The sequence below is a fragment of the Elgaria multicarinata genome, chromosome 8, assembly GCF_023053635.1.
Source record: "Elgaria multicarinata webbii isolate HBS135686 ecotype San Diego chromosome 8, rElgMul1.1.pri, whole genome shotgun sequence".
In the NCBI taxonomy this organism is placed as follows: Eukaryota; Metazoa; Chordata; class Lepidosauria; order Squamata; family Anguidae; genus Elgaria; species Elgaria multicarinata.
This window is the reverse complement of record NC_086178.1, coordinates 12471250-12615428: the sequence shown is the minus strand read 5'-3', so window position 1 is coordinate 12615428 and position 144179 is coordinate 12471250.

Below are 144179 nucleotides of genomic sequence, written 5' to 3'. Positions count from 1 at the left end.
CCCCCCATAGGTTTGCATTAAGCTAAAAAAGTATACAACTTTTTTTCTGTTAAAGTTAGAAACCTCAAGTTTGGCACCATGACACCTCATGGGGGTATACACACACACACCAAGACTCAAGGCAATCCCATCATCCCCTGATTTTGGGGGAATTTATGAAAATCGGACACCCCATTCACACCCCTTTCCATAGCTCCGTCAATTTGCATGTTAAAAATATCAAACTCACCACCATGAAAGTTTATCCAGGGATACATATGCACACCAAGTATCAAGGCAGTCCCATCATCCCCTGATTTTTGGGGAATTTATGAAAATCAGGCACCCCATTCACACCCCTTTCCATAGCTCCGTCAATTTGCACGTTAAAAATCTCAAACTCGCCACCATGATAGCTTGTCCAGGGATACATATGCATGCCAAGACTCAAGGCAGTCCCATCATCCCCTGATTTTTGGGGAATTTATGAAAATCCAACACCCATTCACACCCCTTTCCATAGCTCCGTCAATTTGCACGTTAAAAATCTCAAACTCGCCACCATGAAAGCTTATCCAGGGATACACGCATGCCAAGACTCAAGGCAGTCCCATCATCCCCTGATTTTTGGCGAGGCTTAAACCTGCAGACATCTCAATGGGGCCATTTCAAAGGAAATCCCAACATGCCATGAATTGGGGAGTAGAGATAAACCTATGAAATCTTCTTCCACACTTGAAAAATGGATTTGGAACTTCCAAAAGTCTAACTTGAGTGCAGGAAGGACTTCTCCCCTGAGTCAAAGCCAGACACACACAACATCCCTGCGAGGCGGGCAGGGGAGGAGGGAGGGAAGGCAGGCAGGCAGCAGACATTTCTGGGGGCATAAGGAAGTGAGCCAAGGATAAGCCAGTAATGCATATAAAATGGAATAAATAAATAAATAAATAAATAAATAAATAATCAAAGGAGGGGTGGAATTAAAAGCAGCAGTATTGCTGAATAAACAACAAGAAGAACTTTTTTTAAAAGGCTATATCTGTCTTTTACCAGTAATAGGGGGACGTGCCCAGGGGAGGGGGAAGCAGCTGCCAATTTAACTGGTCCTAGTGACCAGTCTTTTAAGAAGCAACGCTGTCAATTCAACTCATGAAACACATCGCTCCACCACTAAGAAGTAAACGCTCACTTTGACTCATGATAGGCATTGCTCCACCGGGTTACTCTCTTTGGAGGGCTGTGATAGCACCCCAAGTACAGGAGAGAGTGGGGGCATGTCCACATGGCATGCCCTAGGGGAGCTCATCCCCTTGCACCACATCTTTTCAGTTGTTCCCCAAAGTTAGGGTGGGTAGCAGTGCTCTCTTATTATTGGCTTAGTATATGATTTCAGGTTGTGTTTGTGCATTTGGTGGGGCTACTGTTTTAAAAAACACTGGGAAAAGTCCGTTCAGACTAAGAAAGAGAAGTTTCCCAGAATCCCAAGTTACCCGTTTTGCCTATCCCCTCCTCCAACTTTGGGATCATGTGATCATGACCGGGAGTTGACTCTGCCCCTCAGCCCTTCGAAAAAGGTATTTCCCGCTGGTTTTAAAAAAAATTCTAGCACGCAACCCACACCACGCAGAGAGCTGAGAGTAGTCTCAAAATGACCCCCATCCACGACTCTCTGAGCACAAGAATTTTCAGAACAATAGCTTCAAAAACAACACAGTTATCCCCCTTTCTTTTCCGCAATGCAATCCTATGGGCGAAATGTTTCAAGATGGCAATCAGACCGGACCGCGGAAACCGGAGTGCTCCGAAAATGGGCGCTTCTCTTCGCCTTGCTTCTAGCGGTCCGCGGTCCGCTTCTACTCCGCCTCTGGGCAAGGCGGAGCAGGCCAATTCGCTCCTGCTTCTGCGCTTCTAATCGGAGCGGTGCACATGCCTAATTTAGACTATTTTAAGCTCACTTTTCAGGGCATTGCCCTCCTAACATGGTTCACAAAAATACTCATAAAATCACACAAGCAGTTGACCAAACTATCCCTCTAATTATTGAGCAGCAGTGAATATAATTCAACAAATAAGACAGCACATCAACCAAATGCGGACAGAATTTAAAGGGGTGGAATTGACTTCAAGGTCCTCTTCAAAACTGATACAGAATGGGCCAGGCACATCTTCCTGAGGAGTGAATTCCAAAGGTCTGGGGCCTCTACTGAAAAGGCCCCATCTCTAGTACACACGACGCCAACATATTGTAACGGTGGCCAGAGAGCAGGGTCTCTTAAGAAAATATTAAACCTGAGCAGGCTCCTGCAGGTGTAGGTGGGCATTAAGATACAAACATGATCAATCTACGGGTGGATTCATGCCCAGCTCAAAGCTTTGTCACACACACATACTCATGGCACATGGCTGGACGCTGCAGCTCATCACTGTCCACTGTTGTCTGTGCTAATCTCTTTCCTTCAGCCATGAATTGTAACATTCACGACAATTTTAGGGACATGCTTAAAAAGAAATCTTAGACTTATAATACACACAAGTAAAATGTAACTTGGGAATTGACTGTATGCTTCAGTGCAAACTCTTTCAGACAGTCTTCATGTCATCAGTGAATGGGGCGCTGGACGGTGAATTCACTGTGGTAGGTTTTCCCCCTGACCTACGTGCCTGAGCTACAAAAACTAAAGTAGGGACAGAAGGACATGTGAGGTTCAAACTGGTCAAAATTCCTCCTTGAAGGTCAGTTTGCCTCATTCACGTTCCTGTTTGTGTCTTGTTTCGGGGGAAAGGCACAGAGAGCTTCGGCTATTGGGCGGTATAAAAATGTAATAAATAAAATAAAATAAAATAAATAAATAAATACAAAATTTTAAAGTGCATGCCTAAAATGTACACTTTCTGCCCAACCAGTAAAGTGCGAGAAAAACCACATTTTTGAACAGGCTCGCAAATTCGGAAATGTGCAAACATATTCTTTAAAAATACACGCCCATTCAGGGGCGTGTGTGTGTGTGTGTGTGTGTGTGTGTGTGTGCTGTTTGAATGTTTCGCTAACAGAAATTAAATCCCCATACATCCCTAAATAAAGGGCCGGTCTACCGCCTTTCAGGAAAGAGTTCCACAATTGGGCTGCCACCACTCTTCCTTCACCTGTGGACGAGGGAGCACGATCCCACCCACGACCCTGACTTCATGCACCCTCCATGTTTGGTGGAACATCGGTCAACGGGAGCAAACAGGTCTACAGCTGAATGTGCCCAGGCTTCCCTCGACAGACGTCCCACTAAATGTTCAGATGGCGTGGGGCTTGCAAGGGTGTGGACTGGGGTGGGTGGGCAGGGCCTGTGGGGACCGTCCTGGTCTCCCCTCCCTGCATGGAGTCGATGCATCTAGTCCAGGGGTGGGGAACCTCTTTCAGCCCAAGGGCCAAATTAAATTTCCAGGAAGCTCTTGGGGGCCACAGTGGTGGGTGTGGCTTAAGGCAAAGAGGCAGGGCCCAAATACAACCAATACTAGCCTATTTTAGCTGAAAGCTCTTCCTGCAATTACAAAAGACTTAGGAGAACCTTTTAGAAAAATGCACGAAACCTGCAAAACCACCCAATGAGCCATGATCAGGGGGGTGGGGAAGAGGCTGCTGCCCTCTGGGGATGCTGGAGGAACTGATCAGGACCCAGGCGGACTGGATTTGGCCCTCAGGCCGGAGTTTCCCCACCCCTAATCTAGCCTATGAATCTGGATAGGAGAATAATTGCTGTTGCCTAGAACTCTGCATCAGGGTCCTCCTCCGAAGGGTTCACCTGAACACACACTGACCAGGTTCACACAATCACCACAGCAGCCCCACGGCAGCTTCCTGAAGCCATGTTGGGTTTCAGGGTGTGCTGCCTGCCCAGTTGAATATTCAAGCCGCAGAGGGCAAGAGCTGCGGCTCATCATGATATGTGAACCCGCGAGGGTGGCTTACGCGAGGGTTAAACGACCCTCGCATAACGCTAAAACAATGTATTTATTTATTTATTTATTTATTACACTTATATACCGCTCCCATAGCAGTATATAGCGCTCTGGGCGGTTTACAGAAATTCTAAAATTGAGGTAAAAACAAGTATACAAAATTTAAAACTCTAAAACACAGAACATACACACATAAAGCATTAAAAGCCGATTAAAAACTAAACATGTGGGTAATTAGGATGTGCCGCCATATGCCTGGGCAAAGAGGAAAGTCTTAACCTGGCACCGGAAAGATAGCAGCGTTGGTGCCAGGCGAGCCTCATCAGGGAGATCATTCCATAGTCTGGGGGCCACCACCGAAAAGGCCCTGTCCCTCGCTGCCACACACCGAGCCTCTCTCGGAGTAGGCACCCGGAGGATGACCTTAGATGTTGAACGTAGTGACCGGGTATATTCACGTCGGTTATGTGAGGGTTGCTTACCTCTCGCACAAGCCAACCCCTCCAGGTTCGCATGACATGGGTAAGCCATGGTGAACCCGCACCATGGCTTGAACATCCAAAAGGGCGGGTGGCAGACGCTGCAACCCACTGGGAGGCAGCAATTGCGGTGTGTCCCCAGCCCTGCCTCTCTTGAAATCATGGTAACCAGTGCTAAGGTCATTGGGACTGTGCATCCTCTTGAGAGGGTGCATGGATACGCACTTCACTTCACTTCGCTTTAAGAACGTAAGAGCCAAGCTGGATCAGACCAAAGGCCTGTCTAGTCCAGTGTTTTGCTTCCACAGGAGCCAGCCAGGAGCCCACAGAAAGTCCACAAGCAGGATAACAGCCAACACAGCATCCTACTCCTTGCACACACACACACACACCCCGCAACTGGCACGCCCAGGCATACTGCCTCTGATAATGCAGGCAGCAAATCACCATCACATCGAATAGCCATTGATTGCCTTATTCTTTTAGATCCATCATTGTCACTTGAGGCTCAGGTGACCTCAGTGGCACGGAGTGCCTTCTACAAACGCTGGTTGGTGGCCCAGCTACGCCCCTATCTGGACAGGGATAACCTGGCTTCAGTTGTCCATGCTCTGGTGACCTCCAAGTTAGATTACTGCAGTGCACTCTATGGAGGGCTGCCTTTGAAGATGGTTCGGAAGCTGCAGCTCGTGCAAAATGCAGCGGCCAGATTGATTTCGGGAACCAAAAGGTTCGGCCATATAACACCGACTCTGGTCCGCTTGCACTGGCTGCCTGTATGTTTCCGAGCCCAATTCAAGGTGCTAGTTTTGACCTATAAAGCCTTACACAGCTTGGGACCACAATACCTGATGGAACGCCTCTCCCGACATGAATATACCCGGTCACTACATTCAACATCTAAGGTCCTCCTCCAGGTGCCTACTTGAGAGAGGCTCGGAGTGTGGCAATGAGGGACAGGGCCTTTTCGGTGGTGGCCCCCAGACTATGGAACGATCTCCCTGAAAAAGGCTTGCCTGGCACCAACGCTGCTATCTTTCCGGCGCCAGGTTAAGACTTTCCTCCTTGCCGAGGCATATGGCAGCACATCTTAATCACCCACATGTTTATTTTTTTAACGTTTTTTAATGGTTTATGTGTGTATGTTCTGTGTTTTAAAATGTAAAATTTTGTATACTTTTTTTTATCTCAATTTTAGAATTTCTGTAAGCCGCCCCGAGAGCTCTGGCTATGGGGGCGGTATATAAGTGTAATAAATAAAATTCTCCATGCATTTTTCTCATCTCCTTTTAAAGCCATCCAAGTTGACAGCCATAACTTTACCACACAGCACTGGGAGGAGGCCTTTGCCATTAGCTGTTACGATAATAATATTAGCCCTTGGACGTTACGATATCGGAATGAGCGCAACTTGAATACCAGGTTGACCTTCCCACCACTGGCCAAATGCAAACAAGATGGCGGTGTATTATCAGTCTTGAAGACCGAGGCCTGGTCTGAACATGCAACAGAATTGGATGGCAGAGTTTAGAGATGCTAGAATGGACTGAAGCACGTTGGGGCTGCATTACATCTCTGTGTGTGCTCCCGTGTGTGTGTGCGTGTGCGTGTGTGTGTGTGTGTGTGTGTTTTAACTCCTTATAAGTAGAAAACTAGCTCAGCAGGGAGTGAGGTAGTCTCAAACCTTCCTGTCATGAGCACATTTTCTACATGCAGGAAGGTTGTGGGGGGCGGGGAGTTGGTGGGGAGACAGGGACAAAAGGTTTTTCAAAAATGAAACCTCCTGTCTGTAGTCCAAAGTGCTGTTGTCCATTCTACAAAGGCCAGATCTACACCAATCAGGATATTGCACAATGAAAGCAGTATGAAAGCAGTATATAAGAGGCAGGAGCCACACTACTGCTTTATAGCGGCATTGAATTGCACTGACAACTGTTGGGGCCCACTGACACATACCATATACCACTTTCATACCACTTTCATCATGCAGTATCCTGCCTGGTGTTGATCTGGCCAAAGTCAGCTTTATACCTCATTCTACTGCATGACTGAGATATTAAAGGTGTGAACGCACGGATGCACTGGGAGAACCTTCTAGATATCATAACTGAATGTGCTGCACAACCCCATTTTTGTTCTTACAGTGGGACAGAGAAGATGTAAAACGTACCATCATGCAATATCTTCCTCGAGGACTGAGCGTTCACATCAACACTTTGACCATACGTTTGCAGTATAATTCTCCGTTCACGGCTGACACCAGTAGCTGGCATCCTGGAGCAGCTGCTGGTGCCCCATAGGGGGCATCAGTTTAATTTCCCATGATGCCCCAAGCCACATTAGGTCATGGACCATAGCAGGGAACTAAAATGGCAGACAACTCAATCCCAGCGTCCGGGTGCAAATTGCCGTGCCAGTTCTGACCACTACCATTGGATAAGCCCCCTGGGATAGAGGATGCCCACCAGATGGCACTTTGCCAAGAGATCCCTCGAACCTGGAACCAGCCCTGTCAGAAGTCTGAAAGCCTTCATGCACCCCACATCCATTGTCAAAGGGAGGAGGAATAAAATAATATAAAAAGAACGTGTTATCAGCCTTGAAGACGAAGATGAAGATCTTAGAATGAAAGATGGTGTTCATGTGCAGGATGCAATCTTCCGCTTGCTCTTTAAAAACCAACCTGTCATCCTTTCGCCCTGCTCTATGTGGCGGAAGAAAGAGAGAATGACGCAAGAGACACTGTAACTTGATCACTGAAATGAGCTCTCAGGAAAGCTATGCTCGACTTGTTTATGGCCGCAAAGAGTTCTTTAAAACACACACACGCACACACAACCCAAAAACTTTGGAGGAGAACTCTTCTGCAATATCTTCAACCGCCTTCATCCTATAATGCCCGTCTTTTATGGCCTTGCATAAAACATCTGGCTCACGGCACATCCCAGCTTTGACTTTTCAGTTACCTTGCAAACATGGAGCTAATCCAGTTGGGAGTCTGTTCTGAATTTTCAATAGATTCCAGCTCTCCCCATAATATCAAAACCATCGTTCACTCCGTCTGGTGATGGGAAATGGATTTTTCTTAATGGAGATTTGCTGGAGTCCCATATTGTCATTCTCCGACAATCTGATCTGTCGGAAGAGGCCTAAAGAGCCCTTGTATATGCTGACGGTGAGGATTTGGGGGTGGAGGAGGTACTTTAAAAAAATCTTTCTTTTTTTACTGGCTTCACATTTAAGCAGGGTGGCGTGTTTTTCATTTTCATTTTACAATCAAGGGGTTTTTTTCATCCCAATGGCGTATTTATCATGATAGGAGATGGTTATTTCCAAATCAAGTCAAAATACCTGCTTGGTGTCAGGCTGAAGCTGTCTGTCTTGCACTACAGGAGAGCGGGGCCATTTCTAATTCTAGCCAGCATCCTTCGCTATAGCATAGCCAGTGTGGTGAAGTGGCTAAAGCGTTACACCACCTTGCAACTCTATCTCATCAGAATGGCGTAGTGGCTAAAGTGCTGGACTGGGAACCAGGAGATCCGGGTTCTAGTCCCCACTCGGCCATGGAAACCCACTGGGTTATTTTGAGATAGTCACAGACTCTCAACCCAACACACATCACAGGGTTGTTGTGAGGATAACATGGAGAGGAGGAGGAGGAGGAGGAGGAGGAGGATTATGTACGCTTCCTTGGGTTCCTTGGAGGAAAAAAGGCAGGATATGAAAGCAATAAATGAATAAAATAAAGAGTGCCTTATACTGAATCAGAATATGAGCCAGTGTGGCGTAGTGGCTAAGGTGATGGACTAGAAGTCGGGAGATCCGGGTTCTAATCCCCACTTGGCCATGGAAACCCACTGGGGGCCTTGCTAGACCTGCCGGGATAAGCCGGCAGGGAGGCGGGGCGACGGCGTGCTAAGTTTAACGCGCGCCGCCCAGCCTCCTAGACGGCCGACCCGCAGGGACGACGGAAGCCCTGCAGCGTCGGCCATGTTTTTTTTTTTTTAAAGGGGCCATGTGGGGCCCGAAGCCGCCGGAGAAGGTAAGGGTTTTTTTTTAATTTAATCCCCCCCATCCGCCCCCCTCGCCGTCTCCTTCGTCGCCCTCCGCCCCCGCACCATCTCCTTCGTCGCCCTCCGCCCCCGCACCATCTCCTTCGTCGCCCTCCGCCCCCCCACCATCTCCTTCGTCGCCCTCTGCCATCACCTCATCGTCTCCTTCGTCGCCCTCCGCCCCCCCCCAACATCTCCTTCGTCGCCCTCTGCCATCACCTCGCTGTCTCCTTCGTCGCCCTCTGCCATCAGCTCGCTGTCTCCTTCGTCGCCCTCCGCCATCACCTCGCTGTCTCCTTCGTCGCCCTCTGCCATCACCTCGCTGTCTCCTTCGTCGCCCTCTGCCATCTTCCCCCCCCCCCCGGATCACCCACCTCCTGGCACGATGGGCACAGCGCATCGTGCCAGGTCCGTGGCTTTTCGCGGCTCCTCGCGAGTAAGCGAGGAGCCGCGAAAAGCCGCGGAACTCTCCACACTTTCCCCAGCTCCGGCCTGAGGCCGGAGCTGGGGAAAAGGCGCGCCATAAGCGACTTCGCTTATGGCGGGTAAGACCAGGCCTCAGCGCGGCCTGTCTGCGGATTCCCCTGTGCGTCATCTGGATGCACAGCAGGGAAGCCGGGACAGAATGCGCGCTAAGGCCTCGTCTAGGAAGGCCCTGGGTGACTTTGGGCCAGTCACAGACTCTCAGCCCAACCTACCTCACAGGGTTGTTGTTGGGAGGATAAAATGGAGAGGAGGAGGATTATGTACGCCGCCTTGGGTTCCTTGGAGGAAAAAGGCAGGATATAAATGCAATAAATAAATAAATGAATAAACTATACATCAAAGGGAATTGTGCCCTGTCAAAGCTGCTCGCAAGCAAAACCACCTCCCCTGCTTCTGTCTTCAGCTTTTGTTTTTGTGAGTTCCCAGGGAAGTGACTTGCGCTAGTCTCCTGTCCTCCCTGAACAGCCCTTCAAATACAGCAGGAGTGCAAAATCACAGGATCCGGGGGCCAAATCCAGCCCACCTGTTTCCCCAAGGAGGCCATGCCATCTTCTCCTGGCCCTGACCCTTTGCCCGCGCCCATGCCCAGCCTTTGTGTAATTTATTTCCCATTCTAAAAGGTTGAAAATCTGCTTCTAAAGTTTAGTGACTGGCAGCAAGTGCTTTAAGCTCAAATAGGCTGGTATTTCAGCCCCGCCCTCTTTTGACTTTGGCTCCACCCACACTGGGATTCACTGCCCCCCGCCCCACAAGAACTTCTCTAAAATGGTATTGGGCCTGCCAGCTGAAAGAGGCTCAGCATCCCTGAAATAGAGAATACCTCTAAAGAGAGGCCTGTTCCCTGACAACCCTTCAAGGAGAGGGCGGTCCTTTGGAAATTAGGGCCCATAGCCACCCTCCCTCTGCTAGAGGACATATTGTGCACAGTGGAGTCTGGTGGCTGTGATGTCCGTGGAGTGGTGAACCAGTCAGAGCACCGTGGAGAGCTCCTTTAGAGCTTTGACTGGTTCCGACGGAAACCCGAAGCGGATTCACCACCCCACGGACATCACAGCCACCAGATTCCACTGACATGGCATGCAGAAGGCCCCATGTTCAATTCACAGTACCTCCAATTAAACGATCAGGGAAGGGGAAAGACAGCCTCCCGAAAACCCGAGAGCCACTGCCAATCAAAATAGACAATAACGGCCTTAAAGGACAAACTGTTCCACCTGCAATAAGGTAGCTGTTCACTTCCTATGTTCCAATGACACTAGGGATGTCGGAACAATCCATTTGGGGGATGGGGTTTGGAACTAGATGAGCTTTCATCGGCTTCCCCCCACCCTTGACTTTGTTCCGTCTTCTGCTAACCGGTCTCATGAGGAGCTTTATCACACCAGCGTTATACTGTGCAATCTCTGCGAATAGCATGCAAAGGACTCCAAAGTTTTCCAGTTTATAATCTGCTTTTATTGTGAAGTACTCCCGTGAATCCTGCTTTAATTGCGCTTCTTAACCAAAAGAAGTGCAATATTTTGCTACTAGTTTTTGAGTGTATCATTTGTTGTTTTCCGAGTAGCCACTGGGGCGCAGGAGCAGGATTTGAAGAAAAATGAAACAAATGCTTACAGCTGCGCAAGCTTTAAAGATAAAGACACCAAAATTGGCACAGTAGTAGATATTAAGCAGAGATTTAAGCATACCAAATTTGAATCAGATTGGGTCATCTGTTGATTTTTTAATGATTTTTTTTTTACATTTCCCCCCTTAAACACATTTCCTGGTATGTAAAGGATCTAGCCACCTGGTAGCAACAACAACAACAGCAACAGCTTAGCGCTTTAGGGGATAATTTGAGGGAAACAGATACGTGGGATGAAGCTCTTTATTAGGGGTGTGCACGGACCCCCACGATCCTCTTCGTGGCCAATCCGCAAATTGCGGATCAGGCCCACTCCGCCGCACCTCAATCCGCCTGGGGGCCACTCCACTCCGCTGCGGAGCTCCGGCTCCGAATCAGAGCTCCGCAGTGGCAGGGAGTGGCGTCAGGTAAGGCCCCCCTCCCTCCTCCCCTTACCTGTGTCCATCGCGGCCCATCCCAGCTTCACTAGAGCCCGCGGCTCAACCAGGAAGTGTAAGCCCCGATTGCGGCCTACACTTCCTGGTTGAGCCGTGGGCTCTAGTGAAGCTGGGATGGGCCGCGACGGACTCAGGTAAGACCCCCCTCCCCCTTGGTCCCTTACCTGGCTCTGCTGTCATCGCCGCACGAGCGGCGGCAGCAGCAGGGCCAGGCAAACCCCCCTCCCTCCTCTCCCTTACCTGCGTCCGTACGTGGTCCCATGGCTGCTTCAACTGAGCCCGAGGACTCAACCAGGAAGACTAGGCCACGGGACCGCGGACGGACTCAGTTAAAAAAACCTTCCCCCTTGGTCCCTTACCTGGCTCTGCCGCCGTCGCCGCACGAGACTTGGGCTCAGTTGAAGCAGCCGCGGGACCGCGGATGGATGCAGGTAAGGGAGAGGAGGGAGGGGGGTTTACCTGGCCCTGCTGCCATCGCGGCAGGGCCAAGTAAACCCCACTTACCTTTTTGGCGGAGGTCCGGATCGAGGTGAAGGATCCGCCTTCACCTTGTTCCGCTCCGCAACGCTCCGCGGGTCCCCCAATCCTCTTCGCCTCCGCCTTAAGGGTAGTCCCCCGCTCCACTCCTGTTTCTCCAGTTCGAGGAGAAGCGGAGCACATCCCTACTCTTTATCGGCAGGAAGTCGGTCTGCCTAGCGGGTTTTCAGTGTTTTATAATCTGCGCAACTAGCAGCCGTCATTTGCCCAAATCTCTATTTGTACAAATTACGGCTGAGGATAATAAAAAAAACACCAAAATGGGAAAAGTCCACGGAATTTGGGCAGAATGCGTGGCTTGGCGTATGAATGCAAACATATTTGGGCGTGCCAATGAAGTCCAACCAGCCCCCAAAAGGGCCGGATTTCCTGGTGATGGAGACCCCTATACGAAACCGGAGAAAGGCTCAAGGGTCTGGTGAGATGCACTTTGCATTTCACTGTGTTGCAGCTTCCTCTGGACTACTGATCTAATAGCAAGTTGTTGTTGTTGTTGTTGTTGTTATTATTATTATTATTATTTATTGCATTTGTATACCGCCCCATAGCCGAAGCTGGGTACTTGCTTCTGTGCTCCTGCAATACCTGTTCGATCTTCGCATTTCCAAATGAAGAACACCACACCTCTTCAGTGCTCTTTCCTCTCCCAAAGCTGCATGGAACGTCTCCATTTCGGGGGGGGGGGGGAACGGAGGGCAAAACAATACCGACCTTTCATTTCAAGGGAGTGTTTGTTATTTTAAACCAAGCCGTCCTTTGAACGCGGATTTCGAGTTTAGCGCTTGAGGCCCGCTTCGCCAAGATCTGAGCACCGTCTCGGTTTGTGTTCTCAGCTCGCCAGGCCCCGGCCTGTCAGAAACCGAGAGCTTGGTTCCCGCTTTGTACTCCTAGTCCCGGCTCCACAGGCTGGCTCCTTTCGCCACGCCGGGGTCACGTAAGCTCCGTGCTGCAATTTGCTGATTGCTCCGGCTCACAACAAAGGGGAAAAATCATCTTCCCACAGCTGCTGCCCTTTAGCTCCCTTTTCCCCCCTCCCCTCTCTGTATCAGCCTAATTGTTCGTGAGCGATTCACACTGATTCCTATGTTTGCCATCTTCTGAAGCTCCATGTCCAGATCACATGGAGAAGCAGTTCCTTCAAATTAGCCAAAGCTGCAATAAAGCCCTCCCCGGGAGCCACGACTTAGCACCTCGGAAGAGGGATTCCGTCATTTGCACTCGTGCAACACAGCGGCCAAGCCCAGTGTCACCGCCTGGAATACTCGGGCAGCTGCCAGGGTCCACATGCCCTAGAAGGGCCCACTGGGGAAGACAGCTAACCTGCCTCCAGCACCTGCTGCCATTAATCCTGTCTGGAACATGTTTACCCAGCATCTCAGATTTCCCAAAATGCCATGCTCCATGCTGTGTGTCCCATTGTGTGGAATCTAAGATGGCAGACGCATGTCAGGGCTGGTTTGGGTCCCGTCTGAAAGTGCCGCTGCTCCCAGAAAGGGGTTGAGTGACCAGCGGCAGTGGCGGTGTCGGGCACCGGGCCCAGTAGCAGTGGGGGAGGCAGCAGTGCTGACCAGAGACTGGGTTGGCACGGGGGACCCTTTTGAAGGCTCCATGCCAAGGGCCCACTCAAGCCTGATCCTGGCCCTGACCCTGGTCCAGAGGCTAAGATGGGAAATTCAGAATTCACATCTCTCCTCCACTATGAACTCAACGGATGGCTTTAGGGATGTAGCCATTTCCTCACCACCACCACCCATTTGTGCTATGTTTATTGTTTATTTTTACAACCACCATCTATGCTATTTCCATTCATGTTTATCTTTATGATTAAAAAGCATAAAAATAAACATCGATCAAAATCTGGTCTTACCTGATGATTTGGAAATGGTTCAATACTTGCCATCAGCTGCTTGGTTAACAACAACAACAACAACAACAATAATAATAATAATAATTTGTTACCCACCTCTCCCTCCGGATTGAGGCAGGGTACAACATAAATGCAAATGCCTTAAAATACATATAATTAAAACATTTAAAACGAATACATTATTTAAAGCAGCACATTTTTAAAAGGCGTCTTAAAATTCAACTGGGTAGGCCTGCCGGAAGAGATCAGTCTTTATAGCTTTCTTAAAATCCGGAAGACTGTTAAATTGACTAATCTCTCCTGGCAGGTCATTCCATAATCTGGGAGCGGTAGAGGAAAACTGGGGATGGGGGGGATAAGCCCCAACCTTGGATGAATGGTTGAAAAAAGTATGGGATATAGTGTCTATGGTAAAAAAAATTAAAAATAGAAATTTGATCAGAGTAAGGGAGGGTGGACAGTCTTATGATTCTTTTGTTGAAAATTGACTTTTTAAATTTTAATTGGTATTTTATGTATTTTATACTTACTGTTGTTCTTTGCCTCGATCAAAATGGAGAGGCAGGTAAGAAATAAATTTATTATTATTATTATTATTATTATTATTATTATTATTATTAATGAACTGGTCCAATAAAGTGCAAAAGACTGCTAATCCACATTCCTTGTTAGGGGTATGATGAGGCAGTGTAAACTGCATTTCATAGCTGCCTTTTTTTTTTCTTTGTAAAATGAGACATGAATGGTTTAGTATTTCTCAATTATTTGTATGATTGAATTCTTGTAAAATAAAAAAAATAAAAAGAAGAGTAAATTGAAAAAAAAGAGATATTGATCAAGAGGCTCCCAAAGCAACATACAAAAAAAAGAAGAAGACCAAATGTATAATAAAAACATCACTAGAAATTTCAAACAGAACCATTTAAAAAAAACCCGCAATAAAATTGGACAGGTAACTGTCGAACAGGGCAGGGGTCGTGGTTCAGTGGGTAGAGCACCGGCTTTGAAGGCAGAAGGTCCAAGGTTTGATGTGTGGCATCTCCAGGTGTGTTGAGAGTGCTCACAACACACTCTCAAAATCTCAAATGTGTCCACCAACCCCAAAAGGTCGGGGAGGGACACCCTGTCCTATGAACCAATAGTGAACTCCTTCTGCAGTAGGGCACCAAAATGACACTGCCCATACACGAGAGGAAGGTATTGGTCGTCTTGGGAAGGCCCCATGGTTTCAGAGGCACAAACAAACCTTAGAGAAAACAAAAGCCTGGTCGAGTGGAGCCCCAAAATAGCCCAGTGAGGATTTAGCATACACAGTGGACACCGAATGCTGACAGACTGGAATGGAGTTGCCTAGAAGATGGTATGGCTGGCTTGAACCCCCAGAGCAGGCATACTCTGCCATGCATCATTTTGTTGCAGGTCTCACTTGTTTCCATTGAAACAGGAAGGAGGTGAGTATAGAATCACAGAATCATAGAATAGCAGAGTTGGAAGGGGCCTACAAGGCCATCGAGTCCAACCCCCTGCTCAATGCAGGAATCCACCCTAAAGCATCCCTGACAGATGCTTGTCCAGCTGCCTCTTGAAGGCCTCTAGTGTGGGAGAGCCCACAACCTCCCCAGGTAACTGGTTCCACCGTCGCACTGCTCTAACAGTCAGGAAGTTTTTCCTGATGTCCAGCCGGAATCTGGCTTCCTTTAACTTGAGCCCGTTATTCCGTGTCCTGCACTCTGGGAGAATCGAGAAGAGATCCTGGCCCTCCTCTGTGTGACAACCTTTTAAGTATTTGAAGAGTGCTATAGTATAGAGAGAGTAGTATAGAGAGTAGTATAGAGGTGGCTCACGAAATCTCCATGTAGACGCTCCTGACACCTAGGGTTGTCATACGTCCCAGAAAACCGGGAATGTCCTGATTTCCAGGAGATTCTGAAATGTCCTGACCGGCTGGGCAAGAATCCTGGATTCCTAGCCCAGCTGGTCGGAGAAATTCTGACCTCCAAAATGGTGCCTTGAGCCTGCTCAGTGGAGCAACAGCAGCAGCAGAGAAAAAGACGCATCACTCTGGCGCCTTTTCCAGAGCATCACCGCTCCTCCGCAGGCTCATCTGAGTCACTCACCGAGACTCACCTTATTGCGCCTGCGGCTGCGTAGAAAAGGAACAACAGCGAGTAAAGGCGCACGTGCTCTGCTCAGGCTACCTGAGTCCCAGGCAATGCAAAGGAGTTTGGTGGGCTTGGCTGGTTGTGGTCAGACCTTTAGGGTAAGCGCGGGGCGGAGCTGCTGGGTTCTTTGTGGGGGAAGAAAGAGAGTTTTGTAGGGGACAGGAGGGAGGGAGCGAGTGGGGGACGAGGGGGTGAAGGAGAGGAAAAGAGAGAGGGGAGAAAGAAAAAAAAGGCACTCCCCCAAAAAGTCGCCCTTCAAAAATCCACCTCCTTGGATTTGGGTTGCAAGCCTCAAATCTGTTACTTGGAAGTAAAATTTAAGCTGTCTGGTTTTACAGTTGTTGAGGTTTTAATTGAAAAATTGGGCTTTCATAGAATCATAGAATAGCAGAGTTGGAAGGGTCCTACAAGGCCATCGAGTCCAACCCCCTGCTCAATGCAGGAATCCACCCTAAAGCATCCCCGACAGATGGTTCTCCAGCTGCCTAGACCTTTACATATTCCCTAGACCTTTACATATTGCTCAGTTTTTTAAAATAAAATCCTACCCCCCCCCCCAAAAAAAGTCCAGGTTTTGTAGATTCAGAGTATGGCAACCCTACAGACACCAGCACCTTGAATAGCTCCTTTGGAGTTCTAACTGAAGCTCGGAGCGAATTCACCATCCCACTGACATCAGAGCCACCAGCTCCCACTGCCTGACCCAGGTACCTGCGCACCACGTCCAACTTTATCTGCAGTGCAGACGGGGTAGAAGCAGTCCACGGGGTGGAAAATATCTTATGAATCAGGCGGGGGATCCGCACGTCGCTCCCAGAGCGCTTCTATACGATCCCAGTGCACCCCGAAAACGATAGTCTGACTTCCCTGTAAAAGAAACGACGAAGAACCGTCCATGCCGCCGCCGCCGCCGCCGCCGCCCTCTACCCCGCCTTTATCACTTTTGCATGGCCAACCTCTGACCTCCCAAACTGATAGACTTTTGAGTTGGCGGACTTTTCTCCTTCAGCTTTGCTTCGTTCAATGATCAAACAAGTGTTAACACATTCATTGCAGGGTGGGTGAAGAAGTAAAAACTTTTCAAAAGATAAATAAATAAATAAATAAATAAATAAATAAATAAATAAGACATGACAGGGACATCACGTTTCCCCCGCCCCTGCGTCAGTTGCAACATTTGGTTGCCAGAGAAAATGCAATCCCTCCTTTAGCAAGGCCGTGTTCATAATTTGTATCGATGGTTCATAATTCAGAAGCTCCATCTGCAAAAACGAGGGGACTTTCTGCGGACGCCGCTCGCGGGTTTTTTTCTTGCAAATTATTTCCCAGAGGAAATGAAAGAGGATGAAAGCATTTGGTGAAAGCAGAACTGTCGGTCTGAACATTTAGTCCTCCTGCCTTCAGTTTCAAAGGAGAAAAAACAGCCTGCGTTGGAGGAAGGAGTTTCCAGAGGCCCCTGAGAGCGACAGCCTGCGTGCTTTTAAGAAAAGGGAAGGAACTAATGAGGCAAAGTTGCTTTATAACTACTTTCCCCCATCTTGGTCCTGGACTACAGCTTCCACCATTCCCAGTCAGCAGAACCATTGGGTGTGCTGGGTGACGATAATGGTTGTTTTAGTACAGCACAGCTGAAGGGGGCACCAGGTTTTAGTGACACTGTGTGTCTGTCTGTCTGTTTATCCCTCGCCTGTGTGGGGTAGGGACAGCAATGATCATTAAAGCTACCTCCATTTCCATTCCATATTTCAGCAATCGGGTTCAGAGGCAAAACAGCAGTCAAGGGGCAGGCAGGCAGGCAGCAGGAGCACCCAGGCCTGATCAGGGCCATTTCCTCCCCCTCTCCTAATGTCAGAACAAGCGAGCAGAGAGCGAACTCTTAAAGCATTATCACCGTATGCATGTTTAGACAGAAGAAAGGCCTTTCTGGGAACTGAAGGCCTCTCTTCGGTCTAAACATGCATAGCATGATGCCTTACGAGCTCGCTCTGTGCTCGCTTGTTCTGTAACGTCTCTCCATCCCTCTCGCTGCTGATCTTTGGAACCCACTGCTACAGGATATGGCTGTGGCCAACAGCCCGGGTTGTGCGTTTGGGAGGGGGGTGATGCAAGGAAACAAGGCTGAACCACATGCATGATGGGAGGAAAGTCCAGGCCGCGAGGAGCTGCTGGAAGGAGGCCTGGCGCTCCCGAGAGAAGGCGCTTCCTTCTCTGGCAGCTGAATCCCATCTTTGTTTGAGTCCTAATCCCCCGTCTGTTGTTGCAAAGGTCGGCAGAGGGGTGGGGTGGGGTATCTGGGGCGGAGGAGGAACCTTGTTCGTTTAGGGCCAGGAGAGCGTGGGGTTGCTCTTTTCCTAGCACCTTTTCTGCTGAGTAAATCCCCTCTCAGGGGCCCCGGGGGTGACCTTCCCCTCCGAGCGGCCACTAAGCCTTTTGTAATGGGATTTCATGGCAGAACTGGCAAATTAGGGGAGAAATGAATGTACTAAGCCCCTGATTTCCTTTCTGGCTGGGTCCCTCTCTCAGGCCCGAGGAGGGCTAGGCGAAGGCTGAGCGCAACAAAGCCGGAGCTCTCTGGCCTTTCATCTCCGGGAGGAGTGTTGGGAAACCCCCAGCGGTAGCAGCAAGGAGGGCCTGTTAAGTGCTGAGAGAGGGGAGGGGAAAGGGAGACCCGGAGCAGAGAAGGGGAAATGGCATGAGGCGAGGAAGACGACTCCGCATTGCCAAGCAATTCAACCGGGAGCAGCAATCATCATCAGAATTTTCAAGGTTGCCCAAAGGAGTGGGAGACAGAGGCTGGAGTAGAAGCTTACAGTACTAGCAAATGCCACGGGGAAAAGGAAGCGAATCCTGTCTAAACATGCATAGGATTGTACCCCTAGTTTAATCTGTTAATTGGTCCAAAACAACCTTCAGGAGATATATATCTAGAACAGGGGTCCTCGGGCCATGGACTGGTACCGGTCCGTGGCTTGTTAGGAACCAGGCCACGCAGGTGAGCTGCTTTCACCCCCACCCCACCCCCACTCCAGCGTACCTGGGTGCAGGGCGCCATCTCGCCTGCCCAGCCGAAGAGAAGCCGGGACGCTGGGGTGGGGCAGCTTCGGAACGGTGCACCCGGCCGGAAGCCGCTCTGGGAGAGCGACTTCCGGGCGCGCAATTCTGAAGCCGCCTGCCCCAGTGTCCTGGCTTCGCTTCGCCTGGGCGCCCACCCAACCGTAGTGAAGCCAGGATGCTGGAGGGGGGGGGCCTTCCCAAAACCATCCCCTCAACCCCCCCCCAGTCCGTGGAAAAATTGTCTTCCATGAAACTGGTTCCTGGTGCCAAAAAGGTTGGGGACCGCTGATCTAGAAGACTATCAATAAGATTGTACCCTGAAAGACTAACTAAGGTATTGTGTCAGGAGCCTTCGAAAGAGAGAGTGCCTAGTGCTTGCTCAGTAAAGAGTGAAGATGCACACACACGGATCTTGGGGCAGGGAACTCCTTTGCAATTTGAGACACACACACACACCCCAAAATGAACAACAACAAAAAATAGCTGCATTCTACATAAGGTGACCACTTGAAGCCAACTTGTAAGGTCTAGTTTGCTTGAGGAAACATAAGTGTTCCCCAGCCTGCTGTCCTCCAGGCACGTTGGACTACAACTCCCAGCATTGTTGACCATTGGCCACACTAGCTGGGGCTGATAGGAGTTGAAGGCAAAGTAGGATAGCCACTTATGCCCTGCCAAAACAGCAGGAAGGCATCACCGAAAATGAGGACAGAAAGGACATCAATTTGCAGACCATTTGCATGTGCACGTTTGTGTCCATCAGTGCAATTTTAGAAATAAGGACTGTTGCTTAAATAGAAATACAAGAGATCTCGGCATTTTACTTATTTATTTATTTACAATATTCGTATATGGCTCCATACCCAAGATTTTGGAGTCTTAAACAGCAGTTAGGATAAAGGAATAAAAGAGAAGACTTGACTAGGTGACCCATGTGCCTGCTCATTCTGCTGCCCAGGTTTTGATAGTCACTTTTCTCGCACTTATTTATTTATTTATTTATTTATTATTTATTTATTTACAATATTTATATGCCGCTGCCCATTGAAAATTTCGGAGCGGTGTACAAGATAAAATGAAAATAAAAACAGGATAAAACACTTAAAACAGGTTTTAAAAGAAGCAAATACAGTGACTCATGGCTGGACATTAAGGAAAGGCCTCCTGGAATAAAGGTGTTTTCAGGAGGCGCCAAAAGGAGTACAAGGTTGGCACCTGCCTGACCTCCAGAGGCAGGGACTTCCACAGGAGGGGGGCCACCACGCTGAAGGCTCTTCCCCTGGTGGACTCCAATTGGAGGATAGATCTATGTGGAACCACCAGGTGCAGACCCTCGGATGACCTCAGTGACCGGGCAGGTTGGCTCTTACGGTTCTTTGAGCAAGGCAAAATTGCTGTCTGCACAGTTGATGGGTGACTGGGACCACTGTATTCATGGCACATGTCATGCAGTTTGGGATAAAAAGAACAAATAGCCCCTGGTCATATGCAAATTGCCTGGGTGAGTTGGCCTCACAATGGCCAGATGATGCATCTTGGGAGAGGAGGTGGAGGATCGCACTCCCTTTCTTATTTATTTATTTATTTATTATATTTTTATTAAAACCATACTAAAACAGCCAACCGTCTAAAAACACAAATACAAAATACAGTATAAAAAAAGCACAACCAGGATAAAACCACGCAGCAAAAATTGATATAAGATTAAAATACAGTTAAAACAGTAAAATTTAAATTTAAGTTAAAATTCTTAAAATACTGAGAGAATGAAAAGGTCTTCAACTGGCGACAAAAGGAGTACAGTGTAGGCGCCAGGCAGACCTCTCTGGGGAGCTCATTCCACAGCCGAGGTGCCACAGCAGAGAAGGCCCTCCTCCTAGTAGCCACCTGCCTCACTTCCTTTGGCAGGGGCTCACAGAGATGGGCCCCTGTGGATGATCTTAAGGTCTGGGCAGGTACATATGGGAGGAGGTGGTCACCCACAGAGTCTCGTGATAAGATAACAAGGGCCTCCTAAGGAACACCAGAAGAGCCCTGCCAGATCAGACCAAGGGTCCATCAAGTCCAGCTCTTTGTTGACATAGTGGCCAACCAGCGGTCGACCAAGGACCCACAAGCAGGACAAGATTGCAACAGCACCCTCCCACCCATGTTCTCCATGTCGCTTCTAAATCACAGATGAACTCATTCATTCTATTCCCAATAGCCAAAGCTCTCTGGGTGGTTTACAAAGAACAAAACCTTTAAAGTGCAATATATAATAACGTAATATAAAAGCATTTGCGTACAAAATATAAAGGAAAAGGAAAGGAACCTCTCGTGCAAGCACTGTGTCATTACTGACTCTTGGAGGGACGCCAGCTTTCGCTGACGTTTTCTTGGCAGGCCTTATAGCGGGGTGGTTTGTCGTTGCCTTCCCTGGCCGTGATTCCCTTTCCCCCAGCTAACTGGGTACTAATTTTACCAACCTCGGGAGGATGGAAGGCTGAGTCGACCCGAGCCAGCTGCCTGAAACCAGCTTCCGCTGGGATCGAACTCAGGCTGTGGGGAGCGTTTCGGCTGCAGTAACTGCTGCTTTACCGCTCTGCGCCAATATACTGTCCAAATGTCTGGGTGTAGAGGAAAGTCTTACACTGGGATGATGACACTGTTGGTGCCTGGCAGACCTCACTGGGGAGAGCATTTCATAATCCATTAAGATTAATAAGGAAATGGGAGGGAGTGGAAATGGACACGAAACAGGAAAAGCCTCATCTACTCATCTCTAGTGCCAACATTTTGTTGCCTGAAACAAAGCTCAGATGGTGCTCCCTGCCCCCCGCTATGGCCAACACGTTAAAAAGTCTCCTGGCACCATTCAGACCCCGATTCCTGCCTTGAGCTACCCCGTTGCATGGTGCCACCCAGCTGCATGGCAGGTCCAGATCTGATCACTTCATAGAATTTCGATGCTTGGGTGATGTGTGCCACTGAATCCCCCTGCTGGAGAGGAACAGCATGAAAGAGCTTCTGCCTATGGGCTTTTCAGAAGCTGCCTGACAGCTACTGGGAGCCAAGACACTGGGCTAGATCAGGGGTGTTGGACCTGAGGTCTGCGGGTGAAACCTGGCCCACCTGGGATCCCAAACTGGCACTGTAGAGGTTCCCAGAGGGCCACACCCATCACCCTTGGCCCATACCCCTTTCCTTCGAGGTTTGCAGAGTGGTTTCCCCATTCTAAAAGGTAGAAATGCCTCTCCTGAATTCTCAATTACTGTCCGTATAAGAATGTTGGGCTAAAATATGCTGGTATTTCTGGCCCCTATCCCTCTGCCCCCCTCCCCCGAGAGCTCCTCTGAAATTGGTTTTGGCTTTGGAGCCAAAAGAGGGTCAACGTGCGCTGTGAATCATACACGGTGTGGAGAATATGGATAAGGGCAACATTTTTCTCCCTCTCTCATAATACCATAAACTAAAGGGATCATCCCATGAATCAATTATATGTATTTTATGGTGTTTTGTATTTGTGTTGTACCCCGCCTCGATCCAGAGTATTATTATTATTATTATTATTATTATTATTATTATTATTATTGTGATTGAGCAGGGAGTTGTGTTCAATGGCCTTATAGGCCCCTTCCAACTCTACTATTGTATGATTCTATGAGATTCAAGATGGATAAAAGGAAGGACTTCTTCATACCCAGCGCATAGTTAAATTCGCTACCACAGGATGTAGTGATGGCCACCAATTTGGATGGCTGTGGCTACTAGCCCTGATGGATATATGCTGCTTCCAGTATCAGAGGCTGTCAGTTGCAGGGAACATGGGTGGGAAGGTGTTGCTACACACATATGCTGCTTCTACATTTTCTGTGGGCATGTGGTCGGCCCCTATAGAATGCTGGACTAGATGGACCCTTGGTCTGATCCAGCAGGGCTCCTCTTATGTTCTTATGGTCTTAACAGCCCTTCACTTGATGGATTTGGCCTAATTCAGCAGGGTTCTTCTCAAGTACTTTCATTAAATGGAGGTCTCAAACAGAAGTTTTCCCAGCTGGGTCATCTGAAATCCTGTAATTGGCAAGATTAAGGACTGACGCTGTTCACGTGCAGTTGATAAATATACATATGCCCTGCGCAGTGCTCCACATCTTAGATAGCTCCTTTAGAGTTCTGTCTGAAGCCCAGAGTGGATTTGCTGCCCCAATGACCTCGCAGCTACCAGACTACACTGTAGGGTGACCCTATGAAAAAGAGGACAGGGCTCCTGTATCTTTAACAGTTGTATTGAAAAGGGAATTTCAGCAGGTGCTGTTTGTATATATGGAGAACCTGGTGACATCCCCTCTTCATCACAACAGTTAAAGCTGCAGGTGCCCTGCCCTCTTTTAAATCTGGTCACCCTAGTATAGCTCTTGCAGCTTGAACTGTTGTGGTGAAGAGGGAGTTTCACCAGGTTCTCCATCTATACAAATGACACCAGCCGAAATTCCCTTTTCTATGCAACTGTTAAAGATATAGGAGCCCTGTCCTCCTTTTCATATGGTCACCCTACTCCACTGTCCCTGCCATTTACCCAGGGTCCCTTTGCCTGAGTGTGTCTGAGGAGAACGGCGGTGTTATCCTCTGCAAACCACAGGCCCTGATTAACGATGTTTGCCCGTATTCTCCCCCCCCCCCGCTTTCCCCCCTGGAATGCACACAGCCCTCCCAAGGAACTGTCCACCTCAGTGGCGATCGCCAGGCCTTGCCGGACGAAGTGTGAGGAAGAGCACAGCAGAAGTGGCGAGTCTCCTCGGCGCTGCCATGGCAACGCGAGGAGTTCTGGCCCAGCAGCAGAGAGCAAACACTTCTACCGAGGTGCGGCGAGGGGCCCGGCTCCTGGCAGTGATGTTTCTCCGGCGCGAGGACTTCATTAGCGCAAGCAAATAAAAGCCATAAATACTCATTAATTTGCCGGCTAATTGATGTCCTGCAAAACCCTGTTTACTCGGCCGCCCCCATCGCTCCTCTTCAGGGCACGAATTGCCTCGTTTCCTTTTATGACTCAGTTAATTAATCGACCATCGTTCGCGGTTTGTGCGTCGTATCTTGGTGACAGGTCTGAGCCCGGGCCCTGTCTCCCCGGGAGGTTGGTTTGGGCGTGCCAAATTGAAGCCTAATTGACTGTTTCCCTCAGCTTCTTCCCACCCCAACGATTCACCTCTCCCTCCTGTCAGAGTGAGGCAGGTTTAACCAGGCCAGGGATGCCTCATCAACCCCTGGTGAGGCCCACTTCTTGAGATGGGCTGTTTGTGCCTTCATGGTTCCACAGCAAGATTTCTCCTCCCAGCTTGGTGGAAACTTTCGCATCAGAGTATGGGCCGGTTGAACCATCGTTGCTTGTCAGGCAATGCTTCCTACCAGGGTGGCCACATCTCCTCCTGTACAGACAACAGTCCTCTATTTGAAGGCAATGCACCGTCTACCAGAAGGGGCATCCATTCTACGTTTGGGTTGAAGATGATGAAGAACCCTTACAAGGAAAAGCAGAGGCCTTGAAGATGGCCATTTGGTTCCTGGACAAGGAATGAACAGGCACATATGCCCTGGTCCAAGTCTTTCCCACTAGCATGAGAAGCAGTGGAGGTGGGTGGCGACAATTCCAGTGGAGCAGTGCATCCACTCCGGGTTTCAGTCTGAACAAGTCAGAACTCTAAAGGACTGGTTCTAACTGAAACCTGGACTGGATTCACTGCCCCACTGACTTCAGAGACACCAACCTCCATTCATGAGAAGGTCTATGGGGGAATCTGCAGCAGCTGTTTACTGCAGGATTGAATCAGAGTCGTCATTTATGGAGCACATGGCATTCACCTGCTCAGAAGCTGTAAATTGCGGGGAACATGGGCGGGAAGGTGTTGCTACACTCATGCGCTGCTTGTACATTTCCTGTGGGCATCTCATTGGCCCCTATGTGAACAGAATGCTGGACTATATGGACCCTTGGTCTGATCCAGCAGGGCTCTTCTTACGTTCTTGTATTCTTATGTTTTGGATGGTTATTGTTGTGTTTTCTTGTGTGTTTTAATACAAACGTATCTCTGCACAGGAGCGCACATTCGACGGAGTTCCTATCCCCCCCACACACACCATGTGTTGCTGTGCTTCTGTGATCCTGCACATCCCTCACAAGTCATTAAAAAAAAAATCTCTGCCCCGTAGCCATCTGCCGAGCTCCACTCAGATCCACTGATACACATTCAGGAGCCCGTTAAGGGGGCACACATGCTCCCACGATGGCACTCCTGAAATTGTAGGAAAGTTCAGTCGCGTGAACTCCGGGAGTGGGGATCATGGAAGCGGGAACATTTGGAAGCATCCCTCTTCCAGAGCGAAAGGGCTGCAGGCATAGATTAGCCCTATGCTTCTACTTAAATTATAGTAATTAATGTCTAAATTGGCATCTCTACATCTGCATTAGTACAGGGGTGGGGAACCTCAGGCCAAAGGGCTGAATCTGGCCCTCCAGGGTTTCTCAGAGGGCCACACACCTCATTGTTTTGGTAGTTTCTCGGCTTTTGTGCAGTATTTCTCCATTCTAAAAGGTCAGAAAGCTTCCCCGTCCAATATCCGCTCCGTGAGATCAGACCGCCAACAGACCTCTGACGGACCCTCGGATTTGCTGAGTGGAGCGCACAGCCCTACTAGCTGGGGCATGCTGGGATTTGGAGTTCAACCCATCTGGAGGACACCAGGTTGGGGAAGGCTGCAGGACGAGATGCCCAGATTCTACACAGGGAGCATGTCCAGATGAGGGCTTATCCCGGGGATCGCCCCGAGATCACCCCTGTGCTTCCACATGACACACAGGGTATCCCAGGGGCAGGGAGGGATGATCCCTCCCTTTCCCTGGGATAACCGGGACAGCTTTAATCCCAACTTTCCCCAAGACTGTGGGATGTGTGCACAGCCATCCCAGTTTCTTCCCAGCTCCTCATGAGTAAACGTGAAGAGCTGGGAACTGGGGCATGGGGCACCAAGCTCCGTGATCATCGGGGTGGGATGGGGGAGCGGGTTTTTTATTATTATTTTAAAAGCCTACCTTTTCGATGGAGAGCTCGAGTGCTCATTTTCAATTTAAAAAAAAAACACCAAAATGGTGGGCGCGACATCCTCTTTCTCCCAGGACATCGCACGCCGTTTGTGTACTGAGGGGGAGGTTCTTGCAATCACCATATCACGAGATCCTCCCCCTCCTGTCTCTAGGTCTAGACATGGTGTATCATCAGAAATACCAAGTCCCTAACCTAGGGTGACCATATGAAAAGGAGGACAGGGCTCCTGTATCTTTAACAGTTGCATAGAAAAGGAAATTTCAGCAGGTGTCCTTTGTATGTATGGAGAACCTGGTGAAATTCCCTCTTCATCACAACAGTTAAAGGTGCAGGAGCTATAGTAGAGTGACCAGATTTAAAAGAGGGCAGGGCACCTACAGCTTTAACTGTTGTGATAAAGAGGACATTTCACCAGGTTCTCCATATATACAAATGACACCCGCTAAAATTCCCTTTTCAATACAACTGTTAAAGATACAGGAGCCCTGTCCTCTTTTTCATTTGGTCACCCTACCTAACCCTCCATCCCCAGTGTGTCTCAGTGCTCTGGCTACCCTAGTTATAGGCTCAGCCATATTCAAAAAGTCATGGTTTTCCCCGAATTCATTTTCCTCCTTCCGTAAAAGACTTACGCACTGCAACTGCAAACTCCTTGCGAACCCCCGAAGAATGATTTTCTGTACTCCTTTGCCCCCTGAACTAATTATTTTAGCATCTCCCCTGCATGCAATTTATCTCTCTTGTTTGAAAAAGAGGCAGTTTAATTAAGATAAAAGCCCGGCCTTTTCCGCTCTGGGAATTGGCCTCCAGTCTTCCAGGGCACATATCAGATGAATGGATGTAACATCAGGCTGACCCAGATCGAGACTCGCTGGGCGAGCGGCATCTATTCCAATCCAAAGAAGAAGAAAGTTAGGGGACCAGGCTCTACGGATCTCCTGGCCCAAACTCGGCCCTTGGGTGGAGAAGCCGGTGGTGGCCAACTGCAGTCTTTCCTTTGAAACCATTAACGAAGCAGCTTCTTTGAGGGCTAGGCTGGGACAGCTGTTGCTGGCTGTTTTCCAGCCAGGGTCTCCGCTGTCACTTTCTGGGAGGAGCTGGAGCAGGGAACCTGAGCCGGAGGGGGGCAGAAGATGTCGCTCTGTAATGATCAGGCAAGAGCAGAAGGTCAGGCTTCTGGTATTTCACTTATACCTGGCATGGGTCATCCAGAAACCCAGCTGCACAGAAGTGGTTTGGGGGTGGAGATGGGGAAGCACGGGCGGAGGAAAGAATCAGCATTTCCCCTTCCCTTCCTGCCCGGGAGGCTGCCGTGTTTCCTGGTCGCAGTGGTGATGAGGTGGTGGTAGTGATGGGGTGATGGCAGAGGCTATGCAGTGGTGGCGGGAATTATTTATTTATTTATTTATTTATTACGTATTTATACTGCCCAACAGCCTAAGCTCTCTAGGCAGTTTACAAGTAAAACCATGGTTCCACACAGACCCATCCTCCGATTGGAGTCCACCAGGGGAAGAGCCTTCAGCGTGGTGGCCCCCCTGCTACGGAATTCCCTGCCTCTGGAGGTCAGGCAGGCGCCAACTTTGTACTCCTTTTGGCACCTCCTGAAAACGTCATTCTTCCAGGAAGCCTTTCCTTAATGACCAGCCATGGTTCACTGTACGTTTTGCTTCTTTCAAAATCTATTTTAAAGTGTTTTTTATTCTGTTTTTATTTTATTTTATCTTGTACACCGCTCTGAAATTTTCAATGGGGAGTGGTATATATTGCAAATAATAATAATAATAATAATAATAATAATAATAATAATAATAATAATAATAATTTCAAGTTTAAAACTTTAAAGTCACATGATGAGGCAATGGTGATGACGATGCAGCAACAGGGCGATGGCGGCCGTGAGGCTGCACTGGCGGCGATGCAGCAGCGGCAGGTGAGCAGGTAAGCCCTGGCAGCAGTGGCTTTGGATTGAGGGGTGAGGGGGCAGTGAGGGAGCGGCGAGGGAGGGAGCAGGGAGTCGGGTGTCCAATGGACTCCTGCCCAGCCTTGCTACAGGTTTTCTTGGGTGCCGGTTGTGCAGCTGGTACCCAGGGACTCACAAGGTTGAGTTGCCTCGGGGACCCCGAATCTCAACCCTGCTTCGGCACCGAGGCAAAGCGGGCAACCCCCGAAGCACAGCGAGTCGAATCGGGGTTGTTTCGGGGGCTCCGAAACGGCCTCCGAGGCGAATCGGGGGGACCGTGCACAGCCCTAATTGATATGTCCCTTACTGTATTACATGAATGCCACTGTAATGTTTAGCTTAGCTTGCCCTCTGCCCCTATATAGCCCATCCTAGATTCCATCTTAGTCAAAAATGTTGTAAACCTTTTATTCTGTTTTACTGAAGAACAGAATAGATTTATTTAAGACCGATACAACACTGGATATTGGCTTTAAAGAGATAGATATATAGATAGATGATGATAGATAGATATAGATGAATAAATAGAAAGAAAGAATTCCCATCAATGCACATGATGCTTACCTAACAATATAAGGGAAAAGGCAGGTCTCTGCCCTGAGGAGTTTGCAATCTAAAATTTGATAGTGGGGAAAACGACGAAGTGGGAGTAGGGAGAGTAACACATTGTGAGAGAGGGCAATGGAGTCTGGGAGTGGGGAACTGAAAAGGAGTTTTCCAGAGCACGATGTACGTTGGGCCTGTCCTTCAGCACTGCACTGTAGCCATTCACCCAACCTACTGCTCCTTCCCCCACACAAACATCCCGCTCCATCCAGCAACAGAAAGGCAGTGAAGCTATGCAAGCGTGAGAATAGGATAATGCATTACGCTCGGGCGTGCTTTCTTGTTTTCTCAGCATTATTTTGAGCCCAACCTTCTGCTGCAGGTCAGAGCAGAAGACTGTGTGGGGCTAGGCTGGAAAAATTTGGAATATGAGACTCTCCCCCATCTCCCTACACCACTTTGCCCAAAGTGCACGGCGCACCAAGTCAACTTTACGTAACATCTGCATCGGAGGGCATTTCTGAGTGGCAAAAGCAATGCGTTCCCTCCATCCCTCCGCTGAGCACCTGCGTTAGATATTGAGTGTGATGGGATGAGCCAGCGTGAGGTCTCCAACGGGGAGTAGGTTGCACCTCCTTTCCGCTGACCCGCAAAAGGAGAAGCTGCCTGGGTATCGATCCTTCCCTCTCCTGCAGGTAGGTACACGCCCCACAGGTGTGACTCTGCCCCCCAAAACCTGGCATGGCTCCCAGGCTGGGATCCATCTTGGAGCCCTCCTGGGATCACCCGGCATACTCTTTGCTAGCTTTCTCCGACTAAGAAAGGAACTTCCCACCTGTGGCTTGCTCAACTTCTCTCCCCGCAATCCTGTTGGATTGATTTTGTGCCTCTTTCCTTAACAACTACAATTCCCAGGGTTCCTTGGGGGTGGCACAGGAGTGAAGGTCGTGGTAATGTGTAGTCCAGATATACACCGGGTGACCATGAAGCAGGGTGCAGTGTTAGGGTGACCATATGAAAAGGAGGGCAGGGCTCCTGTATCTTTAACAGTTGCAGAGAAAAGTGTATTTCAGCAGGTGTCATTTGTATATATGGAGAATCTGGTGAAATTCGCTCTTCATCGCCACAGTTAAAGGTGCAGGAGCTATACTAGAGTGATCAGATTTAAAAGAAAGCAGGGCACCTGCAGCTTTAACTGTTGTGATGAAGAGGAAATTTCACCAGGTTCTCCATATATACAAATCACAGCTGCCGAAATGCCCTTTTCAATACAACTGTTAAAGATACAGGAGCCCTGTCCTCCTTTTCATATGATCAGCCTATGCAGTGTATGAGGCGTGCCCTAGCCTGCAATGATGCCAAAGAGTCTTGGGTTGCGCAAGCATCCAAGTACAACCCAACCATTACGCCCCGGAATCCTCTGTGTCACCACAACGGATTTTGCAAGGAACAACTGTCAACTAGCCCGGTGCAGCCATTTGAGGGTGGCAACATGTTTTGGGTCATTCCTAGGGTGACCATATGAAAAGGAGGACAGGGCTCCTGTATCTTTAACAGTTGCGTAGAAAAGGGAATTTCAGCAGGTGTCATTTGTATGCATGTCGCACCTGGTGAAATTTCCTCTTCATGACAACAGTTAACGCTGAAGGAGCCCTGCCCTCTTTTAATTCTGGTCACTCTAGTATAGCTCCTGCAGCTTTAACCATTGTGGTGAAGAGGGAATTTCACCAGGTTCTCCATGTGAACAAAGTACACCTGCTGAAATTCCATTTTCTATGCAACTGTTAAAAATACAGGAGCCCTGTCCTCCTTTTCACCAGGTCATATGAAAAGGAGGACAGGGCTCCTGTATCTTTAACACTTGTACTGAAAAGGGAATTTCAGGAGGTGTCCTTTGTATGCATGCAGCACCTGGCGAAATTCCCTCTTCATCACAACAGTTCGAGTTGCAGGAGCCCTGCCCTCTTTTGTATCTGGTCACTCTAGCGCAGGGCTCCTGCAGATTGTACTGTTGTGATGCAGAGGGAATTTTGCCAGTCGCTCCATGCATACAAGGCCACCTGGTGTACCTCCGGGCAAAGCTGGGATCTGAACTCAGCTCCTTGCTCTACCATTCAAGTCGAGCGTTCTGTTCATTGCATCACACCTTACTGGGTCCTCAACGTGGAAAACAAAGTAATTATTTCTCTTCCATACAGGTAAGGCAGCAATGGTGATGGTGTCAAGAGCTCGCTGGGAATGCCAGCACCTGGTCCCTGCAGCGCTGCATGAAGCATTTGGGCCACCGGGCAACCCAATTCATCAGCAGGGCTTCAACCCAAGCCCGATAGTTTGCTTTCTTTCCAACGGCAGCATCACGCAGCCGGCTCGGAGTCAGAGGCACAGCTGCTGGAGCAGATCAGCGCCTGATTAATGTTGCACAACTTGTTATATTGTCAGATAATTATCCCCAAACTGTATGACTTTTCTGCTAAGTGGCAGCGCTTAATTGCGTTTTTAATTACACTGTAATAATTCCAGCCCAGATTGAGTGAGAGGATTGAGCGCGGGATGATGGTGGTAAGGCCTGCCAAGAGCCATTAACCTGTCTGAGGAGAGGGGAAGGACCATATTGAGGCCACGGTGCAAGCTGGACGCCATTTTGTGTAATGGCCAGGCGTTCCCAAAACGGCCCTTGGAGGCCTGGTCCTGGAAGAAGAACTCAGAGAGAGAGAGAGAGATTGAGAGAGAGAGAGAGAGAGAGAGAGAGAGAGAGAGAGAGAGAGAGAGAGAGAGAGAGAGAGAGAGAACCTGCCCACTGTTAGCGCGGGCTCCTCCCACCTGCTCTGCCCATCATCAGCTGCAGCCCCAGATGACTTTTCCAATGGGTCAATGCCCTTCACAGGAAAAAGATGCTCCATGCCTGATCATCATCATCATCATCATCATCATCATCATCATCATCATCATCATCATTATATTGCATTCATATCCCACCTTTTTTCCTCTTCAGGAACGCATGGCAGTATACGTAATCCTCCTCGTCTCCATTTTATCCTCACAACCACAACCCTGTGAGGTAGGTTCGGCTGAGAGTCTGTGACTGGCCCAAAGTCATCCAGTGGGTTTCCATGGCCTAGTGGGGACTAGAACCCAGACCTCCCGACTCCTAGTCCGATACTTTAGCCACTACACCACACTGGCAGTAGAGAGCCTAATCTCCACCTGCGGGCATTTGGGCGTGTTCCCCGCTACCACGATCTACACTCACGGGGCACCCGGCACTGATGTGTACCGCAATTTCAGGAGTGCCGTTGCAGGAGCACGTGTTCCCCGTTACGCCGCTTGCGCACATGGATCAGCAGAACTGGGTGGTGCTGGGCAGATGACACAGCTACGGGGAAGAGATTTTTTTAATGACTCTTGAGGCCTGCGCACAAGCGCAGACATGCAGCAACACCCGGGGGGATAGGATCTCTATCGAATATGTGCTTCTGCGCACAGATACGTTTGTATTAATGAAAACACCACACACACTCGGTGACAAAACACGCCAATAGCCATCCAAAACATGTGGCAATGGCAGACAGGTCGGCTCCCACGTGCCTCCGATACCCATGCACACACCCCTCACAGCTGATTGGCTGTTTGCTGAGCCCTTGAACAGCAATGACCTCGCAAAGGGAGGGGGCACACCGCAAACGTTCTTTGCAATAGAAGCGAGAGAGCTGGAAAAACCACGACAAAAGCAGTCAGGAATATTCCAGGAAAACTGAGAAGTGAAGACAAGATCAAGGCGGGAGCAGGTGAATGTCATGTGCCCCATTAGCAATGACTGCGATACAATCCTGCAATAAATGGCTTTTGTAGACTCCCCCAAGGATGCTGTCTCTCTGGGAGATCAAACTCCGTGGGGGTTAGCTGCTCTGTGTATCAATTTGTAGGCTCTGGCAAGATGCTGCCCATGGCGTCACATATCCAACTGAAGAACCAAGGGTCCATCTAGTCTGGAATTTTGTTCACACTGTGGCCAATCAGCTGCCCACGGGAATAGGACATGAGTGCAACAGCACTCTCCTGCCCATGTTCCCCAGCACCTGGTCTATGTAGGCAGACTGGCTCTGATTCTGGAGAGAGCACATAGCCCTCAAGACTAGCAGCCCTTGATAGCCTTCTCCTCCAGGAATTTATCCAACCGCCTTTTAAGTCCATCCAAATTGGTGGCCCGGTTATGGCGAAAGACAAGGTTCAGAAATGTTCTGAACTGTCTTGCAGGGCAGCTCCAGAAAGAGAACTTTACAGCAATCTAGCCTGGATCATCCACAGGCATCTAATGAATCATGCTAGTTTTTATTAATGATGTGCTGTGTGAAGTCGTCATGATGGTGCACTCCTGCAAGACTTTCTTTGTGTTCAGAGGCCTCGGGAACTTTTTAGGAATGCTCAGAGCCAGAATACCTGTGAGCAAAAAACTGAGAAACCAGCCTGTATTTTCCTTCCCAGGAGCCTGCTGAGCCCAGACTGACCACTTCTTCCCCTGCTCTTTCCGCCAGCCTGAGCTCTGACAGACTCCCGGCTTAGCGAGCCTGACAGGAGCCTGCCTGGGTAACAAGCAGGTTTGGTGCTCACAGTCCCAGAACGCGCTCTGGTTCCAGCCGAGTGAAGGCCTAAATTCGTCCATCAATCCCAGCTCTCCTACTCTGGGTGCTGGGGGAACGCATCAGCCAGCTGGGGGTGCGGTGGGGTGGGCGGCAAGGCAGGGAGAAAGGGGCAGGCACCTCAGCCGGACTCGGGGAGAGCACATCTAACGGCACTAATAAGAAGGGAAAACTCAGCGTCTGATCGATAGAGCGGCTGAGTGTGGCGTCTCCAGCTACAGGCTCCGAAGGAAGGGAGAGGGGCCATGTAATTGGAAAGGCAGAGCTGCCCTGACAGAGGCCCCACCGTCCCAATCAAGGCGGATGGGGGTGGGGGGATTTCCAGATGCTGCTGCAACCTCCTGGAGTCCATCTCCCCACATCTGGCTGCACAGGGTAGTGGACACTGGTGGCTCCCATGTCAGTGGGGAAGTGAATCTGTCAGTTTCAACTTCTCCAACGTATTTCATAGAATCATAGAATCATAGAATAGCAGAGTTGGAAGGGGCCTACAATGCCATCGAGTCCAACCCCCTGCTCGATGCAGGAATCCACCCTAAAGCATCCCTGACAGATGGTTGTCCAGCTGCCTCTTGAAGGCCTCTAGTGTGGGAGAGCCCACAACCTCCTAGGTATTATTATTATTATTATTTATTTATATAGCACCATCAATGTACATGGTAAGTGATTCCATTGTCGTACTGCTCTAACAGTCAGGAAGTTTTTCCTGATGTCCAGCCGGAATCTGGCTTCCTTTAACTTGAGCCCGTTATTCTGTGTCCTGCGCTCTGGGAGGATCGAGAAGAGATCCTGGCCCTCCTCTGTGTGACAACCTTTTAAATATCTGAAGAGTGCTATCATGTCTCCCCTCAATCTTCTCTTCTCCAGGCTAAACATGCCCAGTTCTTTCAGTCTCTCTTCATAGGGCTTTTTTTCCAGACCCCTGATCATCCTGGTATTTCTATTTTTAAATCTCATGTTCTTTTTTCCAAAATAGGGAGGACATTGAGGATTTGGGTAAATGTTTACAAAAACCAAACTGAAACATTTTATTGTCTCCCATCCATACTCTGTATAAGGTGGCTTTGTACGATGCTATATGCCATGAATAGCGGTTCGTCTGTCAAAATACCTTTGGACACAGACGGACACACACCTATCTTCTGGAAGTGGAGGTGGAAGAGGCCCATTTCTGAGTGGGCCACAGCCAGGAGAGGCCAGTGGCTCCAATGTCAATGGGGTGGTGAATCCGCTCCGGGTTTCAGTTGGAACCAGTCAGAACTCTCAAGGTGCTATTCAAGCTGCAGCGCAACCCACTTTGCCTAGTTTCTTTACATAGGGTGACCATATGAAAAGGAGGACTGGGCTCCTGTATCTTTAACACTTGCGTAGAAATGGGAATTTCAGCAGGTGTCATTTGTATATATGGGGAACCTGGTGAAATTCCCTCTTCATCACCACAGTTAAAGCTGCAGGAGCCCTGCCCTCTTTTAAATCTGGTCACTCTAGTATAGCTCCTGCAGCTTTAACTGTTGTGAGGAAGAGGGAATTTCACCAAGTTCTCCATATATACAAATGTCTCCTGCTGAAATTCCCTTTTCTATGCAACTGTTAAAGATACAGGAGCCCTGTCCTCCTTTTCATATGGTCACCCTACTTTACAGTTCTGACTGGCTGACCCAGTCGGATTTTATGATGTCTTAAAAGTTTTTAAGATTTTATTAATGTATTGGTTTTATGTTTTTAATCAGTTTTATGTATTTTATATTTTTGTATTCAGTGTTGCTCCCTGCCTCAATCCAGAGGGAGAGGCGGGTAAGAAATAAATATGATGATGGTGATGATGGTGATGAAAGCGGTTTTTGGTATGTGTCAATGGGTCCCAACCGTTGTCACTGCACTTCAATCCCGCTGTAAAGCAGTAGTGTGGCTCCTGCCTTATATGTACCCCTTTCACAGTGCAAAATCCTGCTTGGTGAAGATTAGGCCTTGGTCTACTGCAGGGGTTCGTGGACGCAGGGCCAGTGCTACCATAGAGGCCACTCAGGCGGCCGCCTAGAGCGCCAAGCTAAGAGGGGCACCGGGCACAGCGCAGCACTCACGCGCGTTGGCTGTGAGCCGGGCTGGCCCAAGGATTCAGCTGGGCCTGGGCGGGTGAGATGGTGCCCCGCACCTGCCCAACTGAAGTGAAGCCAGGGACGCTGGGGTGGGGGGTGAGGCGGCTCCACCTTCGGACTTCTGGAACGCACCCGGAAGAGAGAGAGAGAGAATGTATGGCTGCATGGGGTGCATGGGGGTCTTTGAGTGAATGCATGTGTTCATGCGTGTGTTTCTTTGGAGTGAGTGATGCTGAGTGTGTGTGTGCGCGCGTGCGTGAGTTGGGAGGGATGATTTGGAGGTGATATTCCTATTAAACAATGCATTTTAGACCCATAGATGTTCCTTTCCAATTTGTTTGCTATAATTGGCATGACGTATTTCTTGCACTTTAAAATAAATTTAGCAGTTTCAAGTTTTGTGCTTCTTATTTTTTCCAGGAAACATCTGTTCTTAAAAATCAAAGTTGTTATTTTCTTTTGTGGGGGTGGGGGGTGGGTGGGGTGAAAGTAGCTCACCTTGCCTAGGGGTGCAAAATAGTCTGGCACCGGCCCTGCGTGGATGGCACCCCTGCCAGTGGGCCATCGCCAATGGCAAAATGTGATGGGAGTTACAGTCCAGCAACATCTGGTGGGCCACATGGTCCCATCCTTGGGCAAAGGGTAGGGCCGGCTCTCTGCCAAACGCCCGCTTAGACTCAGCTGGGTGCGCTCCTGCGCTCCAGCCAGGGCCTGTTTCCCTCTTCCTACATCTCCTTCGCCGAATATTGTGTCTTTATTTCCACCACCACCGCCGCCGCCTCCCCCTCCTCAACACGCACACATTCAGCCTTCAAGGGGAGAGGAAGGGCGGGGGCCAGGCCTCCCTCCGCCAGACAAGGAAGGGTCAAAGGTCACTGCATTTAACATTCTTACTGGCTCTTAAGCGCACAGAAAACCAGTAGAGACAGCATGGATGAATAGGAAGCAGCGGGGAGTCTTCAGTTCAAAGCGCTAAAATGGAGCGGCAGGGGCAATGCGCCCCCTCCCCGAAGCACGCACACACCCCCAGAGGCGGCACCTAATAGGAGGCCTGGAGAGCCAGTGGGCGATCTTTGGGCAGCTGCCGAGAATCCACCGGGGCGGGTTGGGGAATGTTTGAGAGAGCGCCGCTTGTGTTTGGACCTGGCCGCTTATCCGGGAGATTAAGGAGCCTGCGAGGAAAATGCTTTTATTAACCTGGCCTTGGGGGGTCTTGTGGGTGGGGTTCACCAAGGGTCAGTCCTGGGGGCAAAAGAGAGGGCGGTAGGTAGATTAAAATGTGCCATTCAGGGCGGATGGGTGCAGAAGTCATTGCGGGGAAGGGTGGGGGACGCTAGTGCAGGAGCCATCGCTAGCCAGAGGACAGCGTGGTGTAGCCCAGGTGAATTGCAGAGCCGGGATTTATTTATTTATTTATATTATTTTATTTATATGGTGTAGCCCGGGTGAATTGCAGAGCCGGGATTTATTTATTTATTATTAATATTACTAATATTAATATTATTTATGTGGTGTAGCCCAGGTGAATTGCAGAGCTGGGATTTATTTATTATTATAGTGTAGCCAGGTGAATTGCAGAGTTGGGATTTATTTATTTATTTATTTATTTATTATTTTTATTATTATTAATTATTATTATTATTGTGTAGCCCAGGTGAATTGCAGAGCTGGGATTTATTTATTTATTTATTATGATAGTATAGCCCAGGGGAATTGCAGAGTTGGGATTTATTTGTATTATTATTATTATTTATTTATTTATTTATTTATTTATATAGCACCATCAATGTACGTTTATCTTTCTAAGGAAAGGAAGAAACCTTCCCAGGGGGCGGGGGGAAACTGTACCATGGCAGAAAACGCAGCATTTGTATCCGCTGTGCTGGCCACGCTGTACACATTTACGCAAATGTGTCTGTTCATTCGGGTGCCATAATCTAGTTTAGGAAATTAGGGGAGTTGCAGTCTGGCACATCTGCAGGGAACCAAGCTGGGGAAGGCTGAATCCTCACCATTTTGGAAAATCCGATGGAAATTAATTTGGCCGGCGGCATTTCTCCCTTTCTAAGGCGTGCAGTGAGTCTATTCTTTGGAGGCCAGGGGCTCCCATGTCAGTGGGGCAGTGAATCCGCTCCGTATTTCAGTTGCAACCCGTCAGAACTCTAAAGGCCGGTGTCAGTGGGGCGGTGAATCCCACACCTTGGAGAGCTCCTTTAGAGTCCTGTCTGGTTGCGGCTGAAACCCGGAGAGGATTCACCACCCCACTGACGTCGGAGCCACCAGCCTCCAGTGGTTCTATTCTTCAAATATCCTCCGGGTGTGTAACTCGCTTGAGGAGCTTTTTTCTATTCGACTTCATGATTTTTTCTATTGCGCTCAACATTTGGGTAATAATAATAACGTTCAGTTCTGGGGACCTAGCTGCAGGTTCCGTGAGTTGCCTGGCTGCCACCAACAACTTGCTTTCCCTCTGCAACGCATCTCCCTGGTAACCATGCTGGGAATATAATTCAAGGGCGGTCTAAATATACTTACAATAACTAAGATAATAAATAAAAATAAATAAATAAAACTCTGCCAAAGACATGTGCGAAACGGCACGTGTCTTTGCATCTGATGGTTCCCTGCTTCGGTTCCCCGGCTGCTGCTTGTACGGCGTGAGAAAACAGTGAACATCATCTCACATGTTTTTTTGACTGAGTCTTTCCAGGAGACACGTGTCATGTGCAGATTTGTGCATCCATGGAACGTGGTGTCTGACCCTTTGCATTTATAGAGCACTGCAAGATCTTCAGAGCGCATCACATCCATTAGTTCTGTCATCGTTTCACATCACATCCATTAGCTCTGTCATCCTTTGCATTTACAGAGTGCTGCAAGATCTTCAGAGCGCATCACATTCAAAAGCTCTGTCATCCTTTGCATGTATATGGCACTGTAAGATCTTCAGAGTGCATCACATCCATTAGCTCTGTCATCCTTTGCATTTATAGAGCGCTGCAAGATCTTCAGAGCGCATCACATCCATCAGCTCTGTCATCGTTTCACATCACATCCATTAGCTCTGTCATCCTTTGCATTTATAGAGCGCTGCAAGATCTTCAGCATGCATCACATCCATCAGCTTTGTCATCATTTCACATCACATCCATTAGCTCTGTCATCCTTTGCATTTATAGAGCACTGCAAGATCTTCACAGTGCATCACATCCATTAAGTCTGTCATCCTTTGCATTTATAGAGCACTGCAAGATCTTCAGTGTGCATCACATCCATCAGCTCTGTCATTGTTTCACATCACATCCATTAGCTCTGTCATCCTTTGCATGTATATGGCACTGCAAGATCTTCAGAGCACATCACATCCATTAGCTCTGTCATCCTTTGCATTTATAGAGCGCTGCAAGATCTTCAGAGCGCATCACATTCAATAGCTCTGTCATCCTTTGCATTTATAGAGCGCTGCAAGGTCTTCAGCATGCATCACATCCATCAGCTCTGTCATCGTTTCACATCACATCCATTAGCTCTGTCATCCTTTGCATTTATAGAGCACTGCAAGATCTTCAGAGCGCATCACATCCATTAGCTCTGTCATCCTTTGCATTTATAGAGCGCTGCAAGATCTTCAGCATGCATCACATCCATCAGCTCTGTCATCGTTTCACATCACATCCATTAGCTCTGTCATCCTTTCAGCAACGCAGTAAAGTAAAATTCTTATTCCCACATTACAGACGGGGAACTGAGGTTGCCATCGGGTTCCAAACTAGGTGTGATGTTAATTGCGCAATTACAAATAACGTGTCAACTTTCAAAAATTTAAATAGCGCCTGTGGGGAGGGGGACTGATCAGGATTGGGACCGTGGTACATAGGAAGTGGGTAGAACTTTCCTCCTGTGCAGAAGTGCAGATGAGCGCACCGTCTCTAAAGTTTCTATTTGCTGCAAAAGGGAAGGTTCCATTGGCACCAATGACTATTTCCCTCTTGGGGCAAATAGCAGTTTTTTTGGGGGGGGTTATTGGGACCATAGCATGGGGGGCAAGGTTAATCTTTCTCACTGTGCTCCACAGGCCTTCCCCTGATCATCAGTGGCTAGGGGGTCCAAATTCCACTATTTCAGCTTTATAATCCAGACATGTTAATTGCAATCACACAATTAACATCACATCTGGTTATGGCAGAGTTGGATCTTGGACTTCTTGTTTGTAGCTTAGCCTTGAAGATTGCAAAGTTCTATTCACTTACTTGGGAGAAAGCCTCCCTGAATTCAAGAGGACAGACTTTTAAATGGACGTGCGTCAGATTGCACTGACATCACACCACGCTCTCTAGCATCTCAATCCTGGAGCAGGTGACAGGTACGGAGCACCATTTGTGAGCAACTGACAGCTGACTTTCAATCGCCTTTTAGTAAGGGATGTATGAGAAATTCATTTTTGTTTATTTCTGATCAGGATCTACGCAGTTTGCACCTTCCAGACCAAACACGGACTCATACTCAGTCTGCAGGCAAAGCTTGTACATTTCCGAACTTGCAATGGATTCATGAACCAAAACAACAAAAGTAAAATAAAACTCCGGGAGGAGGGGGTCAACAGTAAGCATGCATTTGAAACGTGTGCTGAAAAAAAAATGCCTATATTAGAAAGATGCACACAAATACGCTTTAATCAATGGGAGCACATGCTTCAAAGATGCGCACAATTCATGCATACGTTTGGGGAAACACTAGCGCTGTGCACAACTGGCCTTTCAAAATTCTCCACCCTATTTGTAAATCGAGAAATTGGGGTGACAATTTCACCGATTTTCTCCAGGGGGAGAAGAAATTCTCCAACCATTTCTCACAGATAGGCATCGTCGCCCAGAGAGCTTCGGATATTGGGCGGCGTAGGAGCGCAATAAATAAATAAATTGACAAGGGTGGTAGAACACCTTCTTTCTTTTTCCTAATTTTTTTTGGGGGGTGGGGGTGGGGGGTTGGCACTGCCAATGGCAACAGCATCAAATGTGTTGGCAGCCAGGGGCCCTTTTTTCATTCTCCATATACCAAGGATCACCCCCCTCCCAGGGCATTGATTGGAGGGAATGCAGCCACCACAAAAAATAATGGTGAAGAAAAAGTGAGAACATTCTGAAAAGTGTCCTTTTATTTCTAGGAGTAAGACAAGAAAAATCTCAGGAATTTCCTGGAAAGTTTTCTTGAAACAAGCCTCCATTTATCTGCATCATTCTCAGGGAAGTTTATAATTTATTTTGAATGTGTGTTGGTGGTGTTTTTGACTTTAACTAATCACTGTGAGGTGGCTGAGGGTACTGCCTAGGGTGACCATATGAAAAGGAGGACAGGGATCCTGTATCTTTAACAGTTGTATTGAAAGGGAATTTCAGCAGGTGTCATTTGTATAGATGGAGAACCTGGTGAAATTGCCTCTTCATCACCACAGTTAAAGCTGCAGGTGCCCTGCCCTCTTTTAAATCTGGTCACTCTAGTATAGCTCCTGCATTTTAACTGTGGTGATGAAGAGGGAATTTCACCAGGTTCTCCATATATACAAATGACACCTGCTGAAATTACCTTTTCGATGCAACTGTTAAAGATACCGGAGCCCTGTCCTCCTTTTCATATGGTCACCCTAGTACTACCTATATTTTCATTTCTGTCTCCCAGGGCACCTGCACTTCCTGATTTGAAAAGGCCCTATGGTAGAGTGACCATATGGAAAGGAAGACAGGGCTGTTGAATCTTTAACAGTTGCATCGAAAAGGGGATTTTAGCAAGTGTCATTTGAATGCATGCAGCACCTGGTGAAGTTCCCTCTTCATCATAACAGTTAAAGCTGTGGGAGCCCTGCCCTCTTTGTATCTGGTCACTCTAGTATCGCCCCTGCAACTTTAATTGTTGTGATGAAGAGGGAATTTCACCAGGTGCTGCATGCATGCAAATGACACTTACTGAAATCCCCTTTTCTGTGCAAAGGTTAAAGATACAGGAGCCCTGTCCTTCTTTCTATATGGTCACCCTACCCTATGGGAGGAATAAATTTATGTCTTCCCTTGGCTGGGAAGTGGGGAGTCAAGGAGTCTGCAGGCTGTCAGAGAGATGGCTGTACGATGAAAGACAGGACACTCATACTTCTCAGTCGTCTCATTAGTAAGGCAAACACAAGAACCCTGAACAGAACCCAAGAGAATTTCTCCGAAATTTCTTCTCCTTTGAATTTCTTTTCGAAGGCAGTTTCTTTTCTATCAGATTGAATGAGAATGGTTGAAATGGTTGTGGGAGATTTTTTTTTGGCACAGGACTAGAAAATGCACACAGAAATGGACACAAATTTCCATGTGTAGGAGCTTCCAAATGCAATTTGGAGAACTCCAGAAAGCCCGGCTTCTGCTAATTCAAACATTTTTTTTATCTTTTAGTCACATTTGTCCTTCAGATACATTGAACCACGAATCCTATCATTCCCAGCAAGCACAGCCATTGACCATTCTGGCTGGGGATGATGTGAGTTGAGGTCCAACACACCTGGAGGGCACCAAGTTGGAGAAGCCTGAGTTAGTCAATCCAGAAATATACCTTTGAATGGGTGAAACACCAAACATTCAAAGCTCAAATGCTGATGACAAATTTCACGTCCAGAATTTAAATTTCAAATCTGTGGGAAACGGCACCCAGTTTTTGATATCGAAACACAAACTGTAAAATCTGAAAGTTCTTCAAAGTTTATATAATGATGAATCTAGTCCAGAATATATATATATATATATATATATATATATATATATATATATATATATATAATAATAATAATTAGGAATATTTCCAAATGATCCTTAAAAAATAATAATCACACACCCCTCCATGTTAGCTGTCTTACCACTTTTTAAAAAGAAAAATATTAAAATCCAATGTTGTCTTATTAAAATGGTTGAATGGATTCAAGTTGATCTGGGTTTTCGCTGTTTCCCTTTCTGTTACGTTAGCCACCGCTGTAGATTTCGGTCCCCCTTACCAGAATATTTCTGACTAGAGGCCATTTGGTCACCCATTTCAGGAGATGGGGCATTGGGTGCTGCCTGCCCCTGGGTTGCCCCTTCTGCCTCTATGCATGCCGGCCCTTGGCGCCCCATGACCCTAGGGCAGCTGCTGGTGAGGGAGGGAGGGCAGTTGGCCAGCTAGCCTCACCCATCTGTTTACCTTATTTATTTGTCCGGGGCCCTCTGTCAGCGCTGGGAGGGCTGCTCACAACAGCCAGGAAGCCCCAGGGCCTCAGGTGCAGAGAGTCACCTGCGGGTCACGGCAGACAAGAGACTCATCTCTAAGCCTTGAAAGAGACAAGCAGCCATTGTTCTTGCAGACAAAACGGCTAAGGGTGCCAATCAGCAACTCCTCGGCGGTGGGGGGTGGGGAGGACCGATTGCACGCCAGGTTTAGGAATGTCCTCCAGCCCCAGATATGGGAAAGGGAGAGAAGGCCAGGTGGGGGAAGAAAGGGGACATGCTGTCCTAAAGTAGGGTGGCCATATGGAAAGGAGGGCAGGGCGCCTGTCTCTTTTAACACTTGTATAGAAAAGGAAATTCCAGCAGATGTCATTTGTATGCATGCAACACCGGGTGAAATTCCCTTTTCTATACAACTGTTAAAGGTACAGGAGCCCTGTCCTACTTTCCATAGGGTCACCCTATTCTAGAGCATCTTTTTTTGTTGTTTATGTTATCATTATGCTCCGCCTAAATCGCACCGCTAGCATGCTTTACAACACAACCCCACTGTCTCATTCACCCCCATAGCAGCCTTGTAAGACAGCCTGCCATTATTCCCATTTCACAGATGGGGAACTGAGGCTGGAGGCCATGGCCTGCTGCATATGTTGACCCAGTGAAGTCCTGGCTGAACAGGGTAAGATCCTGGCTGAATTAGCATCGCCCCGTGAGGTCTTCCAATACAACACTCCGACTGCTGTTCTCCACACTTAGGGCCTTCCTAGACGAGGGTTTAGCCCTTCCTAGACTAGGGTTTAAGCCGGGGCTGCGGAAGGTCTAGCAGGGTCCGTGGCTTTTCCCGGCTTCTCGCTTGCAAGTAGTCGGGAGAAGCCACGGACTGGGCACAGCGCTCATAGGAGCGCTGTGCCCATCGGGCCGGGGGGGGGGAATCACAGACGGGGGGCGCGGAGGGGGCATCAGACATGACGAGCGGGCAGGGGTGGGCATGATGAGCGGGGACGGGGGACGGGCATGGTGAGTGGGCATGGCAAGCAGGGACAGGCACGGCGGACGGGGGGAAGAAGGACGGGGACGGGCATGGCGGACAGGGGGGAAGAAGGACGGGGACAGGGCCTGGTGGACAGGGAGAGGGCGAGCGAGCGGGCAGGGGGGGCATCAGGCATTGTGGGGGGGGGAATCAGGGGGAGTGAGGGACCCTTTTTTTAAAAAAAAACCCTACCTTTTTCGGCTGTGCGCTCCTGCGCACATGGCCCTTTAAGGGGGGGAATGCCGGACACGACGGTGCTTTCCCTTGCCCCGTCGCGTGTTACGTCTGGAAAAGTGCGATGGCGCGCGCTAGCTGTAGCATGCCGTCGCCCCTACTCCCCACTGGATTATGTGGTAGGTCTAGCAAGGCCCATAGATGGATGCCACCACTGAAAAGTCCTCTCTCCTGAGTTACTCAAGTCCTTTTTGGGGTGGGTTCAGGTGTTGGGGACATAGGGCTTACAAAGGAGCCATGGAATAGATTGGGAATAAAACTTTGGCTTCACAAGTTGATCTGTCTTTCCTGGAGGGCAGAAAATCCTTGCTGCCTGGAGTCTGAGGCCGTAGCTAGACGGAAGGTTTATCCCAGGATCATCCTGGGTTCGTCCCTGCCTGAGCGCTGGATGCCCTGTGAGGCACCTAGATGAACAGGTTTGACCCCAGGACAATCCTGGGATAAACCTTAGGTCTAGCTCCGGCCTGAGATGCAGACAGTTGTGTTGGCAAAGCTGTGGTCAAACTGTGGGACATTAGACCAGTATAAGAAGTTACAACATTTTTTACTCCCCCCAGTTTGCAGCTCCTTAAGTTGAGTGTGTTCCTTGTACCCATCTGATTCTGTCAATGAGTGGACAATGGATGGGAAAGCACCTGACAATCTGTGAAATGCAGATGGAATGGATTTAACACAATGGCTCAGGCTTCACCACCTCTATCATTTTAAAACATTTCCTTCACTTCCCACCTGGATTAATTTTTCCATCTGAATTGAGCTGAGTCCTACTCCTTTGACTCTGGAAGAGGTCTCCTCTGATCCACAAAAACCTGGGTCCACAAAAGCCTGTTCTTCAGACCTCTCCAGAGATAGGTAGTATAATTTTCATTTCCTCCCTTGCTTTTCCTTAAAGATTTCGACAACGCTTACATAGTTGGAAGATTTAAGAATTGCATTTTACTAGTATAGAGCGGTGGGCGTTTAAATTGACCTAAGTAACAATTCAAGCTGTTGCTAGTTTAACCCACTACAACTTTTGCACAGCGTAGCTATTTTATTTGATGCCCTAATACAGTTTTCCTAATAGTGTTTACTAATAGGCCTCGGCAAGACATAAATTGCCATTTACTTTGCATGGTGTAATCCTTGCTTGTAAGGCTCACACTGCTTTGGGGTTCATGGTTACGGTTGTATTTTTTTCCGTAATCGTTGCCTGTTTCACATTTGTCTTCTACATGTAATGTTCTTTTGCATTTACTTTTCTCTATAAATCATTCATATCTTAATATTTCCTGTGCGGCATGTTTTCATTTTTCACAAGTTAAAGGGCATTCACTGTTTTCCTGCTTGAATTTTAAAATGTATTTTTTTTCCAAATATATAGAACTTTTAAATAGCCTTGAGTCAGCTCTGGTTACACTCTCTTGACCATCTTTTAGCCACCCACATTGCCTTATTTGGCATTACAAAGGCCTCAGACAATTTATTTATTTATTTATTTGCAACATTTATATACTGCTCAATTATCTAACACAGATTACAAATGGTAATTAAGAAAATGGTGGGCATTTTTGGCATGAAGAGGGGGGGGAGTACTTTAACCTTACCCTTAAATGTTTTTAGTGTGATTGTAGTTGTTATAGGTATACCTTTGTTTGTATGTATTATATGTGATGTCTGTCTATGTGCTGTTGGAAAAAATAATTTAAAAATTTAAAACCGCAAAAATAAGTAAGTTATCTAACACAGATTCCAGAGTGGTGAACGGAGATATGAATAGTAAAAGAAAGAAGATTAAAAAAGCAAATGAAAATTATTCAATTTAAAAACAGCCAGAAAAACAGTGGCTACTCCGTTGGGGAAGGCTTCTTGAAATAGAGTTGTTTTCAGGAGGTCCGGAAGCAGCCTAGTGTTGTCACCTGCCTGACCTCCAGGGGCAGGGAGTTCCACAGAGAAGGGGCCACTACACTCAAGGCTCTAGTCCTGGGGGATTCCAATCAGGCTATAGGTCCATGTGGAACCACCAGAAGCATGCCTTCCAATGCCCTCAGTGATAGGGCAGGTTGGTAAAGGAGAAGGCATGTTCTCAAGTATCCTGGTCCCAAGTTGTGGGACCTCCACGGACCTTAGTGTCCGTGGAGAAGAAATGCCTCTTCAGGTAACCTGGGCCATAGCTAGACCTAAGGCTTATCCCTGGATCGTCCAGGGGTCAAACCTGTTCATCTAGGTGACACACAGGGGATCCAGTGCTCAGGCAGGGGCAAACCCTGGATGATCCCAGGATAAACCTTCGGTCTAGCTGCGACCCTGGTCTCAAGCCATTGAAGCTTTCAAAATTAAAACCTGTACTTGGATTTGGGATAGGTTTGACACGAACAGCTTCTAACCATGGTCTCTAAACATCCATGGAACTGGATGCTAGGGAGAAATGGGAGGGAATTATGATGGCTTCGTGGGAAAGAGAAGGAAGTTAACAAAGCAGGTAGAACCGCACACCACGTTGGCTCCCTTAGCTAAAGTACGGTGATTTCGACTGATCTGGTCCAAATCCAGGTTGGACCTGGATCAGTCTGGAAAGGCCTGAAGTGGTTCGGGACAGGTCCAAAGTACTTCAGGGCACTTTGGACCAATCTGGATGATGCAGAGGCCCAGTCAAGGCCTCCGAATCATCTGCTTGCACCCGGGATTTACCAGGCCCAGCAGCTGCCGGCTCCTCTTCGGTAGACACCATTTTTGGTTTTTTTAATTTATTCATACATTTTTATCCTGCCTGTTAGCTGAGGCTCTCTGGGAAGTACACAATTAAAACCATAAAATATAAAAAGTATCAAATAAATTTAAAAGTTAAAAAATAAAATAAAATATAAAACCAGATAAGTTGAAGTCCAGAGAAAGCCTGGGTGAAAAGGTATGTTTTCAGGAGGCATTTAAAGAATGTTACATTTTCCGCCTCCCAAACCACATGGGGGAGGGTTTTCCAGAGGGTGCGGTGCCACTACAGAGAAGGCCCCACCACTGAGGTTCTTCGTAGCGGCATTCCGTTCATCTTGGAATGGCCAGCAAGACCTCCTGTGAAGTTCGTAACTGTTGTCTGGCTGTATGTAAGAAAAGCCAGGGTTTTACTGAAGATAGGGAGTCCATCTCATTGCAGATCTGTGTTGCACACAACGGCAGCCGTAAAGGGCCATTTCCACAGCCAGGAGGAAGGGGCAGCAGGTCACAGAGCCAGGTTTGGCAGGGTTCGGGAGGGGTGACCATGGGATGGGTGGGTGTTGAGTTAGTGCACCCATGACCTCCCTTGGCCTCATGCCTGGCTGACCCAGATCTGAAGTGATCTAGTTATCACCACCCCAAATTGGCCACCTCAAATCGGTTGGGGGAATGTCCTCGCACAGCCCTAAAAGCAGATGCATTGAGTAGAATAGCTACAAGAAACATGTCCTAGGTGGAAAGCTTGAAGGAAATGAGCACATTTGGGGCCTTGCTAGACCATGCCGGATAAGCCGGCAGGGAGGCGGGGCGACGGCACGCTAACATAGCGCGTGCTGCCCCGCCTCCTACACGCACGACGCGCAGGGACTCCAGAAGCCCTGTAGCGTCGGCCTCTTTTTGTTGTTGTTGTTAAAGGGGCCATGTGCACCCCGAAGCCGCCGGACAAGGTAAGTGCCTTTTTTAAAAAATTAAGGCCCCCCCCACTCCTGATCCCTCCCTGCCATCCCCAATGCCTCCCTGCCCACTCTTTCCCCGCCCGCCCGCCCTCTCCCCGATGCCCGTGCCGCCCACCCTCCCTGTCCCCGATGCCATCCCGGTGCCCGCCCTCCCTGTCCCTGATGCCCGTGCTGCCCGCCCGCCCTCTCCCCGATGCCATCCTGGTGCCTGGCCTTCTACCCCGCTCTCCTGCCGGGTCCAGCCTTCCCCCACCCCCGGCCCGATAAGCACAGCGCTCGTATGAGCGCTATGCCCAGTCCGTGGCTTTTCCTGGCTACTCACGAGTAAGCAAGTAGCCACAAAAAGCCACGGACCTTGCTAGACATTCCGCAGCCCCGGCCTCACGCCGGGGCTGCGGAAAAGGCGCGCCATAAGCGAATTCGCTTATGGCGCGTTAAGGGAGGTTTCAGCGCGGCCTGACCCCAGATTCCCCTGTGCGTCATCTGGACGCACAGCAGGGAAACCGGGCCTCGTCTAGCCTCGTCTAAGGCCTCGTCTAGCAAGGCCCTTAGCCTGCAGGAGAAAAACCTGATGAGGGCACGATAGGACAATTCAAATCCCTGAAGGGCTGATGTATAGCAGAGGTGAAAGACATTCTCTGATGCCCCGGAAGGCAGGACTAGATCGAACGGCCTTACGTTACAGGAGGGTAGATCTCGGCTGAGCATTTGAAGAAACGTCTTCTTGGGAAGAACAGTTTGATATTTATTGATTACATTTATATATACTGCCCCATAGCCGAAGGTCTCTGGGCGGTTTCCAATAGTGGAGTGAGTTACCTAGAGGAACGGCAGCTTTGCCCTTGCTGGAAGTCTTCATGCAAAGAATGGACAGTCCCCTGTTGGGGATGGTTTAGCCAGTAGGGGCTGGTGACTCCAGTGTCAGTGGGGTAGTGAATCCGCTCCGGGGGCTTGTCTATACGGCTTATTTTCCGTGATGTAAATGCGCATATTCGCATTTCCAGACACAGGGTAAAGCTGTCCATATGCCACAGCAGCGGGGTTTTACCACAATAATGCGCATATTCGCATCCGCAATTTACCGAGAGTTTTCGGTCATGCCCGATTTTGCTCCGCGTTATGATTATGTGTCGTTGGGGGAGTTAAATCGCATTTTCACAGGTGGGCGGTGCTTAGTGTGTAGGACACCATGATTGGCCAGTGTCCCGCTTTCCCACCTATCAGCTGCCGCATTTGTTTGAACTATCTGATCCTACCGAGCTAGCAGAAACAGAGAGGCGAAAACGGGCAGCCCCCCCATGCCTCCAGCCTCGTTCCTTTCCCTGCTTCCCCAGATTTGCTGTGATATGAATCTGCAGAGCTCCACACTTAAAGTTAATAGCTTCCTTCATCTCTCCTCCATCGGATCGTATATCCCATAATATGATAATGCGCACATGCGCATTTATAACTCACTATAAAAATATATATAAATTCAGGAAATAAATCGGTGTTACTGCTGCAGCGTGATGCTCTTTACCCACATTCGAATCAACAAAAATTCGGGTTTATATTTAACGAGGAGCAATCCCATTGTCGTGTAGGTGAGGGCCTGGTTTCAGCCAGAACTCTAAAGGAGCTCTCTAAGGTGTAAAGTGGATCGCTGACTGAAACCCAGAGCAGATTTAGCTCTGGATTTCCTTCATCAAGCAAGGCAGGTTGAAGGGCCTCTAAGGCCCCATTCAATTTTGTGAATCAGTTTCTACGTTTCTAGGGCTGGGAGAACTGGAGATGCTCAGTTTCGCAGAGATTCTCCAAACTCCACTGCAATGCTCAGTTTGCCTCCCACACTATTTCATCCCCTCTTCCTTTTCATTCGAATGGACAAAATGCATGTTTGGGTGGACATTATTTTTCAAAAAAGCACACACTTTCCTCCCACTGATGAAAATATGAAAACGCTTATCTCTTGGGAAAAAAATGCATTTTAAAGTGCACATATATTTGTTTGTTTTGTTTGTTTCAAAAAAAAAACACCACGTGCATTTTCGAACACTATTGCAGGCTTGGGAATGTGAGAGTTTTGATTCTCCTTTCCCCCCACCCTCCCAAAAATGCATCCCTGTTGGTATTCAGGATTGCAGACAGGGCAAGTTCTAATTGTTTGCAAACTGAAATGAAATTCTTATACATGGCTGTCTAAACATTGTGCGTCTGTGTGCGTGTGACAGCACGACCTGTGCTGTTCAAGCTGTGTCATGTACTCGGGGACCTGTACTACAGGAGACCTATGTGCACTGAATGCTCGTCGGCCTTTCTGTCCTCCTTCAGAACCACTGCTGTCAATGGGCCTTGGCTGCACAGGTGTGCCAAAGGTCCTTTGAAACCAGCCGAGATTGTGGCAAGGATGCAGGCCAGTGGCCGTTCTGGCTTCAGCCCCAAAGGAGGAGGCATTGGCCTTAAACTCCAGCCAGAGTCAGAAAGTCCTGCACTCGGGAAGCGGTCCCCAACCTCTCCAACCCCAAAGCCCTCAGGCAACGGCAGCCCCCTGCCTCACCTTGTCAATGTGGGTGGTCACATTTCCTGTGCCTGCTGCCCTCCCACCCTCTCTCCCCTTTCACACGCTGACCCTTCGCCCCAAATTTATGGCTTCTTCCTGGCTGTAATGAAATCCCCTCCCGCGCACATTCCCCATTCCCCCATCCCATCCCCTGGCTTTCCCAGACTGGCTTCCCCCTACGCGCAAACGCACATCCAAGCACAGAGCAGAGTTTTTCCCGCCCCCACCCCCCCCACCCCTCATATGATCTTTATGGAGCTGCTTCTAATGGGCTCACACAGCTTTATGGGTTACATTAAATATTTCATTTATTCCGGGTCGCGCATTACTGCCCATTTTACGGCTGTTCGGAGAGGCAGGCCCTTCAGCCTCTCGTACGGGAGACCCGGTGTCGAGCAGCCGAAGAACGGGGATGATGAAGTATCTCTGAGCTCGTGGCAAGAGACAGAGGAAGAGATGGCTGTGCAGGCATCTTTAGGAAGGCCTCCCAGCAATAGCAACAGCATAGAGATACTTCGGAGGCCCCTTAGCAATCTCAAATACCTCTCTGAGAAATAAAAATCACATACAGATATTGCTCTGGAGCAAAAATATGGCATCTGTAAGGATGATTCTCAGGGCCATGTGTCTGCGCTTCTTCACACAATACATCATTCATCTGCGGAATTCACTGACTGTGGGAAGCAGGATACTGGACTAACGGACCTTTGGCCTGATCCAGCAGGGCTGCTTTATGGTCTTGGGCTGTCTGCTTCCACAGGCATGCCGAAAACCTACGTGTGCACAGGTTTTAGCTTCATGGAAATCTCAGAGTTGTTCTTGTTGTTTTTAAAAGGGGGAGGCAAGTTTCTAGCCAATATGATTGGGCAGCTCGGCTTTGAAAGAATTGCAGTGGTGCAATCTTAGAAGCTAGAGGAATTGCTGGAAATGATTTCAAGAGGTCAGAGAGAGAGAGAGAGAGAGAGAGAGAGAGAGATTTCAGTGCCCTCTAAGGCCTTAGCTAGACCTACCAGTCTAGTGGGATGGAGGGGTGAAGATCTCGCAATATTTTTATCACGAGATCTAGCCCTCTGTTCACACGTGGCGCACGAGGACCTCAGAGGGAGAGGCGTTGCGCACGCCATTTTGTTTTTCTTAAAGAAGAAGATACACACGAGCGTTCGTGTGCAAAAGGTTTTTTCTTTTTTAAAAAATCCCCACTCCCCCCACCCCACCCCTAATGGGTGCAGTGCTCCTGAGAAACTCTGCACCCCGTGCGCAGGTCCTGGCTCCTCGCAAGGAACTGCAAGGAACCGGGACAAACCGGGATGCCTGCACACACGTTCCGTGGTCTCAGCCCGAGACTGCGAAGAAAGCGGGCCTAAAGTGTAGGGCATGATCCCGGGGCAAGGGAGGGATCATCCCTCCCTGATCCCGGGATCTCCTGTGCGTCATGTGGATACACAGGGACGATCCCAGGGATCGCCCCGGGATCTCGCCCCGTCTAGCTAAGGCGTAAGGCTCTGTGCCCAGGCACATGATTAGCAAAAAAAGAAGAAATTTTGCACATTTCTGGAAAATAAATGATGCCGATTAAGAAGATCACGCACATTCCCTTAACAGGATGTTTTCTTTAGGTTTAGAACAGAAGAACTGCTGGATCAGACTCATGGTCCATCAAGCCCAGCTTCCAGCTGCTCACAGTGAAGCCCACAAGCCTTTGGCATTCAGAGGTAGCCTGCATCTGAACAGAGAGATTCCTTTAAGTTATCATGCCTCATAGAAACTGATAGAGTTCGCTTCCCTTTTTAAGCCATCTAAACCAACATCTATCCCTGCCTCTCGAGGCAGAACATCCCATAAGTTAACTAACTATGCAGTTTTGTCTGAAGGCATCCTTTCTCTCAGCTGTTGTCCTAAATCTACTGCCAATCAATCGATTTCATGGGATTTGCAGAATTCATAAGAACATAAGAAGAGCCCTGCTGGATCAGACCAAGGGTCCATCTAGTCCAGCACTCTGTCCACACAGTGGCCAACCAGCTGTCGGCCAGGGACCCGCAAGTAGGACATGGTGCAACAGCACCCTCCCACCCATGTTCCTCAGCAACTCATGTACATAGGCTTACTGCCTCTGATACTGGAGGAAGCACCTATCCACCAGGACTAGTAGCCACTGATAGCCTTCACTTCCAGGAATTTATCCAACCCGCTTTTAAAGCCATCCAAATTGGTGGCCATCGCCACATCTTGTGGTAGCAAATTCCTTTGTTTAACTCTGCACTGCACAAAGAAGTCCTTCTTTTTATTTGTCCTGAATCTCCCACCAATCAGCTTCATGGGAGGACCCCTATGGGTTCTAGTATTATGGGAGAAGGAGAATCGCAGAATTGCAAGCCCCACCCCCAAGCCAGGAGTGTCAGGCAATCCTGATCATTCTGTTATTTCAAACTACATTGTCACTTCTTTCCCAATGCACTTCGCTGTATGATTAAGGTTTCGACATTAGTTTTAACAAGGGAAAGGGGCAGTCCGGTTCCCTTGGCCAAAAGGATCCACTGCTTCCCAGCAACAGTTACCTGATAAACACACCAAACACTCAATATTGGCATGGCAACTGGCACATTTTTATTATTACAATGTATTTACCTAGATATGGCCAAGAGCAATATCTGGCGCTTTCCAAGATTGCGTTTGCATTCAACTCTGGCCCACACCTGATATGAATGCACACAGCAAACAGGCAAACACATCAACTGAGAGCAGATGAACTTATATCTCAGAGTTGAAACTGGGCTTTCCTCTATTTCTGTAACCCAAGAGCCAGCCGGAATTGCCTGCCAGTGGCTAAAAGAAGAGTCCTAGGGGGGATCCACACTATTGCTTTTAAAGCGCTTTAAAGCACTTTGAAAACGTTTTGAAACCTGTATATGCAGTGTGTCCTGGGCTCCAACAGTTGTCAAAACTGTTCTAAAGTGCTTTAAAGCAGTAGTGTAGATCCCGCCCTATTGGTCTTTTCAATTCAGTTGGCTTTCTGATCCTTGGGCCTCACCTATTTAAGGGAATGCCTTCTCCGACTTGCCCAAACCTCCCCGGCTGCTGAGAACTTCAAAAGAAGCCCTGCAGTACACACCAGCTCCAGCCGAAGCTACATTGCTAACCATGGGAAGGAGGGCTTTCTCGGTTGTGGCCCCATAGCTGTGGAACTCTCTTCCTTGGTGGTAGCGATAGTAGTAGGTTTGAATAAAGACTGTTGAGAGGTGGGGGTGGGGGGTAGGACAAGACAGGAGAGTCCATGGTCTGCAGAGGGCCTACCCCTGAGAAAATAAAGGTTATCCACTCGCCCTTCCTCTTTGGTTGTAGGCCCAGGCTCTTCCTTGCTTGGGCCAAGTGTTCCTTTTGTGGTTAATGACAATTCTTTGGGGTCTGAGCTCAGGTTGGGGGTGGGGAGGAATAACTGTGTGGGTTTGACATGTCTCCTCCAGCAAACCCTTTCAAGACTACCACCACTCAATCCTGGACCAACTGAAGTTTCTGGACAGTCTTCAGTGGCAGCCCCACATCATGTACATTGCAGTAATCCCACCCAGAGATTAGCGAGGTCTGAATGACAGTGGCAAAGTGAGAATGTCTATCCCATGGTGGGGATTGGCAGCTTTCTTATGGTACCCCTGCACTGGTCTGCTTCACTGCCCTATTACCTGGAGATTTGGGAGGGGTGCACTTACCCTGATAGCCATTCACCTGGATAACGTTTGGTCTCCTCCCATTGCATTTGGGATTTTTCCTGCCCAGTACCCTGCCAGGTTTTTCCCCCATGTTGAGTGAGCTGTGCTTCTGAGGAGGGCAACCAGGATGATCAGGGGTCTGGAAACAAAGCCCTATGAAGAGAGACTGAGGTCACAGCTAGACCTAAGGTTTATCCTGGGATCATCCAGGGTTCGCCCCTGCCTGAGCACTGGATCCCCTGTGTGTCACCTAGATGAACAGGTTTGATCCCTGGACGATCCAGGGATAAACCTTAGGTCTAGCTATGGCCTGAAACAACTGGGCATGTTTCACCTGGAGAAGAGAAGATTGAGGGGAGACATGAGAGCACTCTTCAAATACTTAAAAGGTTGTCACACAGAGGAGGGCCAGGATCTCTTCTCGATCCTCCCAGAGTGCAGGATACGGAATAACGGGCTCAAGTTAAAGGAAGCCAGATTCCAGCTGGACATCAGGAAAAACTTCCTGACTGTTAGAGCAGTACAATGGAACCAGTTACCTAGGGAGGTGGTGGGCTCTCCCACACTAGAGGCCTTCAAGAGGCAGCTGGACAACCATCTGTCAGGGATGCTTTAGGGTGGATTCCTGCATTGAGCAGGGGGTTGGACTCGATGGCCTTGTAGGTCCCTTCCAACTTTGCTATTCTATGATTCTATGAGGTTTTCCTGCTATGGACTCTAAAAAGGGTCCCTTTTTAGTAGTCAGGCATTAAAGCAAGTGGTTGATGGACAGAAGCCAAAAATCGGACTTCAAATACAAGAAACCCACAGGCGTTCTGGGCAAGCCCCTTGTCCCGGTGGGAAACTGAAGCCACTTTGATCTTCCACTGCCCACAGAGGGGAGACTTAAGTGGCTAATCTGAGGGCGCCCGTTCACCACGGAGACTCCCTGCTGTCTATAAAGTAATTGAAAAACCTATGCCATATCTAGTGGAAGCTGGTGGCTCCTATGTCAGTGGGGTGGTGAATCCGCTCTGGGTTTCAGTCAGAACCAGTCAGAATGCTGGTTCTGACTAAAACCCGGAGCGGATTCACCACCCTGCTGACATCAAAGGTACCAGCCTCCACCGGTCTCACTAGATACGTCAGTGTCCTTGTTTTGAAGGTATTTGGAAAGACACACCACTGTTCATGGCATATAGGATCATAAGAAGCCATTTTTGGGGTGGGTGAAAAATTTGTATCAGTTCAGTTTTTATATGTATTTACCCAAATCTGCAACATTCTCCATATTTGGAACAAAAAGAACTTGAGATTAATAGAAAAAACCAAAGATGGGAGAAGTCGAAAATAACAGATTTATTTATTTAATTTAAAACATGTATATCCCGCCCTATATCATTAAGATTTGTCCATCCAGGCCCAGGGCTTTGAGTACTCTGTCTACGTTTGGACGCCTGTGCTGGAATCTCTGTGCATTGAACCATATCAGTGCTGGCGCAGGGTTGCAACAGCTTTTTCCTGACAAACGCCTCATCTTAACAGTTATATAGTAGGCAAGTACACCCTGGCCCTCTCCATGCTGAGGATACCTGTACCAATTGAATTGGGTTTGTGCAGATGGGTGGAAATTTTATTTCACTTCGTTTGTGAAAAGAACTTCCCAAACTTTGCAAAGTTCCTCATATTTGGGATAGAAAGAACTCGAGGTTTTAAAAATTAGAATGCGAAAGAATGAAAAACTGACAGCAATGGCTACTAGTTCTGATGGCTGTCTGCTACCTCCAGTATCAGAGGCAGTGGCCAGGGAACATGGGTGGAATGATGCTGTTGCACTCATGGCCCGCTTGCAAGTTCCCTGGGAGAAGCCAGTTGGCCGCTGCATCAACATTATGCATGGCTCCTCTCTTGTTCTCATGTTCTTCTGTCCCTACTGCTGAGGGCTCATCTATACCAAGCAGAATATTCCACTCTGAAAGCAGTATGAACGCAGTATATAAAAGGCAGGAGCCACACTACTGCTTTATAGTGGTATTGAAGTGCACTGACAACTGTTGGGGCCCATTGACACACACCGCATACTAGGGCTGTGCTCCGCTTCTCCTCAGACCACAGAAGCAGAAGCGGATTGGGGTGCTTTGCCCCCCCCTTAAGGCGGAGGTGAAGAGGATTGGGGGAGCAGTGGAGCGTCGTGGAGCGGATCGAAGTGAAGGCAGATCCTTCGCCTCGATCCGGAGCTCCCCAAAAAAGGTAAGGGGGTTTACTTGGCCCTGCCGCCGCTGCCCATGCGGCGACAGCGGCAGAGCCAGGCAAGGGGGCAAGGAGGAGGGGGCTCTTACCTGCATCCATCTGCGGCCCCGCAGCTGCTTCAACTGAGCCTGAGGCAGCCTGGTCTTCCTGTTTGAGTCCTCGGGCTCAGTTGAAGCAGCCGCGGGGCCGTGGATGGACGCAGGTAAGGGGGAGGAAGGAGGGGGTGGTTACCTGGCCCTGCCGCCGCCGCTGCCTGTGCGGCAACGGCAGCAGAGCCAGATAAGGGGGCAAGGGGGAGGGGGGTCTTACCTGCATCCATTGCAGCCCGTCGCCAGCTTCACTAGCGCCTGCGGCTCAACCCGGAAGTGTAGGCCGCAAGCGGGGCCTACAGTTCCTAGTTGAGCCGTGGGCTCTAGTGAAGCTGGTGGCGGGCCAGGATAGAAGCAGGTAAGGGGGAGGAGGGAGGGGGGCCTTACCTGGCGCCACCCCCTGCTGCTGCAGAGCTCCGATTCTGAGCCAGAGCTCCGCAATGGAGCGGAGCGGACCCTAGGCGGTTTAAGGCAGGGCAGAGCGGGCCCGATCCGCAATTTGCGGATTGGGAGCGGGGCGGAGCGGGGGGTCCGTGCACAGCCCTACCACATACCACTGTCATACCACTTTCATAGTGCTATATCCTGCTTGGTGTAGATGTGTCATGGGCCCCAACAGTTGTCAGTGCACTTCTGTACCACTATAAAGCAGTAGCATAGATCCTGCAGTGCACTTCAGTACCGCTATAAAGCAGTAGTGTGGCTCCTACCTTTTATATACCACTTTCATACCACTTTCATAGTGCAATATCCTGCTTGGTATAGATGAGCCCTGAGTCAGATCTTTGGGCCATCTAGCCCAGTATTGTCAACACTGTCCCTTTCTACACCATAAGGGTGTAGAGGGATGCAGAGGAGACAATCCTGGACTTACCTGCTTCCAGGATCGTCGCCCTGTGTCCAAACAGCCATGCAATGTCCCAGGCGTCGCACCCTTTGCGTCCGCCATTTTTTTTTTTAAAGAAGAAGAGCTGGAGTAAAAAGCATAACAACAAAAAAAAAACCAACCCTGCTTCCCTCCCCCCATGACCCTGCTCCTTCCCTCTACTGATCTCTGTGACTCGCGGGAAGAAGCCAGGACAGGCGCCCACACATCCCGTGGTCTCAGGACGATCCCGAGACCGAGGAAGAATTGGGTTTTCCCAGGGATTGTTTATCCCTGGAAAAAACCCGTGCTCATCCCCTCCTTGCCCCAAGAAGTCCCTGTGAATCATTTGGACACACAGGGACTCGGCTGTGACCAGCCCAGATTTTCAGGCTGGTGTAGAAACGGCCACTGACTAGTAGCAGCTCTCCAGGGTTTCAGGCAGGAGTTTTCCCTGCCTACCTGGAGGTGCCGGGAATCGAACCCGGGACTTCTGCATGCAAAGCAGTACTACGGGCACCACTGTTAAAATGTAACATCATTTTCTGCTCTATCTACTCTATGAGGAATCAAAGACTCTATAACAGTACAATCCTAAGTATGTATCCTGGGGAAATAGTCCCATGGAATTCAATGGGCCTTACCTCTTGGTTAATGTAGGGTGACCATACGGAAAGGAGGGCAGGGCTCCTGTATCGTTAACAGTTGTATAGAAAAGGGAATTTCAGCAGGAGTCATTTGCATACATGCAGCACCTGATGAAACTCCTTCATCAAAACAACAGTTAAAACTGCAGGAGCCCTGCCTAGTGTGTCCAGATACAAATGACTGTTGTAATGGAGAGGGGATTTCACCATGTGCTTCATGCATGCAAATGACACCTGCTGAAATTCCCTTTTCAATACAACTGTTAAAGATACAGGAGCCCTGTCCTCCTTTCCGTATGGTCACCCTAGTTAACGCGCATAATTTCAGATCACATCCTTAGGCTGCTCTGTTCATCTCAAAATTATTATCTTTCTTCAGGTTAACATCCCCTCCCCTCCTCTCTCCCCCAAAGCCCCCTTCCTCTGTTTCCTTGATTTATTCCAAAACAGATATTTGAGTTTGTGCAGAACTTGGAATTATTTGGCGAGGGGGCTGCGTGGGAAGAGGAAGCCAGGCATTCACTTCTTATATATTTTTAAGAAGCAGTCGAGACACTCTCTCCGCCTCCTCTTTCAGGCTGCCAGGCTCTCCTCCCGCAAAAAGGCTGGGCTGCCTCCACTCATTACCTGTTGATGATGCAGACAGGTGTCCAATCCAACACAATAGTCGCTAAGTTGCTGGAGGTGACGGGCAGAAAAGCCTCCGGCATCTTCTCCTGTAGGAGTAACATCTTTTTAAAAAGCTGCCAGGCAGAAAGAGTGAGCAGAGCTGGGGCAAAAATCTGTACAGTTGGCATTTGAAAGTGAACGTCCCTGATTTGCATTTGCAGAACCGAAATGTGGTTATATTCATGCGTTTCCAAATTTTGAGATGTTTCCAATTTTTTTCTCCTTTCAACAAATGCATACAAAAATTGTACATATTAAGGGAACAGTACAAAACCCACATTATATTATGGAAAGTTGTTTGCCAAAAATGTGTATATCAGAGGGGGGGGGGGAAGAGGCATACAGTATATTAAGAGAAAAGCAGACAAAAATGTGTACAAAAATCCACAGACTGATGTGGAAATGGGATGAAACAAATTTAGGATTGGAAAAATGAGGAACTGAATGAAACAGAAATGGACAGAGAGGTCCAACCCTAAGAGAGAGCCTTTTTTAAATTGGTGCCTGACTTCACCTTTTGCTGGGAAGAACAAGCATCAGTGTTATCATGGGTCGGAGGGGAAGAATTTGCACACACACACACACACACACACACACACCACTTGCCTCTCCATACAGGGGGTAAAATGAAGCACACCAGCAGGCCTACGCAGTGGAATTTCAGGATGCTTTTAGGATGTTTTTAGGATGCGTTTTTTTAACAGTGTATACTATGTTTTTAATCAGTATTTTGTGTATTTTTTATGCTTGCTGTTGTTCCCCGCCTCGATCTAATCGGAGAGGCGGGGAAGAAATAGATTATGGTGATGATGATTTGCTTTTGCTAGGGGATGCTGGGAGTGGAACCAATGTACGAGACCGACATTGGTGAATCTCTGAATATGAACAGTCCTGCAGCTGATTAGCAACAGCGTATGGGAGGGATCATAACTCAATGGCGGAATACCTGCTTTGCATACAGAAAGCCCTGAATTCAATCTTTCGGCATCTCCAGGTAAAAGAATTTCAGATACCGGGGCTGGAAACTGAGCCCCAAGGACCTGCAACCAATCATGGTAGCCAAAATTAGGCTAGATTGATGGTCCAACACAGGATTTTTTAAAAAAGGTTCAGATGTGAGTAGACAATGGCCTGGTTCAGACAACATGCTAAACCATGCTGCTTAACCACAAAATGGTTGAGGGAATGCACCATTGGACATATCCTTTTGCCCGCAATACCTGGATTAAACTTGGTGGAGAGGCAATGCAGCTGCTCTACCTGAGTGATTACACCCTCTTCTATATGCTCAGCATCGCATAAGAAAGAAGAGAGTCCTGTAGCAAAGTCCAAAAATAAACTACAATGTGTTGCCTTAGGAGAGTGAGAAGGTTCCCTAAACAGATATGTATTTAGCTCAGCCAAGGCCAACACGATGACTGAGTAGCCCATCAGAGGTGTGTACCTCTCTGAGAAGCTTCCATATTGGTAGTGGAAGCACATACCGTTGCACTCACCAGAGAGAAATAGCCTACCATGCCTGGTCAAATCACAGAATCATAGAATAGTAGAGTTGGAAGGGGCCTATAAGGCCATCGAGTCCAAACCCCTGCTCAATGCAGGAATCTACCTTAATGCATACCTGACAGAAGGTTGTCCAGCTGCCTCTTGAAGGCCTCTAGTGTGGGAGAGCCCACCACCTCCCTAGGGAACTGGTTCCATTGTCGTACTGCTGTAACAGTTAGGAAGTTTTTCCTGATGTCCAGCCGGAATCTGGCTTCCTTTAACTTGAGCCCGTTATTCTGTGTCCTGCACTCTGGGAGGATCGAGAAGAGATCCTGGCCCTCCTCTGTGTGACAACCTTTCAAGTATTTGAAGAGTGCTATCATGTCTCCTCTCAATCTCCTCTTCTTCAGACTAAACATGCCCAGTTCTTTCAGTCTCTCTTCATAGGGCTTTGTTTCCAGACCCCTGATCATCCTGGTTGCCCTCCTCTGAACACGCTCCAGCTTGTCTGCGTCCTTCTTGAATTGTGGAGCCCAGAACTGGACGCAATACTCTCGATGAGGCCTAACCTGGGCCGAATAGAGAGGAATCAGTACCTCACGTGATTTGGAAGCTATACTTCTATTACTGCAGCCCAAAATAGCATTTGCTTTTTATGCAAATCACATAGGACATCAGCAACTTTCACCACAGGTGAAAGAGGAAGTGAGAAGCTGGGGAAGCCAAAACTTCCTCAATGTATTCCCAAGCAATACTACTTATTTATTTAATAGATGTATATATCACTTTATATTCTGTGGGAAATAGGGGGACCCCAGAAAACGCTCTGCTAGGAACAGTGCTCTGTGGTGAGTGCTATATCTCTCTATAGCAGCTTTCCTCAATCCGATGTCTTCCAGCTGTTTTGGACTACAATTCCCATCAGCTCCATAAAACATGCCCAATAGCTGGGGGTGATGGGTTGTATTCCAAAACAGCTGGAGGGCATCAGGTTTGGGAATCCTGCTCTATGAAATTTTGTCCAAATCAAATTAGGATTGTATGAGAAATTAATTTCCTTTCATTTTTTTTATCAGGGTCAAAAATGGACTCAGGCGCAATCTGCAATTGAAGTGCATACATTTCTGAGCTTGCAATGTGATTCGCAGGCCAAAAAAATATTCATGCGAAAGCATGTGTGCATTTGAAAAATGCACATGAAAAAAATAACTACTTTTGAAAAATGAGCACTAATGGACCTGAATCAATGGGAGAAGAGTATGCACATTTAAAAAATGAACACAATTGATACATACATTTGGAAAAAAAATATGCACAGAAACATTCACAGATTTTAATGTGAGGGGGAAAACCAAAGCTGGCAATCTGATATGGATTTGGGTCCGAAAACGTTTGGAGATGGAATTCAGACAATTTTGGGGTTGTGCTTGTATATAGGATTCAAATTTTAGTGATGGTTGAGAAATTCAATCTTTGTGGATTCTGACATGAAATGGCCCGATTGGCAACTCCTGGACTAATGGGAAGATGGAAAGTTAGCCAAGTCTGCACTTCTCCGAAGGTTCCAATGCAATGTGTGGCTCAAAAATCTTGAAATAGGGTGGTCTTGTGTCCAACTTGAAGGAGGACAATCCTCTATTTGAAAGTGTCCTTTATTTGAAAGACTTTCCATTCCAAGTTTGGCTGAAAAATACTGAACCTGATATCTTTTCTTTATTCCAGGCTAACTGGGCATGTTTAGCCTGGAGAAGATAAGACTGACGGGAGACATGATAGCATTCTTCAAGTACTTGAAAGGTTGTCACACAGAGGAGGGCCAGGATCTCTTCTCGATCATCCCAGAGTTCAGGACACAAAATAATGGGCTCAGGTTACAGGAAGCCAGATTCCAGCTGGACATCAGGAAGAAATTCCTGACAATTGGAGCAGTACAACAATGGAACCAATTCCCTAAGAACAAAAGAACATAAGAAGAGCCATGCTGGATCAGACCAAGGGTCCATCTAGTTCACACAGTGGCCAACCAGCCATCGGCCAGGGACCAACAAGCAGGACATGGTGCAACAGCACCCTCCCACCCATGTTCCCCAGCAACTGGTGTACACAGGTTTACTGCCTCGAATACTGGAGATAGCACATAACTATCAGGGCTAGTAGCCATTGATAACCTTTGCCTCCAGGAATTTACCCAACCCCCTTTTAAAGCCATCCCAATTGGTGGCCATCACTACATCTTGTGATAGTGAGTTCCATAATTTAACTATGCGCTGTGTGAAGAAGTAATTCCTCTTATTTGTCCTGGATGTCCCACTAGTCAGCTTCATGGGATGTCCCCTGGTTCTAGTATTTTGAGATACTTAAAGCATGTTGAATAGTCAAGAAATTTCTGAATCAGTAAAAGACAGCATGACTTGGCAAAGCCCATCATGTTCATCTAGAAAAACCACCGCAAGCAAGAAAAGAGAAATAGATAATGATGAAGATGATGATGATGATGATGATGATGATGATGGCAACCCAGTTAATTTTTTTAAAGTTTTTTTTTTTTAAGTAGGATGAACAATTGTTAGCCATTGTTACAAAATATACGTCATGCCAATTATAGCAAACAAATTGGAGAGGAAGGTCTATGGATCTAAAATGCTTTATTTAATAGGAATATCACCTCCAAATCATCCCCCCACCCGCTCACAGAAAACTACAGCCCTCCCCCTACACACTGCAAACATGCATCCATTCATAGTCAAACAACCATGCATCCCATTCAGACATTAATACACACCCACTGCCAGCACACGAATGCGCATGCGCACGCACACACGCAAACACATTCAGAATAACCCACTCTAAAACATACACACACACACATCCATTCACTCGAACACCCCATGCACCCCATTCACCCTCTCCCTCACACATACACCTCAGTCTTACCTCCTATTTGCTTCTTCTTCTCCTCCTCCTGCTTGCTTCTTGCTTCTTGCTGCTGCTTTCTTCTTCTTCTTCTTCTTCTTCTTCTTCTTCTTCTTCTTCTTCTTCTTCTTCGTCTTCTCCTCCTCCTCCTCCTCCTCCTCCTCCTCCTCCTCCTCCTCCTCCTCGGCTGGCGATTGCACCAGCCCAGGAAGAGAGGGCTAGATCGTGCTGGGGGGGCGGAGTTGGAGGACAGAACCTGATATCTGGAGTCTTCTGCCTCCCCGGGCCAATTTCACCCTTTTCCTGTGCTGGGGGGAGGCGGGTGCTGCTGCACGTGTCCCTGGAAGTCCGAGAACCCGTGCACCAGCCCCCGCACCCAGCGTCGCTCTAGGCTTCGGCTGCTGCATGCATTCCCGGAAATCCGAGAACGCGTGGACCAGCTCGTTTTGCCTAGACAAAACTAGGAAAATGGGGTTTTCCCCTGGACCAGGTTTGGGGGGCCCATTTCCTGTCATGTCCAGGCAAAACCGGACGTATGGTCACCCTACCACCTGGGCCTGGTGATTTATTTGCTTTCAATTTGTCAATAAGGTTGAGAACTTCATCTTTAGTGACCACTATTTGCCTCAGTTCCTCAGACTCCCTTCCTGAAAACATCAGTGCAGGCACAGGCATCTGTCTTGTATCCTCTGCAGTGAACACCGATGCAAAGAATTCATTCAGCTTCTCTGCAATTTCTCTGTCCTCCTTTAGTACTCCCATAACTCCATTGTCATGCAATGGTCCAACTGCTTCCCTAGCTGGTTTTCCGCTTCTGATATATTTAAAGAATTATTTATTGTTCGACCTGGTATTATTAGCGATTTGCTCTTCAAAATGCTTTTTTGTATCTCTTATTGTTTGCTTGCATCTCCTTTGTGCTAGCTTGTGCTCCCTTTTATTTTCCTCACTTGGGCAAGACTTTCATTTTCTGAAGGAAGCCCTCTTTTGTACAATCGTGTCTTTGACACTGCTTGTTAACCATGCTGGTGACCTCTTGAACTTGGTGCTACCTTTCCTAACCTGTGAAATACATTTTAGTTGAGCTTATATTATTGTGCTTTTGAGTAAGCTCCATGCATTCTAGTTCCCTCATTTTAGAGAAGTTTCCTCTTTTGAAGTCAAGTGTGAATGTGTTGAATTTTTTGGGCAATTTCCCTGGGGAGGTCATGGGCTCTCCCACACTAGAGGCCTTCAAGAGGCAGCTGAACAGCCATCGGTCAGGTATGCTTTAAGGTAGATTCCTGCATTAAGCAGAGGCCTGGACTTGATGGCCTTATAGGCCCCTTCCAACTCACCTGTTCTTTGGTTCTATTGATTCTATACCTGCATGATTAGCAGAACAGGTAGCTTGACCTTGGGGTTATTCACCCATCAGGCTATGGCTTCGGTCAGAAATACCTCCTTGGTTTTGTACCATGTGGTATTCCTGCAAACTGAAATTCCCTCCTCCTTTTCAGGCCTGTGAGTAAATCTGGCCCCAAGGCAAAAGGAACACTAACCTGCCTATTTGTGTTAGGGTGAGCAGAGCAGCCTTGAAGTCGCCAATTAACAGTTAGCACCTGGACGGCAAACTGAGCAAAGACACAGGTCGCCCAGCCCAATCTTCCCCGCTAGGGCAAGATGTATTGCAGTGCTCTCTAAATTATATATTATCTCCAAATTTGCATTTATGCATATAAATTAGCATATGCAAATGTCATGCAAATCTCTGCCCTCTTTTTCAGGTGACGCGTTCCTTCTTTTTTGGGCAACGTGTCAGTGGCCCGCAAAGGATTCACACGAGCTTCAGCAGGAAGTGCCCTCTCGCTCACCCCGGGGGCACTTCACTCAGACGGAGGAGCAGGCTTTGAGGCAAGGGCTTCATAGGGCCTCATGGACAGGGATTGGCCTTTGGGGTCAGCTGACTAGGAACTTGAGGTCATAGAATCATAGAATAGCAGGGTTGGAAGGGGCCTACAAGGCCATCGAATCCAAGCCCCTGCTCAATGCAGGAATCCACCCTAAAGCATCCCTGACAGATGCTTGTCCAGCTGCCTCTTGAAGGCCTCTAGTGTGGAAGAGCCCACAACCGCCCTAGGCAACTGATTCCATTGTCATACTGCTCTAACAGTCAGGAAGTTTTTCCTGATGTCCAGCTGGAATCTGACTTCCTTTAACTTGAGCCCGTTATTCCGTGTCCTGCACTCTGGGAGGATCGAGAAGAGATCCTGGCCCTCCTCTGTGTGACAACCCTTTAAGTATTTGAAGAGTGCTCTCATGTCTCCCCTCAATCTTCTCTTCTTCAGGCTAAACATGCCCAGTTCTTTCAGTCTCTCTTCATAGGGCTTTGTTTCCAGACCCCTGATTATCCTGGTTGCCCTCCTCTGAACACGCTCCAGCTTGTCAGCATCCTTCTTGAATTGTGGAGCCCAGAAATGGACGCAATACTCTAGATGAGGCCTAACCAGGGCCGAATAGAGAGGAACCAGTACCTCACGTGATTTGGAAGCTATACTTCTATTAATGCAGCCCAAAATAGCATTTGCCTTTCTTGCAGCCATATCGCACTGTTGGTCAGCTGACTAGGTTGCCTTGATGATGCCCATGATCCTGGAACTCAGGTCTGCCAGTACTTGCTTCTGAAACAGAGCGCTGGTGGTACTGGAGGTTAAATGCTGCAGCCTGGCCGTTGTCAGTCCTGGCTCGAGACTCCTTCCTCCCCCAGGGGCCCTGACCCCCCTTGGCAGTGGGACACAAAGGCACCTGGGAGCAGAGCCAATCCTGGTGGGGACAGTTTATGCCTCCTCCTCGTGCAACTGCTGTCTTTGCTGGGCACGCATTGAGGCATAGGGAAGCAGGGGTGAGGGTGAAGCTAGGCCCAGTGGTGCCACAGTTCCTCCAACTGCGCCTTCCTATCTGCATCCCTGTCATAATCAAGACTCTGGGATCGATGCAGCCGCGGCTTGCTTTCAAAGCCTGCCAGGCAGCCGAGGCTTTGAAGTGGCGGAGGGTTGCGAGGGAGAAGGAGAGATAAAACCACGCCAGGCTGCCAGTCAGCCGGGGAAGGGGGGAGAGAGAATGACGCAGGGCTGGCGGGGGAACCTCAGGCTCAGTTGGGATGGGGGGGTGAGGCAGGCAGAGAGAGAAGCCAGGGGGGAAGCCAGGCAGGTATGAAAGAAGGGTGCATAGGGTCAGCATGGCCCCATTTCCAACAACCGCTGCACCAATTCAATGGGTGGGTACTTGCTGATTCATTGGTTAATCGCTACATTAAATTGTCCTTTTTCTTTTTCTTTTTTGCATGCGAGAAAAATACTACTTGCTTTTATTTATTTATTTACAATATTTATACACTGCTCCCCATCCAAAAGATTTCGAAGCAGTGTTCAACAAATAAAATTAAAGAATAAAAATAACGTATCAAAAATACAATTTTTAAAAGAACAAAGTTCTGGTAATCCCCGCCCCTTACTGGTAAAACCATGGCCAGTCATTCATGAAAAGCTTCCTGAAACAGCAACGTTTTCAGGAGGTGCTGGAAGCAATACAATGAAGGTGCCTGCTTGACCTACAAAGGCAGGGAATTCCGTAGGAAGGGGGCCACCACCCTGAAGGCTCTTCTCCTGGTGGACTTTAATCAGGCCATGGGTCCATGTGGAATCTCCAGGAACATGTCCTCAGATGACCTCAGTGACCTCAGTTGATAGGGGAGAAGGCGCTCTCCCAGATAGCCTGGTCCCAAGTTGTTTAGGGCTTTGTACACTAGTACTAAAACCTGGTAGCAAATAGGCAGCCAGTGCAGTTCCCTCAGCAAAGGAGTTGCATGCTGAAATGGGGCAGCTCCTGACAACAGCTGAACGGCTGCATTCTGCACTAACTCCACCTTTCAGAACAGCCTTAAAGGCAGCCTCACATAGAGTGCATTGCAATAATCCAGTTTTGAGGTTCCTAATGCTTTTACCACCATGGCCAAGCCATCCCTGTCTAGAAGAAGCCGTAGCTGGCGAACCAGGTAATGCTGGCAAAAGGAACTCTGAGCCGTCGCAGCCACTTGGGCCTCCAGTGACAGTGACAGATCTAGGAATACCCCCAAACTAGGAACTGATCTTTCAAAGGGTGTGCAACCCCACTATCCTCCACTCTCCCTTTGTGCAACGCAGAAGAGGGATGGAGGGTTGACTTGGACAAGTCCAATCTGAATCCCACCGCTTCCACCAACGGTGCAGAATGTATCCAGCTCCCTCTCTACCACTTGGCGAGGAAAGATAGAAGAAGTTATTATGTCCCTTGATCAAGCCAACCTGTGCATTCCGCCTAGCAGTGTCTCAAACCCAGGCATCCCTCCCATTTCTGCACTAAGGACGTCTTTTCCTTTTCCTCTTCTGCGGGGCTGGGTGAGGAAGGCCCCAGCAAGAACCTGGAATGAGAGAGCCAACTACCTTGGCAGGCTCAGCTCTCAAAAAGCTCAGCTCTCAACTCTCACAGACACACACACACAGTCCCCATCCCACCCCCCACCCCCCGTGAGGAGTAGCCATATCATCTGCCTCCCGACAGATTTGCAAAAGAGCCCGAGATTATTCAGACGAAGAGCAAAAACAGCAGCAGCTGTCAGAGAGCTGACAGCCCAGGCCAGCCCATGGAGACCCCAGGTCCACGGGTCAGGAGCAGCTCCCGAGCACTGAGGGAGAGGCCCATGCTCCTTGGCACAGTTAGCGGAGATGGGAGGAGGCAGAGCTCCAGCGGAGCGGTGTCCCATACAATTTCCATACGACAAAGCCGAGAGAGGCCAGGATCTGCGAGAGCAGCCTCCGACCAGAGACCTATGCTGCAGCTGATCCACCGAGGGATACCCGAATCGTCAAAAGCTGTTTTCTACCTCAAAGCCCGCTCCGAATCAGGTACGTAATAGATCGGGAGCTTTCTTTCCCCTCTTGCGCAAGACTGATCTCTTCCTGCAGGCCTATCCAGTGGAATTTTAGGATGCTTTTAGTATGCTTTTGGGATGTTTTAGGATGTTTTTTAACAGTGTATACTATGTTTTCAATCAGTATTTTATGTATTTCAGTATTTTATGCTTGCTTTTGTTCCCCACCTCAATCTAATCAGAGAGGCGGGTAAGAAAAACATTATTATTATTATTATTATTATTATTATTATTATTATTATTATTATTGCACAAATATTCATGTTAGGGTGTGCACGGACCCCCCGCTCTGCTTCACTTCCAAATCCGTGATTTGCGGATCGGGCTGCTTCGCTCCGTCCCTGCTCCGCCTATCTCTGCTCCACTGCGGAGCTCCGGATCCGGATCAGAGCTCCATTTCCCCCCCCCCCAGGCTTGCATTAAGCTTAAAAAGTATACAACCTTTTTTCTGTGAAAGTTAGAAACCTCACGTTTGGCACCATGACACCTCATCGAGGTATACACACGCACGCCAAGACTCAAGGCAATCCCATCATCCCCTGAATTTTGGGGAATTTATGAAAATCCAACACCCCATTCACACCCCTTTCGATAGCTCCGTCAATTTGCATGTTAAAAACCTCAAACTCACCACCATGATAGCTTATCCAGGGATACACACGCACGCCCAGACTCAAGGCAGTCCCATCATCCCCTGTTTTTTGGCGGGGCTTAAACCTGCAGACATCTCAATGGGGCCATTTCAAAGGAAATCCCAACACGCCATGAATTGGGGAGTAGAGATCAACCTATATGAATCTTCTTCCACACTTGAAAAATGGATTTGGAACTTCCAAAACTCCAAGTGAGCGCAGGAAGTACTCCTCCCCTGAGTCAAAGCCACACACACACAACATTCCTGCAAGGCGGGCAGGGAGGAGAGAGGGAAGGCAGGCAGGCAGCAGACATTTCTGGGAGCATAAGGAAGTGAGACAAGGATAAGCCAGTAATGCATATAAAATGGAATAAATAAATAAACAAAGGAGGGGTGGAATTAAAAGCAGCAGTGTTGCTGAATAAACAACAAGAAGAACTTTTTTAAAAAGGCTATATCTGTCTTTTACCAGCAATAGGGGGACGTGCCCAGGGGAGGGGGAAGCAGCTGCCAGTTCAACTCATGAAAGCCATTGCTTCACCACGAGAGCTGAGGAGTAGAACTCTCACTTCAACTCATGATAGGCATTGCTCCACCGGGTTACTCTCTTTGGAGGGCTCTGATTGCCCTCCAAGTACAGGAGAGAGTGAGGGCACGTCCACATGGGATGCCCTAGGGGAGCTCATCCCCTTGCACCACATCTTTTCAGTTGTTCCCCAAAGTTAGGGTGGGGAGCAGTGCTGTGTTTCTATCTCTTATTATTGGCTTAGTATATGATTTCAGGTTGTGTTTGTGCATTTGGTGGGGCTACTGTTTTAAAAAACACTGGGAAAAGTCCGTTCAGACTAAGAAAGAGAAGTTCCCAGAATCCCAAGTTACCTGTTTTGCCTATCCCCTCCTTCAACTTTGGGATCATGTGATCATGACCGGGAGTTGACTCTGCCCCTCAGCCCTTCGGAAAAGGTATTTTCCCGCCGGTTTTTTAAAAAATTCTAGCACACGAACCGCAGCACACAGAGAGCTGAGAGTAGGCTCAAAATGACCCCCATCCACGACTCTCCAAGCACAAGAATTTTCAGAAAGATAGCTTCAAAAACAACACAGTCATCCCCCTTTCTTTTCCACAATGCAATCCTATGGGCGAAATGTTTCAAGATGGCGATCGGATTGGACCACGGAAACCGGAGCGCTCCGAAAATGGGCGCTTCTCTTCACCTTGCTTCTAGGGGTCCGCGGTCCGCTTCTACTGCGCCTCTGGGCAAGACGGAGCAGGCCAATTCGCTCCTGCTTCTGCGCTTCTAATCAGAGCGGAGCACATGCCTAATTCATGTTGCCTTTTCCTCAATGTATGTATTTCTCATTTTTTTCTCCTGTTAAGGGAAGCATGTGTGTGTGTGTGTGTTGAAACATGCACATGTTTTCATGCATTCCCTCCCCCAACGTATATATCTATCTGTTCTTTTTGGTGTCTGAATCAGACCACTAACTTGCAAGTGTGCAGGGTTCCGGTTACAAACTGTGTTCACATCCACATTCAGTTTGGAGAGGTGCGAATTGGATAAGATCATACAAATTTATGAACACCACGAATTTCCTCCACAGTCCTGCTTCCACCCTGGAGGTGCATCCAGACATATCCAAATATGGAAATAGCATGGTTCTTTGCCAAAGACGCAGAGCCCATACTGCTGTTGTCATTCTGTGGCCGGCTTCTTGAGTTTTCCCTTTTCTTATAGTGCTAGAAAGTGTATCCTACGACCATACCTGGGATGTATATAGAGCCCTCTTCTCCTAATCCTACTATATATATGAAAAGAAAATCAACCCTTTGCAAGACCATCCAGGACATTGTGGTGTTACACACACACACACACACACACACACACACACACACACAGGGCTGGTGCTGCCATAGAGGCAGCTCAGGCGGCGGCCTAGAGCACCAAGCAAAGGAGGGCGCCGAACAGCGCACCCGGAAGCTGCTCTCCTAGAGCGGCTTCCGAGCGTGCTGTTCCAAAGCCGCCGTCCTGGCCGCCCCCCAACCCCAGCGTCCTGGCTTCGAAGCCATCGCCCAGCTGGAAGCCACTCCTGGCTTCTAAGTCAGGACGCTGGGGTTGGGGGGGGGGCTTCAGAATGGCGTGCCCAGAAGCCACTTCCAGGTGCGCCGCTTTGAAGGCCTCCACCCCGCCCCCCAACCCCAGGACGCTGGGGTTGAGGGGTGGGGCGGCAGCTTCAGAATGGTGCGCCCGGAAGCCACTTCCGGGCACGCCGCTTTGAAACCTCTGCTCCACCCCCCAACCCCAGCATCCTGACTTTGAAGCCAGGAGTGGGAACGGGGGGCGGGATGTAGGCTTCAGTATGGCGCGCCTGCCTAGGGTGCAAAATAGTCTGGCACTGGCCCTGCACACACACACACACGCACACACACACACACACACACACACACACACACACACACTGGGCCCTTTGGCACATAGTGATAGACAGACAGACAGACAGACAGACAGACAGAGATTTAAATGCTTCTCACCAGGAATCGTTGCATGTCAACAGTGAAACACTAAGGTTGCATCCTATACACCAGAGATGGGGAATCTTTGGCCTCAGGTAAGACCTCCCCTTCCTGAAGCCCCCCTCCCCTCAGAAGGGAAAGCGGGCACAGCAGTGTTTGTTGGCCTAGCATTCCCTTTGGCTTAACCCTTAGTCTTCATCTCTCTTTCAAAACAAGTCTACATAAGAACATAAAAACCCAAGAAGAGCCCTGCTGGATCAGACCAAGGGTCCATCTAGTCCAGCATTCTGTTCACACAATGGCCCACCAGCTACCCATGGGAAACCCACAAGCAGGACTTGAGTGCAACATCACCCTCCTGCCCATATTCCCCAGCAACTAGTGTACCTAGGCTTACAGCCTCTGATACTGGTGCTGGCACATCATAGCCACCAAGACCAGTTGCCACTGATAGCTTTCCCCTACAGGAATTCCACTCTCTTTTTCCTTTTTACTTTTGCCTCTCCCATCAAGGATCATGCAATGAACATGTTAAGCAGCCATCAACCAGGTTTAGCTATATGCTGACATCACTGAGAGCACTCAACTGAAAGTGAGAACAATGGTTCCTATGCATGTGGATGATCCCAGACAATCAATTCACCAATTGTCCACTCTAAAGCAGCAGTGTCAGTGTGAAGGTTTGAAGCCTACAGAGGCAAGGTACCTTGAGGTACCTTCAGACCTTGAGGCTTCGGGGTTTTCTGTAGGGAAGGGGGGGGGATATCCCTCAGGGGAACAGCTTCATTTCTGCAGTTAAGGTTCATTCCCTGGTTAAGATTCAGTTCTCCAGTTAAGTTTCATTTCTTCAAAGTTGGAACATTACTTCCTGTTTTGGGGGAAGGGAGAGCCAGCCAGATCAGAGCCAGGGAAAACCAGACCACGAGGAAGGAGCAGAAAGATGCAGTTTGAAGAAGTCTAGGGGCATGTCTAGACGATGGGATATCCCGGGGATCGCCCCCGGGATCATCCCTGTGCATCCACATGACGCATGGGGATCCCGGGAGCGGGCAGGGAGAATCCCTGCATTTCCCCGGGATATTGCCCTACACTTTTGTCTCGTGGTCCCGGGATTTTGTGAACCGCCCAGAGAGCTCCGGCTATTGGGCGGTATAGAAATGTAATAAATACATACATAAATAAATGATCCCGAGACCGCGGGAAGTGTGGGCTGCTGTCCCGGTTTGTCCCGGCTCCTCACGAGTAAACGCGAGGAACCAGGCAAGGGGCACAGAGCTCTTTAGGAGCTCCGTGCCCATCGGGGTAGGGTGGGGGGAGCAGAAGGGGTTTTTTTTGATAAAAAAAAATGGCGGGCGCAACGTCCTCTTCCTCTAGGGACGTCGAGCATCGTGTGTAGACTGATGAGGAGGATCTCGCGATCAGCGTATCATGAGATCCTCCCCCTCCACCCCCCTGGTGTAGACATGCCCCACGTGTAGCTTAGGGTGAAAGAACTTGCATTTTTGCCACTTTTATTTTCTTTTAACACCTTTTGTATTGTGCAGCTCTATTGACTAAATACCTTTATTGTAGTTTGGTTGTTTCATAGAATCATAGAATCATAGAACAGCAGAGTTGGCCATCCAGTCCAACCCCCTGCTCAATGCAGGAATCCACCTTAAAGCATCCCTGACAGATGGTTGTCCAGCTGCCTCTTGAAGGCCTCTAGTGTGGGAGAGCCCACAACCTCCCTGGGTAACTGGTTCCATTGTCGTACTGCTCTAACAGTCAGGAAGTTTTTCCTGATGTCCAGCTGGAATCTGGCTTCCTTTAACTTGAGCCCGTTATTCCGTGTCCTGCACTCTGGGAGGATCGAGAAGAGATCCTGGCCCTCCTCTGTGTGACAACCCTTTAAGTATTTGAAGAGTGCTATCATGTCTCCCCTCAATCTTCTCTTCTTCAGGCTAAACATGCCCAGTTCTCTCAGTCTCTCTTCATAGGGCTTTGTTTCCAGACCCCTGGTCATCCTGGTTGCCCTCCTCTGAACACGCTCCAGCTTGTCTGCGTCCTTCTTGAATTGTGGAGCCCAGAACTGGATGCAATACTCTAGATGAGGCCTAACCAGGGCCAAATAGAGAGGGACCAGTACCTCACATGATTTGGAAGCTATACTTCTATTAATGCAGCCCAAAATAGCATTTGCCTTTCTTGCAGCCATATCGCACTGTTGGCTCATATTCAACTTGCAATCTACAACAATTCCAAGATTCTTCTCGTTTGTAGTATTGCTGAGCCAAGTATCCCCCATCTTGTAACTGTGCATTTGGTGTCTATTTCCTAAATGTACAACTTGGCATTTATCCCTATTAAATTTCATTCTGTTGTTTTCAGCCCAGCACTCCAGCCTATCAAGATCACTTTGAAGTTTGTTTCTGTCTTCCAGGGTATTAGCTATCCCACCCAATTTTGTGTCATCTGCAAATTTGATAATTTCACTTCACTAGTAAACTAGTTTCACTTCACTAGTAAACTGTTGCGTTACGCCACAAGTGCCTGGAGTGTCAGTCACTCCACCCCACATCTACAGCCTAAGCCCCGTTTTACTGGGAAGGGGAAGGTGGAAAAAAAGGAAGGTGGACAATTCAAGAAGGATGCAGACAAGTTGGAGCGTGTTCAGAGGAGGGCAATGAGGATGATCAGGGGTCTGGAAACAAAGCCCTAGTAAGAGAGACTGAAAGAACTGGGCATGTTTAGCCTGGAGAAGAGAAGATTGAGGGGAGACCTGATAGCACTCTTCAGATACTTAAAAGGTTATTTATTTATTTATTTATTTATTTATTTATTTATTTATTTATTACATTTTTATACCGCCTAATAGCCTGAGCTCTCTGGGCAGTTCACAAAAATTAAGGTTGTCACACAGAGGAGGGCCAGGATCTCTTCTCGATCAACCTAGAGTGCAGGACACGGAATAACGGGCTCAAGTTACAGGAAGTCAGATTCCAGTTGGACATCAGGGAACACTTACTGACTGTTAGAGCAGTACGACAATGGAATCAGTTACCTAGGGAGGTTGTGGGCTCTCCCACACTAGAGGCCTTCAAGAGGCAGCTGAACAACCATCTGTCAGGGATGCTTTAGGGTGGATTCCTGCATTGAGCAGGGGGTTGGACTCGATGGCCTTGTAAGCCCCTTCCAACTCTGCTATTCTATGATTCTATGAGTCGATGTATATTAACGGCACTATATATATAATCCCATTTCCATTTATTTATGCACGTGTTTATTTGAAGTATTTTTATGCTGCTCCACAGACGGAAAGGCTCTCAGAACGGCTTACATCGGAGTTGGGGAAATGGCCGTGTTCTCCCTCAGCTCGTGTTGCAGATGTGGTGGTGGTGCTGAGTCTCAGCTAACCAGAAGCTGAGGCAAGGCTGGTGGGAGACTTTCCAGATAAGAGCACATGCATTAACTACTATGCCACAAGAGGCTAGAGTGACACAAGATAACGTCAGGCTCCCATTCCACTTTTAACGGTGGCAGACAATACATCACAGGGGCGACACAGCTCTCGGTAAGGGAGAAAGACAGCAACACTTGGCATGAACAGCATTTCATGATCCTGCCTCCCTCAACATATAGGAAGTTTCGGGTGGGGTGGGGGCTTTTGTCGGAGGAGAGAGCGCCGGAGACAGATGATGTCTTTGTAATAGGGATGGATGAAACCCACTGGGGAGATTTTGTGGCTTCTTCTCGCTTCTTAAATTCAGGAGCGAGGTTTCCAGACAGTCTGGCTTTCCAAACAATATCTGTAGTGAAGCCATGTGTCTTATTTTACAGAGGACTGTGCTATATTTAAAAGTGCCTTCCATTCTTTCAAGCATTGTCCAGTTAAAGTCCTGTTTAAATGCACAGAACCCTAAGAAGTCAGCACAAGCAGGGGCCTTGGGTTTGTTCATCCACCAATGGTGTGGTGGACCAAGGACTCACAGGGGCGCAGCACCGGCACATTTTTATTGGCAGGGACGTCAGTGTCACTGGCCACCCTTCTCAGAATGCCCTGATCCCTCTGAGCTTAACTGAACTCCTTACAACAGCTGCAGGGAAATGCTCTCCCCTGCTCCACATCCCCAGCAGCAAAATATAATTATGAGCTCTCCCTGTTGTAGTGCAAAGTCTTTGCGGGATGGCCTGCCCTTGATTGGGCAAGGAAGATCAGATAGCTTTACAAAAGATGCTCCTAGTGGAGATGAAACCCTGGAGAGTGGCTGCTGCCAGTCAGTGTTAATAATACTGGGCTAGATGGAGCAATGATCTGACTCAATATGAAGCAGCTTCCCATGTTCCAGCTTTCTAGGATCAGACCAAATTAGTGATGGCTGACCAGATTGGAAGGGGTCCCTACTAGGGCTGTGCACGCACCCCCCGATCCGCTTTGGATCCTGATCTGCAACTTCCGGATCGGGTCCGCTCTGTGCCAATCCGCCAGTGGTCCACTTCGCTGCGGAGCTCCGGATCCGAATCGGAGCTCCGCAGTGGCAGCGGTACCACAGCCACCAGGTAAGGCCCCCCTCCCTCCTCCTCCCTTACCTGCATCCGTCTGCAGTCAACTGAGCCCGAGGACTCAAACAGGAAGACCAGGCCGCAGCCTGGTCTTCCAGTTTGAATCCTCGGGCTCAGTTGAAGCCACTGCCAGACCGCGGGCGGACACAAGTAAGACCCTTCCCCCCTTCCCCCTTACTTGGCTCTGTTGCCGTCGCCGCATAGGCGGCGGCAGCAGCAGCAGGGCCAGATAAACCCCCCTCACGCACACCACTTACCTGGTCCGTCGCGGCCTGTCACCAGCTTCACTAGATCCCGTGGCTCAACCCGGAACTGTAGGCCCTGCTTGGGGCCTACACTTCTGGGTTGAGCCGCAGGCTCTAGTGAAGCCAGCAATGGGCCGCGACAGACCACGTAAGACCCTCGTCCCCCCTGCCCCCTTACCTGGCTCTGCTGCCATCTCCGTATGGGCAGCGGCAGAGCCAGGTAAGGCCCCCTTACCTTTTTTTCAGAGCTCCGGATCGAGGCGAAGGATCCGCCTTCATCTCGATCTGCTCCGCTCCGCTCCGCTGCCAGCCCCCCCGATCCTCTTCGCCTCCGCCTTAAGGGGAGGCGAAGCACCCCGATCCTCTTCTGCTTCTCCGATCCGAAGCGGAGCACAGCCCTAGTCCCTACTACGCCAGGAAATGACTCCAGAGCTGTTCCTGTATTCGATGGTGGCTACCTCGAGATTGAAGGAGACCCTCAGGCATGTGTCCTCTGAGGGTGTCCATTGGTGAGTCCTCATAATGGCATTTCAGGGCACTGTGGCGTATTAAAATGGCAGGTGACTCTGACGTCAGTGGGGCGGTGAATCCGCTCTAGCTTTCAGTCAGAAGGAGCTATCCAATGAGCTATTGCACTTGGGCAGCTCCTTTAGAGTTCTGATTGGTTCTGGCTGAAACCTGAAGCAGATTTACAGCCCCACTGACATCAGAGCCACCAGCCTCCACTGCCAGAGCCTCATGTCAGTGCTAGATGTAGTGATGCATTTATTTGTTATCCCAACGGAATTGAACGTGACGCTGACGCCTTTCACTATTTTTAAGTCAGAACGAGGAGAGAAAACATGGAGAAAAACACTGTGTATTCACTGACCTCGGTGGGGGTGGAAAAATAGACATGACACAATTAGGCAAAGCACAGAGAACGGGCATCAAAACCGACGGAAGCTGTTTGCGAAGCTGCTGCAAGCGCTCATTCACCCTGTATTTCAGATTTTGTGTCCCCCCCCCCTTCCCCTCGGATAGATTGCAAAATGCCGCAGCGTCTCTTTTCACCCGGAACCAGGCACCGTTTCAGAGCTTCGGTGTCCACTATCGTGATTTTCGCACCTCCCTTTAGCCCGGATCTCAAGGAGGTGGACGTGTTTTCAGACACACTTCACTAAGTGGGTGTGAGTGGGAGGCTGGATGCTGCTGGAGGGCAGGCGCACAGAGCTGTCAGAGGGTGTAAGGCAGCAGTCTGTGTTAATTGGGGGGTGGGGGCAGGGATGAGCCATTTCCACACATCTATGCGCCGTCCCCTGTGCTGTGTGCGCATAGATTTTCTCCGTCACATTTCCCTCTTCCCCTGGTGCTTCAGAATTTCCCTTCCCTGACATGGATAATACCCTCAGAACATTGGAAGTGCCCTTATAATGAGTCAGGCCAAAGCTGCATCTAGCCCCAGTATTGTCGACACTGACTGGCAGCAGTATTCCAGGGTTTCAGGCAGGACTCTTTCTTAGCTCCACCTGAAGATGCTGTGGATCGAACCTAGGGCCTTCTGCTTGCAAAGCAGGGGATCTATCCCACTGAGCTATGGCTGCTCCTTCCAAGGTTAATCCCCACGTTTCGGTTGTCGGAACAAGGCATTTGGTGCGCTAAAAATGCACAGGAAACTCAAAAAAATGACCAGTGCAACCTTGGGTACAGGTCAACCTTTAAGTAGGGTGACCATATGAAAAGGAGGACAGGGCTCTTGTGTCTTTAACAGTTTATTTATTTATTTATTTATTTATTACATTTCTATACCGCCCAATAGCCGGAGCTCTCTGGGCGGTTCAAAAAGGGGAATTGAAAAGGGAATTTCAGCAGGTGTCATTTGTATATATGGAGAACCTGGTGAAATTTCCTCTTCATCACACCAGTTAAAACTGCAGGTACCCTGCCCTCTTTTAAATCTGGTCACTCTAGTATAGCTCCTGCAGCTTTAACTGTGGCGATGAAGAGGGAATTTCACCAGGTGCAACATGCATACAAATGACACCTGCTGAAATTCCCTTTTCTATGCAACTATTAAAGATACAGGAGCCCGGTCCTCCTTTTCATATGGTCACTCTACGTTTAAGCTCACCTGCACTTCTGGACTAGAAGCAGCTTGACTAAGGTGAGCAGTACCCTTGTAGACATAGGTGTGCACCACACATTTCATTAGGGTGTGCACCCAGGATTATTATTATTTTTTTAAAAAGGTGAACATTTATTGAAGATTCAATCATAAAGGACATTTTTATTAATTAATTTATTAAACACTGTAGACACTGATGGCCTACTATGTGTTCAGCTTGCCCTTGCAGGTGAGGGTTGGTTTGAGGAGATGCTTATTGCTTGAGACATTAGGGTGTGCCTGGGCGCACCCGGCACACCCCTCGTGCACACCTATGCATGTAGATGTGTGTATGGCCGTAGCTAGACCTAAGGTTTATCCCAGGATCATCCCAGGTTCGTCCCTGCCTGAGCGCTGGATGCCCTGTGTGGCACTTAGATGAACAGGTTTGACCCCAGGACAATCCTGGGATAAACCTTAGGTCTAGCTGCGGCCTGTATGTGTGCATGAGTGCATGACAGAAGACGGGCAAACTACACACTCCACCCTGACACACACAAAAGCGCCCTGACACCTTTTCTTAAAAACAAACACCACTTCGGGAGGGGGTAAATTTAAAGGGGAGATGCGCCAGGATGCTCATTGCTTCCCCTGCTCGCCATTTCCACATTCTGAATCACTCCCCCCCCCCTCCCTCTCTCTCTGTGGGATTTCAGATGAGTGTTTGCCCGAGAGAAAGAAAGGGAGAGAAAAGTGGGGGTAGAGCAAAGGAGGCATCATGCATTGTCTTCAGTGGAGTCTGGTAGCTCCGATGTCAGTGTGTGTTTCGGGGGGGGGGGGGAAGTAAATCTGCTTCTGGTTCCAGTCAGAACCAGCAAGAGCTCTAAAAGAACTGTCCAAGGTGCAAAGCATTTTTGTGGCCGTGTTTTCATCGGAGAACTGCATCGCAAGATTGAGGGAAGTACAAAAACCGAAGGATAATTGAGTTCTGGCCCGTGCATTAGTTCAGGAGATGCAAATTAGATCAGTTTGTATTCAAATGTGATCCACACCCATTTCTCCCCATCCCTCACTACAGCTACCTTGAAACTGGCAAAATGAGCCCGCTGCCTCTTTGATTCGTCCTGAGAAATATCCCACGTCTTGAAAATAATCCCATCCCCCTTCTTTCTAACAAAATGTCCACACTTTTCCTCAAACATCCCTCCATATAGGAATGCTGCATGAGCCTCTCTTCAGCTCTTACCAGTATATCTAGCCACATTTTAAATTCCCACAATGCCTGTGACCCTAGTATCACCCTGGGGCATTGTGGGAAATCAAACAGAAGATACTGTGTGGAGTGCTGCCATCATAGTCAGGAATGTCCCCCAGGGCCTGGTGGCAGAGCGGCTCTCTAGCAGACACTTTGCCCTCAAATCTGTAGCTGGTCCTGCCCTTGGGAACAATAACTTCCTGACTGTTAGAGCAGTACGGCAATGGAACCAGTGACCTAGGGAGGTTGTGGGCTCTCCCACACTAGAGGCATTCAAGAGGCAGCTGGATAGCCGTCTGTCAGGGATGCTTTAGGGTGGATTCCTGCATTGAGCAGGGGGTTGGACTCGAGGGCCTTGTAGGCTCCTTCCAACTCTACTATTCTGGACATCAGGAAAAACTTCCTGACTGTTAGAGCAGTACGACAATGGAACCAGTTACCTAGGGAGGTTGTGGGCTCTCCCACACTAGAGGCCTTCAAGAGGCAGCTGGACAACCATCTGTCAGGGATGCTTTCGGGTGGATTCCTGCATTGAGCAGGGGGTTGGACTCGATGGCCTTGTAGGCCCCTTCCAACTCTGCTATTCTATGATTCTATGATCCTGCTCAGTAGTATAAACTGGAGGCTTGTAGCTCCAATTTCGGTGGGGTGGAGATTCCATTCTGGGTTTTAATTACGACCACCGAGAAGTCTAAAGGAGTTGTCCAAGATGCCAGACCCATTTTGAGGATTTGGTTTAGCACCTTAGATAGCTCCTTTATAACTCTGGTTGGTTGTAACTAAACCCCAGAATTGAATCTCTGCCCCACCAAAATTGCAGCCATAAGCCTCACCCTGAGTATAACTAGGATGGAGCAATGGGGAGAAGTTCCACAGCAGCAGCGGGTCACGAACTGGGCATTGAAGGTGTCTGCGTCGGACTGCTTTTAACATTTTGAAAATGTGGTTGTGTAGCGCAAGCAAATAAACCAGGTTAACAACGGGTCTCATCTATGCGTTTGTTTCTTTATGTAAAGTGTTTTTGCGTCCTTCTTAGCCAAAAATGGCTTCCAGAGAAGCTTAGATGCAGGCAATAAAAGCAAGAGAGCCCCTGCCTGCAGGTTTGCAATCTAAAAGGCAAGATGCAAAATGAAAACAGGAAGGGGAGGGCAGGAAGAGTAGAAATAGCAAACTCAGTCAGCGAATGAAATAGTTCTCTTGGTACTCTAAATTAGGGTGACCATATGGCAAGGAGGACAGGGCTCCTGTATCTTTAACGGCTGGATAGAAAAGGGAATTTCATCAGGTATCATTTGTATGCCTGCAGCACCTGGTGAAATTCCCTCTTCATCACCACAGTTAAAGCTGCAAGAGCTATACTCGAGTGACCAGATACAAAAGAGGGCAGAACTCCTGCAGCTTTAACTCTTGTCATAAAGGGGGAATTTCACCAGGTGTAGCCTCTCCCACACTAGAGGCCTTCAAGAGGCAGCTGGACAACCATCTGTCAGGGATGCTTTAGGGTGGATTCCTGCATTGAGCAGGGGGTTGGACTCAATGGCCTTGTAGGCCCCTCCCAACTCTGCTATTCTATGATTCTATGAGGTGCTGCATGCCTGCAAACGACACCTGCTGGAATTCCCTTTTCTATACCACCGTTAAACACACAGGAGCCCTGTCCTCCTTTCCATATGGTCACCCATCTAAATGGACCCTGCAAGGGGAGATGTGCCCCTTGGGAGCAAGAACCTGCACGCTTGCCTTGGAGCCAAGAGTAGCTGGATGTGAGGCCGATGGTGGCAGAAGATGCTGGAGGCCGGCTGGCTGGAGTTTGCACACACCACGGCCACCATGAGTAACCTTCCCTAGCACAAAGTGGCTGAGCATTGCACCATAGAGATGGATCCTCCCTGAGACATCCAAGCCCTTTCTTGACTTCATGGCTTCTGCCAGTCAAGACACATTTCAATCCCATTTCCTACTTGGCCATTTTATTCTCCCTCGCTATGCTTAACGCTCCTTGTTTGCCCTTGACAAATGTTGTTCAATTAGGGTGACCACATGAAAAGGAGGACAGGGCTCCTGTATCTTTAACAGTTGCATAGAAAAGGGAATTTCAGCAGGTGTCATTTGAATGCATGTCGCACCTGGTGAAATTTCCTCTTCATCATAACAGTTAAAGCTCCAGGAGCTATACTGCAGCTATACTGTGACCAGATACAAAAGAGGGCAGGGCACCTGCAGCATTAACTGTTGTGATGAAGAGGGAATTTCACCAGGTTCTCCATATATACAAATGACACCTGCTGAAATTCCCTTTTCAATACAACAGTTAGAGATATAGGAGCCCTGTCCTCCTTTTCATATGGTCGCCCTAGTTCAATCATGGCTGGCTCAGCTCTCCAGGCCGTGGAGGAATATCTTGATGGTCTCTATGATTTTCAAGGCAGTGTCTCTGAATCAGCCACACCCTTGTGGGGTGGTGCCCCTGTTGGACTGGGCACCTCCTTGCTCCAGTGATGATGACAATGGGGACCCAAGGAATCCTCTTTTATATTCACGAAAACCCTACAGAGGAAGGGACAAGCTGCCCAGTCTTCCATAGTGATTCCATGGTGATTGGAAAACCTGCAAAAACTATTTGAGCGAGTAGCAAAAGGAGTGCATAAAGCCAGCTATAGACAAAACTGACTTCGGTTTTTATAATGCCCACAAGTGCAAGCTCCTTCCATACCATTTCCACATCAGTTTGCAAAAATATATTTTTAAAGAAATCAGTGAAAATCCCCATGAAAATTCCTATACATTTTTGTGTACTATTACATCAAACGTATGCATGTATTATTATTTTTTACAATTGCAAAATAATAATAATAATAATAATAATAATAATAATAATAATCACTTTTTGCATGTACATATTTCTGAACGTAATTTTCTCTAAAGTATGCAAATTTTGACTGGAGAAATGCATAGCAAAGACTGGGGTAGTGGAAAAGTTGAAGGATAATCTCATTCTGGTTTATATGTTAGTTCAGGAAGTATGAAATCATTTAGCTGAGTTCATATTAAAGTAGGATGACCACATGAAAAGAAGGAGCCAGCTCCTGTATCTTTAACAGTTGTATAGATAAGGGAATTTCAGCAGGTGTCTTGTGTATGCAGGCAGCACCTGGTGAAATCCCCTCTTCATCACAACAGTTAAAGCTGCAGGAGCTATACTAAAGTGACCAGATACAAAAGAGGGCAGGGCTCCTGCATCTTTAACCATTGTGATGAAGAGGGAATTTCATGCTTACAAATGACACCTGCTGAAATTCCCTTTTCTATACAACTATTAAAGATACAGGAGTCCTCTCCTCCTTTCCATAGGGTCACACTATTAAAATGCAAACCAAATGAATTTCACCCCCATTCCTAGATACGCCACAAGAAACAATGGCTCCGTCATAACTTTTCAGTCTCTTAAGGGTTCTTCCCTATCTCTAGCTGCAACATGTCACCATATCATGTCTGTGTCTGACTGTAAAACTCACTCACTCCATCCTGTCCCAGGGCGGACTGGATTCTTGGATATGCACCGATGCTTTGCTGACTCACAGGAGCCGTTGACACTCGTGCAGAGAACTTTGCACCTCCTGACATTAGCCGTTGCCTATGCTCTTTCCCTTTTCCCAGAAGCTGAGCAGGACCTATGATTTACTGCCCAGGAATTTTGTTTCATCTCTTCCTGCCCAGAGTTCCCCTGCTGCTGCCTCCGTCAAGGCCACGTTCTGATTGTCCATAAAAAAACAAGCTTTGGGAAGGAGGAATTTTCCACCATCACCTTTGTGAGATATGTCCAAGTGCTTCTTGTTGATTCAGGGTGGCTATTAAAAAAAAAAATCTGTATTTGCCCAGGGGGCAACAACAGAGTCATTCTTTCAGAACAAAGCGGCGGGGGTGAAGCCAGCAGCTAGAGATTTAGAGCCTTCCTACATCTCAAGGTCCCCAAGTGAAGGCCAGAACGGCTGTAAAATGTAGCACTGCTTCAAAGAGGGATCTTTCGCAACGCACAGAAAGACATCACAACAATGCCGACTGCCGCTGGAAAACCTTGAGGTAGGGCAGGATACAAAGGCCCCACCTTATTCCGGGAGGCGTGGATCATAGAATTATAGAATCATAGAATAGCAGAGTTGGAAGGGGCCTACAAGGCCATCGAGTCCAACCCCCTGCTCAATGCAGGAATCCACCCTAAAGCATCCCTGACAGATGGTTGTCCAGCTGCCTCTTGAAGGTAGGGTGACCAACTGTCAGGATTTCCCCGGATTTGTCCTGGTTTTTGTTCTTTCCATGGTGTCAGGGGGGATTTTCTATAATTTTCAATAATGTCCTGGAATGACACACCTTCCCCTTTAAGGCTGCCATTAGCATGGCAGGAGGGAATGACATGATTTCTTGAGGCACATCATTCCCCCACCCCGAGCTCCAATTGAGGTCTTAAAGGGGAAAGTGGGTCATTCCTGGACATTATAGAAAAGGCCCCAATTGGAGTGGATGGTGGTGGTGCAGAATGAAATCCTTTCCCCTCCTCCACTCCAATCGGGTTCTTTAAAGTGGCTGGGGAATAACGTACTTTCTGCAGGACTCAGAAAGCTGCTTCCCCACACACACACTAGGGGCGTTACTAGACGAGGCTGTAGCGCGCGTTACCTTCCGCAGTCATGTCGAGGCTTCCAGATGACATTCATCAGGATCCGTCGTTATCCTGCGGTGAAGCCTCTTTCTCCCGACTTTAAAAAAGTGAGTTCTAGTGCGCCTTTTCCTGCCGGCCCGTGGTAATTTGGAGTACGTGTGGGAGGATGTGAGGTCACTGCGGTCCGCACTGGTCAGGAAAAGGCGTGCTAAGGGGAGTGGCCAGCGGCTTCAGTCAAGCTGCCTCCGCCATTTGCGCCCAGTCCGCCAGCTGGGGCAGCGCAGCTGAGCGGCTTTTTTTTATTATTCCCACAGTGACAGTTTGCGCAGGAACAGAGGACCGGAAAAGTGGCTGGTGTGCTGCTGGGGGTGAGTGGGGGATGTGCACCTGTTTTTTCTAGTTCAACCTCTGCGTGGGTCACTTTTCGGAAAGGCGGGCATCCCACAGTCATGGGAAGTTGCTGTACGCTGCGCCGAAGATGTAAAGGCTAGCAGGGACTGAGGGGGTCGCTCCAGGCATGAAGGGCTGTGTGCCTGTTGGTGTGGGTACGCGGCTGGAAGAGGGCACAGCTGTTTCTGGGCTGCTGCCATGCCTACGCCCAGATGTGGGTTGGCTCCGTGGGATGGGGGGGAGGCCACAGAGGCGGTCATCACCACCGACACTTCAAAGGCATGATGGGAGATGTAGGCACAGAGTGCCCATGCAGACGACTGACCTCGGGTCATATTACACCCGCCATGACCCCCATCAGGAAGTGACCGCATCAATGTTGACCCTCAACACCGGCACTCGCTGGTGCCTGAGGGGGCTGGTACGCAGCAGCAGCAGCAGCACTTCAGCTGGCACTGCCACTGCCGGTGCCGCCGCCGGTGCCGCGGCGGCATCGCTGATGGCTGCGCAAGCGATCTACGCTGTTTGCGGTCTTTCAGACTTGCGCAAACCGTGCGGCGAGCGAAAAAAACACCCACGGAAATCAGGCCAGTGTGACTGCGCAACCGTGCTCGAGGCGGCAGCAGCACAACCGGCGCAAACTTCCGCCACAAATCTAAGGAAGGTGTGGATCATGAGGCGTCACAACTGAACGGGGAAATCCACTTTCACCGCTCCTCAACGACGGAACACCCGATAGGTCTAGCAAAGCCCTAGGTGTCCTCTTTTTTGGTTTCCCAAATATGGTCACCCTACTTGAAGGCCTCTAGTGTGGGAGAGCCCACAACCTCACCAGGCAACTGATTCCACTGTCATAGTGCTCTAACAGTCAGGAAGTTTTTCCTGATGTCCAGCTGGAATCTGGCTTCCTTTAACTTGAGCCCATTATTCCGTGCCCTGCACTCTGGGAGGATCGAGAAGAGATCCTGGCCCTCCTCTGTGTGACAACCTTTTAAGTATTTGAAGAGTGCTATCATGTCTCCCCTCCATCTTCTCTTCTCCAGGCTAAACATGCCCAGTTCTTTCAGTCTCTCTTCATAGGGCTTTGTTTCCAGACCCCTGATCATCCTGGTTGCCCTCCTCTGAACACGCTCCAGCTTGTCTGCATCCTTCTTGAATTGTGGAGAAGATAAGATTGAGGGAAGATATGCTAGCACTCTTCAAATACTTAAAAGGTTGTCACCCAGAGGAGGGCCAGGATCTTGTTTCGATCCTTCCAGAGTGCAGGATCCATGTGGCTCATATTGGAACGTGCAGAGATCAAATTCTGCAGGGCTCCCAAGGGAATACTCTGGCCTCAGCTAGACATACCCGGTCTAGTGCAACAGAGGGGTGAGCATCTCATGATATTTTTATCATGAGATCTTCACCTCTGTTTACACGTCGCACGCAACAACCTCGGAGGGAGAGGACTTTGCACCCGCCATTTTTGTCGTTAAAGGAGAAGACTGCACAAATGGTCACAGAGCTCCTGAGGAGTTCTGCGCCCCATGCGCGGGTCCCGGCTCCTCGCAAGTAACCACGAGGAACCAGGACAAACTGCGATGCTTGCCTACATGTTCCACGGTCTTGGGATCAGCCCGAGACTCCGAAAAAAGCAGTCTCAAAGGGTAGGGCAATATCCCAGGGAAAGGGAGGGATGATCCCTCCCTGCTCCCGGGATGCCCTTTGCATCATGTCGACGCACAGGAACGATTCCGGGGATCGCCCCAGGATATCGCCCCATCTAGCTATGGCCTAAGAAATAGCTACCTTGCAGGGGATAAATCAGTATGATTGTGTATCATGTATTTTTCTTAGTAATAGTGATAGTGAAAGTATTTATTTATATATTTCTATACTACTTTTCTTTTTTAAAAAAGAATAAATGCATAGCAGTTCTATACTGCTTTTCTTTAAAAAGAGCAGAAACCATTGCAGAGCAGTTAACGAGATAAAAACACGATAAAGTAGCAGCATCAAGCCAACGAATAAAACAATAAAAGAGTAATAAAACAATAAAGTATCTCATTACAGCAAACAGGGGGAGCCGGCAGTGCTAACCACCAGGGAAACGTCCAGGCAAATAAATATGTCTTAAGATGGCGGTGGAAAATGCGCTCTGCACCAGGAACCCACCAGATCAATGGAGAGATCATTTCGCATGGTGGGCGCTGCAAAAGAGAGAGGGTTCTCCTCCGCACCATGACCAAGTGAACATCAGTAGGCCACCATACAGTAAGCAAGGCCTCCCTGTAAAGAGTGGGGCAGCCTATAGGGGAAGAGGCAGTCGCTTTGATAGCTTGGTCCTGAGCTGTTGAGGGGCTGATAAACCAGCGAGAACACTTCCTTTGTTTTATTTTTATTTTTTATTGTGAATATTGACAAAACAGAACAAAAAATACATTGTGAAAAAGATAAACAAAGAAACATTACATATGTAGGAATATCATCGTTCTTTTCCATCAGATATACCATTCATATATATATATATATATATATATATATATATATATATATATATATATATTTAAAAAAGGGGGAGTTATGCAGAGGTTTCAAGAAAAGCAGACCAAATATTCATGTATTTACCCACTCACAGGTGGTGTCTATATAACACCCATTCAGATGTTGATAGTGTTGTTAAGTCCTCAGTCCATTGCATTATGGGAGGTTAGCAATTGTCCTTCCAATGCGATAGTATAAGTCTTTTAGCGGTCATAGGGGCTCTAAAACTCCATCTGCACAGTCCATGTGTTAGCTTCCAAGAAGCTGGTGGGTAGTTTAGGAGGACCTGCACATTGTTCCATATGAAAGACTGTTCCAGTACAAAGTTTATCATTATTATGACCTCCTCCCAAAAAAGAAGCATTAGGTGCATTACATCGCCAGCAATTGTGTAAGTTACACGAAATTCCCTCTTCATCACCAGGAGCTATACTAAAGTGACCAGATACAAAAAGTATAGCTCCTGCAGCTTTAACTGTTGTGATGAAGAGGGAATTTCACCAGGTTCTCCATATATACAAATGTCACCTGCTGAAATTCCCTTTTCTACACAACTGTTAAAGATACAGGAGCCCTGTCCTCCTTTTCATATGGTCACCCTAATGTTTCCCCCCAGGCCCTTTGCATGACAGTGAGCCCTCCATAAGCTAGGGTGACCATATGTGTATGCAGGCAGCACCTGGTGAAATTCCTTCTTCATCACAATAGTTAAAGCTGCAGGAGCTATACTAGAGTGACCAGATTTAAAAGAGGACTTGGCACCCGCAGCTTTAACTGTTGTGATGAAGAAGGAATTTCACCAGGTGCGGCAGGCATACAGATGACACCTGCTGAAATTCCCTTTTCAATACAGCTGTTAAGGATACAGGAGCCTGTCCTCCTTTCCATATGGTCACCCTAGCTTTCAGCATCCAATTCCATGCATTGGAGGTGCTGTCAAGGGCCCGTGGAATCCATAAGGATTGTTTACTGCTGAAATTATAGTCAGAGAGGGTCTGCCCACTTACCTTTTGTGATGCCCCTAGCATCACAATGCCCCTACCCCTTTTAGCAATAAAAGACTGATCTATTCCGGCAGGCCTATCCAGTGAAATTTTAGAATATTTTTAGGATGTTTTGATCATGTATACTATATTTTTAATCAGTTTTTATGTGTTTTATATTCACTGTTGTTCCCCGCCTTGATCCAAGTGGAGAGGCGGGTACGAAAATTATTATTATTATTATTATTATTATTATTATTATTATTATTATTATTATTATTAGACAGCTACGGAGTGTGGGTTGGGTTTGTGTGATGTGGCTAAAACTGGAGTCAGGAGTTGGAGCTTATGGATTTCATTATGCACCTTCCTTCCACCACCCCAGATTTCTCCCCAAAATCTCAGCTCTAGGGTTGAGATTTTGGACTTGCCTGCTTTTCCCTGCATTGTATGAATGAAACCCTTCGCATTAGCCGAGGCCCCAGCCCCCATCAGCTGAATGAAATCACCCCTTGTGCACACACCTGTGTGCCAACAAACACAGATGACACCATTCTTCACGTGAGCACAAAAGCCCAGGCGCCGCTGCTGAAAAAACACTCGTTTCCTGCTCTTCGGCCCGCTTGGCCTGAGCCAGCAACACAGAAACCACTTCCTGCTTTGGGGCCTGAGAAGCTGGGAGCTACTGCAGCCCACCTGCTAGCTGACTTGGTTAACTTTAGGGTGACCGTATGGAAAGGAGGACAGGGCTCCTGTATCTTTAACAGTTGCATAGAAAAGGGAATATCAGCAGGTGTCATTTGTAGACATGCAGCACCTGGTGACATTCCCTCTTCATCACAGCAGCTAAAGCTGCAGGAGCCCTGCCCTCCTTTGTATCTGCTCACTCTAGTATAAGCTCCTGCAGCTTTACCTGTTGTAATGAAGAGGGGATTTCACCAGGTGTTGTATGCATAAAAATGGCACCTGCTGATATTCCCTTTTCTATACAAGTGTTAAAGATACAGGAGCCCTGCCCTCCTTTTCATATGATCACCCTGTTGTTGTTTATTCGTTCAGTCGCTTCCGACTCTTCGTGACTTCATGGACCAGCCCACGCCAGAGCTTTCTGTCGGCCGTTGCCACCCCTAGCTCCCCCAAGGTCAAGTCTGTCACCTCCAGAATATCATCCATCCATCTTGCCCTTGGTCGGCCCCTCTTCCTTTTGCCTTCCACTTTCCCTAGCATCAGCCTCTTCTCCAGGGTATCCTGTCTTCTCATTATGTGGCCAAAGTACTTCAGTTTTGCCTTTAGTATCATTCCCTCAAGTGAGCAGTCTGGCTTTATTTCCTGGAGTATGGACTGGTTTGATCACCCTAATGTTAACCAAATTCCCTTTTCTATACAACTGTTAAAGATATGCCCTCCTTTTCATATGGTCAGCCTAGACTTACACAAAGAGCCTGCTGATGATTCGAGTCCCTGTTGTGTGTCAGCCACTACCTCAGAGCCGCTGGCCCTGTTGCTCAGGCCAGTCAACAAGAGGCGGACTGACCTCTGCAAAAGCTGAAAGCACAAAATGTGTGTGTCAAAAGTCATGATTTATTTCTTACCCGCCTCTCCAATTGGATCGAGGCGGAGAACAGCAGCAAGCATAAAATACATAAAATACTGATGAAAAACATAGCATACACTGTTAAAAACATCCTAAAAGCATACTAAAAGCATACTAAAAATATCCTAAAATTCTACTTGATAGGCCTTCTGGAAGAGATAAGTCTTGATAGCATTCTTGAATGCTAAAAGACTGTCAAGCTGACGAGTCTCTTCCAGCAGGCCATTTCACAGTCTGGGAGCAGCAGAAGAGACGGTCCTCTGGGTAATGGTTGTCAACCTAGTCTTTGCTGACTGAAGTAGATTCTTCCCAGAGGACCTGAGTGTGAGGGGTGGATTGTACAGGAGAAGGCGATCCCACAGGTAGCCTGGACCCAAACCATGTAGGGCTTTAAAGGTGATAACCAACACTTTATACTTCGCCCAGAAACTAATTGGCAGCCAGTGAAGAGATTTTAAGACTGGTGTAATGTGATCACCCCTAGATGTACCGGGGACCAACTTGGCTACCATATTTTGCACTAGTTGAAGTTTCCAGACTAGGCACAAAGGTAGCTCTATCTAAAGCGCATTGCAGAAGTTGAGCCTCGAAGTTACCAGCGCGTGCACTACCATCTTTAGGTCTTCTAACTCTAGGAATCAATCGGCTTCATGGGATGACCCCATTAGGTTCTAGTATTTTGACAGAGGGAGAAAAGTATCTCCCTATGCACATTCTCCACATCATGCTTAATTTTGTATACATTTTTGTATGAGCTTTGGTACATTTTTGCATCAAGAACTGTATCGCAAATTTCAAATAAGTGCAAAAATCAAGGTATAACTGTGTTCCAATCCCTATGTTTGCTCAGAAACTGTGAGTGAGGTCAGTTTGCTTAAAAATATGGACAGAATGAAATTCTCCAACATCCCTAGGCTAAGTGATAGGTCATGCTTGAGGATACTTTTGGAAACTTGTTTCCTTGTAACTATGTCCAGATCCTGTGAGATTTGCTGGAGCCAATTAGAAGCAGCGTTAGAGCAGAACATGAAGCATTCTGAACAGGGAATTGCTGCTTCAGGCCCTTGACATAGAACCATTTGTGTAGTTAAAACAGCAGCCGTAGTTTGAGAAACAGAGATTTGTGCTTCCCTATGTGACATGCTCTCTCAAGAACTACAACTCCCAGAGTTCCTTGTGCATAGGCAGGCAGGTAGGGCAGTTGCTAGAAGGGAATAATTGTAATAACACTGGGAGACAGTGCTAGGGTTTATTGGCCCCAAATATACATGAGTCTCCGGCCATAGCTAGACCTAAGGTTTATCCCAGGATTGTCCTGGGGTCAAACCTGTTCATCTAAGTGCGCCACAGGGCATCCAGTGCTCAGGCAGGGACGAACCTGGGATGATCCTGGGATAAACCTTAGGTCTAGCTACAGCCAATGTCTAATTCAGTGCTATCCTACAGATCTTTTTTTAAAAAAATGAATTTATTATTTCAAACATCATAGATCTACATACCACAAAGCCATTACATAAAAAACAAACAGAAATACAAACATAAAATACACACAGAAATACAATAAAAAAACATCTAAGGTTAAAGTGTACTTTCGGCTCTCTTCATATCAGAAATGCGAACTATCTTCTCTCATTCCTTAATTACATTTAACACAGAATCAAATTCATTTCTTCTTTCTGCCTGAACTATATCTCGTTCATTGAATCCATAGCCAAATACGTAGTTTATCTCTGTTTCTTACCAAAATTTTAAAAATTACATTTAACACAATAATCAGATTCATTTCTTTCTTCTATCTTAACTATATCTCATGCATCAAATCCACAGACAAATACATCATAGAATCATAGAATCATAGAATAGCAGAGTTGGAAGGGGCCTACAAGGCCATCGAGTCCAACCCCCTGCTCAATGCAGGAATCCACCCTAAAGCATCCCTGACAGATGCTTGTCCAGCTGCCTCTTGAAGGCCTCTAGTGTGGGAGAGCCCACAACCTCCCTAGATAGCTGATTCCATTGTCGCACTGCTCTAACAGTCAGGAAGTTTTTCCTGATGTCCAGCCGGACATTTCTCATTTCTCTCTGTTCGTTGCAAAAATTCTATCAGAGGTTTCCACTCCAACATAAACATAGCAGATATAAAAGTAGATATAGATCTTTCTCTCATTATCGATGTAAGTTTGGCCATGTCTGTCAGTTCCAGCATCTTCAACATCCACATGTCCGTTGTTCAGAACTTTCTGAACATTTTCCTTGTGAAATTTTGCACCCAGGAAAAAAAATAATCTTCAAGTGTACTTTTGGAAAAGAGTATGAGGTATCCCCATATCTTATTAAATGATTTTTTAGAAAAACAACAACCTGCAAATAACTTTCAGTGAAGTGTCCATAGCCATATCGATTTTCCCTGCAGTAACATTGACTGTGGCAGAAGCTGAAAAGAGGTTTCAGCAAGTCACCACTCGTGAATTACTGCAAGCATTATGCTACCTAGCTATTTTTGGGAACTTGCAAGACAATTAAGATTGGGGAGAAAATTCAGGATTTTCCCATTTCAAAGGGCAGAAAAAACTAAGCTTTAAAGTGAATCACTGTCCATAAACTGTTTGCAACTCTGCAGATGCACTGGAATGAATGAATGAATGAATGAATGTTACACAATAGTCCACAGCTTTGTCAAACTCTTCTTCAAACAAAAACAGGAAGCGTTTGGAGGCAGGGTAGAAAAGCCCCAGTGAGTGTAATTACAGAAATGTTGAGAACGTAATGTTAAAAAAGTTAGGAAGTTGTATTTCATGACTCATAAGATTGTATGGATTGGATGCAACGGGATCATACCATGTGTGTGGGAGGAGGCCTGTGTTACAAGTTTGGGCCCTGCTAAAAAAAATCCCACTCCCATGAAATAGTTTATTTACTTTCTGTAAGCTGAAATGACAAGGAAGCTCCCTCCGCCATGAAAGTGTGTGTGTGTGTGTGTGTGTGTGTGTGTGTGTGTGTAAGTGTAATATCTAGATAATACCCTTCTGCACACGTGTTTTATCTCTTTGCTGCTTGTCAAAAGAAACAGGAGAAAGGAGGCCTGGGAAACACAGAGGTCAAAATGAGGATGGGTGGGAATCGTTTTCAGCGAGGAAATTCCTTGTTGGTGTGAAAAAATAAATATCCATCGCAGTGAAATGGCTTTGGCAGACACCAGCGGAAACGCCGCCCCACCCTGGGCAGAAGCTTCAGCTGTTTGCCTGTCCACAGCCTCTGGCCTCTCAACCTTCCTGGCATCCAAACAGGATTGTAATAACACTGCCATGGGCTCCGACGATGACAGGGCTCCCTCAGCTCCGCCAGGCCCGAGTCTGCTGCTTCCGATCCCCAACCCGGAACAGGCCACCGGGACCACGGGTGTGGAAGAAGACTTGGGGGATATGGGTGCGCTGAGGTGGTGTGGCCATCCTGTAGTAGCGAGGGCGTTCTGTATATGCAGGGTGTTCTCTCTGTTCTGCTTTGGCTGCATGTGGAAGAGCACGTCAGCATCATAAGCTGCTTCCTCACCAGCTCACTCCAAGAACGCTCCATCATTTGAAAAGGCCAGTGCAGCTCATCCTCTTTCTATGAAACTCCTTAGTGCATAGGGAAATGAGGCAGATCATCACATGGGCCTACGACCCTGCGTCCTATGGAGTCAGACCACTAGCCCATGCAGCCCTGGATACTGTCTGCACCAACTGTAAGAAGCTCTCCACAGTTTCAGGCCGAGCTCTTTCACAGCCCTGCTGGCTGAGAGCCTAACCGAGATTTTCCTTTCAGCTTCTCTTTCCTTCTGACTTTCCATGGGCTCACCTATTTCGTAATCTCTTATGAAGGTTTTTCAAGATGTGTGCGCTTCCCACACATAGATTTCAGACATTTAGCAAGATATACAGTAAAATGGGGGGCTTGTATAATATCAGGCTATGATGAGGAGGTGAGCTCTTAGAAAGAGATCTGTTTTGTTTCCTTTCTAATTATTGATGTATTTGTTACATTTATAACCTGACTTTTGCATAGGGTGGCCATATTTGGGAAACCAAAAAAGAGGACACCTAGTGTGTGTGTGGGGGGGAAGCAGCTTTCTGAGTCTTGCAGAAAGTACTTTATTCCCCCACCACCTTAAATAACCCGATTGGAGTGGAGGAGGGGAAAGGATTTCATTCTGCACCACCACCATCCACTCCAATTGGGGCCTTTTCTATAATGTCCACGAATGACCCACTTTCCCCTTTAAGACCTCAATTGGAGCTCGGGGTGGGGGAATGATGTGCCTCAAGAAAGCATGTCATTCCCTCCTGCCATGCTAATGGCAGCCTTAAAGGGGAAGGTGTGTCATTCCAGGACATTATTGAAAATTATAGAAAATCCCCCCTGACACCATGGAAAGAACAAAAACCAGGACAAATCCAGGGAAATCCTGACAGTTGGTCACCCTACTTTTGCACCCAGGAGCCCAGGGCAGCATAAATAAGAAGAGCACTCCTGGATCAGAACAAGGGTCCATTGAGTTCCCACAATGGCCGACCAGCTGTTGACCAGGGACCCACAAACAGGACATGGTGCAGCACCACCTTCCCACCTTTGTTCCCCAGCAACTGGTGTATACAGGCTTTATTTATTTATTTATTTATTTATTTGTTTATTTGTTTATTTCATTTCTATACCACCCAATAGCCGAAGCTCTCTGGGCAGTTCACAAAAATTAAAATCATAGTAAGACAATCAACAGGTTAAAAGCACAAATACACAACACAATATAAAAAGCACAACCAGAATAAAAACCACGCAGCAAAATTGATATAAAATTAAAATACAGAGTTAAAACAGTAAAATTTAAATTTAAGTTAAAATTAAGTGTTAAAATACTGGAAGAATAAAAAGGTCTTCAGCTGGCGACGAAAGGAGTACAGTGTAGGCGCCAGGCGGCTGCATGAACTTCCTCCAACAACCCTATGAGGTAGGTGAGGCTGAGTGAGAGAGAGTGACTGGCCCAAAGTCATCTAGTGAGCTTTATGGCAGAGTGGGAACTAGAACCCATGTCTCCTAAGAACGTAAGAAGAGCCCTGCTGGATCAGACCAAGGGTCCACCTAGTCCAGCACTCTGTTCACACAGTGGCCAACCAGCCATCAGCCAGGGACCAACAAAGCAGGACATGGTGCAACAGCACCCTCCCACCCATATTCCTCAGCAACTGGTGTACGTAGGCTTACTGCCTGGAATACTAGAGATGGCACACAACCATCAAGGCTAGTAGCCATTGATAACCTTGGCTTCTAGGAATTTATCCAACCCCCTTTTAAAGCCATCCCAATTGGTGGCCATCACTACATCTTGTGGTAGTGAGTAGGGGTGTGCACGGACCCCCCGCTCCGCTTCACTTGCAGATCCACCATTTTCCGGATCGGGCCGCTCCGCCCCGCCCCCGCTCCGCCCACTTCCGCTCCGCTCCGCCCGGAGCTCCGGATCCGGATCCGGAGCTCCGTTTCCCCCCCCCCATAGGCTTGCATTGAAAGCTAAAAAATTATACAACTTTTTTTCTGTTCAAGTTAGAAACCTCATGTTTGGCACCATGACACCTCATGGGGATATACACACGCACGCCAAGTTTCAAAGCAATCCCATCATCCCCTGATTTTTGGCGAATTTTTGAAAATCGGGCACCCCACACACAACATCCCTGCGAGGTGGGCAGGGGAGGAGGGAGGGAAGGCAGGCAGGCATGCAGCTGGCATTTCTGGGGGCATAAGGAAGTGAGCCAAGGATAAGCCAGTAATGCATATAAAATGGAATAAATCAATAAATAAACAAAGGAGGGGTGGAATTAAAAGCAGCAGTGTTGCTCAATAAACAGCAAGAAGAATTTTTTTAAAAAGGCTATATCTGTCTTTTACCAGCAATAGGGGGACGTGCCCGGGGGAGGGGGAAGTAGCTGCCAGTTCAAGACAGCCACCAACAGCTCTGAGAAGAAGTAAAACGCTCACTTCAACTCATAACAGGCATTGCTCCACCACTGAGAAGTAAACGCTCACTTCAACTCATAATAGGCATCGCTCCACCACTGAGAAGTAAACGCTCACTTCAACTCATGATAGGCATTGCTCCACCGTTTTACTCTCTTTGGAAGGCTCTAATGGCCTTCCAGTGCAGGAGAGAGTGGGGGCACGTCCACAATGAGATGCCCTAGGGGAGCTCATCCCCTTGCACCACATCTTTTCAGTTGTTCCCCAAAGTTAGGGTGGGGAGCAGTGCTGTGTTTCTATCTCTTATTCTTGGCTTAGTATATGATTTCAGGTTGTGTTTGTGCATTTGGTAGGGCTACTGTTTTAAAAAACACTGGGAAAAGCCCGTTCAGATGAAGAAAGAGAAGTTTCCCAGAATCCCAAGTTACCCGTTTTGCCTATCCCCTCCTCTAACTTTGGGATCATGTGATCATGACCGGGAACTGACTCTGCCCCTCAGCCCTTTGAAAAAGGTATTTTTCCCACCGATTTTTAAAAAACTTCTAGCGCGCGACCCGGACAACGCAGAAAGTTGAGAGTAGTCTCAAAATGACCCGCATCCACAACTCTCTGTGCACAAGAATTTTCAGAACGATAGCTTAAAAACCAACCCAGTTATGCCCGAGTCTTTCCCTCAATGCAATCCTATGGGCGAAAAGCCGAAAACGCCGTTTGAGCCGCGCGGTTGACCCGATTTTCACAAAAATATAGCACGCAACCCAGACAACGCAGAGAGGTGAGAGTGGTCTCAAAATGACCCCCATCCACGACTCTCTGAGCACAAGAATTTCTAGAACGATAGCTTCAAAAAGAACGTAGTTATGCACGATTATTTGCCGCAATGCAATCCTATGGTGAAATGTTTTCAAGATGGCGACCGGAGCGCTCCGCCTGAACTAGGAGCTCCGAAAAATGGCCGCTTCTCTTCGCCTTGCTTCTAGGGGGTCCGCGGTCCGCTCCTACTCCGCCTCTGGGTAAGGCGGAGCAGGCCAATCCGCTACTGCTTCTACGCTCCTAATCGGAGCGGATCACACCCCTAGTAGTGAGTTCCATAATTTAACTATGTGCTGTGTGAAGAAGTCCATCCTTTTATCTGTCTTGAATCTCCCACCGATCAGCTTCATGGGATGACCCCTGAGTTCTAATATTTTGAGAGAGGGAGAAAAATGTCTCCCTATCCACATTCTCCACACCATCCATAATTTTGTACACCTCCATCATGTCTCCCCTTAGTCTCCTTTTTTTCCAAACTAAACAAACCCAGTTGATGTAACCTTCCCTCTTAGGGGAGATGCTCCAGCCCAACACTAACCTAGAGTGACCATATGAAAAGGAGGACAGGGCTCCTGTATCTTTAACAGTTGCATAGAAAAGGGAATTTCAGCAGGTGTCATTTGTATATATGGAGAACCTGGTGAAACTTCCTCTTCATCACACCAGTTAAAGCTGCAGGTGCCCTGCCCACTTTTATATCGGGTCACTCTAGTATAGCTCCTGCAGCTTTAACTGTTGTGATGAAGAGGGAATTTCACCAGGTTCTCCATTTATACAAATGACACCTGCTGAAATTCCCTTTTCTATGCAACTGTTAAAGATGCAGGAGCCCTGCCCTCCTTTTCATGTGGTCACCCTAACTAACCACTACATCATCCTGGCTCTCTCACATTTCACTCCTTCCGAAATGTACTTTGCCTCCCAAAATAGATGGATGGTGAGTCTCCTTGCTGGCCAGCTGGAGCCCTGAGCAGGAGCTGCCCTGTTCCATTCGGTCAGGAAGTGAGAATATACTGCAACATTTTGTTGCATGCTCCACTCAGCTTCTGCAGGACGTTTCTGTTTCAGATCTGTAAAGAAAGAATGACGAAAACCTTAGGAGGAGAGGGGGTTACAGGGGATCCAGCAGAGTAATAAATCTGGAGCAGGCACTGTAACCATTTCTGTGGGAACTAGCCCAGGAATTAAAGGGGGAACAAAACACTGCACTGTAGAAGGAGACAATAGTCTTTTCCCTCTCTCCCACACCCCAAACTCCCCAGATTGGAGCAAGACCTCCACTTCCCCCTCCCCCACCTTCTTCCTTGACTCTCCAAGGCCACAGTAATCCATGCATAGGAATAAGAGGGCAAAGGTGCCACTTAGTCATTCTGAACACGCCGGGCCGGTGGCCTTGGTGCTTCTCTGAGCCACGCCGGGGTGGGTGGGAGGCGGTGAGAGTCTGAATGAGGGAGTTGCCTAGGAGGAACCACGGCCACACATTTGCCACTCCAGCTGGCTGCGGAATGGGGTTGGACAGACCGGAGCAGTGGCGCTACGTGCGTTATTGAGGCCTGGGCAGTGTCTCTTCATGCAAAGGGCCTGGGGGAAAACATTAGGGTGACCATATGAAAAGGAGGACAGGGCTCCTGTATCTTCCACAGATGTATTGAAAGAGGAATTTCAGCAGGCGGCCTTTGTAGGCAAGCAGCACCTGGTGAAATTCCCTCTTCATTACAACAGTTAAAGCTGCAGGAACTATACTAGAGTGACCAGATTTAAAAGAGGGCAGGGCAACTGCAGCTTTAACTGATGTGATGAAGAGGAAATTTCACCATGTTTCTCCATATATACAAATGACACCTGCTGAACTTCCTTTTTCAATACAACTGTTAAAGATGCAGGAGCCCTGTCCTCCTTTTCATATGGTCACCCTAGGAAACGTCGAACCTAAGGAACCCCCAAATCAGGGAGGGTGACCCTATTGAAAGGAGGACAGGGCTCCTGTATCTTTAACTTTAGCTGTATCTTTGTGAACCGCCCAGAGAGCTTCAGCTATTGGGCAGTATAAAAATGAAATAAATAAATAAATAAATAAATAAAACCGCTGTATTGAAAAGGGAATTTCAGCAGGTGCCATTTGTAGGCATGCAGCACCTGGTGAAATCCCCCTCTTCATCACAACAGTTAAAGCTGCAGCAGGCCTGCCATCATTTGTATCTGGTCAGTCTAATATAGCTGCTGCAGCATTAACTGTGATGAAGAGAGGATTTCACCAGGTGCTGCATGCCTATAAATGTCACCTGCTGAAATTCCCTCTTCTATACAACCGTTAAAGATACAGGAGCCCTGTCCTGTTTTCCATAGGGTCACCCTAGTTTATGCAACCGCTGAGCAGCACATAAAAACCACATGAGTACCGCTTGAAAATCTTGGTGCACGCTCATGCCAAGCCTCCGGCCCATACGATTGCCGCCTCTTTGTTGTTGTTGATTTATTGGCCCTGTTCCTAGGAATTTACGGCTGGCTGGCTCATAAACGGTTAGCAAGAGAAGCTTTTCCCACTGTTTATCTGCATTCCAGGAAAAGCGTCGTTTGCTCATTTTTCTATGCCAGCAGGGCTGGCTCTACCATGAAGTGATAGGAAGCTTGCCCAAGCACCTCCTGGCTCGCCTTGCCTCGCCTCCTGCCTGCCCGTCTCACTCATGTGCCTCCGAATCCTGCCGGCTGGCCAGCTTACTTTTCCTAGCACAGCCACGCACGTCCGCATCGCAGCGCACTGCCTGTAAGGTCTTTCTGCCTTCAAAAACCGCATGGTGCCTGAACATCTGGCAAAGGATCGCCGAAGTATCTGGCAAACTTCTTCTGGTGGCAGCGGAGGGGAGGAGGAGGAGGAGGGGTGGCAGGTCCCCGCTTCAGGCAGCGAACTGCCTTGGGCCAGGCCTGTATGGCAGTTGGCTTTAAAACAGCCTTCCTCAACCTGGGGCGCTCCAGATGTGTTGGACTGCATCTCCCAGAATGCCCCACTGGGGCATTCTGGGAGTTGTAGTCCAACACATCTGGAGCGCCCCAGGTTGAGGAAGGCTGCTTTAAAAGGTCGAGCAGGGCTCGGTGTGTGTGTGTGCGTGCATGAAAGTAGTAACAGCCATGGTATCCATTAAATGGCTTTAGAATATGCAACTGCAGCAAGAGGAAGCAATGGTACGAGGCCTCAGGGGATCAGGATGGGGAGACCGGCAAAAGACCCCCATCTATTCCTTTTCCTATCCCATATGAGGAACAAAGCAGCATTTGTTGATCTCCCAAGTGAAGGAAGCCTCACTTCCTGCAGGTTGCCCTGGGCCTGTGGCACTTGCTCTCGCCGCCACGGTAGCCAAAGTCACGAGGGGCAGCCTTGTCATTCTGAACTGTACGCAGGGCACTTCCTCTGCGTTTCAGCTCCTCCTGTGATGCAGCCCTGCAGGGAGAGAGGAAAGAGCTTGTTGTGGGGCTGGGGGGGAGACCTCTGGCACCATCAGGCCAGAAATATTGTGGTGTGGTGGGGGACGTCCAAGTTGGGGCTCTCTTAGGTCAATGCAGAGCGGCAAAAAACAAAATCCAAGCATTCTAATAGCTGTACTAGTTACTAAATGTATTAAAATATTTTAATCATGTTACTTGAAATATGTGTGTTATTTATTTATTTATTTATTTATTTATTTGATCTCTCTCTCTCTCTCTCTCTCCTTTCCACTAAAAATGGTGCTCAAAGCAGCTAACGATAATAAAACCAAGACGTTACAAAAAACCACACATATATAATCACACAAACACACCAGGTGTCACCCTCCCAATGTTGGACTATAATTCCTGTCATGCTTCACCATTTACCATGCTGCCTAGGCCTGATGGAAATTGAAGTCCAACAACATCTGGAGGGCCACATTTCCCCACTCTTGGTACACACACACCTGCACACACATGGTACACACACACACACACACACACACACGTGATATATGCACACATATACAACGCATACTGCCAAAATGAGGAAATCCGTCACTAAGGAACTCAGATTAGCATAAAATGTGTGTGCCCGTATATATATAATTTCCTAAAGGTAGCTGACTTTGTTTGTTGCACTAACAACAAAGAGTCTTGCAGCACCTTAAAGACTCACAAATTTATTATGGCATACGTTTCCGTGGACTGAAATGGGCTGTAGTCCACACAGAAGCTTATGCCACAAAATATTTGTTAGTCTTTAAGGTGCAATGAGATTCTTTGTTGCTATATATCTAGATGCACATTTAGACATAATGATTGTCTCTTAAATAGATATACTGTGCATGTCACCCTATACTAGAGTGACCAGATACAAAAGAGGGCAGGGCTCCTGCTGCTTTAACTGTTGTGATGAAGAGGGGATTTCACCAGCTTCTGCATGCATACAAATGACACCTGTTGAAATTCCCTTTTCTATACAACTTTTAAAGCCCTGCCCTCTTTTCCATTTAGTCACCTTAGGCACCTCGCTTGTTACCAGTGATGTTACGGGCACTGTCCAATAGATTCCTGCATGACTGTCATGCAAAAACATTACACTTTGAGAGGAAATGAGTGCCTCTAGTGGCAGGGGTAGGCGCTGCATTTCCCCTGAAAGTCAGTGGCTTTTCACATGTCACGAAATGGGTTCATGAATCTAAGAATACTTCGAGATGGATGGCACCCATCACTACCAATGTAAAGGCATTGTGTGTGTATTCTGTCTTTCCCCTCTTAATGGATTCTTTGTGGTAAGAAAAAGCGTGGGAGAAATGGTGGGAGATCCTGGTGGTAGGGGTTTTTACAAATGGAACATAACATTGTCTGAAGTCCCTTGCATAATCCTGTGAATGAGGCAAGGTGATTGCTCCAGAAAAGCCTTGTGTGGAAGCACCCAAAGACTCCCAAGGGCAGGATCACACCAGCGCCTCCTGGGAGCAGTGAGAAGAGGACCATTTTTCTGTTAAGGTTCATTCCAAATTCTCAGCCCTGTCCATGGGAGATGAATGGAAAGATACCTCCAAGTTTTCAGGGGATAAAAACTTTGTGATTGGGGAGCTGGTCAGTGGAGGCTTTACACCTTCAAGAGTTCCTTTAGAGTTCTGATGGCTTCTGACTAGGGCTGTGCTCTGCTCCGATTTGGATCGCAAATCCAGAGCCGAGTGACCTGATCCGCCTCTGCCAAAGGCGGATCCGAATCGGGTCAGGGGAGCTGCGGATTGAGACAAAGCGGTTCGCCTCCATCAGGAGCTCTGAATGCAGGTAAGTGGGGGGGCTCACCTGGAGCCGCCGCCACCGCAGTCTGTGCGGCAATGGTGGTGGAGCCAGGTAAGGGGGCAGGGGGGAAGGGGGCTTATTCAGCCCCCATTTTGCCCCCCCTTCCCCACTTACCTGCCTCTGCCATCTGCCACGGAGGCAAGTAAGTAGGGAAGAGGGCAAAATCTCAATCTGTCCCTCCGGATCTCATTCTGTGGAGTGAAGCAGGGGAGGGTCGGATCGACTCGAAGCGGATCAGCCGGATCTGAAAGTTGTGGATTGGGCCATGGAGTCGTTCGGGGGGTCCGTGCACAGCCCTACTTCTGACTGAAACCCGGAGTGGATTCACTGGCCCACTGGAGCTGTGGTATGGTGTTGGGCGTCTTCCTCTTTCTTTGCTGACACCACAGCAGGAGCAACATTCCACCCATCAGTTGTCCAGCTGCCATTATGTCTCCTCGAATGTAGCATTGTTCAGGGGCATTGTAGGGGTGGGTAGGTGTGCAGGGCAGTTGAAATTTGTGGCTGCCACACAAAAATGGTGACTCTTCCACAATGTATTGGGGTGGCCATGTGTCATCTTTTATAGAGGACAGTATTCTCTTTGAAGCATCCTCCATTTGAAGGTTTTCTTTTCCAATTCAAATTTAAAAATAAAGACCCAAAATAACTTAATCTGTTAGTAGACTGAGCAGACAGGCATACTGTTCACTCTTTCGTGGTCTTCCACATTACAGTGAGATGTCTTGGATCTCTGTTTAAATTCTAATCATTATTTCTCAATGTGCATCTATACATATACATTAGCATATGTAAACTTCATGCAACTCACCACTAGGGTGACCATATGACCCGGATTTGTCCGGATATGGCCGGATTTTTGCTGCAGACCGGCAGATCCGGGAGGGGGAGGGGAAATCAGGATTTTTTACAAAGAGCAGCTCTAATGGGAATTAACAAAAATGCTTATAACTCCGTCATTTTTTAAGATAAAGACATGAAACTTGGCACAATGGTAGCTCTTAGGAAGGGCTTTAGTCATACCAAATTTGAAACAGATCTGTTCATCCACTGATTTTTAAGGATTTTTTTAAAAATTAAGGTTTTAAAATTATTATTTTTTAAATCGTCATTTTTAAAGATAAAGAGATGAAACTTTGCACCATGAAAGGACTTAGGTAGAGCTTTAGTCACACCAAATTTGAAACAGATCTGTTCATCCACTGATTTTTTAGGAATTTTTTTAAAATTAAGGTTTTAAAATTATTATTTTTTAAATCGTCATTTTTAAAGATAAAGAGATGAAACTTTGCACCATGAAAGGAATTAGGTAGAGCTTTAGCCACACCAAATTTGAAACAGATCCGTTCATCCATTGATTTTTTAGGAATTTTTTAAAAATTGAGATTTTAAAATTATTATTTTTAAAATCGTCATTTTTAAAGATAAAGCAATGAAACTTTGTACCATGATATGATTTAGGTAGAGCTTTAGCCACACCAAATTTGAAAGAGATCCGTTCATCCATTGATTTTTTAGGATTTTTTTTAAAATGAGGTTTTAAAATTATTATTTTTTAAACTGTCGTTTTTAAAGATAAAGAGCTGAAAGTTGGCACCATGATAGCTTTTAGGTAGAGCTTTAGCCATACCAAATTTGAAACAGATCTGGGGCCAGTAGCAAACCCTGTTAACAACAACAGCAGCTTGCAATGAGTGAAGATACAGTCAGAAAAAATATTTGAGGGAAGGGGAGAATGTAACACTTTTTATACTGTTGTTTTTATACTGTTTTTATGTTTTTTAAATTTTTGTATACTTTTAATGTTTACTATTTTTAATTGTTGTAAACCGCCCAGAGAGCTTCGGCTGTGGGGCGGTATATAAATGTAATAAAATAAATAAATAAATAAATAAATAAATAAATAAATAAATAAATAAAATAACACAAAGAGAATATCAAAAGCTTCAAAGTACAGCAAAACCTACAAAAGTAGGAGTGAGTGATGTTAATTTCAGATACATTGAATCTCTCACTTGTTCTTTATTTCAGTGATTTTAACATTAAGATGCTATGTAGAACAGATTTGTCTTAAATGTGTGCTGTAAAATCAGACATGTAAAATCAGACTATGTTCGGGTGGGCACGCCCCCTTGGTGCTGGACACGCCCCCTTGGGGGCGACCATGTTGTCCTCCTTTTTGTTTTCCAAAATATGGTCACCCTACTCACCACCCTCTTTTTCCCCCCCAGCTTGGTGATGCAGACAAGCTGGAGGGGGTTTAGAGGAGGGCAAAGTGGATGATCAGGGGTCTGGAAACAAAGCCCTATGAGGAGAGACTGAAAGAACTGGGCAAGTTTAGCCTGGAGAAGGGAAGACGGAGGGGAGACATGATAGCACCCTTCAAATACTTGAAAGGTTGTCACACAGAGGAGAACCAGGATCTCTTCTCGATTATCCCAGAGTGCAGGACATGGAAGAATGGGCTCAAGTTTCAGGAAGCCAGATTCTGCCTGGACATCAGGAAAAACCTTTTGACTGTTAGAGCAGTACGACAATGGAACCAATTCTCTAGGGGGGTTGTGGGCTCTCCCACACTAGAGGCCTTCAAGAGGCAGCTGGACAACCATCAGTCAGGGATGCTGTAATGTGGATTCCTGCATTAAGCAGAGGGTTGGACTCGATGGCCTTATAGGCCCCTTCCAACTCACCTATGCTATGATTCTATGTGAGCCCTGTCTTTTGGCAAGTCATAAGTGGCCACCCTAACAATGCCACAGAAAAATATTACGATGGGTGCATTATGAAGAAAAACACGGTGATGGTGGAGCCACCAAAAAATAGCCCTGAGAGAGAAAAGAAGAGCCCTGCTGTGACTGCTATGAGCTGTCTCTTATTTATTTATTTATTTATTTGTTGCACTTATATACCGCTCCCATAGCCTGGGCTCTCTGGGCGGTTTACAGAAATTCTAAAATTGAGATAAAAACAAGAATACAAAATTTAAAACTCTAAAACACAGTACATACACACATAGAGCATTAAAAACCAATTAAAAACTAAACATGTGGGTAATTAGGATGTGCCGCCATATGCCTGGGCAAAGAGGAAAGTCTTAACCTGGCGCCGGAAAGATAGTAGCGTTGGTGCCAGGTGAGCCTCATCAGGGAGATCATTCCACAGTCTGGGGGCCACCAGCGAAAAGGCCCTATCCCTCGTTGCCACACTCCGAGCCTCTCTCGGAGTAGGCACCCAGAGGAGGACCTTAGATGTTGAACGTAGTGACCGGGTATATTCATAGGGACTCTTGATCCTGGAAAGGAATTTCACACACACACCCTCCTCCTGAAAAACTGTTTTGGGGTAGGGAGCGAATTACACCATCCCTCCCCAAATTCAGTTGAAAGTGCTCGTAGAGGACTGTTGACCCAACCTCACTCTCGGCAGGCAACTTGTGCTGTTTCGTGTTTGCAAGTACGCACTTCACTATTCAGTCTAAACTGGAAAGGATGAAATAGGTGATGAGAGGCGATCTCCATGTGGAAGCTGCAGTCATACAGCACCCAGGACTTCAGGCCTGATTGCCAACTGCAGTACAGTTCGTCGGACATCCAGTGCCGGGCCTTTGTGTTTCGTGGTGACCATCGCTCGTGTTTGCTGAGCCCGCGGCACTGGGCTCCTGTCCTACCCGCAGATCGGGCCGCTAATGATGTCTTACAAAACGTGTGTGCAAAGAGGGGCCTAAATTATTCAGCCACTTGTCAGCACAATTAAATTAACTCTTCATTGAGAGCCATGAATATTTCACTAGAGAGGCGCAAAACAGCTCTCTCGGCTGCTCTGCTGGCCAGGGTCCTGTTACAAGGCAGCGGAGAGACGGAGCGAGAGTCTGCGTTGGACAGCAGCCCTGTTGCAATGTGGGAATGAAAAGGCAGCGCGGACATGGACCCTGCTTGTTTTGACCATGTCAAAAGGGAGGCTTGTTGCTTCAAGGCCGGGAAGAGGAAGGAAGTGTTCTCGCTCCGGAATCTAAAACTGGGATGAGCTGGATCTCTGGGGGTTTGGATTTTCCCTTCAAAGCCTGGTCTTTTGAACAGCAAGAACTTTTCATCAAACCAGTAGGAATGGGGAGGGAAGCCGTTTTCCTCCTAAAGCTCTGTCATAGAGATCATCTTTCCAGTTGTGCTGGCCTTGAGTGATCTCTCAAGATGCTCTAGCCCAGCCTTCTGCAATCTGGTGCACTCCTGTTGTGTTGGAACGTAACCCATATCATTCCAGGATGTCCGTGAGCATCATCACACAGGGGGAAATTGCGTTTGCTTACTGCCGCTTCTCTGCCCACACATTTGTCCCTCATTACTTCCTCTTTTGAAAGAGGAAGTAAACAGCGTGCTCATGGCCCATTCGGTGGGCCGTTTTGATTGCGCTGCTTCTCCTGCACACAGCAGGAGAGAGCAGTAACTTCCATCTCAAAAAAGAAGTCACACTTACAGGGGTGTGGGGTTTTTTGTCGTGCGAAGAAGGCTAGAAGGGGCAGGAGGCACACAGGAGGCAGACGACATTCTGAGAGGGACCCGCAAAAATCCGTGAGTGCCCAGTCATGAGCATGCAATAAAACACTCGTCTGGCGGTGCTCCATGTCTCCAGCAATCGCTGTACTGTAAATGACCACCTTCAATAATGTGATCGTCACCCTCAGTGCTTTCTGCATTTAATTTCCTTCTGACCTCGCTGTCTGCAATTTCCAACCCCTCCCTCCTTCCCCATCTGGAAACATCTGAGGGCTGGCTGGCCCAAGCCATTTTGCTGCCTCAGGCAAAGAACAAGATGGCGGCCCTCTCCTTTCATGTACAAAAGCCTCTCTTCAAGACTGAACATCTTCGTTTGACACTGACGATGGGTCACCACACCCGAAGTCAGCAGATGAGTTTAGGGGGCATAGGCAAGGCCACGTGGCACTCACTTCTCTCCTCCAACATCTTGCTGCCGCCTCTAAGTATTTAACTAATGGTAGGGCCAGCCCCGATACATCCAATAAAACAGGCTGTAACCTGCAAAAAAATATGCCAGAATAAATGTGTGAGTCTTTAAGGTGCTGCAAGGTTATTTGTTGCTATTTCAGTGTGCAATGGTATTCCCCGTAGTAACCTATGGCTGCGAGAGCTGGACCATAAGGAAAGCTGAGCGAAGGAAGAGAGATGCTTTTGAACTGTGGTGTTGGAGGAAAATTCTGAGAGTGCCTTGGACTGCAAGAAGATCAAACCAGTCCATACTCCAGGAAATAAAGCCAGACTGCTCACTTGAGGGAATGGTGTTAAAGGCAAAACAGTACTTTGGCCACATAATGAGAAGACAGGATACCCTGGAGAAGAGGCTGATGCTAGGGAAAGTGGAAGGCAAAAGGAAGAGGGGCCGACCAAGGGCAAGATGGATAGATGATATTCTGGAGGGGACAGACTTGACCTTGGGGGAGCTGGGGGTGGCAACGGCCGACAGAAAGCTCTGGCATGGGCTGGTCCATGAAGTCACGAAGAGTCGGAAGCGACTGAACGAATAAACAACAACAAAACTCCCCCATATCCACCCAGGCAGCACCTGGGGAAAATTCGTCTGCTTGTTGGGTGTCATCACTTGCCCACAACGGCCTTCTGGGTTCCTCACAGGACAAACAGGTAATGGACATAAATAGAGCATCACAAAGAGCAACTTTTGGAAACCAGTGGGAGAACAGTTCAGTCTCCCAGGCCACAGCGAGGACAATTGTGTTATTATCACCAATTACTGCTGTTGTGAATAGCTCCAGTGATTATCTTGTATACATTCCAGCTTGTATACCTTTCTGCAACAGCACCCTCCTGCCTATGTTCCCCATCAGCTGGTTTACATAGGGACACTGTATCTGATCCTGGTGGTAGCACATAGCCTTCTGGACTAGTAGCCATTGATAGCCTTCTTCTCCATGAATTTGTCCAATCCCCCTTTAAAGCCATCCAAACTGGTGGCCATTCATCCATAGAATCATAGAATCATAGAATAGCAGAGTTGGATGGGGCCTACAAGGCCATCGAGTCCAACCCCCTGCTCAATGCAGGAATCCACCCTAAAGCATCCCTGACAGATGGTTGTCCAGCTGCCTCTTGAAGGCCTCTAGTGTGGGAGAGCCCACAACCTCACCAGGCAGCTGATTCCATTGTCGCACTGCTCTAACAGTCAGGAAGTTTTTCCTGATGTCCAGCTGGAATCTGGCTTCCTTTAACTTGAGCCCGTTATTCCGTGTCCTGCACTCTGGGAGGATCGAGAAGAGATCCTGGCCCTCCTCTGAGTGACAACCTTTTAAGTATTTGAAGAGTGCTATCCTGTCTCCCCTCAATCTTCCCTTCTCTAGGCTAAACATGCCCAGTTCTTTCAGTCTCTCTTCATAGGGCTTTGTTTCCAGACCCCTGATCATCCTGGTTGCCCTCCTTTGAACATCCATCAGTCCATCTATCTACCCATCTATCTCTGCTAATGCCAGTGAAATGGGCTCTAGTCCATGACAGCATATGTCATGATAAATTGTAGAATCACAGAGTTAGTGGATACCTCCAGAGTCATCTAGTCCAACCCGCTGCTGATGCAGGAAATCTGCTGATTCAGAATCCTTGATAAGGAGGCCAACCAGCCTCTGGTTGAAGTCCCTTCTAATGAAGAAACGGCCACCATTTTTGGAGGAGGCCTGTTCCAATCAGTGGAGGCTGGTGGCTCTGATGTCAGTGGAGCAGTGAATCCACTGCTCCACTGACCAGACAGAACTCTCAAGGAGCTAACCAAGGTGCGAAGAATAGCTCCTTAAGGATTCTGACTGGTTCTGACTGAAACCCAGAGAGGATTCATGCCCCACTGATACCAAAGCCACAACCCTCCGCTGGTTCCGCTGTTGAACAGCTGGAAACCTCGGCTTTAAGTCACCATAAGACTCTCTGTATCTACTCAGTGGCCTGGCCTTTTGCCACAGGCAGCCCTTCAAATGACTCCCTCCAGCACTTGTGAGTTTACCAAGATAACATTATCTCCCCCTGCTCCATTCATTCTCAAGTAGGGTTGGACAAGTGATGTTTGAGATCACCAGATTCTCTGAATGTCGCCTCTCCGCTTCTCTCATGCCCGTTTCCTGGTTTGCATTCGCTGCTCGCTCTGCTCCAGCAGGAAACTTGTGCGATCAAGCAGAGATTAAATGGGAGATTTGCGCAAATTTGTGCCACTTTCCTAATTTACAATACGCCACTTTCTCCCTTAGACGAAAGGGGACTTATTCAGTGCAGGAAGGAAATTTGTGCAAATCAAACTGGGAATCGAACGGGACGAATGCGAGCACGTGTTTGACTATTTGCGAATATTTTGGGCAGCTGCGTGCTCGCGGTTGGAGCTTCGGAGCCTGCGTGCACATTGTGTGAGCAAGGCCGAAAGTCACACCCACCCCTATTCCAAAGCTCCTCTCCCATCGCCCTGCGAGATCCAAAAGAAGCCTCCCCCGTCCTTCCTTCCTCCAAGCACCATGAGCCTCCTTGCCCCAATCCCCAAATGCTCCTTTAGTTCCCTTGTCCCAATTCCATACTCGATGGCATATCCGACAGTCCGCTTCCCTCCTCCCCTGTGTTATCCCACGGCTGGAACAAGAGCCGACTCTGGGATTCTCATCAGTTCTCTGTTCTGAACAATTAATAATTTATTTCATTATCAGAAGGTGGAGGGGGGGAGAGAGAAAAGGAAACAGCTAATGAGATGAAAACAAGCCAGAAACATCTGCCAGGGTTGCTTTCATCCTGGGCCCAGGGCCTCCACACAGGAAGAAGCGAAGCTGCGGATGGCATCTGAGGGTGTCCCTACACACCAGGCCCCTCACAGCCTGCCACTGCCTCCTCCCTCCCTCCCTCCCTCCCTTCCACCCACCACATTCACATCTCAATTTTGCTGCCATGAACATCTTCGATGATTCCCCTTCTCTTGCAGAAGGCTGGAGGAGTAGAGGCCAGCTGGCAAAGCATAGCTGGGAACATGTGCAGCCCTGCTGAGAAACCCACTGTGACCCTTTCCTAACTCCCCCTAACACACACACCCCGTAACAACAGATCAATAACTTCTTCTGCAGTCATCAATGTAATCTGAGTACTGAAACGTTGAACAGGATCGGCGTCAGCGGGTCAGCATCGACAGGCACTGGCCAAGAGCCACATCCCTGCAGGGGCCCCGCTGCTAACCTCCAGCGCCTCCTTGCCCTACGGCGCTTCCTCTTTGCCTGCCCCCTTGAAGCATGCAAACAGGGACAAGGTGAAGAGGGGGATCGGCATCCCCCCCCCACTTGCGTTGTGCGGATTGGTCCCAGAGGGAGAGGGTAAGTGAACAGGCCACATTGACAGGGGGAAGGGAGGAAGGTGAAAGGGTCCACTGAGAACGTTTCGCCCAAGGTTACCCCCAAATCTAGAACCAGCGCCAATGTCGATATTGAAGTTTTCGATATAATATAATAGGGGTGTGCACGGACCCCCACTCCGCTTCACTTTAAGATCCGCCATTTTCGGATCGGGCCGCTCCGCCCCGCCCCCACTCCGCCTGTGCCCACTCTGCTCCGCTTGGAGCTCCGGATCCGGATTGGAGCTCCGTTCCCCCCCATAGGGGGGGTTACCGGGCCCTGCCGCCATCGCCGCCCATGCGGCGACGGCGGCAGAGCCCAGTAAGGGACCAAGGGAGAGGGGGACCTTACCTGCCTCCGTCCGCGGTCCGTCGCCGTCTTCAATTGAGCCCGCGGTTCCACCAGGAAGTCTGGGCCGCAAGTAGCCCAGACTTCCTGCTGGAACCACGGGCTCAATTGAAGACGCTGACGGACCGCGGACAGAGGCAGGTAAGGGAGAGGAGGGCGGGGGGACAGCGGCAGGGCCCGGTAAACCCCACTTACCTTTCCGGCGGAGCTCCGGATCGAGGCGAAGGATCCGCCTTCACCTCGATCCTCTTCGCCACGCTCCGCCGGCCTCCCAATCCTCTTCACCTCCGCCTTAAGGGCAGGCGAAGCCCCCTGCTCCGCTCCTGCTTCTACGGTCCGATTAGAAGCGGAGCACATCCCTATAATATAACATATTGCTTTGTGGGTTTTTTTTGTTAATGTTGTATGCATTAGGGCTGTGCTCCGCTTCGCTTCGGAGCGTAGAAGCAATAGCTCTTACTGTTACTGTTTATTTATTTCGGTCATAGACCAGCACAGCAGAAAACATCATCAACAATTATATTAGAAAACCCCAGCAAGGTACATACAATAAAATACATACATAAAATACAAAAAACACGGCAATCTCAGCCTAAGTCTAAGGTACAATAGACTAAGGTACAAAGGCGGGGACGAAGCGGATTGGGGGGCCTGCAGATCGAAGCGAAGAGGATTGAGGCCAAGTGGATCCTTCGCCTCAATCTGGAGCTCCAAAAAAAATGTAAGTGGGGGCTTACCTGGCGCTGCCGCAGTCCGTGTGGCGACAGCGGCAGAGCCAGGTAAGGGCGGAGGGGAGGGGGCTTGCCTGCCTCTGTCACGGTCCGGCAGCGGCTTCACCTGAGGCCAAGGCTCAAACCGGAAGACCAGGCTGCAACCGCGGCCTGCCCTTCCGCTTTGAGCCTTGGCCTCAGGTGAAGCCGCTGCCGGAACGCAACGGACGAGCCATTTTGGGCCACAAATCCTTGTAGGAGATTGAGATATAATTTTAATTAATTAGTTAATAACAGGGGAGGAGCAGTGCTAGGGCAAAATCTGTCCTCCAATTTCCCAAACGTTTTGGAAGTGAACAGGAGGGTGTTGTCATGGCACTGGGTTGTGTTAAGGTGGTCAAAAGACCCCCACCAAAAGACCCCCTTTCTGGGGGGAAAGTGTGCACCAAGCCTTCAAGGCTTTGCCACCACACCCCTCCTCCTTTCCCTCTGTTCATTAATAAAGAGTCATCAGAATGCCGTTGGCCAGTTGCTCAAGGTTGCCCTGCACTCACCACCCCCAGAGCAGGGTTTAGTCTGCTCAGCAAATGTAGCAGTTTCCAAAAACACAGCTGCTAAGGCTTGGCTCCCAGATCCAAGTTGCCATTATCCCAGACATTTCGGCACACCGCTCCTTGTTATCACGAAAACCACCCCAATGGTCAGCAAAGTTAGCTTCGCCCGCCCTTGCACAGGGGGCGGGGGCTTACCTGGTACAGTAAGTTACATAAACAGGGCCTAATTGTCACAATATTATGTGTTGTTAGCTGTTAGAAATAGTTTCATTTATGGAAAATGTATAACTCTGCAATTAATAAGGGATGGGAGGAGCCATGAGCTCGTTAGGAGGGGCAGGGAATGTTATAAAAGATGTTGGTTGTGGATGATGGGTGGAGAAGTTTGTCTTCGATCCGTCGAGGGTGAGTTTCCTCCTGCACGTGTAGTTTTATTTATTTATTTATTACATTTTTATACCGCCCAATAGCTGAAGCTCTCTGGGCGGTTCACAAAAATTAAAACCATCATAAAACAACCATAACCAGGATAAAACCACGCAGCAAAATTGATATAAGATTAAAATACAGAGTTAAAACAGTAAAATTTAAATTTAAGTTAAAAGTTAAGTGTTAAAATACTGAGAGAATAAAAAGGAATTCAGCTGGCGACGAAAGGAGTACAGTGTAGGCGCCAGGCGGACCTCTGGGGAGCTCATTCCACAACAGGGGTGCCACAGCGGAGAAAGCCCTCCTTCTAGTAGCCACCTGCCTCACTTCCTTTGGCAGGGGCTCACGGAGAAGGGCCCCTGTAGATGATCTTAAGGTTCAATAAAGAAGTGGTCACTGCAGCTGGACTTGTCTGGTTTTCCTGTTCCCTCCCTTCTGGTTGGTTTTTTTAGCCTAACAGTTGGTGCTGCCTCCCTCTCAAACCCCGCGCTTTCCCTCCCCAGGGGTAGATTCAGGTAATCCCGACACCGAGAATGGAACGTGGAGTTTCTGTCCAGCCCTCTGGGGACTGGAGCCACGCCCGCCCTCTTCCTGGTGGAAGGTGACCAATCCCAGAAACTCCTTCCACCAGGCACCGCCTGGCCACACCTCTGCCGTGACTCCGCAGCGAGGCGAGGGGCTCTCTTGACACCATCTTGCGCGTCCTCGCCTCAATCCGGAGAAAAAAAGTCAGGGTAAGTCCCTGACTGTTTCCTTCAGCAGCTTCAACGGAAAGCCCCAGGGTGGGTGCGTGACTGCAGCGGCATCGCGTAATTGACACCGCGCCACCGTGCACCCAAGCGTTTAGACAGCTCCCAGGGCTCCTGTTTTTCAGCATCATTCTCAGGGAGCTTTCGCATTTCTTTTCCGTTTCTTTAAATTACTGTATCATTGCGAGGCGACCAGAAGTACTGTTTTGCTTTCATTTGTGCTAGACACACACACACACACACCCCCTATATATAGATATATAGATATATATCTATCAAACTACCATTTGTATCAATTTCTTGGCAAAATTGCCAAGCATGTCAACTTTCTCATGAATAGGTTCAGGGCGGGTTTTTTTTTTGGGGGGGGTGTTAAGGATATGCTTCTCCCACTACTGTCTGTCTGGGCTATTGTTATGAAAATAGCATAGAAGTGGGCCAGGCTGCTAAGGAATCTGCAAAATCTTGGAAGGATGGGGGCAACGTGTCTTATGGAAGAGGAAATCTCCCTCTTCCAAAAAAAATAAAAATAAAAATCATAGGGGGGTGATTTCCCCCCTTCTCCCCATGTTTGGTTTTGTTGTTTTTGTTGGGGGGGGGGAGTTGTATGAAAATTCCTTCCCTAGGAAGGAAACCTGCCCCCCCAAAAAAAAAATCAGAAGGATAGGTGGTGGGGCTATGAAGTTAGGATGAAAAACATTTTAAGTTGTTGTTGTTGTTTTGTCTTCTGCACAACTGGCAGCAATGTCACCGGAATTGTAATAGGACAGGGGTGAATAATGGATGGGGAACATACAGTGGCAGAGGCAGAAGGACTTGATGATCCAGATGTTTTCATGAAAGCACCCAATGCTGCCCCATCCCAGCTCCAACAGACGTCACAAAAGCTTTTTTAACCTTGCTGTTCCTTGGGAAAAGAGCCAGCAAACAGCACTGAACGCTGGAGCTGTCCTCTTATATACATCAACCTCCCTCTCCAAAAGCACTGGGCTTGGAAGCACCTGATCAAACCATCCACTGTGACTGGACACTGAAGCTGTCAGTCACAATTGACACCCTCTACTCTCCCACACCTCTCTCCCCACCAGAGAGCAGGAGGAGAAAGGTATGGACACAGAGCGGTTTGTTTTCCTCTGAGCATCTAGGGTGACCATACAAAAAGGAGGACAGGGCTCCTGTATCTTTAACAGTTGGGCCAAAGAGGAAATTTCAGCAGGTGTCATTTGTCGGCATGCAGCCCCTGGTGAAATTCCCTCTTCATCACAACAGTTAAAGCTGCAGGAGCCCTGCCCTCTTTTGTATCTGGTCAAGAGTGCAGGGCTCCTGCAGCTTTAACTGTTGTGATGAAGAGGGAATTTCACCAGTTTCTGCCTGCATACAAATGACACTTACTGAAATTCCCCTTTCTATACAACTGTTAAAGTTACAGGAGCCCTGTCCTCCGTTCCGTACAGTCACCCTATCTGAGCTGATGTGAGTCCTCCTCCCTGAGGTTTGGAGGGCAGCAACTGCATGGAAATGAGAGCTCAGCCAAATTGATAAAGGAGCATTGCTCAGCCATTTCACCCCCCTCTACATTGACTGTTTGTTTCAGCTACATTTGGGGTGGGGGGTGACAAAATTCTTTTGTGGGAAGAGAAATAGAAAGGCTGCCATTTTGTTTTTCCCAGAAATCCCTGTTTAAAGGTGCTTTTTGAGTGTCGGGAAATTCAAAATGGCGGCCACCATGAAAAAGAAGAAGAGGCTTCTTCCTTTTCCACACACTGGCGGCTGCTCTTACAGTGGGTGGCAGTCAAATAACTACAGAAAAACACACACTTTTGCAGAGTAGGTGTTTCTTTCCTCCAGCAACTCATTTTGCACGACACTGCACGAAGTTAAATAGCTCTCCAAAGAAAGGGCAGTGATTGAAGTAGGCTTGTTAAAAATATAAAGTCCCGGTGTGTTGTTCCAGGCAATCCTATTTTTAAACCTGAACTAATAGGGAAGAGTTTTGTTTTTTGTTTTTTACGTTTGGATTCCATATAGGAGAATGTCTTGAAGAAAGAAAGAAAACACACACACACAAAAACAAATATGATTTCTTTCAAAGCAGATCCAAAGGTATAAAAGATGCCCCATGCTGTTTACTTCTGGTGGGTGAAGGAATCAGAGATTAACTGTGCAATCCTAGGCATCAGAAGTGAGCCCTAGTAAGGTCAATGGGACTCAGGCCGCAGCTAGACCGAAGGTTTATCCTGGGATCATCCAGGGTTCGCCCCTGCCTGAGCACTGGATCCCCTGTGTGTCACCTAGATGAACAGGTTTGACCCCTGGACGATCCAGGGATAAACCTTAGGTCTAGCTATGGCCCTAGGCCGTGTCTATACGATGCCACTTTGAGTCCTGATTTCCCCGAAACCCTGCAGCATCGCTGCTGCAAAGCAAGAGTGGCAGAGTTACATGGCAGCTACAACTGAAAGTGGGGTGAGAAATCTACTCCTTACTCAACTCGGGGGGCCAGCAGATGGGAGGGGAGAATATAAGAACATAAGAGGTACCATGCTGGATCAGACTAGGGGTCCATCTAGCCCAGGCCTCTGTTCACACAGTGGCCCACCAGCTGTCGACCAGGGACCAACAAGCAGGACATGGTGCAACAGCACCCTCTCACCCATGTTCCCCAGCAACTGGTGCATACTGCTTCGGATACTGGAGGTAGCACATAGCCATCAGGGCTAGTAGCCATTGATAGCCTTCTCCTCCAGGAATTTATCCAACCTCCTTTTAAAGCCATCCAAGTCGGTGGCCATCGCCACATCTTGTGGTAGTGAGTTCCATAGGGAGGGCAGCAAAGGATTTCTCCCTTCTCCTCAATGCCCCCTTTCACAGAGTAGTTTAATTGATGAAATGAGAGGTGCTGGGGCTTGACCCTCTGTGCCTCCAAGTCCCATCACCTCCACTCAGATTGAAGCCAAGACCTACGACCCGCCATTTGATGGGTACCCAGGATGCTCCCCCCTCCCCCTCATTACTCCGGTAACACCCACCATCACCCCTAATTTTCATGCTGTATGATCTCCCGTCATCCAGCCTGATCTTGCACAATGAGTAACTCTCAGCAAGGGAGAAGGCTATGATGGGTGAATTGGGAAGTGTCACCAGGTCGATTTGGATCAAAGCAATTGGAAAAGTCAAGGTAAAAATGACACTTCGAAAAAGCGCAGTTTCGGGAGGGGGAGGGGGGAGCCTGATGTGGCTGCAAGCTGGTGGCGGTGTCATAGATGTATTTATTTACCGTGCCTGGGCACGGTAATGGACTGGATGAGGGCTAACAAACTGAGACTCAATCCAGACAAGACGGAGGTACTGTTAGCGGGTGGTTCATCTGTCCGGCAAGGTGATGTTTGCCCTGTCCTGGACGGGGTTGCAGTCTCCCTAAAGGATCGGGTCCGTAGTTTGGGGGTGCTCTTGGATCCAGAACTGTCACTTGAGGCACCTTTTATCAGCTTAGGTTGATATACCAACTGCGCCCTTATCTGGACAGAGATAGCCTAGCTACAGTTATCCATGCTCTGATAACCTCTCGCTTGGATTACTGCAATGCGTTATATGTGGGGCTGCCTTTGAAAACGGTCCGGAAGCTTCAGCTGGTACAAAATAGGGCAACCCGTTTACTAACAGGGACTGGCCAGCGAGATCACATTACGCCAGTCCTTTTCCAGCTTCATTGGCTGCCAGTCCAGGTCCGGGCCCAATTCAAAGTGCTGGTATTGACATTTAAAGCCCTAAACGGTTTGGGGCCAGGTTATCTGAAGGAACGCCTCCTCCCATATGTACCTACCTGTACCTTAAGATCATCTACAGGGGCCCTTCTCCGTGAGCCCCTGCCAAAGGAAGCCAGGCAGGTGGCTACTAGAAGGAGGGCTTTCTCCGCTGTGGCACCCCGGTTGTGGAATGAGCTCCCCAGAGAGGTCCGCCTGGCGCCTACACTGTACTCCTTTCGTCGCCAGCTGAAGACCTTTTTATTCTCTCAGTATTTTAACACTTAATTTTAACTTTAATTTAAATTTTACTGTTTTAACTCTGTATTTTAATCTTATATCAATTTTGCTGCGTGGTTTTATCCTGGTTGTGCTTTTTATACTGTATTTTGTAATTGTGCTTTTAACCTGTTGGTTGTTTTATTGTAGTTATAATTTTTGTGAACCGCCCGGAGAGCTTTGGCTATTGGGCGGTATAAAAATGTAATAAATAAATAAATAAATAAATAAATAATTGCATTTTTATACCGCCCAATAGCCGAAGTCCTCTGGGCGGTTCACGAAAATTAAAACCATTCAAAGTATAAAACAAACAGTATAAAAACATGATATAAAATACAATATAAAAGCACAACCAGGGTAAAATCAGCAGCAGTGGTGAAATACAAATTTAAAATACAAATTTAAAACAGCCAAGTTAAAATTAAATGTATAGGCTGTTAAAATGCTGAGAGAATAAAAAGGTCTTCACTTGGCATCTGAAAGAATATAGTGTAGGTGCCAGGCGAACCTCCTTAGGGAGCTCATTCCACAGCCGGGGTGCCACAGCAGAGAAGGCCCTCCTCCTGGTAGCCACCTGCCTCACTTCCTTTGGCAGGGGCTCACGGAGAAGGACTCCTGTGGATGACCTTAGGGTCCGGGCAGGTACATATAGGAGGAGGCGTATAAACAGGTACATATGGGAGGAGCAGGTAGGTATGGGAGGAGGTGTATAAACATCCATGATGGGGTGTTTAGAGCCTATAAACCAGCTCCTTCTCCCCAGTAAATACACCAAGAATAAGCAGTAGGGGTGTGCACGGACCCCCCACTCCGCTTCACTTTAAGATCCGCCATTTTCGGATCGGCCCGCTCCGCCCCGCCCCCACTCCGCCTGTGCCCACTCCGCTCCTCTCGGAGCTCCAGATCCGGATCGGAGCTCCGGTCACCCCCCCCAAAGGGGGGGTTACTGGGCCCTGCCGCCATCGCCGCCCATGCAGCGACGGCGGCAGAGCCCGGTAAGGAGGAGGGGGGCCTTACCTGCCTCCGTCCGTGGTCCGTCGCCGTCTTCAATTGAGCCCGTGGTTCCACCAGGAAGTCTGGGCCGCAAGTGTGGCCCAGACTTCCTGCTGGAACCACGGGCTCAATTGGAGACGCTGACGGACCGCGAACGGAGGCAGGTAAGGGAGAGGAGGGCGGGGGGCGTTACCGGGCCCTGCTGCCGTCGCTGCATGGGCGACAGCGACAGCGGCAGGGCCCGGTAAACCCCACTTACCTTTCCGGCGGAGCTCCGGATCGAGGCGAAGGATCCGCCTTCACCTCGATCCTCTTCGCCACGCTCCGCCGGCCCCCCAATCCTCTTCGCCTCCGCCTTAAGGGCAGGCGAAGCCCCACGCTCCGCTCCTGCTTCTCCGGTCCGATTAGAAGCGGAGCACATCCCTAATAAGCAGAATGATTCTGAGCAATAATGTTATGGAAGAGGCTATTTCATGAAACCATTTCTCTCTGTGTGTGCGTGTGTGTTCCAATCACTGTTGCTCTCCAGCCCTAATACAAAGATCTATATTGGACAAGTTTTCACATGAGACCAGCTGCCACTGGATTCATCAAGTTAAGACTCAATAGGAGGGAGGTTTCCTCCTCCTTCGGAAATGAAAAACGTTTTACCGAGAAGGGCGAGCGCAGGGACGGTATTAAGGACCACCGGATTGGATGACCGAGAACAGTTGCTCTTTCTCTAAAATGAAGGGATTTCCCACCCACTCCCTCAAAGTGTGCTTCCATTTACAGCTCTCTTCCATGGCTTTAAGAATGAGAATCAAATCTGTGTGTGTGTGTGTGTGTGTGTGCGCGCGCGCATGTATGTGTGTGCGTGCATGTGGGTATGTGTGCATCTCTGTGTATATGCTTTCCAACATTAGATGTCAGTATTTTATCCCCCTTGTGGCTCTGGTTGACTAGTGGTTAGAGCCAGAATATTCTCATTCTCTCTCTCTCTCCCCTCCCTTCCCCTCATTTTTGAACACCTTCTTTGATTGGAGAGCTTCACTGCAAACAGGGACGGTGCCAGATTATTTTGCACCCTAGGCAAGGTGAGCTACTTGCACACACACACACACACACACACACACACTCAAAAATTGCCAACTTTGATTTTTAAGAACAGATGATTTGTAGAAAAAAATAAAAAACTTGAACTTATTTTTTCTTAAAACAGCTAATTTGTATAAAACTGTGACTCTTAAAGGTCAGTACTGCGCCCTTCTGAGGTCTGCGCCCTAGGCAGCTGCCTAGTGGGCCTAATGGTAGCGCCAACCCTGACTGCAAATTCAGAAAAGTGCAACTTCGGGGAGAGTCCCCTCCCATGCCCCATGACTGCTCTGAAGTAAAACAAAAAAGAACACGTTGGACGACCCGGTCATGGATCTCCAGCACCACAGCTCATCATTTTGGCACTGAGCAGCAGCCGCCTGGTTCCCACCTTGTAGAACTCCAGTCTCTCAAGATGAGCCAGGAAACCTTTCATCCCAACCCCTGTTTGGAGTTCTTGGGCGCCTGGTGCGGCTGCTCCTTTTTCAGCCTTGCCCTACATTTCCCTCCGCCGGCATCGCCAGCCTTTGGAGACACCTGCCTCCAGCTCCTCCGCCCCCATTATCTTTGGGTCTTTGGAGCTGGCAATAGCAAAATGGGCCATTGTTGGCAGCTACCATACAGATGAATGGCTCATAAGTGGATTAATTAACTTGGTTGGGAGGATAAAGCCTTTCTCTTTGGGATCTGTTGTTTTCTTTCTGTCTCTGGCTCCTACCACAAGCAAATGGGAGCAAGGCAATTTAGAGGGGTGGGTGGGGTGGGGGGTGGCCACGTTTCCCCCCCCCTGCCATGGACTCCTCTGCCTTTACCAACTATAGGGCAGGCAAGAATTTAGCAAATGAGATACCCCCCCCCCATCACTCCATCTCCATGCTGGAGGAGACGACGTTTGATGGCATCCTTCCTGCCCTGTCTTAAATGCATAGGAACCCCACCAGGAAGAAAAAGCTGGCACCACTACTCTTGGGGACTTCTGCTCTGTGCCTACGGAGCCACAGTTCTCAAGTCTAATAAGCTGGTCTCTCAAGAAATCCCCAAGACTCTGCTAAGAGAATTGCCCCATCCATCCAGTCGTGTGCGTCTTGATTGGGCCAGAAGGTGAGCGCCAACTGACCCATGCCACTAAATGCAGTACCATATTCTAAATGCTCTGTTGTATTCATTGATAGCACACACAAAAAAGGACCTAATAGGAGGCTGGAAAACACAAATGTAATCACTTTCAGAGGATGCAGTTTGTGGCTATAGATTTTTTTAATCTGTTGTATTCATTGACAAGCCTGGTGGTCAATGGTGAAAGCTGCTTTTCACGAGCTTGCTGGTCTAAGAAGGAAGACTTCCCACCAGCATGCGGCTTATCTCATTGGTTTGAGTCACCTGTCATTATAGAGCACTTCTGTGTGAAATGTGTGAATGATACTTGTGCTCTCTGTTTGTGACACAACACCATGGTCTACGTTAAGTGTAAGATGATGAGCTTCTTTTGATTAAGGGGAACTGGAACTCGTGTTGCTTTGCTTCCTGCTTCTCTTGCGCAGTTGTAATGGGCTGCATTACACGGGCAGAGAGGGGCAACCATGTGGTCTGTAATGGAAAACTTCCCTTCCTCTCAGTGCTCATAACCTTGAGTGAGACAGCACCCTCTAGTGGGTGCTTGTAGAGCAACTCTGGCTGCACACAGTGGGAAATCTCATGATATTTCAGAAGAATCAGGCTATCCAGGATTGGGGTTTTTTTTTAGAACGGGATTACTGGGGGAAGGCACAGAAGACAGGCAGGAGTTTGATGACCTCGTCAAAAGGACCCGCAGATGGCCGTGAGCGGCCAGTCATGAACATGCCTTATTTCGCTCGTGTGAAGAGTTCCAGTGTGAGAGCAGGCGTAAATGAGCGAGCAAGTGGGGGTTACTATGATGTACAGGATAGCTACTGGCTGTAGCAGAGGGAGAGGAATGGGATGGGAAGCAAGGCCATTCCACCAGCAATGCTAAAAGACCACTTTTTTCCTCTTCCCTCATCCCTTTTTTTCCTTTTGTGCCATGTCATTTTAGATTGTAAGCCTGCAGGGAGGGGCTGTTCAATTTTTTCTTGACTGTTCAGAAGGTGCTCCAAGAGGCTTTTTGGTTGACGAGTGGGATGAAAATGCTTTAAAGAAACACAAAATTAATACATGTTTTTGAGACAAGTAGCCAAGGGTTCATTTCTGGAATTCATTGGTTAATGATGGACCCGAGAGCACAGTGACAAAGCAAACCCTCTGCATGTGGATGGCGTCGGGTTCAACTGCCAAGGTCTCCACTTGAAAGTCTCCAGATAGGAGAGCCTGGGAAAGATCCACCTTTCTCGGGTCTGAGACACTGTGAGTGATCCAAATACACAGTACTGGGCATGACGGACCAACCAATGGTGGGTTCAGTGGAGGCTAGTGGCTCCGAGGTCCGTGGGGTGGTGAATCCGCTCCGGGTTGTAGCTAGAACCAGTCAGAACTCTAAAGGAGCTCTCCTTTAGAGTTCCGACAGGTTCTGGCTGAAACCCGGAGCGGATTTACCGCCCCACGGACCTCGGAGCCACCAGCCTCCACCGAGCCTGACTTAGTATAAGCAGCTTCATATATTCATTGGCAAGTTCTTAGGGTTGGGGACTGACCATCAGAACGGAATCTACAGCAGCAGGTGGGTTTTAACATTTCGCCCGGGGGCAGCAAAAGGCCACCGTCCTGTTCCGCTCCTTATTAAAGCCTCTTCTTGCTGGTTATTCTCCCCCCCCCCCCAGTTCTCCTTCCTTCAATCCCTCTCTCCAGCTTAGAGGTCTCATTCAACCAGACGATGAATAATTCAGCGCCTTTAATCTTCCTTATTAACTGGCTCCCTCAGGCCTTGAGATCATTTGTTGCTCAGCTCTGAAGTGCCTCCAATTTGTCCGTGTCTCTCCGATTCTTCCAGGACCAAAGGGGAAACTGGGATTGGTGGGAAAGCAGGGGGCGGGAGGGTGGGGGAGCCGGGTGGTTGGAGGGGGAGAGTGTCTCCCCACTCACCCCCCACCCTCCCTGGACAGGAAAAAGAAGATTCTCTCTGTGCAGAGGTTCAAGAAGGTATTTGGGGGATACCTTCGCGGGGAAAGATACGCGTGTCCGCCTCTTCTCAAAGTTGATGATGCCACGGATCCCTGCTTGGATCCTCAAGGGACCCAACTGGGGAGAGTAAAATGATGCTCAAAAAACGAGCCTTGGGAGGTAAAAACGTCGGAGCGCATCCCACTGGGAAGGAGAGATCAATGTGCGCAGCGGTTCGTTACAAGTATTGGGGTTTATCGTTTATATAGCGGTATCATTTATTAGGGCTGGGCTCCGCCTCGGACCGAGGCCCCGAATCCGAGGCGAGGTGGGCCTATTCGGCCTGCCTTGGCTAAGTTACGAGGCAGTTCTGGAGGAGGAAGCAGGTAAGGGCGGAGCGGGGTTACCTGCTGCCGCCGTCTGCCACCGTCCTTGTGTCTAGTGGCTTCCACTGCCTCCGACGCATAAGCCCGGAAGTAGGCCGCAGGGCCTACTTCCGGGCTTATGCGGCAGCGGCAGTGGAAGCCACTAGATGCAAGGATAGCGGCGGTGGCAGACAGTGGAGGCACCAGGTAAGTGGGGAAGGGGAGACTTTTCGGGGTGCCGGATTCGCAACCGGCACCCAGAAAAGTCTGAGTCACCTCAGAGGGCCTGAATTTTGCCTTGGCTTTGGTGCCGAGGCGGGTCAGGCAACCTTTGAGGCACCCCCGAGCTGAACCAGGGCTGCTTTGGGGGGCTTTACCTGCCTCCATCCGCGGTCCGTTGGCGTCTTCAATTGAGCCCACGGTTCAACCTCCCACCCTCCTCTCCCGGCCTTACCTGGTGCCACTCCCCTCCACTGCGGAGCTCCGATTCGGAGCCGGAGCTCCGCAGCGAAGAGGAGCGGAGTATGGGCGGAGCAGCGCGGAGTGGAGCGGGCCGACCTGAAATTTTCGGATCGGCCCGCGGGGCGGAGCGGGGGGTCCGTGCACACCCCTACTGGTGACCATAAATGATAGGGCTTCCTGGTTGAACCGCAGGCTCAATTGAAGACGCCGACGGGCCGCGAATGGAGGCAGGTAAGGGAGAGGAGGGCGGGGGGGTTACCGGGCCCTGCCACTGTCGCCGCATGGGCGACAGCGACAGCGGCAGGGCCCGGTAAACCCCACTTACCTTTCCGGCAGAGCTCCGGATCGAGGCGAAGGATCCGCCTTCACCTCGATCCTCTTCGCCACACTCCGCCGGCCCCCCAATCCTCTTCGCCTCTGCCTTAAGGGCAGGCGAAGCCCCCTGCTCCGCTTCTAATTCGCCGGTCCGATTAGAAGCGGAGCACATCCCTAGTCACCAGTACACCTGGGGGGGACCATATTACATCAATTTTAAAATCACTTCACTGGCTGCCAATTAGTTTCCGGGTGAAGCATAAAGTGTTGGTTATCACCTTTAAAGCCCTACATGGTTTGGGTCCAGGTTAACTGCAGGATCGCCTTCTCCCGCACAATCCGCCCCACACACTCAGGTCCTCTGGGAAGAATTTATTTCAGTCAGCGAAAACTAGGCTGACGACCATTACCCAGAGGACCTTGTCTTCTGTCGCTCCCAGACTCTGGAATGTCCTGCCGGGAGAGATTCGTCAACTTAACAGTCTTTCTGAATTTAAAAAGGCTATAAAGATGGATCTCTTCCGGGCAGGCCGACCCAGTCGAATTTTAAGATGTCTTAAAAGTTTTTAAGATTTTAATAATGTTTTTAATCAGTTTTATGTGTTTTATATTTTTGTGTTCAGTTTTGTTCCCTGCCTCGATCCAGAGGGGGAGGCAGGTAAGAAATTATTATTATTATTATTATTATTATTATTATTATTATTATTATTATTATTATTATTAGCAAAAAAAATGGGGGGAGGAAGACAGGTCTCTGTCCTCAAGGAGCTTGCCATCAAAATCGCAACAGGGGGAGACAAAGGGATACATTGTGCCGAAATTCAATTATGCACGCTTCAGTTGTTATTATTATTATTATTATTATTATTATTATTATTATTATTATTATCAAAAACAAAAAAAATGGGGGGAGGAAGACAGGTCTCTGTCCTCAAGGAGCTTGCCATCAAAATCACAACAGGGGAAGACAAAGGGATACATTGTGCCGAAATTCAATTATGCACGCTTCAGTTGTTATTATTATTATTATTATTATTATTATTATTATTATTATTATTATTAGCAAAAACAAAAAAAATTGGGGGAGGAAGACAGGTCTCTGTCCTCAAGGAGCTTGCCATCAAAATCGCAACAGGGGGAGACAAAGGGGTACATTGTGCCGAAATTCAATTATGCACGCTTCAGTTATTATTATTATTATTATTATTATTATTATTATTATTATTATTATTAGCAAAAACAAAAAAAAATTGGGGAGGAAGACAGGTCTCTGTCCTCAAGGAGCTTGCCATCAAAATCGCAACAGGGGGAGACAAAGGGGTACATTCATTGTGCCGAAATTCAATTATGCACGCTTCAGTTTCGTTTCAGCTTAGGGTGAGGACTATGGGGGAAAGTGAGGATTGGCAATGGAACTTGGGGTAGGGGCAGCGAAGATCGTGATTAGATTAATACTGTATTAAGCTTTAATACTGTACCATATTCCCTATGTCTTTTGTCTGATTGCTCCCTTTGAAGAGACCAGGCCTTGATTACTAATCAATAAAGCGCTTTTGAACCCTCTGTCGTTGGAATGGTGGAGTCGTGCTTAAGGGCTGTTTGGATCTCGTCCTTGGGTGAAAAGAACATTGATCTAACAAATGGCGCCTGACTCGGATCTACCCCAAGACGGATTCATGCCTGCCAGTGGAGCCTAGATTGAGAAGCGATCGCCAAGAGAGATTTCTCTTGCCTCAAGTAGGTTAACATGCACTGTGCAGACATGGAGACCGAATTGACGGGACCATTCGAGCCAAGGTTACAAAATCGACTCCACCCGACAGATGGAAGGGAACAGGCAACAACAATTTGCAATCAGACGTGATTAGAAAGGGCGAAGACGGGAGACGGCTATTTGGTGAGTGAAACCTTTAATCCCATGGACCCTGACGGGAAATGGAGGGAGTGGGTGTTCACAATTGACCTCAGAAATGGGAAGCTTATAGTCAGTATTGGAAAAGAGTCCCCGAGCCCATTGGGGTTGTTGTCTTTGGGAAAGCTTTCATTGAAATTGAAATTGAGATTTTGAAACTGTAACAGTGTAACAATGAGTTAAAAATGTTTGTGACTGTGAATGAATGTCTTTTTTATGTTAGATTGTGGATTTTTTGAACTTGATCCAAAGTTAATTTCAGCTGTGTCATTGGAATCAATTTGCAAACATAGAAATGTAATTGAGTAAATGTACCTCTCAAAGGATCGCCCTTTAGTGTTGGAATGTGAATTACAGAAAAGTTGGTGTTGTGTTAAAATGAAGGGAAAAAAATTGTCAGTTTGTGTTTTCCACCCGGCCCAAGTGAAAGAAATTTGAAGTTTTTGTTTTCCTTCTCCTCCCTAGTGTTTTTTTGCTTCTCCTATGCTTAGCAGCTAGAGATAAGCAGTTTTGTTAAGTGAAAGTTTTTGTTTTAGATTTTGAAGACTTTGTGTATTTTGTCTTTCACAAACCTCAGATAATTAGAAAATGTAGAACCCCATTTTCACGGAAGATATAGTCTTCCATAGCTTTGAAGATTCACTGCCTGAGTTGAAAAGCTCAAGTCCTTGTTGCCAACCGTTTTGCCAAGATGAGAGAAAGAAAAAGTATGTTGTTAAAAGTGGATAAGAGAAATGTCTGAAAAAGAGAGAGAGAGAGAGAAAAGGCTGTGCAGAAGAGATAGTTTGAAAAAAGGTTGTTTTGGTTGTTTTGAAAAGAAGTTGATTTGAAGTGAAGTTGATTTGAAGAAGAGTAAAGTATGTGAATAGCAGAGGTGAAGAAGAGGAGAAGTTGAAATGTAGTGAAAAAGGAAAGTGTTTGAAGGTCAGTGTACGTGGCATGGTTTTTGACCAGAAGGAAAAGGGGGGTGAAGAAGCCCTGCCTTGAAAAAGTTAGTGAATGGACAATCTTGCATCCTCTGCTGATGAAGATTGGAAATACTGAATTGCTATATTTTTGTGTGTGTTTTGAACGTTGTGTTCTGAAAATTGCCCAGTGGTTCTTTTTTTGGGGGCAGAGATATTCTAACTTTGGCCTAATAGAACTTTTGAAATGCTTTGAGCCCTGAGCCTGAGCCCTAAATGCAGCTACAATTGAAGCCTAAAAGCACCCCGTGTTCTTGCATCAGTATCCTTTGAAATTAGAAGCCAGAAGAAGAATACAGCTATTGCTTTTTAAAAATGGACTTGTGAAATGATTAAAGCAATTAAAAACTCCAGCTTGCATCACTATGTTTGCACTACCAGCCTCAAGTGTGCTGTGCCAAAAACGTGGCACAGACCAGTGGAGTACAGTGGCAGAAGCTAACACCTGAACCCTGCCTGCCAGTCCAGATGTGAGATCAACCTCCTCGTGGACCCAAGGCTTGCCTCATTGAATCCTGCCACGTTGATACCTGAACTACAAAGAAAAGAAGTTCCAGAGCATGAATGCCTTGAAGTCTTGCAACTTGGCACCAAACCTCGCCCAGACCTATACGATGACCTCGAGTTGTTTACTGATGGATCCAGCTACAATTGTACAACAAGCAGCTGAACTCGTAGTATGCACAGAAGCCCTGATGCTTGTTTCAGGCAAAAGGACTATATTTACTGATTCAAAATATCACATGGACAGATTTGGAAAGAAAGAAGATTTGTGACTGCCCATGGAGCAGTGACCCATGGAGAATTAACAGTTGATCTGTTAAAAGCCCTGATGTTGCCAAAAGAATTGGCTAATTTGTCTACAAGCGAGCTGCCATAATTGGAGCTAGCCCATTTCTGAGGTCAATTGTGAACACCTTATGAAAAAGAAGACTTGGAATTAGCACAATAACTCTAAGTTTTCGAGAACCCAGAAAGATGGGATTTGTTACCCCTGATGTGCCAAGAATCATCATGACCTCCCTGTCATGACCTCCCTGAATCAGCCAAAGAATATAAATGCACAGTGAATTGTTTTTACTGGCTTCATTTGTAAATGCATCAAAAGAAAAGCCCCTGCAGACATGGACTTGTTATCTTTTTTTAAGAATCCAGATTGACTTTGTTGAAATGTAAAAGTTTTTTGAACACCTACTTGTTTTTGTTCAGGTTTTTTTCTGAACACCTACTGTTTTGTTCAGGCCTGAAACCATAGAATCAGATCTAGAAAGCTATTTTACTTCTTAGGTAGTGTAGAACATGGCACTTTCGTCCTAAAAGTAGGCTGGCATCTCATGAAGATTCCAGTCTGGTAGGCAGATAGAGTTAATAGGACCCTGAAAAGAGACCCTAGCAAAAATTAAAGTAGAAATTTCCTTGAAATGGGTGGATGTATTTCCAATTGCATTGTTAAAGTCAGAAAAAGTCTTAAATTGTTTCATTTTGAGCTAATGTTTGGCTTTTCCTCTCAGTTTTTAGTGGGGGAACAAGAAAGAATTAAATAGGAATTGGGAAATGTTTTATTCCAAGAATATGTAATTGCCCTGCAGTTTTCTCTTTTCCAGCTCCATCGTTACCTGCACCTTTCCAGAGATTGTCGTTAGAAGAACCCTGCCTATTCCAGCCTACCTGCTTAAAGTAGGACCCCAGGATTGAGAAAGCCCTTGCTGCTTTGTACTTGTAAGTTGTAAGTGAAATTATTATAGACAGATAAATGGACACATTGTTCTAAAATAAAGCCTCCCCTGTGCCAGAAGGACACAGGCAAAGCAAAGTTCATCTGCCTTCTGGTGCACCGGAAGCCACCAGCAACATAGGCGAAGAAACCAGCACGGAGCAACCTAGGTACTCAACCCAACATTTAAAAGACACTAAAGTTATCTTACATGTGTGTGAAGATTGTGTAGTTGTAATTTTGATAATTGTTACTTTAGTAGTTCTAAGTGTTTCTTTAATTGCCACAGCAAATGTTTTTAAGAAAGGATTTGTGCCTTTTACCACTCATAAGTAACTTGGCTTCGTTCCACAATTGCCAAATGTTCTTTGCAAACGCTTATCTTCCTTGCAAAAGCTTGTGATCACCACACAAGCCAAAATATAAGATAATTAAAGAATTGTGTACACATATTATGATTCTACCCAAGGACTTTTAGAGCCCTACGTTAGTTGTAAATGAAAGTTAACAAAGAATCATAGAATAGCAGAGTTGGAAAGGGCCTACAAGACCATCAAGTCCAACCCCCTGCTCAGTGCAGGAATCCACCCTAAAGCATCCCTGAAAGTTAGTTGTCCAGCTGCCTCTTGAATGCCTCTAGTGTAGGAGAGCCCACAACCTCCCTAGGTAACTGATTCCACTGTCGCACTGCTCTAACAGTTAGGAAGTTTTTCCTGATGTCCAGCCGGAATCTGGCTTCCTTTAACTTGAGTCCGTTATTCCGTGTCTTGCATTCTGAGAAGAAATCCTGGCCCTCCTCTGTGTGACAACCTTTTAAGTATTTGAAGAGTGCTATCATGTCTCCCCTCCATCTTCTCTTCTCCAGGCTAAACATGCCCAGTTCTTTCAGTCTCTCTTCATAGGACTTTGTTTCTAGACCTCTGATCATCCTGGTTGCCCTCTTCTGAACACGCTCCAGCTTGTTTGCGTCCTTCTTGAATTGTGGAGCCCAGAACTAGACACAATACTCTAGGTGAGGCCTAACCAGGACTGAATAGAGAAGAACCAGTACCTCACGTGATTTGGAAGCTATACTTCTCTTAATGCAGCCCAAAATAGCATTTGCCTTTCTTGCAGCCATATTGTGCTATTGGCTCATATTCAGCTTGTGATCTACAACAATTCTCGTTTGTAGTATTGCTGAGCCAAGTGTCCCCCATCTTGTAACTGTGCATTTAGTTTCTATTCCCTAAATGTAGAACTTGGCATTTATTCCTATTAAGTTTCATTCTGTTGTTTTCAGCCCAGCACTCCAGCCTCTCAAGATCACTTTGAAGTTTGTTTCTGTCTTCCAGAGTATTAGTTATCCAATATAGAGTAGTTAAAAGAGGGATTTCTTGCATTGTATTTTGTTCCATTGTAATGATTTTTGTTTATCCTCGCTTTTTGCCTTCCCTGTATTTTGTCTTTTATGAAAAATCTTGCAAAGTCTGTAATCCACCAGCAAATGTATTTGTATTGTGAAGCCTAAGCCACAGATGATCTAAAAGAAGCTAGCAAGCTTGAGTTTTGAATTGCTTTAAAAGGGGGGAAAATGTTAGCAGAACCACCTCCATTTTTAACAGGAAACTGTAAAATCTCCATTGCACTCCAAGCAAAATGTCAAAATGCCCTGTATGAGAATGTCTCCTTGTGTGCGTCCTTGCATCCTTGATTACTAATATAAACAAGAGTCCTGGCTCCAGCTGTCTGTGTTGAAGTTAACTCTCTGTAACTTACTGTCAGGCCAAAGGTATTGTTTACAGGACTGTTTAGCATAATTAGCTATGCCTCAGTGTTATGTTCTGATTGGTTAATGCTGCTACTGGGCCCTGCCCCTTGAAAGCTTTAATACTGTACCATATTCCCTATGTCTTTTGTCTGATTGCTCCCTTTGAAGAGACCAGGCCTTGATTACTAATCAATAAAGCGCTTTTGAACCCTCTGTCGTTGGAATGGTGGAGTCGTGCTTAAGGGCTGTTTGGATCTCGTCCTTGGGTGAAAAGAACATTGATCTAACACATGAAGGGATACAATCAGGCCAGGCCTTAATAATCAAAGGAGGTGGCCCCCTGCGAAGGCCTACAGCCCGGGAAGGAGGCCAATATGGAAACTGGCCTGAGGATTGCTATTCGTTTTAACAAAAAGCCTGGCTTCCCCACTTCATAGCAATCTACCAGACATGTTTCGTGCATCCCGTGTGTACGCATGTTAGAAGCCCACTCGACCCACCTGCTCTTTCTACCAGGAGTAGATTAGAATTTAGGGCTCAGCTCCGGATCAGAATTCCAAGCTGAAGTGGGCTGATTCGGACCAAAGCCGTTGCTTTGGGCCTGAAGCGCTTCAGAGCCCTTCGGACTAATCAGGATGATGCAGCAGCCCAACCTGGATTTATTTATTTATTTATTTATTTATTTTTTACATTTATATACCGCCCCACAGCCGAAACTCTCTGGGCGGTTTACAACAATTAAAAATAGTAAACATTAAAAGTATACAAAATTTAAAAACCATCAAAAACATAAAAAACAGTATTAAAAACTGCATCCATTTAAAAACAACAATTCTGGGGTCCATTAAAAACAAACTTAACGTTGTTAAATGCTGTTAAAATGCCTGGGAGAAGAGAAAAGTCTTGATCTGGCGCCGAAAAGTTAACAATGTTGGCGCCAGGCGAGCCTCATCGGGAAGATCATTCCACAGTCGGGGGGCCACCACCGAAAAGGCCCTCTCCTTTGTTGCTATCCTCCGAGCTTCCCTCGGAGTAGGCACTCAGAGGAGGACCTTAGATGTTGAGCGCAGTGTACGGGTAGGTTCATGTCGGGAGAGGCGTTCCATCAGGTATTGAGGTCCCAAGCCCACCCGTTCTAGCTCGCCATTCAGCCATGGAAACCCTCTGGGTGAGTTTGGACCAGTCACAGACTCTCAGCTTAACCTACCTCACAGGGTTGTTGTTGTGATGATGAAATGGAGAGGAGGATAATGTATGCTGCCTTGGGTTCCTTAAAGGAAAAAAAGGCGGGATATCAATGCAATAAATAAAATAAAAATAAACTCCTGACACCATAAAAATAGGTCCTCTTTGCCTGCAGGCCCCAAAGGTGGAGTTCTCAGATCAGCACGCAGCAAAGGCAGGTGGGACGATAAACCGCTTCCTATGTATTAAGGACAACAGGTGGGAACGTAACGCTCTTACAGCCATGCAGGCAGAGTAGCCTAGACGGCGGCCTTCCACTCACTTTGACATGCACATGTAGAAGAATATGCATTGTAGGGGGTAGAATTGATAAGAATTTATTGCATCTTGTCGGTGTGACTAGCTCTGTATGCATGTGTTGCGAGATAACTGTGAGTAATGAAATCTATTCTTGGAAATGAAGAAAGGCTGCTATGAATGGGTCAGTCAAGTCCTGGAAGCAGCACATTGCTTAGCCTAGCAGAGATACCTTCATCTGGGTGTAACAGGTATCAGTGGCAGGCTTGGCTACATTGAGAAAAAGGGGGATCGTGGTATGACCAGATCTGAAACTAGGGATCAGCTCATCAGTGTCATGGTGGTTATAAAAGGCCAGGGTTTGATGAGAGAGAGAGAGAGAGAGAGAGAGAGAGAGAGAGAGAGAGAGAGAGAGAGAGAGAGATCCTGGGAGAACAAGAAGAAACCCACCATAAATGCTTAGGCTGGCTCTGCCTACTGTGCTCTCCATTTGGGTAACTATGAAACTTTGTTTCTGACTGTTAGATTGAGAGGAACCTAGGTTTTACTATGATAAGAACATAGGAAGTGTCATGCTGGATCAGACCAAGGGACCATCTAGTCCACCACTCTCTTCACACAGCGGCCAACGAGCCATCGGCCAGGGATGAACAAGCAGGACATGGTGCAACAGCACCCTCCCACCCATGTTCCCCAGCAACTGGTGCACACAGGCTTAGTGCCTCGAATACTGGAGAGAGCACACAACCATCAGGGCTAGTAGCCATGGATAACCTTCGCCTCCAGGAATTTATCCAACCCCCTTTTAAAGCCATCCAAATTGGTGGCCAGCACTGCATCTTGTGGTAGTGAGTTCCATAATTTAACTATTTGCTGTATGTACTTTTTTAAAATTTGTCTTGAATGTTGCACCAATCAGTTTCATGGGATGACCCCGGGTTCTAGTACTTTGCTTCCTTCCTACTGTCTTCATTATTCTTTTAGTTGTTATAGCTCGTGTGTATTTAAGAACGTTTGTGATCTGCCTCATCTTAGCTAAAGCTGGTTATTCTCTGATACTATTTGAGCAATAAATGTATATTTTGTGGTACCGCTTTCATGTTACTCAGCTTGAGAGAAGTTTCAGGGACCACTACCCATATGCATTCATTCTTGAAGCCCAAAATACTTGGTTAAGATTTGCAAATCTATCCCTGAGTGGGGTCTGCCCTTTAAAGCCATCCTGTTCTCTCTTGATCTGGGGAATCTCAGAGATACCCATTCAAGTTGGGGAAACAAGTTAGTTGGATAGAGTGAGAAGTAGTTACTTATCTCACGCACACAGCGATGAGAGAGCCAGACCCGGCGGGGGGGGGGGGGCTACACCACACCAGGCCAGTACCAGCAGGGAAACTAGACTGGGGGCGTTGCTAGACCAGGCCTTAGCGCACTTTGAGACCCGGTTTCCCTGCTGTGCGTCCAGATGACGCACAGGGGAATCCGGGCCCAGGCCGCACTGAAGCTTGCCTTAACGCGCCATAAGCGAATTTGCTTATAGCGCGCCTTTTCCACAGCCCTGGCCTGAGGCCGGGGCTGCGGAACGTCTAGCAGGGTCCATGGTTTTTTGCGGCTACTCGCTTACTCGCGAGTAGCCAGGAAAAGCCACGGACTGGGCACAGTGCTCAGCGATGTGCCCATTGGGCCGGGGGATCCCGGGGGGGGAGATAGGGGGGGAAGGCCGGACCGGCAGGAGAGGGGGAGGGCGCAGGGCGACACGGGACGACGAGGGAGGGCGACACAGGACGACGAGGGAGGGCGAAGGGTGGCACGGGACGACGAGGGAGGGCGAGACGGGACGACGAGATATGGCGAAGGGTGGCACGGGACGATGAGGGAGGGCAAGACGGGACGACGAGGGAGGGCAAGACGAGACGGGGAGGGAGGGCGGAGGGCGACACAGGGTACGGGGACGGAGGGTGGGGAAAGAGGGGGCGGGGGCAGGGGGCTTACTTTAAAAAAGGGTGGGGGGCTAAAAAAAATTAAAACCCCTTACCTTCTCTGGAGTCTTCGGGCCGCACGTGGCCCCTTTAAAAAAAAAAAAAAAAATGGCCGACGCTGCAGGGCTTCCAGAATCCCTGCGCGTCAGCCATCTAGGAGGCGGGGCGACGCACGCTAAAATTAGCGCGCCATCGCCCCACCTCCAGGCCGTCTAGCAAGGCCCTGGGGCGCTATGGCAGAAATACAGGATCGTTTTCAGCCAAAGGGCCAAATTCGGTGTTGGTGAAGCTTTCAGGGGCCCATTCTAGTGGTGGGTGGGGATGGAAGGAAAAGAAGATGGGGCCATAAATATGAAAAATACAGGCATATATTACCTTAAAGCTCAAGCCCTGGGAGAGGCATTTCAAGGGGGGGAGGAACTGCACAAAAGCTGCTGAAACCACCCAATGGTCAGTGGTTGGAGGAAAAGGGATGGGACCAAAGGAAGGGGGCGTGGCCTTCTGAGAAGCCTTGGAGGGTTGGATTAGCATGCCTAGAGGGCCGGATTTGGCCCTCGGGCCTGAGGTTGCACAATCCTGCTTTACAGACTCCCTAAAGAGGCATTCAACACTCCACACTGTCCCCACATATTCTGTGGTGCCCTGATCTAGTTTTACCGGAGGGCCATTTGAAGATAGACTGGGGGGGGGGGCAGTAGGCCAGGCCCTCCCTACCCCTTCCAAAAAGTGGACTGTTGGCAAGTCCCATGGCCAAAGGGAGCCGGCCTGCTCCATACACCCCTCTTAAATCTGGACTGATGATTGGGGGCCCAGGAAGCACCCTCAAGGGGGACAAAATTACCAGTTGCTGATTTCTGCTGGAAAGAAAGAAAGAAAGAAAGAAAGAAAGAAAGAAAGAAAGAAAGAAAGAAAGAAAGAAAGAAAGACAGACAGACAGACAGACAGACAGAAAGACAGACAGACAGACAGACAGACAGACCCTTCCTCCTGACCATTGTATTATGAATATGCTAATCCGTTCTTAATATATGCACATTTAAATTTGACCCTCAACTACTGGGTATGCTGAAGTGGGAAAAGAGAGTCGAAAGGGAAACGTCTAGGCTGATTTAAAATTGCCTCAGTAGCAACCGGGCTCTTATCGGCTCCTGCCAGCCAAAGCGTTTAAGGGATTTGGTTGGGAACGGGAGCAGACTTCCCACTGGGGCGGCTCTGGCTGCATTGATCCTGGACCTCGCCTGATCATTGACAGAGATGCAGCGCAGTGGAGAGACACTGAATGCCTGGGAGTAAAAATAGCCCTTTTCCCAGCTTAGCACGTTCCAGGGCTGGTTCAGGGGAGCTGGGTCCCCTCCTCAACCCTGACTACGCCCAGCTCCTGCATCAGAGGCCCAGGAGTCTCCCATTACTAACTGGGGGTGGGTGGGAATCATGGTCCCTAAAGCCCACAAGTCACTTAAGTAACAGAGCATGCAGGAAACGGGGTTGCTTTCATAGAATCATAGAATCATAGAATAGCAGAGTTGGAAGGGGCCTACAAGGCCATCGAGTCCAACCCCCTACTCAATGCAGGAATCCACCCTAAAGCATCCCTGACAGATGGCTGTCCAGCTGCCTCTTGAAGGCCTCTCGTGTGGGAGAGCCCATGACATCCCTAGGTAACTGATTCCATTGTTGTACTGCTCTAACAGTCAGGACGTTTTTCCTGATGTCCAGCCGGAATCTGGCTTCCTCTAATTTCATCCTGTTATTCTGTGTCCTGCACTCTGGGAGGATCGAGAAGAGATCCTGGCCCTCCTCTGTGTGACAACCTTTCAAGTATTTGAAGAGTGCTCTCATGTCTCCCCTCAATCTTCTCTTCTCCAGGCTAAACATGCCCAGTTGTTTCAGTCTCTCTTCACAGGGCTTTATTTCCAGACCCCTGATCATCCTGGTTGCCCTCCTCTGAACACGCTCCAGCTTGTCTGTGTCCTTCTCAAATTGTGGAGCCCAGAACTGGACACAATACTCTAGATGAGGCCTAACCAGGGCCAAATTAGGCTCAGGAGGAGCCCTGTCCTCTTTCGCACCTGGCCACTCTATCTCTCCCTGGCCCAACCTTGGCTTCAGCCCTGTTTCAGCTATCCAGCTCAAGGCCGCCCCAAGATATTTTGCTGCCTAAGGCAAAGGACAAGATGGTGCCCACCACCAGCACCACCGCCATTCTGTGGACAGAAGCCAACTGGGATGGACTTAACAGTTGGATTTTACTTCAACACTGGCAATCGATAGCATCCAGAGGGCAGCAAACAAGCTCGGAGGACAGAGGACAAGCTCAGCAGCATATACAGCTCTGTCCTCCAACGCCTCACTGCCGTTTGCCGACCCCTCAGCCTATGCGGCAGGGTCTTGCTATTTACTGTTTTACTCTGTACAGCACCATGTACATTGATGGTGCTATATAAATAAATTAATAATAATAATAATAATAATAATAATAATAATAATAATAAGGTGAGCGCTTCGCTCTGCCTAGCGGTAGGGCCATCCCTGATCCAGCGACATCACTGCTGAAAGAGAAGGTAGTCCTTTGACTTCGTACGACAGAAGGGTGCGTCCCACGACACAGCAAAAGTTAGGGGGATGGAAGATGCTGGTCCTGCTGACTTCCCTCTGCAGCTTTCGGCTGACCCACTTTCCCTTTTTTTTCATCCCGCGGAGCCTTGTTATCCTACACTTCCTGCATGGCTCATTCAGATGCCAAGGCAAAAGAGAGGCTGTTCCAAAGTTCCTGGCTGGGGGGATTGAGAGAGAGAAAGGGGAGGGGGGAAGACCCTTCCTGGGGCCTCTGTGCAGATGTTGTCAGTTAGGGGCGATAAGATCTCGGCATCTTAATGCAAACAGCAGGGGCTTTGCGGGGTTCGGGACGCGATGCTATCGCTCGGCAGGAATGCAGGGCAGCCCCAGGAGACGATGCTCACGCGCTCAGGGCACACAGGCAGGTAGAAGACGGGCTCTGCAAACGGGCACACAAGGAAAGCCTTGTGAAATGGAGCCTTCCTCAATCCATGGCGCTGATTGGGCACCGTTGACTCCCAAAGGAACAAACTGCGCACAGATCGTACCGGAGCTCGCTCCGATATGCACATGGAAACAACAGGCGTGGTTTTCCTAACATCACCTCCCTCCCCCCCCCACACACACACTGAGGCTAGAGAGACAATAACGTTTAAGAGAACTTAAGGTGGCACGATAGAATCCCCATTGGCTGTGTCAGGCGCACACACCTTTCCAGAAAAGTGAATGACCCGGCTCAGACGACACGCTCAGCCATGGTGGTTAAGCATTTTGAGCTAAACATTATGGCTTAGCATGTTGTCTGAGCCATGACCTAGCATGTCGTGAGAGAGTCATTCCTAACCGAGGTGGCTACGTAATCAGTTTAAAAACACTCACTAAGTATTTGCTGCAAAGGGGTTAGCGGCCTAACCATGGCTTAGCGTGTTGTCCGAACAGGCCCAATAAAACCAACATTACCCACTTGTTTCTTTCATCCAACCATTGTCTCCACTCAAAAGGCCCGAAAACCAGGTGGGAGCCAGTGTAATGGCCATAGCTTCAGTTGATCCCAATTCTTTTGGGGGAATTCTAGTCTTGTGAAGCTGCTGAGGCTCCTTTGATACAAGACCTCTGACTCCTTGAAGTTCCAGAGTGCCTCAGCTGGGAGCTGGGGCAATTCAGAGGGGTTTGAAATTGGTTTCACTGTGCAGTACAGACATGCATAAAATCTGTCATATTGTGAAGGTTTGAGGCCTGCAGAGGCAAGGTAATAAACTCAAGCCTAGAGGCCTGGAGTTTTCTGTTGGGGGGGGGGGTATCCCTGAAAGGGGTAGTTTCATTTCTCCAGTTCAAGTTCATTCTCTGGTTAAGGCTCATTCCTCCAAAGTGGGGACAGTGCTTTCTGTTTTGGGGGGAAAGGCTATGAAAGAGTGAGGAGCCACGAGCAGACCAAAGCCAGAGAAAGACAAGAACTTAAGAAAGGAGCAGAAGGAGACATCATAGGCTTTTGCAATTCTATTTTCTTTTAATGCCTTTGTATCACCCAGTCCTATTGACTAAAATACCTTTAATTGTACTTTGCTTGTTTTGGGCTGTAGCTAGACCTAAGTTTTATCCCAGGATCATCCCAGGTTTGTCCCTGCCTGAGCGCTGGATGCCCTGTGTGGCACTTAGATGAACAGGTTTGACCCCAGGACAATCCTGGGATAAACCTTAGGTCTAGCTGCGGCCTAAATGCCACACAGGGCATCCAGCGCTCAGGCAGGGACGAACCTGGGATGATCCTGGGATAAACCTTAGGTCTAGCTACAGCCTTACTTTACTAGCAAACTGTTGTGTTAAAGCCACAAGTGTCTGGAGTGTTACTGACCCCACGTCTATAGCTTAAACCCTACATTACTGGGAAGGGAAGGTAAAAGGAAGGTAGGAGGCATAGAACCTTAAAGAGTTGCCCAGGGAGTCCAGGTCATAGAAGGAATCCTGATATATATTATTTTGAAGTCCCTGGAAAACAAAACAAAAAACCTATTGTCTCTGCTGGCAGCAGGCGGTAGCTCTGTCATATCTATGGATGTTGGCCGGGGAAAACATATCTATAGACTCCTAGTTCTCTGGATAGAACTGAAGGTAAATCTTATGATTCAGGATATGAAATGCAAACTGCAGGGTTTGCCGCAGGAGAACGTTTATAATTATGCACGGCTTCGCTAGGGATACTGTTGGTAAGTGTAGGTTTCATTCCTCATCATTGTCCAAGCTGGCCTGTTGTCAATGGAAGCACCAGGGTGTAAAACGCCAGCTCAGAGCCAGCCTCCGATCTCTAATCTAGCACATAAATATGACCAAGAGCAGCTAATTGATTGTTCAGGCTTGCAACAGTTGTATCGGCTGAAATACACGGGCAGCAAAGCAAGAAAACTGGAGGCAATTTGACTGTAATCTGCAATCTGTCAATTTAGCAGCGTGACTAAAGCGCCCGTGAATGGGAGAAGACGGGTTGAACGTCTATAATATTGATGCGCAAGTGTCCGGGTAGAACTAACTGAATCTGCAGTTGGGGAGAAAGAAAGAAAAAAGCAAAACCAGGAGGGCAGCAAGCTGGAAAGCACAACCGAAGAAGGGGAAAAATCTATTCTGAATACCTTAAAGAGCACCCTTTCCTGTATGAGCTCTCTCAACCACTAAAATCCTTAGGGGAGGCCACACTCTGGTGGCAACCTGCAGCATAGTAACATCAGCAGAATGGCAAGGGCTATATCAGCCTCCCGCAACCTGTGGTCCTCCAGATGTGTTGTACTACAACTCCCATCACACATAGCCGGCTTGCCCATTCGGATAAGAGCATAAGAAGAGCCATGCTGGATCAGACCAAGGGTCCATCTAGTCCAGCATTCTGTTCACACAGTGACCGGCCAGCTGTCGATGGCCGCCCCAGAAGCAGAACATGGTGCAACAGCAACTAAGGACAACTAGAATCATAGACTACAGAGTTGGAATGGGCCTACAAGGCCATCGAGTCCAACCCCCTGCTCAGTGCAGGAATCCACCCTAAAGCATCCCTGACAGATGCTTGTCCAGCTGCCTCTTGAAGGCCTCTAGTGTGGGAGAGCCCACAACCTCCCTAGGTAACTGGTTCCATTGTCGTACTGCTCTAACAGTCAGGACGTTTTTCCTGTTGTCCAGCTGGAATCTGGCTTCCTGTAACTTCAGCCCGTTATTCCGTGTCCTGCACTCTGGGAGGATCAAGAAGAGATCCTGGCCCTCCTCTGTGTGACAACCTTTTAAGTATTTGAAGAGTGCTATCATGTCTCCCCTCAATCTTCTCTTCTCCAGGCTAAACATGCCCAGTTCTTTCAGTCTGTTCATACAGCTTTGTTTCCAGACCCCTGATCATCCTCATTGCCCTCCTCTGAACACGCTCCAGCTTTTCTGCGTCCTTCTTGAATTGTGGAGCCCAGAACTGGACGCAATACTCTAGATGAGGCCTAACCAGGGCCGAATAAAGAGGAACCAGTACCTCACGTGATTTGGAAGCTATACTTCTATTAATGCAGCCCAAAATAGCATTTGCCTTTCTTGCAGCCATATCGCACTGTTGGCTCATATTCAACTTGCGATCTACAACAATTCCAAGATCCTTCTCGTTTGTAGTATTGTTGAGCCAGGTATCCCCCATCTTGTAACTGTGCCTTTGGTTTCTATTTCCTAGATGTAGGACTTGGCATTTATCCCTATTAAATTTCATTCTGTTGTTTTCAGCCCAGCACTCCAGCCTATCAAGATCACTTTGAAGTTTGTTTCTGTCTTCCAGGGTATTAGCTATCCTACCTAATTTTGTGTCATCTGCAAATTTGATCAGCGTTCCCTACACCTCCTCGTCCAAATCATTAATAAAAATGTTGAAGAGCACTGGGCCCAGGACTGAGCCCTGCAGTACCCCACTCGTTGCCTCTCCACAGTTTGAGAAGGTTCCATTGATAAGTACTCTTTGAGTCCAATTCTGTAGCCAACTGTGAATCCACCTAATAGTTGTTCCATCTAGCCCACTTTTAGCTAATTTGTTAATTAGAATGTCATGTGGTACTTTGTCAAAAGCTTTGCTGAAGTCAAGATATATGACGTCTACAGCATTCCCACAGTCCACAACAGCATTCCCACAGTCCACTAAAATGATCAAGGGGCTGGAGCAACTCCCCTATGAGGGAAGGTTACAACAGTAGTAATTGTTTAGTTTGTGGGGAAAGGAAGGTCATGAGGGACATGTTAGAAGCATACAAAATTATGCATGCTGTGGAGAATGTTGATAAGAGATATTTTTCTCCCTTTTTCATAATACTAGAACCAGGGACATTCCATGAAGCTAATTGGTGAGAGATTACAGACAGATAAGAGGAAGTCCTTCTTCACACAGTGCAGTTAAATTATGGAATTCACTACCACAAGATGTAGTGATGGCCACCAATTTGAATAGCTTTAAGAGATAGGGTGACCATATGACCGAATTTGCCCGGATTTGTCCGGGTTTTTTTGTGTCAAATCCGGGAGGGAGAGGGGGAATCTGGATTCTTCCAATCTTCCCCAGCCAAAGAGCAGCTCTAATGGGAATTAACAAAAATGCTTATAACTCCGTCATTTTTTAAAGATAAAGACATGAAACTTGGCACAATGGTAGCTCTTAGGAAGGGCTTTAGTCATACCAAATTTGAAACAGATCTGTTCATCCATTGATTTTTTAGGAATTTTTTAATAATTGAGGTTTTAAAATTATTATTTTTAAAATTGTCATTTTTTAAAGATAAAGAGATGAAACTTTGCACCATGATAGGTTTTAGGTAGAGCTTTAGCCATGCCAAATTTGAAACAGATCCATTCATCCATTGATTTTTTAGGATTTTTTTAATAATTGAGGTTTTAAAAATATTATTTTTAAAATCGTCATTTTTAAAGATAAAGAGATGAAACTTTGCACCATGGTAGCTTTTAGGTAGAGCTTTAGCCATACCAAATTTGAAACAGGTCCATTCATCCATTGATTTTTTAGGAATTTTTTAAAAATTGAGGTTTTAAAATTATTTTGTAGAACAGATTTGTCTTAAATGTGTGCTGTAAAATCAGACATGTGACCAAGGCTATGTTCAGGTGGGCACGCCCCCTTGGTGCTAGGCACGCCCCCTTGGGGGCCGACCATGTTGTCCTCCTTTTTGGTTTCCAAAATATGGTCACCCTAAGGTTAGATAAATTCCTGGAGAAGATGGCTATCAAGGGCTTCTAATCCTAATGGTTCTTTGCTACCTCCAGTATCAGAAACAATATTCCTATGAACACCAGTTGCTGGGGAACATGGGTAGGAGGGTGCTGTTCCACTTGTTTCCTGCTTTTGGGTTCCCAGTCAACAGTTGGTTGGCCATTGTGTGAGCAGAATGCTGGACTAGATGGACCGTTGGCCCGATCCAGTATGGCTCTTCTTATGTTCTTAACTCAGAAGAATGCCACTACCATGTTCTCTTTCGCTACCACCTGACTTCTCATGTCCCCACCATCACCACCACAGGCCCAGTGCCAGCTTCCTGGAATACTAACCCATTTGCCCAGCCAGTAGCAGACTCTGGCTTCCCCCTTCCAGCAACTTCCCCTTCCTTAATGCAGGCCGACTTTAGGGAATGGGGCCTGCATATAGCGAGGCCTGTTTTTCTTAGCCTGGTTCCAAAAGAGGCCACAGGTCAGCCGTTCCTTTCTGCCTCACCTGGTGAGGAGACCATGGATCAGGATGAAAGTTCCCACCCCTCCCCTGTCTCACACCCACACCCCTTCCCAGGGGCTGAGTTCAGTGCAGCCCAGCGCTAAGACAGAGGGAGTCACACGCCATAAATCAGACTGGGCCGGCCAGACGACGACTTGCGGGCTTGAGGCCTGTTTGTTTTGGAAATGAGTGAAGCGCTTTTCAGAGGAGCGGGAGATTTACAGGCCGGGCCTGGGCTCTCTCCGTGGGAGAACAAGGAAAAAGCCTTGCCAGGGCCTCGCAAATGGAGAAAGCAGAAGGCGGCAGGGGAACCACGGAGGAGAGGAAGTGAACGGGCCTGGGCCAAGCCTTCCAAGTGAAGGCACTCTGAGGCAGGACGGAGAGGGTGGTCATGTGTCCTCTTTTACCGAGGGCAGTCCTCAGTTTTGCTAGAGCACATTCCTCTGTTTTGAAGGCATTTTCAATAGAGCTCCGGCTATTGGGCGGTATAGAAATGTAACAAATAAATAAATAAATAAATAAATAAAATAACTTGAAGAGCTCTCCAGCCCTTGTCCAGTTTATGGGAAAAAGACCTACGAGAAGGAAGTGCTAAAGACCTTGACGTTGTCCCTCAACATCTCCTGGGCAGCAGATTGAACAAGGCACACAGCTCACCTTGTCAGTGGTCACAGCCTTCCCCACTCTGGCTGTATTTCTATTTAAATAATAGACATTATTGCCTAGAGTGACCATATGGAAAGGAGGACAGGGCTCCTGTATCTTTAACAGTTGTGTAGAAAAGGGAATTTCAGCAGGTGCCATGTGAAATTCCCTCTTCATCACAACAGTTAAAGCTGCAGGACCCCTGCCCTCTTTTGTATGTGGTCACTCTAGTATATCTTTAACTGTTGTGATGAAGAGGGGATTTCACCAGGTGCTGCATGCATACAAATGACACCTGACGAAATTCCCTTTTCTATGCAACTGTTAAAGATTCAGGAGCCCTGTCCTCCTTTCCATATGGTCACCCTATTATTGCCACCTTAGCTTCTGTGCATATAGGTTAGCCTACTTTGTACAAATAGGTGTCCTCTTCTGTCCTCTCTTTTGGGTGGTGCATGTCCTCTTTATTCAAACATGCCCACCCTAATGGCGGCACGAATGCCGACAGCATGACGGGCTGCCATCATTTGTAGGGTCTCAATTCCAAGCAGGGTGGCCACTGATGAATCATCAAGAAAGAGGAAATGTATCACAAAAAGTGTACATTACGTTTGCATGCGCTGATTTATATGTAGAAATGCCAATTTAGAAAGAATTATGATAATTTAAAAAGAACTACAGTCCATCTCACCAAAGTGTGGAAGATCGTAAGCAGGTGATCTGTATGCCTACCTGTTTAGTCTGCTGTCCAGGAGTTAACTGCTGATGGACAACAGCTCTTACGCTTCTTTATTTTAAAACCAGAACTGGATAGGAGCAACCCTTCAAATAAGACTCCATTTTCAAAAATATGTGTTTGTTGGAAGAAAATATGAGCTTGCATGCGTCCAAGCAAGAAGCAAAAACAGACTGTGAATATTCCCCCCGCTTCCTTAAAAATGAACTAATGAAAGTAAATTGTTTTCCAGGAATATAATGATCAGTATTGCTAGGTACGTTGTACATTTTCAATTTTCGCTGCACCACGAAAATTGAAATGGCAATGTATGTTGGATATTAAGGGGCATTAATGACCGGCTTTCCAACTCTGCATTTAATAATTAAAATAAAACACTGTTACTAGATACGCATGATTATACTTAGTCACAATAAACCTCTTGATGTCATGCTTGTTTCGCCCACTGATGTGGTGAGCGGACAAGAGGGGAGTTAAAAGGTGGCCATCTCAAAAATGCTTCCAGGTGTCTGGAAAAGCACGGCTTCAGTTTTCCACACAGTTCCTTGCCCTCCCATGCACCTTGTTATGGTCTGGGATCCACATTTCAAGGCACGTTCTTTGAATGAGCATGACCCTGTTTAACACTTCTGGCAGGCTTCCCACAGGGAACCCTGGGGGAAGGGGCTCCTGTGTGGGGCACTCACAATTTAGTCTGTTAAGATATCTGCAACTTTCTCGAAGAATTATTATTCCCAGGGCTCTTTGCAGAGTCATGGGCTCTTCTCAGGAAGTGGAGACTGCTAAACTAGATCAACCTTGTCGTACAGACTAAGGGCCTTGCTAGACCTGGTGGAAAATCCAGGAGAGAGGAGGGGAGACCTCGTGTTATGAATAACGCGAAATCTCACTCTTATTCACACGCAACCCGCGACGAGCTCTGGAGGAGAGCTGTTGTGGCCGCCATTTTTTTATTCTCCTTCCCCCGTAGCCACGATGTCCCCCACCGGCCCCTTCTCCTTCCCCCGCCTGCCCCCCCTGCCCATGATGTCAGATCCCCCCGATGTCCCCCGCCCGCAATTCCCCCCCGATGTCCCCTGGGCCACGATTCCTCCCAATCTCGCCGGCCTCTGTTTCCCGCCCCCGCCCCCATGTCCCCACTGTAGCCCTTCTGCCGCTTTTCCTGGCTACTCGGGAGTAAATCTGGTAGCCGGGGAAAGCGTCAGACCTGGCTACTTGCCTGTGGTCTCGGGCTGAGCCCGAGACTGTAGGAAAAACCAGGCCTCAACCGGTGCTGGGTACCCCGGACCCAGGGAGGGTTCACCCCTGCCTGAGCCTGGGATACCCTGTGCGTCATCTGGACGCACAGGGGTGAGCCCAGGGCTCACACCGGGCTAAAGCCCCATCTAGGAAGGCCCTTAGGCTAACGGTACTCCTTTCCCAGTGGGCAGAATTGTGCTACTAACTGTCTTTTACTGGACAGCCATACAGTGATCTCACCTTCTATCCATTTCCAAGCTAGACCAGCCATTCAGTGGTCATCTACCTTCCTGCATTCACCTGAGAGTGCTCCTGTCATTTTTCATGGAATACCTGGGCTTAAGGTTTCAGAGCAAGCATTGCATGATCAGCTGCCGCCATGAGAACATCCATTTCGCCAAAAAGCCTTCAAGTCAGGATGGTTTCAACAGGAGGCATCCACAAGAAATGGCGCACCCAGGCTAGCGTGACCCTATGGAAAGGTGGTGTGAGAGCCAGGGTGGTGTAGTGGCTAAAGTGTTAGGCTAGGAGTCAGGAGATCCGGGTTCTAGGCCCCACTTGGCCGTGGAAATTCACTGGGTGACTTTGGGCCAGTCACAGACTCTCAGCCCAACCTACCTCACAGGGTTGTTGTGAGGATAAAAATGGAGAGGAGGAGGATTATGTACGCCGCCTTGGGTTCCTTGGAGGAAAAAAGGCAGGATATAAATGCAACAAATAAATAAAATAAAATAAAATAAAATAAAGGATAGGGCTCCTGTATCTTTAACAGTTGTGTAGAAAAGGGAATTTCAACAGGTGTCATTTGTATGCATACAGCATTTCGTGAAATCCCCTCTTCATCTCAACAGTTAAAGCTGCAGGAGCCCTGCCCTCTTTTGTATCTGGCCACTCTATTATAGCTCCTGCAGCTTTAACTGTTGTAATGACGAGGGAGTTTCACCAGGTGCTGCACGCATACAAATGGCACCTACTGAAATTCTCTTTTCTGTACAACTGTTAAAGATACAGAAGCCCTGTCCTCCTTTCCATATGTTGACGTTTTCTACACAACTACTAACGATGCAGGAGTAGGGTGGAAAAGGAAAGGAGGACAGGTCTCTTGTATCTTTAACAGTTTCATAGAAAAAAGAATTTCAGCAGCTGTCATTGGTATGCACACAGCACCTGGTGAAATTCCCTCTTCATCACAACGGTTAAAGCTGCAGGAGCCCTGCCCTCTTGACCTTATACTACATTTCTACTTAAATTACAATAATGATTTATACGTCTGCATCTAGGCATGTGCAAATTAGGACATGCAAAATTGATGCAAACCGCTGTCCTCTTTTGTCCTGCTTTTGATGGT